The sequence below is a fragment of the Diplotaxodon limnothrissa genome, linkage group LG16 (genome assembly GCF_057381915.1).
Source record: "Diplotaxodon limnothrissa isolate DT_005_m linkage group LG16, D_limnothrissa_male_GT1.1, whole genome shotgun sequence".
NCBI lineage: Eukaryota > Metazoa > Chordata > Actinopteri > Cichliformes > Cichlidae > Diplotaxodon > Diplotaxodon limnothrissa.
This window is the reverse complement of record NC_140611.1, coordinates 24,684,277-24,828,455: the sequence shown is the minus strand read 5'-3', so window position 1 is coordinate 24,828,455 and position 144,179 is coordinate 24,684,277. Positions and strand designations below refer to the sequence as shown.

The following is a 144,179-nucleotide window of genomic DNA, read 5'->3' as shown; positions in this document are numbered from 1 at the left end:
AAAAAAAGTTATCAGTTTGTTAAATCTGCTTTCTGAAGCAGACTCTACGTGAACGATCAAGCAGACCAGACTAGCGTGCTTTAACCACAGCTCAATTGGCTAATTAGCATACGTAACATGGGATTAATTAGCATGTTTCACAATCTATATTTATACATAAACCTTCTCTGCAAAACAGGAAGATGGAGCTATAACACCAGATACAGATGTTGGTGAGATATCTATTTTTACCCGAAGATGTTTTTAGTTTGTTTGTACTTAAATTTTAATGGCTAATCTTAACAAAAATGGAAGACATGTTCTTAAAGCTGACACTTTATTTACTTTATATCTGAGTGGACTGCTACTTGAGATGGCTACCTCCCTGCTCTGTTTTTGAAGATCAGCTGTTACAGGTAGATCGGGTCCATAATGCAAAATTTTAAACATTCATTAAAACACAGAAAAAGCTTCAAAATAAAGCTGGTGAGGTAAAGATCTAGAATGAAAGAGCTAATATGTCACTTTCATCCGCCACATTTTCAGATATACAGATGCTGTTACCCTCCAGTTGTATTCGCTGCCAATAAAAATGAACTGTATTCAGCAGATCTCTCATCACCTGCACTTGACTGTACATCACGTACTGCACATCATCTCACCAGCTGTGCCACTGTGTGTTCTGAATACTAGTGGACAGACAGAGGTAACTTTAATCAACAGCTTCTGCAGGAACTATGTGAACTACTCCAAGCCTGAGGCTACTTGGGTTACTCAGCTATTCACCGATTTAGCTTCATATGATTTATTAAAAAAAACAAACAACAACAACAACAACAAAGAGCTGCTTACTAAGTCATGGAAATAACAGTCACAGGTACCCTCTGTAACAACAGACTCCTTAACTGCCCTACACTGAACCATGCTACTGAGCGTGCGCCCTCTTGGCTCTAAAACACTAACATCTCCTTGTCAACATTTTCTCCTTTAAATACTTATATCATGAAGTTATATTATCATTATGTTTGCAATATTCATGTAGTGCAGCATGAGCGTTTGCCTCACCCTACACTGAATGCGCTGCTTATTTGGATTATCATGGCGTGTATCCACTCTTTTTAGTGGTTACACTTGCAGTGCATGTTCTACACAGTGCTGTGTGACTGACGGGCGAAACATGAAGCTGGCCTTTTGTTTTGGAATTGCTTTGTGTCTTTATGTTTAGGACCTGTGCTGTCAAAATGAAGGTATTTCACAGATGTTTTTTGTAAAATGGGTAAGTAAAATATCTACATATTCCAGCCATAATAGCAAAATAAAATAAAAAATAAAATACTGATGCAATTCCCATGTTTATTTAAAGAATCCTGAGCACTTTCTAAACTGTGCATATTTAAAATGACTGTGCCCACCTCCATGTGAAAAAGAAAATACAGAAAACAAAACAGGTGGTATTTTTTAACGTTAAAGGAGCAGCCCTCTGCAGCATGCATGCACCAATTACTCGCTGCCCTCATGCCTGCTGAGCACGCTTTTATTAATTATAGTAGAAGCAGGATCTGCTCTGCAAATGGTGTGCATATGTTATTCTTCTGTTTGTGTCACTACTCTGTCAGTATAGATGTTTATGTCTGAATATCACAACTCTTAAAGAAATACTGCTGGTATAACCTCTGGTACTATACCTTTATTATTAAGCATTGTTGTGTATTAAGCACATATATTATCCTTTTCAGCTACGCTGACAAAATGTCATTAGTGTAAAATACTGCTATTCTGTTAGCACCTATTATTAGAAAATACCAGAAGCAACCACCAAAGTAAATAAAGTTCTATAATTACATATAAGTATTTACATATAATTAATTAATTACATATAATTATCCATCTGATAATTTCTTAGCTGATGTTATCTAATGATAAACGTTTTGACAATTTAAACAAAGAGTACATTAATGATTAAATATTTGCTTGCTGAAATGTGGCATTTGTGGCATCTTGGTTTATATTCATAGTGTTTTTTTTCTTGAAAAGTATTCATTTTTGTTCTGTCAGTAGGAAATGCCTGTTAAGTTCAAAATTTTAACAACCCCATTACTTAATTTCTTTTCTCAACGACGTCAGATTGTGTATTGCACGTCTGCTGTAACTCATTCAGTGCTTCCCTTTAGTTGGGTGGTCCACCCAGAGGTATTTGTGTTTGCACAAGTATATGCGGCAATTTATTGTATTAATCTCAGAATGCCGTCATCCGTGATCAGTTAACTAGCAGGAAATTCCCTTGCTTTTATTTTGCGAGCTCAGTCAAGTTGCCCCAGGCCTTCCCAGCTTATATTTTTCCTTTTGTATCACTCGTTAGCCAAGGCGTGTTTGATTGTGGCAGTCCAGAATATCAACTCACACCAGCTTCTCCCTTTAGAGAATCTCATGAGGTCATATGAACTTCCAACTCTACTGTCTTGGACTGCAGCTGTGATTGCTCTTATTCTGCTCTACAGGTCAATGCCAAACTGAAAAACAGCTCGAATCAGATTCTGCAATCCATCAAGAAGAGACTTCTGTGTTGTTATGCCAAACTTACTTAGGCTGCAGTGTCACGCCTTGTAATCTAAGATTGCGTCCATAGGTTAAGAGTATTATTAAAGAGGTAGCTGATTATATTGCTCGTGTATTTGTTACAAAAAGCTTGGCAGATAAAATCTTTGATGAGAAGAAACTTAGAAATAGTCCTCCTTAATAATTATAAACAATAAACTGCCCCCGCCCCCTCTTCACAACACCACAAACAGACTTTAAATCTGTTTGAAACACTGCATGGCTTACTTCAACATAATCTACTGCACCTGATCTATAGGAACAGCATAAGCTTTAATTCACACCTGTTAATAATAACAAATAATCACTGGTTATGCCTAAAGCTGAATGGTATTTTAATTTAATGTTGCAGCATACACTCAGTGGCCACTATTTTAGTTACACCTGTTCTATTGCTTGTTAACACTAATATCTAATTAGCCAATCACATGACAGCCATTCAATTAATTTATGATAGTAGACATGGTCAAGACAACTTGAGGCTCAAACCAAGCATTATAATTATGGTGATTTAAGCAACTGTGAACGCGGCAGAGTTGGACTGGTCTGAGTTTTTCAGAAATTAGTGATCAACTGGGATTTACACACACAGGCATCTTTGGGGTTTCCAGAGAATGGTCAGAAAAAGAACAAAAAAAACAAATAAAAAAAGAGCAAAAATGCTTGTTGATGTCAGGTCAGAGGAGAATGGCTAGACTGCTTCGAGATGATAGGAAGGCAAGAGTACCTCAAATAAAGACTTGTTACAACCAAGAAATACAGAAGAGCATCTCTGAATGCACAAGATGTCTAAACTTAAAGCAGACAGGCGGAAGCAGAAGACCAGACTAGGCCCCACTCCTGTTAGGCTAAGAACAGCAAACTGAGGCTGCAGTTTACACAGGCTGACCAAAATTAGACAACAGAGGATTGGAAAACGCTGCCTATTCTCACCTTCTTAGCACACTTAAGACCTATTACTACCAACTGAAAATTGGTTAAATACCACAGCGTACTTAGTATTGTTTAAATGACCATATTCATCCCTCAATTACCACATCTTCCTCTCATTATCCTATGGCAGCTTCTGGCCACAAAACTGATCTGAAACTGGTTTCTTGAACATGACGACAAGTTCACTGCACTCAAATGACCTCCACGGTCACCATATCTCAGTCCGGTAGAGCTTTAGGATGTGGTGCAACGGATGCACAGCTGACAAATCTCAACGTGGATGAAAATCACTAAGGACTGTTTCCAGCACCCTGTTAAATATCATAGAATTAAAACAGCTCTGAAAACAAAACGAGATTCACACAAGCGCTAATAAATGTACCTAATAAAGTGTCCAGTGAGTGTAGTTTCCTTAGCAGTGTCATTTAAAGAAGGCAGTTATGTTTACTAACCCTTTCACTTTGGCCTCTGCTGAGCCAAACGTTTTCAGGAATGCATTTCTTTTTACAAGTTTCTAATAAGACCAGACAATGATAAGGGGGAAAACTGAGTGCTGCAGCATGCTTAGGACAGCTAAAGGGGGAAATATTTGTGGCAGCAGTGAGCAGATTTTAAATGCACGAGAATCAATAAAAAAGGTGGCTGCTGAAGCACAGTCTTTGCATAAGAGTGGAACACTTCACAACAGCAGTGATCTAAAGGTCTATATTCATTTGTAATACTGCACCTACCTGACCAAGAAGTATGAATATGGAGTCAAATCATTCATTCTCAACTGACCTATTTTTGATTTTATTTTTTGCTGCAAAGGGGGTAAATAAATACTAAACAGCCATCAGCCAATTAACACAGAAGGCAGACATCAAATCCAGAAGCATCAGTGGTTCAAATTAAGCACTGCGACAAGCATCTCCAGGCGCAGGAAAAAAAAAAAAAAAAAAAAAAAAAAAAAACAGACCAGGAAGATGAGTGAAAAAGAGTAATCTCCCCGACATATTCCTAATAATCCACCTCCCCTGTGCCGCTCCCCTCGAGCTCACCCAATCATAAAGTGTCAACACTGACCTACAAAAAGGGACTCCTGTCAAGGCTTACATGCTTGAAAACATCAATCACGGCAGACAAAGAGGGTACATTGAATTATGCAGCATTAACCTTCGGGGCTTGCGTATAAAGACCACAGATTTATTTATGCTTGTGTGTTAAGAGCCTCTGCACTGTTCCTTACAAAGTGCTGCCTGCCAAATTGATGAACCTGCACCTCAGCCCTCAGCTGGAGTCCAGCATCTTTGATTAATGAGTGCAAACTTGTGGAAAGGGCAAGAATAGGAGAGACAGGGTGAAAATGGGTGAAACACAAATATTATAAGACCCTGGTTGTTGTTGTTTTTTTCTCCACACTTGCTTTTAAAAGGCCATTGAAACAGAAACGGAAGATAAAACTATATATGCGTTTTTAAATCATATATACGGTAGTACACCTAGTAGTCTAGGAAAAGAAATAAATTATACAAAAACTCACTCTGCGCCTTGCACTAATGTATATTGCTAATGGAAATTTAAGTGTGCTAAGCAGTTCTTTTAGACAACTTGTAATTAAGTGAATGATTGAGTTGAAAATCACGAGCTAAATTTGCCTTTGGAGCCCAGACAGCAAAGCCCTACAGTCTTCATAGCACCCAAATGCCAAGTTGCTGACTCTATTGTTTTCTCTGTGTTAAAGGCTCATATTAGGAGCTTAACAACACTGCTCTGTGTGCAGAGCTCTTCAAGGGCATGTGAACTGAATAAATATGAGCCAAATGAGTGACCTTCTACCTGTGTTTTGATTCACTGGCAGTTACTGGATGCATGCATAACACATCAAGGCTGTGATCTGATTTATCTCGCTGCCTTGGCTACTGAAGCCATTTAAATGATGAACTTTAGCAGATCTAACGCTCGCTGCCATTTCACTGAGACTGTAAACGCGAAGGTCACATCCTTGTTTATTAATATCAATTATATCTGTGAAGGCAAATCTACTCAAGTGTGCGGCAAACAAAAGATGTGCAGTGACAGGATAAGCTCTATGGATTGCATTGAGGGGTTTTTGTTTGTTTGTTTTTTTAAAGAAGTGGGATAAATATTATCATGATAAAGTCTGAAGGGAAAGATCTGCAACAGTTGTTTATGTTTTCCTAAATTTCTGCTGTGATTGATGTGTAGTTTTTCCAGATAGGCAATATTTGTGTTTACTCACAAGAGGACAAGATTTTCCGAATTAAAAGCAAGCTAAGTGTGTTTAAAAGTGTGCTGCAGGAAACAAATGGGGACAATGTTATAATGTCCTGATTTCTGCGATGGAAGTTAGGCCAAGTTGTTGTTTGTGCCACCCGATTTATAACATTCTGCAAGGTTAAAAAAAAATCATAATAATAATTTAAATTAATTTAAAAATAAACAAAAACAACTGAACTGAATTTCTATGACTTCCCACATATATGAAACTGTTTATTAAATGTCATTAACAAAAATCTAACTCACCTTAACTCCAAAAAAGCACTGTTTTAATCTCACTCAAAACAGGTAGTTTTTTCTTTTTCTAAGACTCGTTTACTATCATTACTGTAATAAACACAAAGCGTCTAAATAGAGGGTGCTATTTTAATAGCCCAACATGGCGAATGTCTTGTGGTTAATATGAAAGCTGGCACAAAAATGGAGGGCATTGTCATAATCTCAAAGGTTACATTTCAGCGCAGACCACAGCTGCAGCGTTAGCTGTGCTTTTCCTTTTAAGAGGAAGAAACAAAAAACGAAGACAAGAGGCGGAGAGCGAGCAGCCCGTCTGCCACATTAATGCAGAATCATTTATTATTAGCTAAACATTACGGAAGCTCATTTGTGTTATATCCAGCTGTTGGACAATTTCATGACACGCCACGAGCTTAAACCCACGACAAATACCACACAAGCGGGCAGTCAGACGTTACTTTTAAACATGACACACTCCTACAAGAAGCGTAAAGTGAGCTATAAATTTAATAGCTAACTTTCCAGTAACGTTTGCGGACTCGCGGAGAGCAACACCGCCGCCAGGTACTGAACATCACTGTTAGCATTAACCGCTTACCGAAGTCTTCTTTTTATACACAAGTTCCAGTGTAAACATGATAGCAGTTATATCCTTAACAAAGTTTACCGCAGCAGCATTTATAACCGCTCTACATACTTTTAATACCAACTTTTTCATGTTTTTTTTTATAACTCACCGAGCGGACACAGCTTCACTGAAGGCAAGTGTACGGTAAAAGGATGCTGCTGGTGAAGTTAGCTTAGCCATCCCAGACGAGCGAAAGAGTGAAATAATACATGACATGCGTGAACCTAACGAGCGAAGGTCGTCAACTCACCTGATTATCGTCTTGTATTCCTTAAAAAAAAGGAGAAGCGGAAAGGAAAAGGTGTTCATTTACGTCCCGGTCAGTTTAAGGGCTGTTGAAAGAGATGAGTGGCGAAGTGGTCAGTGATTGAGTCCGGCTGGTCGGTAACGCGCTGCTGAACGTGTTGATCTCTGATCGCAGATTGAAGAGCCTCTCCTCCTGATTCACTCTCCAAGCAACTCGAGCGAAGTGACGTCAGCTCCAGGGTTCGGAGAGGCTACCATGCAAAGTTGTGTGGCATCGTAGTCTCTAAGATGGCAGCATTGCAAACATATACATCTAAACATTATGCAACACCAAGCTCAGTAAAGATCACATATCGTGGACCTTGAGCATCAGTATTAACAAGGATACAAATTATAGTAATAAACAAATAAATACACATTCAAAGTAAGGTACCCAGTAAAACAGTTCATTTAAGGGGGTTGCAATTGCATCAATGCCAGTAGTTACATGTGCATCTTGTCAAACTTTCCAAAAGTCTGGACTCCTATAAAGAAAATATGAGCGTACTATTGCTTTGATGGTTCCTGGAATAAAATGTATAGAAAAGCGATATTGTCATTCAATAAAGTGCTGCATTTGGTCAAGTATGTGGCCGTCTGCTCACATCTCAGTGCATTTAGGCTTGTTTAGACATGACTAAAAACATCCTGCAAGTTCAAACTGAGCATCATCACACGGTAGAAAGGTGATTTTAGTAACTTTGAACATGGCGTACAGGTTGGTGCCAGACGGGCTGGTCTGAGTATTTCAGAAACTGCTGATCTACTGGGATTTTCCCACACATCCATCTCTAAGGAGACTATTCACTGAGTGACAGTACCTCCATCTGCCTCTGTTTCTAGTTTTTCTGATCACAGCGCACAACTGGCAACAGGAAACAAAGTGTTACACTCCCTAGAAAGAATGTAACTATAGGGAAATGTGCTGCTCATGTCTACTAGTACTGTAGATTAAGGTTATAAAAATAAGGATAAAACCATGTGATTTGAAATTCCAGCTTGTTTCACACACACGCACAAAATGGGTAGTTATCTTTTCGTTTGTTTGTTTATTAAAAAGAAAAAAAGAAGATACATTGTTTCAGTTTCTGTAAGCCTGGCCAAAAGCATGCTGGCATATGAGTTCCAGTTAAACACAATAATTAAGGCACAAAGGCATGTTTGAATTAAAGATGTAGAGAAACAAACCCCCTCATCAGCATTTGTAATCTATAACATGTTTCTTTACCTGTTCCACGTCCCTTGCGGCCATTGATTTTCCTCCTTTTAATTCTGCCATTATGCAGCTGTCACAGAAAGCACCAAATGGACAAACACGCTGAAAAGATTTTATACATTTGTCCTCCGAGCCACAGCATAGCTGGGCTTTTTACTTTTACAGCGACGATAAAGGAACGTCTTTTTCTGGCCACAGTCTTTCATATTATAAAATTAAAATGTCATCCTAATTGTTAAAATAAAAATCCCAGTCAGTGCCTGCGGTGCAAAGCAGCAAGCGGGGGGAAGGGCAAGTAGTCAGTCCCCTTTACAGAGTCTTGATTAGAAAGTATAATTAGATATCAAAGACGCAGCAAAGATGATGTCTCGAAAGATTGATAGAAAACAAGATGTGCGTTTGTTTTGTTCTTATTATTATCACTTCACAGAAAACACAGAATGCCCTCAAGACACAAGAATTGGACTCACTGCCACTGTTGTTTTTCTGTCATATTTAAATCATTTAAATTATGTCAGCGCACAATGTTGTGATCCTTTTCACACCTAAGCCTTCCAGCACATACATTTGATTTAGCATATTGCACAGTGCGGGCTAAAGTGGGCTAAACCTGTACATTAATCTCTTAAGTTTGCAGCTATGTGTGTAAACTAAAGCTGCATTGTGATCATTTTCATTCATTTTTTTAGCATTTAGTTTGGCTCTCACAACAAATCAAATCATAAGGTATGTGGTACTGCATGAAGTTTATATGAGAGTAAACACATGCAAGATGTAATATAATTCACATCAGTCCTGTGGGATACAAATAAGTGAAGTGACTGGTCAGAAAGCAGTCATTTGCATAGTAGTCTTTGTTTTCTTCTGTTAATTGGAGCATGTTCCAGGATAGTAAATGGAGGAGAAACATGAGATGACCAGAATGAAGGACAAGAGAAACAGATGCTCTGTATACAGGCACCTTTCCCAGGAAGGACAGGCACATGAATAGAAAACGAGCACAGACAGAAATAACTGACATCCAACACAATCGTGAGAAAGAGACATAAGGTTCAACCAAAACCCGTAAGGCAGGAAACAGCCTTAATGCATAAAGAGTCAGTGCTCCGCTGTGTGTATTTGTATTACTAAGCCTATGAGCAAGTCATGGATTTCATTTCTGTTCCATATTTTATTGATACATAAGTTCACTCAGTGCATGATGCAGATATTTCTTGGCTTCAAGTGTTTTTCTGTCACATTACTGTATCGCGTATTTCATTCACACGTACAAGTGTTCATTTTAATTAATCATTCTGGGTTGACCTCTTCCTGCTCTGAGCAGTGGTGTGGCAGAAGTGTGAATTCAATTTGTTTCCTGTTTGTAAGAGAGAAAATCAGACAGTGCTGCTTTTGTGATGAGAAAACAGAGCAGTATATGACAGCAAAATATCTACAGTGTATCTAGAAAGATGGATTCTGAGGATATAGCAGTATGACTAAGCTAAGTTTGGAACTGGAACTGTAAAAATTAGATTAGTGATCAGTGATCCTACTGTAATAATTGTTTAAAAAAATTAAGACACTGATTCAGATCACATTTCCAGCTGAATCCTTGCATTATAGTTATATATCTAATAAATTATCTTATATTGCATGTTTTTAACTCACTACTTGATTGTAGGATAACTAATAAATATGAATATGGACATAGAGATATACAGGATTGTAACTTTGAAAGACCTGAGCTATAAATTTATGATGCTGTTTAACACTCCAGTAACACATCAAAACCATCACAACCAAACCATGACTATGCAGTTAATGCTGTCACATTGTTATCTAGTGCACTCATGTTATAGATTTGACACACCCTTCAATGTGGACTTACATATGTCGGTAAAGCCATTAAAAAACAAAATCACAGATTAAGTTCATTCTACTGACAAAATATGAATTATGCAATAGCTAAATACTTCACTGGACTGAAACAGTACATGGCCTCCCCTTGCTTTTGTAATAATGAACTAGTTCAGTATTCGATACCGGATGTCGCCCAGATTAACAAGGTTTGTGTCAGGTGTTGAGGAACCAGGACACACTGATGAGAAGAGGGCTACTGGAACAAGGAGGCATAAGTGGGCAACAGACAAGAACAGGGCGTTGATGGAATGCTACTGGACAAGTAACCCCAGCAGAAGGGCTTACATGAAGAGGACTTGGGACCTACAGAATCTTCGATACCCAGCATCCAAACGGATGTCAAAATAACTAGTAGCTCAGTGTTCCAACATTCGGAAGAAGGAACTGCTTGATGAGGTACAACACAAATGCTACGGCAAGGGGGGGGGGGTGGTGGTGATACCATCACCCAGACCATGCAACCTCCCTAAATAGGATCCAGTAACTATGACAGGGTCTCCAGTATGAAGAATGGGACAGCATGAGGAAGAAGCATGAAGAAACATGAGCATCTGGCTGCACAAATGAACCAGCTGCTAATGGACGGGAGGCTGAACTGAAGGCTGGACCAGTTTGATCCAACTACCAACCAATAGCCTGCCTCAGTACCACGTGGAAGCGAATAAGATACCTGAGTGGGGCACAGGAAGAAATTGGCAGGTAGATAGAGCACCAGAAGGCAACATTGCAAACATTGAGGACAGCTAGAAGTACCTGTGAATCCTACAGGGAAATGGGAACCATGAACAGGCCGCTAGGAAAGCTGCAAGCTTCAGAGGGTAAGGTAAGTCCCGAGGACTCAGCTGAATGGAAAAAACAAGATCCAGTGATCAGCTGGGATAATGAAGAGGAGGAGACATGTCAATGGCTTGTATGTCCTCCAAAAGGTGTCAACACCACCAACAAATGCAGAAGAGCATCTCTGAACACACAACATGTTGATGTAGCCACTGCTGTAATATAAGGAAACTTTGGATACAGTTTGCAAAAGCTGACTAACATTGGGCAACAGAAGATTGGAAAAATGTTGCCTGTTCTGAGAATTCTTGATTTCTGCTGCAATATTTGGGCATTAAGTTGACAATTTAACATAAAAAAACCCCCTGAAACCATTGATCCATCCTATTCCATAACAGACTTTAGGCTGATAGTGGTGTAATGGTGTGGGGGATATTTTCTTGGCACAAACTGAGGCCTTTAGTACCAACTGAACATGGTTTAAAGCTTACCCCAGTAGTTTTGCTGACCATTCAGTCCATTTATAACTACAGTGTATATCTGCTTCCAGCAGGATAATGAAAAATGATTTCTTCAGCATGACAATAAGGTCCTTGTACTCAAATGGTCTCCACAGTCACCAGATCTCAATCCAGTAGAGCACCTTTGGTATGTGGTTGAATAGATGATTCTCATTCTGGACGTGCAGTCTATAAATCTGCAGCAACTGTGTGATACTATAATGTCAATATGAATCAAAATGTCTGGGGAATGTTTCCATCACCTCTTTGAATCTGCCACAAAGAGTTAGGGCAGTTCATAAAGCAAAAGTAGGTCCTGCCTGATACTAGCAAGGTGTACGTAATAAAGTGTCCAGTGAGTTTTTTTTAAATTAAAATGTATTCAGATTTAACATTTATTAAATTAATAATCCTTTAATTTCTCAGTGTTTTGTTACTACAACAGTTTAAAATCAAGAAGCACACATAACCTGTGCTGAACAATACTTTATTCTAATAGAAATCTTAAGAGACATGCTAGAAATCATTCTTATGAATTACTAACACAAGCTGTTTAAAACTAATGTTTCTAGACCTTTTTTTTTTTTAATTTGTGGAAGAAATGTTCTATTTCCCGTAGACTCAAGATACATTTGTTCCACTATCCCACCTTGTGGCCAAATCTAGAAATTACCTCGACTGCCAGGAAGAAAAGAAAAGGTGTTTACAAAGACTCTCTATCAATGTGCTGCATCAGTAAATGCTGGTTCACAACTGCTTTTAATCAGTCATTGTAAAATGTTAAAAAAAAAAAAACATATCAAGAACGTGTACTTGCCCAGCAAAGAGGCATCCGTTGACAATTTCTGAAGAAACTTTGATGGATTGCAGGCTTCTTGGAAATCTGAAATTAGATGTGCATGAAAGTGAAGGATATCCTGCTGACTTCTTTCAATTCGGTTTCATCTCAGCTTCACACTAAAATGTCAACAGAACCGATGGACTCTTACAGGGACAGACACCCTTCAGCTGACAGTGATTAAGAATGATTTTCACAGACTCTGATTTTGGTAGTCCAGGTCATTCTTCCAGTCTAATTTATGCAGTGACATGTAGATATTATATATCTAGCATAAATGGGAAATATAAGACAGACTAGAAAGTATTCCTATTTTCTGAAATGGCATTGCTAAAAAAAAAAAAAGCAATAGGGTTACTTGTTGCATACTATTAAAAATCATACCAAATGAATCATATATTATGCATTAGTGCTTTAAAAAGAATGTGCTGTGTATTTGAGTGCAATTTTCCATATTCCCCTGATTACCCATTATTACAAACACAAAATATGGTTTTAAGAAATTTGTGCAAATTTATTGGAGAAAACAAAATCAGCATCATACAAAGGTTCCTGCCATTCTTCTGCAATATACTCATTCCATATTCACATCATGCTTTAATCCCCTATAATCATTCAGATTCGGTTTTCTTCTAGAAATTCTAATAGTAAGATTGTCTTTTCCACAGGGCAGCAAGTAAACATTTAATCCCACAGTCTTTTAACCCTTTAAACTATAAAGTGTGATACCCATTGAAATCCTGGAATGAATTAACAGTTTAAATATTTACTGGCTGTATAGTCGGGACAGAAAGGATTCCATGTGCTTTCCATAAACGAGAAACAGCAGAGGAAAACAAATATAAAAGCATTCTGCCAGAAAATCTCATAAAGTTACCTTAAAGTCTTATAATGTTACAGTCATTTTTATTTTTGTGGATTTTTGTTCACCTAAATTGCAACATCATTGTGCATGAAATAACAAGGTGGCTCCTCATGCTTTCTTGTTTGGAGGAAGCAATTAAAAGAGTCCTCTAACTATTGGAAGAAATACTGGACTTTTTTTTTAAGGCAAGTTTAAGCTTTTTATTTGTTATATTCCAGTATGGCTCATACAGAGCTCTGTTAACACTTAAATATATAAAACGTAACCCTGACCGGGTTACAAGGTTGTCTTAGCTTTGGCTTGAAGATTACAGGAGTTTAATTACAGCCTATTTTACACTGTAGAGTTTGAATAATCTGAACAATTACAACAGAGACAAGGTATTCAAAAAAAAGAAAACATTATTGATTGCATTTTAAAAAAAACAACAACAAAAAAACAAAAAACAAAAAACACATGAGATACATATATCTCTTGTGTATAAAGTGGCAAAAATCCCCCCAAAAACTTGTTAATATCCCTTCTTGTTCACCCTCAAGTTTGTGGGACTCCAAACCAAGCTGAATTAACTCTGTAACAAAAATTCCTGCATGCACACAAAACACGTGAAAGTCACACTCCTCATATAATCTTGCACACCACTTAAGGAAGCCATTAGTGCATTTGTTTCAATATGCAAAATAGGAACAGCTGTTGACCATTCTGTAGTGTCTGACGTGTAACCTGACGTTAACGCCCAGTGGTAGCTGAGGAAAATGCACCAATCAGAGATATTTACAAATGATCTGTTGTTAGTGCAGGTGACTAAAAAGCATGTAGATGTAAAAGAAAAATGCTTAGCATCACATTTCTCCCAAACACACATTATTCTGAGTCATGCCACTGACATGCGTTAATCCCAAACTGCTTGCGTAACAATTTTAAGAGTGGACTTCTCTTTGAATGGGAAGAAAAAAAAAAAAAGATAAAACAGCCACCCATGGGGAAGGGTTTGGTGTTTCTTATTTAGGAAGAGAGCGAACGTTCTCCTATGGTGTGCTATCAGTCTCCTCAGCCTCCACCAGGCACGACTGGTCTGTGTCAGGGACTCGGAACGGAGGGTGGTACTCGAATGCCGTGATGATGCCGGAGCCAAAGTTGTGCTTCTGGTGCAGAAACCAAACAACAGCTGAGACTCCCACGATAGCCACCACGCTGAGAATGACGAGGGCAGAGAGCACTGCGCTAGGTTCTGAGGGAGACGATTAACAATATAAGGGAGGTCACAATTAGTACCAAAAACCACAGGAATAAGCACAGAAACCGTGAGGAAATAAAGCTCAAAGGTTGACTTACTCCGCTTGGCTTTCTCTTTATCTGAAAAGTAAATAAAGACAGAAAACACAATGTGAGGCACCAATCGCAGCCCTGTTTTCTGAAGTGACAGATTCAAATTCCAGTGCAACATAAAGAAAAAGAAAAGAAATCTCACCCTGGGCGGCTTCACAGATTACCCCATTCTCCAGGTCATCACTGCAACTGACAATTTCCCACTTTCCTGTGTTTGTGTGCAGAGCTGCACATTTATCCATGGGCGCGAGATCTGACGTCAAAGAGCCATCCTCCCAGTTAGAGAAAGTCACCGCGTTGTCGTGAAGCCAGGTCATGTTTTGAGCTGACCAGACACATGAATTGTTATTTCACATATTTAGAGGTTTTAGGGCAACTATAGTTAAAGAGTATATTTTCATTAAGCTTCAGCATTCCTCTAGCATTCACAGACAGACACAGAAGTGATGTCCATCTTTTTGCCCTTAGTTTCTCAGTTTTCCACCTAGTGACCTCCAAACAACGCTGTTAATTAGTTATGAAGCTAGCCGAAAGGTTTTCATGAAACTTACTGTTTGAGTCGTAATACATTCCAAGCCACACGATGACCGGCGGGCTATTTTTCCACACTTCGGGGCTATAGTCGATGACAAATTTATTCTCCTCCTCACTCTGGATCGTCAAAAGTTCTAGGAAAACAATCACAGTAAATATGAACGCGTAATCACACGCGTTGATAATGCAGTCGATTTGACTTCTTGTTTTTAAACACAGGAAACATTTGAACGTAACATGGCTCGGTCATCTACCGAAGCCTTTGCAGTGAGTTTTTGCATCTTCAAAGCTGTAGCTTTTGATTTTGTCTTCGTCTCCGTGGACAAAGTGGTAACATCTGTCCTTAAAGGGCACCCAGGTTCGTCCATCTGCAGGGCAGCCTGAAAGAAACAATGGAGAGCCACCCTGAGACCTACAGTTCAGGACAATTTAAACCAACACTGTCGATGAAGTGTGTCGGAGAAGTGCCCCAAGTTTGTAGGGTTAAAACTACCCGAGGCTCTGGATCTTCTTTAGTGTTCTTTGCCAGGACTTCACTAATGCAGCCCACTGTGTGGTGTACACAGCCAGACTAATCTCAGTCTTCATGATATTCCACTTTGTGTCACTGTCATGAATCATCACGTGACCTATACTCCAGCAAACCTCTGTTTTCAATCTGTTGCTCCTGTCTGCAGTGAAATCAATGAATGCCAGGGTGACACGCTATTGCTAGCTATACATGTTCCACCATGTTTGATGCTGCTTTACAACTTTCATCTGTTCACCATTTTGATGCCATTTGTTTGGTGTTACGCACTACAACTTTTTTTTTCAAGGTTTTGAGAGCAACAACCTCACATTTTTGCTTTTGTGCATCTCAAACCATTTGCATCTAGTGCAGAGCCTCTGAGGATTGTGGTTATGAATATGACTGAAAAGGAAACATGTACTTCTATCACCTTGCTGTTCAGTCACAAAAAGCCTTGTGCCTTTCCACAGATTCCTAAGCAGGGGTGGGCAATTAATTTACCCAAGGGGTCATGTGAGAAACTGGGCCCCCTGGGTAAATGAATTACCCACCTCTGCTATAAACACACTAATGCTTTACTTGAGTCTGATTATTATCCTGCAGTGAGAGACAACTTCACCTCAATGAAAATGACAATCTATTCTAAGCCACACGGGCTCCTCTTTGTCCATGTGGCTTAGAATAGATTGCTATAGATGTCAAACAGTCATTTAGGTGCCAGGTGTCCAATTACTTTTGGGTATTCCGCTTAAAGAAAAGTGCAAGCAAGCACAATTGTTTTGGCATCGTGATAACCTAATCAAACTAAAACTGAGACCTGTAAAGCTATGTCCATTATTTCATTTCAAACCGATGCCCTTAAAGCACATTAATGAGAACAAAAATGGGAAATCAGCAGTCAAATTCATAAAACTTGAGACGCTTTGCGTCATAACCCAGTTGGTTGCTTCCAACTTGTGACCACAGTTCCTCTTTTATTAGTGTCTCTATTCTGTGTCTGGCAAATGGTGGCATGATTTTATTTATCAATTTATTTTTGGAAATAAGGTTATGTGCTAATATGGAGTTCTAGTACAGCATAGGCGCAAAAACTTGTGTTTTCACTTCAAATCTGCCGTGATTAGCCACCCTGAGGCGAAATACAAAGAATGCTAATGCAGTAAGCACTCAGACAAGGTTTAAAAAAAAAAAGAGGTGAAGCCCTGATTCTTTCTTTTAAAGAGCCTTTGGAAACAAACGACAGGCGTGCACTTTCACTCGGATACGTGCACGTACGCAGTGTGCTAACGGTGGCTCGCAAGTTACGTGATACAAGCAAAATACAGTGTCGACATTCAGGAAAGTTGGTTAGGTAACATTAATAAATGTATTTACATTTCTACCCGCAGTCTAAAAACACGAACCCCTCCAAACCCAAAGTAAACACACACCAGAGAGCGCAAATAACACAGGCCTACGCACTGTTCAACCCAGCGGTGTAACGGCCTGACAAACCATAGCATGCCTTTAAAACATATCGCTTCCTTTTAGCTTAGAGCTGAGGTTCAGTTTTAAGACCTTACCTCCCGTCAAAGCCAGCTGAACACACAGCACGAAGACACACCACAACAGCGAGCGGTGACTTTTCTTCAGCGACTCCATGTCTGAAATCTTGTAGCACCAAACTTGTTTTCTGACTGTTGCTCGGTCCAGTCAGCCGCAGCGTGAGCAAAATCCCACCCACCCACACACCCACAGCAAAAGCACAGCACACGAGTCACAGCACGGCCTGAACACGAGTAAACATCGCGGTTATCAGTGGGAGATGGTGAAAGCAGCATTTATTTGGGGTCGTTATTGCTGATTTCAATGGCTTGAACAACGCGGAGAACGATATAAATATAATCTCCTGCGCATTGTAATTACAAAATACGGCACGTCGGCAATTAATGCAAACGGATGCAAATTAATGGAAAAGTTTCATCTTCCGTGCTTCTGTGAATATAATTCGTTTGTGTTGTCACAAACAAGTGCAGTCCACTCGGAAGAGCTTTTGCAGCACGATTTGCACATACTAGCCTTTAGATGGCGCTGTAGGTCCAGTTTCCACAACAGTTTGGGCAATGTACTGCTATTGCTTCTCACAAACATACGATAAAAGGGTCTCTCTGAGTTAAAATTGCTGTAATTGTAGACTTCCCTTACTCATTTTGCTGATGTGGTGAAGTATTTCAGATAATGTTGTTAATTACTGTATTCAGATTGTCCTTTGAAAAAGGATAATTAGTAATTATTAGTAACAGTAACCCACCATGTGACAAAATGTATCAAAATGTAAATGTCAAAAGGTTGTTGGTTCCTATTTTACATACTTTTATTTTAATTATCAGCTCACATATAGGCAAAGGTGCATTTATTCAGACATTCTTATCGATTTGTCGTCCCCTCCCTGCATCTGAAAATTTGCTTACTGCTTAGAAACTGTTTATATCATGCTTATTATGCTTATTCCTCTGTATTTAACCACTTAGTAACCAGATTAAATTAAATATAAATATTTTTTTAAATTAATTTTTAAAATTGTTAATTGTATATTTAATTGCATGTTTCAAAACTAAAAAGAATTCGTCACCATTATTTTGTCAAAAGCAAAACAAAACAAGTTTTTGAAGACGGAGCCTTTGCAATTGTTTTGTTATGTAAACATGAACAATTCACTGTCTGTCTGTCCTCTTAAAGAGGTTTAAATGAATTTCCTAGTAAATTTAACATCCTAGTCCCTCCAGATATACACATATAAAATTGTATTGTATTTAATTTTTTTAATAAGTGGTTTCGTTTCATAAGTATTTGTACTGTTAACTTCAGAACTTTCTGTGTGATACCTATTACACTTGTTTATCACAGGGTTCACTGATCCATGGCTTTTTCAAAATATAACACACACACACACACACACACACTATATGGTTCCACTCTTCTTGCAATTTGAACACCCTGAGCTGGTATAAGAAAACAATGCACTGCATCAAAATGGGTATGAATATAGGATGCCTCCAATGTAAGCAAAGAAGAGAGTGGATATGAGGGCCTCATTTAGGCAAAGAGTGGTTGTTGTTCGGGGGGAAAACAAGGTTTCAACTCCATTGCTTGTAGGCGCATGTGGCAAAAACACAGACAGCTGGAGCGTGAGTTTTGCTCCTCGTCTGGAGCCGGTGGCTTCCCGTAGGGTGGCTCAGCACTCTGCAGGAGACTGCGGGGACCCATCTGCCATGGCAAGGCCTGCTCACAGACAGTCACATCCAAGCTTCTAGAGCGCCCCAGTGCACCCACTCACCCCGCCCAGGCCATGCATGTTGTCAGAAATACCATGTGACAGAGTTAATATCTTTCCTACCAGGTCCTCACCTTCTGGGCTCAAAGCATAGCAATTCATAAATATTGGTAGACCATCTCAACAAGAAGCCTATTGTCTTCCTCTTATATTAGTGTCAGAAAGTCAGAGCTTCAGTTTAGCCTGGATATTTAATATAATAAAAAAACTGAACTGTCTTATAGTTACCTTAAGGTAAAAATACAGGATATATTTCATATTACACCACATCTTGGAGGCCTAAATGATCACTTCTGATGCATGACTTTTTTATATATATATATAGTCGAAGACATAATATTTTGAGCCAGCTGCATGAGATAATAATGTCTCATTAATTCAGTGAGTGGCTATCTGAAAGACTGATTAATGTGGAAGGAAGGAGATGTGCATGGTCACATTACTTGAGTGTGTTTTCTGGGAGAAAACTGACAGCAAAGTGACCTTTATCAGCTGCTGTGTTGACGGGGGAACTAAACAGATGTTCGTTTTCTTGCATTTTGTGCATGCGTGTTTTTTTAATTTTATATGGCTGCTGAAAAATGTCAATCCACCAATAATTTATAAATGACTATAAAGATAATTTTAGGATATTTATGCATATGCTTCTTTTGGCATGTATATTTTTTTGTTTGCCAATTTGAGCTAGATTTTCTTTTCTTTTTTCCAAGCTGTCTGAGAAAAGGTAACTCGTTAACGCATATATATTTTCCAAATTCTAATAAGGCCAGTTTCCTTATAAAACCTCAATTGGAAGTGAGAGACTAAGTGAGAGACGCTTTGGATTTCAGCCCTCTGAAGCTGCAGCCAAGCTCCAATAACAACCATCATATTAAAATTTATTGTTTGACTGTTTTAAAAAAAATATTGTGCTGGCAAACCGCACAAATTACGTATTTTACATAACTAACTAATGCAAGGTTACCAACCAGTAAACTCAATTAAGATTTGTATTCAAGATTCACCATATAAAAAAAAAAAATTAAAAAAAAAAAATTATCAGGTCTCCTTGGAAATAATGAGGCAGAGTAAAAGTAGATTTCTTTTTTAATCCAAAAAAGTCAAAGAAATTAACAGAATAAAATTTGGGCAACAATCTACTAGGGTGGAAAAACAAAAGGAAGTTTGGGGCTTAACAAACACAATAAAACAGCACAATAAAACAGAAATAAAGAGGAGAGATCCCTTAAACTGTACAAACAAGTTAAGTCTGGCAATTGTGGCACAAGTTAAAAAAAACAACATGTAACTCATATAGCTCTAGAAAATCTCTTATTACCTAAAGCAGTCTGTACAAAAATCTTCATAAATTAGAACTTTTTCATATAACTTAATGTCTGTTCACTACGGTGGTTGCTTATACGAGCAATTTTTTATTGATGCACCTCTTCGACTCTTGACCCAGATACTATGGCACTTGGTTCAGACACCGCTAGCAGCATTAACCTCACAGGACAGTATTACTCGTCAGTCTCAGGCATTACACAAGAATCTCAAGTAGAATTGGCCCTTTGTATCTGTTGCACAACCTAGCTAACTACAGAGGAAATGCTGCTCTTTGTAGATTCAACACAAAGTTTGTATAAACGAGCACAGATTGAGTGAACACCACAAAAGCTATGCTGTCAGTGATAATCTGAAAAGCCTTTACATTTGCCTGTGGAATCTGCTGCCAAAAAGGCTATGAAACTGAGTGAGTGAACGCAAGTAGAGCTGTCCCCAATAGTGATTATGTTATTCCATCTTAATAAGATAAAAAAAAGAAAAGAAAAATAAAAGGAAACAGGTTTGAGGAAAATCAAAAAGTATTTAAAAAAAAAAAAAAAAAAAAAAAAAACCCTAAAGGGAAACAGCTGTTTCCTTTCAGGCTGACAGGCTCCTGAGTGTGGGATTTGGTCTGGAAGGACGGGCTGGACCTGCTAACCCGGCCTAATACAGAGGAGAAAGAAAACTGAGGTAGATAACTGCTCTGACTGACAACCAGGTCGAATCACAGGCTTACTAGAGGACACCTTAGTTAAAATGGTTCAACTATTTAACAAATTGCCACTTATTTTTAAAGCACTATTTCATATCAGATTGCTTCCGTAGCACTCCATCAGTTTTTTTTCCTTTTAAATGAATCTTTACTATAGTGTTGCACCATCCCATTTTTCCTGTTACCATGAAAGTCATCTGTGGCACTTGCTGGAGCCTTCCTTCATACTTGTGTGTGTACTAAACTAAATGTAAATGTACAAAAAAAAAAAGAAAAAAGGCACACTGTCCAATCTACACTCTTTTTTTGCATGGTCACCTTTGTTAAAGAGACAAATGATGGCATTTCCTCACAAGCTTTGGTGACGTAAACTACAACTGAAAGTGCCAAGTCTGATTGTTTCCTATCAAAGAGTGAGGCGCAATAAAATACACATATTCATCAAATTTTTACCCTTCGACTCTTGCAACATTTGGCCAAGTTCTATTTTAAGGCTTTGATTAATTAATTTTCCACAATCATACGTCCATGTTTCCCGTTTTTGCAAAGTGAAAAATACCTACCTCATCAAAACGACAATTAGTAATACCACCTTTAAAAAGAGAAAGCACAGCCAACAAAACAAAATTACACCCACCCCACCAAGCTTAATTTTAGCTATTCTAAAAAACACATTTCAACATCCACACGAATGCACAGCCTTCTTTCTAAATAAATATTCCATCCAATAAAATCATCTTTGGAAAATTTCTTTTGCTGCTCTAGTAGGTTTTGGAGGAAGGGAGCAAAAACACATGTTCCATTAAAAAAAAAAAAAAAAAAACAGAAAAGGAAAAAAAGACCGCCTGCAGGTGAGAGCTCTTATCAAATTTTTTTGGCTTATTGCTGCTTTGTGGTGGTCTGTTCAAGAAATGTATCAAAACTATTAAGGCAGATTTTCAGACAGCAAGACTGAGTTCTAAGAAAAAAAGAAATCACTTTACAAGAAAAAAACAACAACACTAAACACATCACCATATCAACACTCACACAGCAAGCACAAAAAGGTTATTTTCAAATATTTGGCAAAAAAAAAAAAAAAAAAAATCCTCAGGAAAAAAGTGAACAGAAAACATCTTTGCACAACTGGACACGTGATTCTTTCTTGTGTCCTGTGCGACCCCTAGTAAAAAATAAACGTTCTAGTATGAAAATAAAACTTCTTTAAATAAACTTTGAATCCTTTGATGAACTTAGGTGTACGCTCTGAAAACGATACCCGAAATAGTATCACTTTAAACATTTGAGCAAAACAGTGAAAGATCCTTAGCGTCCGCTGCGTTTGTAGACATTGTTGTGTGGGCTGTTGTCCAAAGGTTACCTCAGCACTACTTGGTTTGTTGATAGGAATAGGGGGAATGATTGCCGGATGAGTCCACATGTGACTGTCCACTGTTTTCCTGAAAGAAAGAGTAATAACTCAGTTTTTTTTTTTTGGGGGGGGGGGGGGGCGCAAAATATTTTGCTAAAAGTGAGGCTGCAATTTTGTTGCTGCACATACTTCCACAGGAACAGTGGCTGTCGGCAGATGTGGATACTGTGGGATATATGCTCCTTGCATAGCTGTATTGGGAGCCATAAACTGCAAGAAAATGGAAAATGAGACTATTCACAAACCAAAATAAGCATATCTTAATAAATTTTTTTTCCTCTAAGACAAAAGTATAATGAGTCAAACAATCTCTCAGTTAATCTCATGCAGGTTTCTCTCACCGTTCCTGCACTACCCAAGGAGAGGTGACCCATCTGCTGAGTGAGAGGCGCCATCATAGAAGCAGGCTGCAGTGACAGAGATGGGTCAATAGAGGGCGATATCACTGTACCCTGCAGAAGTAGCAGAAGGTGAAGCAAGTTGGCTATAAACATCTCGACTGGCCTGACGCATCAGACACTGTTTGTATATTGTTGCCAACTCATTTCAAACTAAGACCATCATATTTTAAATCTGTTAGAAATCATTTAGCATATGTCATTAAATACACAGCTTCATACAGTCCATTGAAAACAGTCATTTAGACACCCATAGACAAACACCTTGCTCAGTCCTCAAAAATAAATAAATAAATAAATAAATCAGCGTCATCTGTGTGTAACTACTACTTTATGTGTCCGTCTGTTTACAGTAAACCAAAGACATATTTGGTGACTAACAGATTATGATTAAAAGAGAAACAGCAGAACAAAATATGGAGAACTCCTGTTCTTACTGGGTGCTGCATGATGTAAGGTTGATGAGGCATCCAGGATGGGTTCTGCATCTGGAACATCAACAAACACACTCTGTAAACAGTCTGACTCAGAGCAAATGCTATTTCCAGAGATCACGTCCTACTGCGATGGCACATAAACAAGCATAAAAGGCTATACCGGCATTTGTCACATACTTGACCTACATCTCCAAACCCCCCCCCCCCCAAAAAACTATTTCAAATCTCAAAGACACATGTTTTACAAATATTTTTGAAACTAAATCACATATTTCTATTACAATGTTCATGTATTTTACATACATATGTTTTAAAGTGCATATTTATCAATAGAAAAAGTATTCAAACCTGATATGTGGAAAGCGTAGACATGTAGGGAGACATGGAAGTTTGAGTAATCATCCTGTTTGACATACTGTATGGTGCTGGAAAAAATCTGTCAAAGTGTATTGAGAATATTATATTATATGACGTAAATATATTGAAACAACAACAGTGCATTATACATGTTAATCTAGTTTACCCATTTTGCATAGCAGCTGAACTGGGATCATATGTGAGTGTCATTCCAGCCTGAGGAAAAAGAAGACAGGACTTTAGCAACTTAGATGAAGTCTGCAACTTTAAATAACATAAAACCATCAGCTGTGGCGTGACACTGGGTCTATATACACACACTTCTGTTTGTTGGGAACAGAAGATGTTCATCTTTTTTTTTTTTTTTTTAAATAAACACTGTTTGTACTGACTGACCAAACACAGTCAGCTGATGGTGGTTTGTTTTGTTTTGTTTTGTTTTCTCAAAGTGTAAAGCACTAGACCTAGCCAGAAATTATTACCACGCACTAGAAATGCAGTGCCTTGAACAGCACATGCTGTGGACTAATAATGTCACAGCGTTTATAGCTATAACTTGTGCTCCGTGAAGTGGGGCGCACATTGTATGAGGTATCAAGGAATCAATTGACACTTCTATCCCAGGATTTAAGAACCTGTGATGATGAGTGTGCTCCAGCCTTCACAAACCAGATGTTAGATGGCTTCTTTTTGCAGATGAAACCGCTTTGCCATTAAGAAACAGACCAACAGTGGTGTTGTACTTTGTTCCTCTTTTTTGGGAACAGAAGTTGCAGTCATTACTTATAATTCCCTTTTAGTTCATTCATTTGGTATAGCACACACTGTATGACACATACATTCATGCCCTGTAGAACAGGAACTAAAACTAGAGTCGGACCTTTAGCCCAAGTTAATGTTGAGCCTAGGAACGAAGACAGGATAATCTGCTGACAGGAGTGTTACACCCATACGATAAAACAAATGAGTTCAGTGGTGATCAGCGACACGGAAATTGCTCTTTAAAAAGAGCTTATTGATATAGCGCTGACTGAATGCAGACTGTACAGTCTATGTACAATGAGTAGTACCCACAGTAGAGACAGCAGAAATCTGTGCAATCTTTCTTGCTCTGCAGCTTAAATACCATGGAGTTGCAAGAAATGGATCATCCTAATCAGCTGTAGCATTTTGAGTCAGTCAGTGCTTGTTCCAACAGTTAATGAGAAAAGCCTGGCTGGTAAACCCCCCCAAAACAAAACAAAACAAAACAAACAAACAAACAAAAACACCCCAGTTTTCACAGAACCAGAAAGCTTTTCTGCAACGTCACCAAGAAGCCCTGAGCTTGAATGACAGAACTAGCTCGTACATTTGCATTTCTCTGGCACTTGCCCAAGGAATCCGATTATCTTCACAGTGTAATATATAAATACATTCATCTTGAAGGGGTGCTAATGCTCAATTGACACATTTTGTGACTGTGCAAAGGGTGAATGACAGAGCAAACAAGTTCACCATGTTTGAGTATGCAGTGTGGTCATGTGTATTATTAGTCTCTGTGAAACTGATTGAGGAAATCCATCTCCTAGCCTACTATATACATTTTTAACTTCTGACATTTTTAATGCTTGCAGTTCTAAAATAAGACACAAGGAGTGTTTATTACACTGCTGCAGGTTTCTCTGAAAGGACTGTGTGATAATAGTCACAAAGCAAGGTGGTTTGATGATGATCTATGAAGGTACTTCAGCTACTAGTTCACCTTGTGTACTGACCAAGGGTACTACTTTTTAGCTTTCCTCCATATAATAGTGCCATTGAGATTAGACTCCACAGATATTTGTCCTCTACCAGCTCTGCCTAAAGCATCACCTGAAGCACTGTCAGTGAACTGAGAGAACTATGACATAGGTGGACACTGAATATGAGCAGACAATTTTACAGGCATTAATGATTTGGAGGGGAATAAAAAACCTCGGCTGGCAGTGATGAGGGCTACTAACAGGCTTAAAACAAACAAACAAAAAAGTCAGTCAGTACATGCAAAAGAAGTGGCTCCACAGTGTAGTGATTTACACATTTCCCTAACAAGCAAATCCCAAGTTTGATCCTGGGAGGAGACAGAATTCCCTTTAGGGTTGCGTCAGGAAGGGCATCCGACATTTAAAAAAAAAAGTCTGCCAAATGAAACATGCGGAGCTCCCCGCTGTGATGACCCCTCGTGAATAATGGAGCAGCCAAACGTTTCTTTTCTGAATAAGCTGAACACAACATTGTGAAATGTGACAGCTTTTACTGCATGCCTTTATCTTACTCAGTGCCATCTCCATAATTAAACCCAGGACTTCCCAAACCTAGTGATCAGTGAACTGATGGGCACAGCATCACAAAAGCTTACAGACCTGTAAGCTGCATAAAAAAAAAAAAAAACAAACCCAAAAAACAAAATGTAATCTCAAGCAAGTGAGCAGCTAAAGCAAGGAAGAAAACATCAAGGCACCATTAAGGCAGAAATATTGAATAATGTGTTGTTTAGATGTATTTTTATAGTGTATCACAGATTTTGTCTTATTCGTTGAGCCGCCCCTCTAGCTGGTATACTATCCAAATTTCATGGTAGCAAAAGAAAAAGAATGTAACATTTAAACTGGCGAGTAGGTTTATCTGCAAATCTTATGACGTTAATGAATACAAGACTTTAGTGTTTTAAATGTGTCATATAATTATACAAAGACCCATAGAACAATAGGCCTCAGTCTTTCCACTGAGAATCTGATTTCTTACATAGATACCCAAGATTGACTCTTAAGAGACCCTCTAAGGAATCTGCACCACGGGATTTTCTAGGAATAGTGGCGCTATTTTCTGGAGCAGATGAGTTTTCAAGTTAAATTGTTATGGCAAAACATATGGCAAAAACCAAACTATTGTCATGAAACAAAAACAAGCTACCAAGTAAATCTGAAGTTACCATTGCTGAGCTTCAAATCCTGCTTCATAGCACAGGCCTCAGATTTTTGCCCTTTATTATTATTCCTATCTGCCCGTGGATTAGTAGCTGAGACTCATTCCATCAACTTACCAGTCTAGAGTCACCATCCCTTCCCCAGTATCGACCATTCTGGCCAAATTTATTCTGGCTTTGTCTCTTTTTCTGTCCACCATCAGCAAACTTGCAGAGCAAAGGTTCAGTTGGCGCTAAAATGAAAAAAAAGAAAGAGGCATGGCAAGAGAATGAAATATGAGATTTGTGTTTAACAAACACTATTGCACAGACTCATTGTTCGCCATTATTTTCTGTGTAGTCAGTCACTCTCTGAAGCCTAGGAGTACACATTTACTAGCCAGCCTGGGAACACAGACATCTAATTTGGCAGCTGTGGAGCTTTAATCCCCTCCCCTTCCTGACCAAGGCACGGCCAGCAGAGACTACTTCAGTCTAATAATCCAATTAAAACGCTTAGAGAGGGAGTGAAAGCCACACAGAGCAGCTCTTTCGTTTTCTTTGTCTATGCTCTGCCTCTTCGGGCTGAGTGTATATGAGCTCTTTACCAGCAGACTCACTGACTCCTGTTGGAAGAATGAACCACTGAGCCAGTCACTTCATCTGGCCCATACAACTCCACCCAATCTTATGCAGACTAGCCCTAATAGACTTTATTTTCTATCACATCTTTTTGTTAATGACATAGGTGTTAAACCTTAAATGCAGTATTTTGTACAATACACACCACCAAATATAGTATAGGTATAGTGTATGTTCTTACCTGCTACACCTGGAGGTGTCTTAATGAACTTTCCATTGAAGTGTGAAATGACTGCATCACATTTTTCCGTTGACTCCATCCTGAAGCCCAAAAACAGAGTGAAAAACAACAGAAGTGACATTTGCAGCAACAAGGCGTCAGGTGCTTTCCTAAAATGACTTCTTTATCAGTTAGTGGAAGCGGTGGTTTGTCATAAGTGATTTTTATCTACAAGTTCATAGCGTGCATCTTTTGTAGAATCAACTTGAATGGTTTTGGACATGCACAAAAAGATTCCCGTGATGCAATATGATAATTTCTGTTTTGCCAGTCTTGACCATGGCTTTGACTGTCAGGTATTTTAGTTAAATGTCAGGTTACGCGAGTACGACTGGCGGAAGCTATTATTATCACTGCAATTAAATAAACCAGTCATTGTGAAACTATTTTTAAAGGCGTTTCCATTTGTCCATACATGAACAGTTTCTTTGTTAATCGACAACAGCCCCAGTGTATGTGTTTTTAGGTATTATTTTTAAGAAGTGAAACAAATTCTGAAAAGGGCATTGAGATTTTTACAACAAGAATGTTTTTTTTTTTTTTTTGTTTTTTTTTTAGTGATATAAAGATTTATTTCTACTTTATGACTGGTAAAAATCAAGTAGAACATAGCAAATGTGATTAAAACTGTGGCATTGTTAATAATAAGTTAATATCAGACTTCCTGTTGATTTTCTTGCCTGTCTGGAAAGGCCCATGCCACATGTTTCTATTCCTGGCCTTGACGACACTTGTGTTTTAGTGGCGAAAAGTAGTCTCTTCCCATTTACAGTTGTAAAGATACCTCTTTTGGCCAGGAAGCAATCCAACAATTTTTCAACAAAAAATATACAATGCTAGGTAGAGGCCAGAGAAGTTTTTCAGTTATTTCACATGCTTATTTGGTTTAGTCATACCAGTGCGGTATGCACAGGGGCGGGGGGGGAACAACAACAACAACAACAACAACCTCTCAATACCATTTCAAGTTCTATTTCTGACAATAAATTACAAAAGAATCCAACCTTGCAAAGCCCACTCCTCTGCTGACTCCACTGGAGTCCCTCAGGATGCGAGTTGATATGACCTGGCCAAAATGCTTTAACATGTTCTCCAGTTCCTGCTCATCCACAGACACAGGCAAGTTGGAGATGTACAAGTTTGTTGGGTCTTGTTCTTGTTGCTAAGAAGACGAAGAAGAAGAAGACGAAGAAGAAGAAAAAAAGAACAAAGCGCAGATATATCAAAACATTGTAATTGCAATACCAGAAATGCCATAAACACACCTGGAAAAATATTCCTTTGTAATATCACATCCACACTGACTTTTTAGTAATGTGTAGACGGAAGAGGAAAGGAGCCACTTCCTTAGGAATTCAATATTATTTATCCTCAGTAATGGGGGAGTTTTCAGTAATAAGGGGTTGGCTAAGAGCACTGATAAGATGATATTTGCATGCGGCTCATGGTGGCTTAAGGCTCGCAGCTGGCTTCTTGATGTATTTTAAGAGCATCAGCAGAAATGCAAGAGATAGCTATGAATCCCTGGGGAGAGGCCTCTCACTATAGGCATCTGTGTTGTGTTTTTCATAAACAGCAACAATAACAGAAAATGGAATGACAACAAATTAGCTGCAGCTTAAGCAACACCAAACAATAGCAATGTGTTCAAACATAGGATTTAACCCTCAAAACTGAATGGTTGCTGGTGCCAGATGGGCTGGTCTGAGTATTTCAGAAACTGTTGTGTGGGAAAATCCCAGCAGATCAGCAATCTTTAGGGTTTACAGAGAATAGTTTGAAAAGGAGAAAATATCCAACATACTGTTGATGCTAGAAGTCAGAGGAAAACGGTCAAATTGCTTTAAACTGACAGCAAGACCAATTACAATCAACATATGCAGAAGAGCATCTCTAAACACACATCAGCAGCAGAAGCAAACAGCGGGTTGTACTCCTTTCAGCTAAGAACAGGAAGTGAAGCTAAAGTTCACACAGGCTCTGCTGAAACTGTTAGATCTTTGCCAGCAGAGTGGACACCCATAAATCAATCAATAAATAAGTGAGCTTCTTTTTATGGTTGTTAGACATGACTTAATTGTAAATATTCACGGGGAATTTTGACCCAGTACTTACCGTTACTTGTGACTTATGTAAACAGAAGTTAGATTGAGGTGAATGACCTCATTTTAAAGATCCAGTAAGTCGACTTCAATAGCTTATTTCTATCTGGATTCAGTTTTGCCTTAATGATCCAAATCGAAGTAACAATGACAATGGTACGCATATAACGACGTATCTAAAACCTTAAGAAACATTTATTTTTAATGTTTGTATTTAAAAAAAAAAAAAAAAAAAAAAAAAAAAAAAAAAAAAAAAAGCATAGTGGTTGGAGCAAGATCCCATTGGACCGCAGACACGGAAATGACACAGGACACTTGCTCCTTGCTCAGTGTTGTGTGGGAAGGTGAACTATTTTTTCCCAGACAAATCCACTGTTACCAAACCAACTCTCAATTATTCATTTCCTTTTTTGAAAGATATAAAGCCACAAGTTAAATAACATGACTTCAGAGGCCACCATCGAACCATCTGTTATTTTATATTCCTGTATATTCATTTAACAATATTCAAAACTCTAACTTGAACTGCTGTATAAATATACGATTATATTTAATGAAAAGTCTTTGAAGTGGGTAGAATATCATCAGCCTGGGCAGACATACCGTAGGAGCACATCAACATGGATATACACGAAGTGATGAAAAATAATCGAGCTGTGTCACCATCACCAATTTTACTCGCAGTACTACTTTTTTTAGACAATAGCAATTTCAAATAAAACATTAAATATTAAAATATTGTTTAGAGCTGTAATATAATCTGCTTTGGTTTGCTCAAATGTAACATGAATTTATGGTCTGTTCTCTAAACTTCCACAACCTTCAGTTCCTTTTTAAGTGTTTCATTCAAGTTAACAGACAGAGCTGCTTCTGCTTCATGTATTATTGAGTGGGGCCTTTTCTAATAAACTAATCTAACATCATTTATAAAAGCTGAAAATAATGTTTGTTACAAAAAGACCACCAAAGAATTTTATTTTAGTATTTGGTATGACCTCCTAGTGGTTTTAATGATAACATGTACGTGATCTGATATGTACTCTACAAAGCCTGATGATCCAAGTCATCCCACTACAGTTTGAAAAAACGTCCTATGATACGAGGAATGTATTCGATTTCTCTCATTAATTAAGTGTCCCCATAAATATTCAGACGGGTTAAGGTCATGTAATTGTGGAGTGAAGTCCTCCGTGGTCTTCTTTGGTGTTAAAATGGTTCTTGCAAAGTGTTGACTATATTTTGGAACATTGTCCTGCTGTAGTATAACTTCTTGAATACTGCCAAAACAATGTGTCACAAAGTATTTGATACACAGTAGTACCCTTGACTCCTTATATTTACATGAGAATTTGGCTTCTCCTCTTTTTAAATGCAGTTTAGAGATCACTACTCACATTCTGAGAGCCTTCTGTTGATTTTTGACTTTTTATTTTGCTAATCATGCATCTGTGAAAAAAGCTTTATGTATCGATTTCGTAATGATATAGTAACTTCTGGTCTGCGTCACTGCGATTTTAGTATAACTGATACTGTTTCTCCAAAGTGCACTGGAGTTTCATGCACCTTTAAAACTTTCAGTCAAGCCCTGAGAATTTGACACAGAACAATTTGAGTCACTTTGTCCTGATGTCATGTTTCCCATCATCACGGCGCTACTTAACGCGCAATGCAGTTCACAGCCATATTTATAGGAGCTGAGCAACAACTGCAACTTGATCTACTTGAACAAGCTTCTGATGAGTAGATCCAATCCAGCTGAGCATCAACTGATTGCAAGCTTCAACAGAAGAAAAACAAGTCAAGGAAATACTGACCAATCCCAGCAAACATGTCACAATGTTGTTGTTTCTTTAAATGTTTAAAATCCTCAAACTTTCAGATTATTTTTAAAGCTCAGATACAAATTAATTTTTTGGAATGCTCTCAAAAGCAGAAATGTACTAAAAAATGATAACAAATGTTTTCTAGTTTTGTACAAATGAGAACCAAAATGGAAACTGATAGAACACAAGTGAAGAAGACTATTAATGACAGCAAAAACGACACCAGGGAGAAAGCTGCAGGAAGAGGTTGGAGATTCAGCAAATGTCTTGGTAGAGTCCTTTTGACAGCAGTCAAGTAAAAGTACTTACTTTCTTTTGACAAGACATGAACTATGACCTCCAAGATCACTGAACATCAACTCCTAAATCACGTTTAAAGCACACACACACACACCAGAAATACCTGTTACACATTAACCTACCATTTTGTTCATTAATAATTACTGCAAATGGAACAACTGCAATCCAGCAGAGTACATATTCATTAAAACTCATTTTACATTGAGGGCCACATACAGCCCACTTTGATCTTGGCCAGACAAGTGAAACTTCCCTTTCTGGCAGCGTAAAGACATTTACCTGCACATTTAACCCCGGAGATATGACAATAAAAGCTAGTGTTTCTACATGATAAATGTATAAAATTACAGGAAAAAGTTCTGGTAGCTCACTGCACATTGTGTCCCATATTCCTGTTTTTCCTGTTCCTGTCCAGTAGCCCAGATTGGAGAATTGGCGGCCAATTCTGGCCCTTGGCCCTTATGTTTGACAACCCTGCTACAAGTAATTGTATAATTCACATGCAGCAACCTAGAGGCTGCCACAAACTGGTGCATGGGTTACTTTTGTCACACATACAGTAATTACACAAATAGAGACTGTTCTCAGCACACACTTCCTGTATGATTCAATTCAGTGATCAGAGCCAATGAGCATACTGGTTGTGGAACGTATATCATGCAATCCTGCTATGTAATACCTTAAGGATTAGTTTTAAGTTGATCAAGTAGCCAGAAGGAGGACAAAGAGTGAAGCTGAGTGATTTGTATTGATGTGATATCAGGATTAGTCTGCAATGAAGCCTTACCTTTGCCATCTGAGCCTGGACACCGCTTGTCTTCAAGGTAGCCACAGCTTTCTGAGCTGCAGCGGGGCTATCAAAGTCAACAAAGCCATATCCTGAGGGGATAAAACACATAATTAGGATGACATTCTAGACCACAGACATTACATGAGGAGAAGACATGGCTCTCAACAAATTCTGAATAACTCTACAGGGGACCCTCTGAGCCACTCAGCAGTCAAACTGAGAAACATGTTGTTGACAGTTTAAACTGTGTGACATACAAAAAGTGTTTGAGCATGAACCAGCTTTTTAAGGTCATGCCACAGCATCTCGGTTGGATTCAGGTCAGGACTTTGACTAGGCCACTTAAGCCATTCAGAGGTGGATTTGCTGGTGTGTTCTGGATCATTGTCCTGCTGCAGAACCCAAATGTGCTTCAGTGTGAGATCACGAGCAGAATTCATGGTTAAATTTACCACAGCAAGTCTTCCAGGTCCTGTGGCAGCAAAACAGCCCCAAACCATCACATTACCACCACCATGTTTCACTGTTGGAATGATATTCCCTTTCTGAAATGCTGTGTTAGCCTTCTGACCCTGCCAAAAAGTTCAGCTTGTCTCGTCAGTCCACAGAGCATTTCCCCAAACGTCTTCAGGATCATCAGGATGTTTTTTGGCAAATGTGAGACGATTTTCTACATGAACTCTGCTATCCATGCCATTTTTGCCCAGTCTGTTTCTTATTGTTGAATCTTGAACTCTGACCTTAACAGAGATGTGAAGCCTGAGGTTCTTTAATGCTGTTCTGGGTTCTTTTGTGAACTCTTGGATAAGTCACTGATGTGCTCTTGGAGCAATTTCGGTCAGCTGGTCACCCGTGGGAAGGTTTACAGTGCTCCAAGTTTTCTCCAGATGTGTATAGTAGCTTTCACCGTGGTTCAATTGAGTCCCAAAGCCTTAGAATTTGCTTTGTAACCCTTCCCAGGCAGAGAGATGACAGTGACTTTCTTAAGTGTTTCTTTAGATCGTGTTATGATGTGTTGCTTTTTGAGATCTTTAAACCTCCTTCACTGTCAGACAGGTTTTATTAAAGTGATTTATTGCTTCAAGTGGCTGCCAAAAGTTTTTTTTAATAGTTTGTGCTGGATTTGACTTTTATGCCCCAGTAACCACTGAAATTAAACCTACAGCCTTCTCCTAATTCATTTAGAAGGGGTCATCACAATAACTGCCCAAATAACTACTCAGAGGCATTTCAAAGATCGATGTCAAGTGATGAGACTTGCTCTTACAAGGAATTTCTCTATACCAGGAACAGATAATGATAGAACCACCAATAGCTATCCTTGAGATAACTATTCATTCTATATTTTAAGATGTAACTTTAAAATGTATATTTTTGTATATTACATGATATAGTTCTTTCTGTTTGTACATATAAATATGCTTGATTTGTGTGTGTGACAGCATGTTTTTCGAAAGTAGGGGGGGAAAAAAGTGCTGAGGCTGCAGATACCAGTGGGTCAGTTCAGCTCTTTGTAATGGGGGTACAAACAGGGTGTATACATAGTTTATAGCTTCTACTGCTCTTGATATATAGAACACATTTAAAATGAGTCATGATGAATGTATCAGAACAGTTCCAGCTAAAAAAATGGGTCACACTGTTTTAAAAAAGCCAGTAAAAAAGCCAAATAAGGCAGTTTTTAAAGTGGATAAATAAGGTCATCGCAAAAGCCTGTTCTATTTAAAATTCAGTCAGAGCCTCGCAAGGTCTTTAATGGTTTCTCATTTCACTGAAGGACTTTGATTTACTGGCATCTCTATAATCCAGTAGAGAGTGACAAAGCGATCTCTTAATCCCATTACCCCTAGAGATTCAGCAAGCCCTGCTTTAGTCAGGTGAGCAATCTACTAGAACTGGAATAAGACCAACAGTGTCACTCAGCAAGAAGAGGAAGAGTTGGGCGCGTCTTCCTCCTAGGCAGCGTGCATGATAGCGACAAACCAGCGACAAGAGCCGCTGCTTAAAATAACACGAGCTGAGAGGCAGCTTTAAACAGCCTGACTGTCTGTTTCCTGAAATGATCTGAAACTACATGTCTGCTTGATTTTTTTTAATGACAGAAGTCACACCCTGGATGCTGCAGTTTTTGGAGAATTTTAGGAATGTGTAGGTGCTATACATCTTGCGTGGCAGTTTCCTTTCATGCATATTGAATCTCAAGAGAGATAAAAGAGGGCAGTGCTGGTAAGACAAAAAAAAGAAGATGACACACCTTTGCACTTATTTGTAGCCTTGTCCAGGATAGCTTTTGTTGATACAATTTTGCCATACCTATGGGAGGAGCAGAAAGGCGAGGTATTGTTAGCAGGTTTGCGCACCAGACAAAGCCAGTTATAAAACACTTTGACTGAGAGAAGAGGTTGAGCAACAATCCATGACATCACTGTAAAAACATGAGAAACAGGAAGTGGTTTCCATGTGGTGCTGAAAACCCCACAGTGCTGCAAACAAGTAATCTCCAATTTCAAATAGTCCCTTTACCTAAACCAGTGTTTTAAACTTTTAACAGTCTCATTGTCTCTTGCAAGAAGGAGGGTTGCTGAAGGGCAACATCCTTGCAAAGTCTATGTGTCACAGGCTGTTTCAAGATTATATTTAGGCTTAGTAGTGAACTATATACACATTAAAACCGTCTTCACAGAAGACTTTTTCACTGACAGATTTCTCTAAAGTACTGACAGACCCATGCCTCATGAAATACAAAGATTATCGCATTCAAATGATTCTTTCTTGGCATTAGCCGTCTTTCCAATCCATCGCTTGAAGGTTTAAATTAGTTTAGTAAATGCAAAGTGGTTTACTTGACCATTTTGCATTGCATGTCATGCTTACAGGTCACCACAGATTCCATTCACTACATTGCTCCTATGCTTTCCCTTTTAATCAGGATACCCTTTTAAATTTCCATGTTACTTAAGACAAAACCCTAAATTGCTCTGTCACAAATATTATGTAATAGAGATAAAAAGTGCTTTTGTAGGTACAACGTTTAGTCCTCTTCAAACTAGAAAAGGGTTAGTAATAAAATCTGTGACCAAAATGGGAATAACAAGACAAAAGGAAAATCTCCAGAATCTTTATTTAGTTTTGTTTTTTTAAATTGTACAGTATTTTCCAAATCTGAAGGGTTTATATGCCCTTGCTTCAGGACACAATGTAACCCGAAACAAACTGGAGGATATATAAGCTACAGATGCTAAACTGGGTGAAAGAGCATGAACTTATGACCCCTCTTTCTCCTGAACATTAATTTTAATTTACTCAACTACAGATCCTGTTACTTCTCTTACAGAACCATCAAAATGCAGAACATTTGCATGTACCTAACACGTAACCGCTTATCACAACTTTCAGATCATTCGCTGTGATCCAGTGAGGTATTCTGAATGCACAAGTCAAGTCTTGTTTGCTCCCATATTTAAAAAGGAAGTGGTAAGCAGCACGTTTGATGTGATCTCTGCGATGCACCTATATACACCACGACAAATAAAATGATTCCAACTACATCCTCACATGATTCGGAAAAACAAAAAAATCCCCAGGGTCAAAAATTTTCTTTTGGACCCGAAATTTACCTATAAGCCTCTGCATACAAATGAACCGCACATTTTTCCTTCTTATTCACTGTCATATTTTTAAGATGGGGCCTCAGAGAGAAAAGGAAATGAAATTACTGATGCGCCATGGTCTGTCTCCTTGGTATATAAAAAGCAATCAGGATGCAAAGAGGGCTGTGAATGAGCTCAGTGCATACCTTTTCTTTTTTTTCCCCCCACACATACGATATATGAAATCTTTGACTCTGTGCCCTGCATGCTGTCAAGTTGAGTTATGTTCTATTTTTCTCTTTCCATGTACAGTCCTTGAGATAACTATTAAATCAGTATTGAAGTGTATCCTTGAATATTGCTGTTATATTGCTAAAATGACACATTTACCTCTTACGTCAACCTGTTTGCATTCTCATAAATTTACAGTATATGAACAAAAGCACTGGGCCACACCTCCTAATCTTTGAATTCAGCTGTATAAAAATAAAGCAACAAGCCACGCAGTCTACCTTTACAAGCAATTGTAAAAGAACTGGTTATCCGATACCACCCCTGCAACAGGTTTGTGAAATTTATTTCCTCCTGGATATTCTACAATTAACTGTAAGTGTAAGCACATCAACTCAGCCATGTAGTGGCAGACCACGTAAAGTTAGAGAGCCAGGTTGCTGAGTGCTGAAGTGCACAGTGTGTAAAAGTCGTCAACGCTCTGCTGACTCAGCGACGGCAGAGTTTTAAACCTCCCCTGCATAAACATCAGGACAAAAATTGTGCACTGAGGGCTTTCATGGTGCGATATTCCAGAGTGCTTTTGTCCATATAGTGTTTTTCATTAGTCACAACCAGTGCAAACTAAAATAAATCAATGAATGATCAATGGCAGATAATAAAGGACAGCGCAGGACGGTGGTACTCACGGCTGACAGAGCTTGACTAAGTCATGATCTGTAGTTGAAGGAGACAGGCCTCGGATGTAGAGGTTTGTTTTGCTGAGCTGCTCCCAGCCTGCAGTGCTACTGCTGCTGCTGTTGTTGGTGCTGCTGTTGGTGCTCGGGCTGGGTGGAGCCATGGGATGTGACAATAGAGCAGGTTGCTGTTGTACGTCAGGGAAACAATAGGTTAGACTCGTTTCAAGGGTTCATCAAAAATCAAACAGGGTTTATTATCCATTCATACATGTTGTTACAATAGACACGTACAAGGGGAAAAACAAGGATCTGTCTGAACCCTGGAAACCATCATGGAAACATGTAATGTCCAGTGTGAGAATTATTATTATTATTTTTTGCATACCACTGATTCATAGATACAGGGCAATCCTCAACATACCTCTGCAGTCAGCATAATCAGCCCACACAGCCACCTGTAGCTTTGACATCAGCATCACACTAACGTCACAATGCCTCAGGGTGTCGAATAAGCTATCTGCAGCCATCTAAGGTGTAGCTCTAAACCCTTTAACCTCAATATTCTGCTATAACATGCTTTACTTATTTAGGGACGGCTTTTCAGACTTCAATATATATGTATGACAGTCTTTTCACAAAGTGAACCAACGCTTTCAGTGTCAGCATTGTGTTTGTTAGCTACTGAGCCTCTTTATCGAAGGCGGGGAATATAAAAAAAAAGCAAAAGTAAAAGTCCTCTGGCGACTGAGCAACTTTGAGCTTTGTGTTTACAAGACACAGATGTCCCAGTCTGACAGAACTTCTCCCCTTGGGGATTTGTCTCCCTCCTCGCTATCTGACAGTGATTACCCCCGACCTCCAATCCCTCCCCCCACCCCCCTCTTTGAAGAATCACACGCTGAGAGGAAGCTGATGGCATCCCAAGCACGAAGTGGTGACAGGATTGAGCAATCCAAATCTGGACGTCAGCCTAGAGGATCTTCTCTTGTGACCAACTGGTCGCCTGCCTCACATGCCTTCACCATGAAACAAGCCTGACCTACTGTTTTCCCACTGACTCCAGGCAAAAGTCTCTATCTCCCTCACCCTTAACCACCAGTCACCCGCTTTTCGAAGCATGGTGAGATTGCTACACAATTTGAACAGAATGAGATTAATGAGAAACAACTGATAAAAGTCAAATTATTAATTGCCTAAGATGGTGTTTCTCTTGATAACAGCAAACACAGAGTTTTCACATATTGTCAGGCCAAAAGATGTAAACAATAATTACCTTACTGGGATTCTGCAAGTACCGTATCATACACGTTCAATATTAACTAGCTACTACACCTCCTGTATCTTTTTTTTAAATCTTCACAGTTTCATTAAAATACACTATACGTAATCCTTTTATATTCCTGTGGATGGTTATGGGAGGACTTAAGCCTGTGGGTGGCTACACCCTGAACCAGTCACCACTCCATCACAGAGCCAACAAGGCCATGCTTACGGTCAATTTAGCATCACCAATTAACCTAACAAGTATATTTTTGGACTCTGGGAGGAAGTATCGAGAGAGGCACAGGGAGCGCATTCAAACTCCACACAGTCAGCAGATACAAAGCAAGAACCCTCTTGCTTTGATACAACAGTTCAATGTGCCACCCAAAACCAAGAATAACAAATAAGACAAGTCTTATTAGGCAAGGCAAGGCAAGGCAAGTTTATTAAAGCTAAATTCTTGGTCTCTCAAAAGACAGACTCTTAAGCAGACATGAATCACATCCTGGGAAAAAAAAAAAAAAAAGCATAGCTGATGCTATCTCTGGGTACATCATTAACAAATATATTTGTCATATTAAGAACTTAAACAGTAGGAAAGGAGATGGAGCTTTTGGTTGTTTTTCTTCAAGTTATATCTTTAAAACTTATATGTTTAAACTTGGCAGAGTCACTGCTGAATAATAGTTTTGTTTAAAAAAAAAACAAAACACTCTTTTCAGCTCTAAATGCCACATAATATAAAGTGAGACATGCCCTATATGCATGCACCTCGGTGACTGTTTATAACACCAACACACAAGGCAAGGCGATCTTAAAAGAGGATTCCGGCCACAAAGACCACAGCTTCATGTTTCAAAGCCTGGGACTCAGGTGGCTGTAACCTCCCTTTTTCTGTGGGGCTGAAAGTGAATTTGGCTTTCAGACAACTAGCTGATGCAGGAGTGCGAGAGACTGAGATGGGGGAGAGGACGACATCTTATCAGCCAGCTACAGACCAGCGGAGCCCGTCATATCCTAGCCGGAAATATACACAGGGTTTCCAGTAACAGGCCTCACCCATGGAGCTCTAGCCACAGGATAACAGCATGAGCAGCGCAAAGTAAATATGCTTATTCAAACCATTGACTCAAGGGGTGTTTTCGACATCTATATGTAACTGGCACAAAGTAAATCCATCAGCGGGCAATGAAGCATCCATACTGTGTAATTATACGCTATAGAGGGGAAGATCTGTAGCCTTCAGCAAGTAAACTCAGTGAATGCATTTACTCTCGAATAGATAAAGCAGCCAGTGGCTTACTGCGCTGACAGAGAGCGCACTGAAACAGAAACCAAACAAAATAGAGACTGGTGCAAGTAAACATGCACCCTAGAAGTTGTTATGCGGGGTTTAGTTTATGTAAAGTGGTGTCGATGGCCAGTTCATGTTGTCCCTACTACAGGACCTGGACCGCAGCCCAGGAGCAGCAGGTATTCTCATTATTCATAAGTAGCCTATGTGGCGATTACATCACAAAACGTGAACGCTGCCACTTTAAATAACAAGTAAAAAAGTTTTCTCGGTTCACATTCGGTTTATGTGCGCTGTGCGATTCTGTCATACAGACTTATTCCATAAGGCTGCCGACGAGGCAACTTTACGTCGTAAGCCTGGTCTTTAGTAAATATTTGTTTATTTACCTGTTTGCGATGAGGAGTCCTTATCGGGTTTCCAGTATTGGCAAAAATCATCCTCAACTGGACAGTGGGTGTTAGTTGTTGCTAAAGCTACAGATTTCAGGTGAAATGCACCAAACTCCAAGTACAAGTAGAATATATGTTGATAGATATCCTCCTTACTCCGCTAAAAGACAAGAAAACTGGTTTCTGCGCATATTCGCTGTATACATATCCTTGTTGTCGTCGACTATCCGGCAACAGAAACCTCCGCAAATTGTCCCAACTTCAGTCGCCCAGCCCCGTCTCTTTTCTACTTAGCGACTATACGGGCTTCATTGATTTGCAGTCAGCGCCGCACAGGACAGACGCCGCTACGGTGGGAGAGACCATTTATGCTTTTGGGCGTAGGGGGGTTGGCGTTCATGAAAGGTAGCCACAATTAATTCCAGCTACCACATCTTTTGTTTAATGAGTATTAAATATATGTCATGTATTATAGCTGAACTGTTCTTCATGTGTGCGAGACTATCTGTAATTTCCTCGTTATCTAAACACATAAAACCAAGGCGCTGTTTCTCCCTCTGTTGTCGTTATACGTATTCAAGGCTACATACCAAACGTTCCACTGTGCACATCCACCGTCCTGGATGTGTTACCTTGGTGTTGTTCTACGTGAAAAACAAAAGGGCAAAACAAGATCTGTGCTATTAATTGTTTAGGTGCAGCCACCTGTCATCAAGGTGAAATCCAGTGTTTATGGGTCATGCGTCACCCTACCTTAAGCAGCACATTTATTAGCCATTAGCCAACTCTACAAGTCACGGTGAAGAAATTGGGATACACTAATAAAAACCTGAAAACAAAATACTGTGTCTACCTACAATCATAGCTTATAAGGTCTCTCAAACACTGTAGCTACATATCTGGCTTGAAAATACTAAAGATAATATGTTTTCTCTCATGTTGGTAAACTGACCCTTTAACCCTCAACCTAACCACATTTTTTGCATACATGGAATAACACTGGGACCCTGGGGGACCCAAGAAGAATTTACTATTAAAACCAAAAATATAAGAGCAAAAAAATGCAAACAAAATTAACAAAAAAGAAATAATAAAAGTATTATCACATATGCAAATAATGAAATCTAAAGATTATTTTTCTTTTTTTTTTACAAGTACAATCAATTTGCAAGTTTCTTAAAACTAAAATCTGTACTTTTTTAAAAAAATTTTTATATAGCTTGCAGCTTTTATGCAAAGTGCAATCCATACTATTAAATAAAAGCTTATTTACCATTCTTTGATTCTGGCATCACTTTTGATTCTGGTATAAATTCGTTTTCAGTAATTTCAAGTGTCGTATTTAAAGGGGGAAATCAATCCATCTTTTTTGACCTCAGTGTAATTTAAATAAACATGCAACCAGCCCGCCCAGAGATGTAATCTCTACCGCATGTTCCTGGTCTGCTCCGGGGCCTACATTATGCTTAATTTATGCTAACGTGGTAGTGTCCATTTGGAGAAGTATTCGCCTACGGAAAGGGGTTTTCAGCCACCACAAAAATGCTCCTCTGCAGTTCTCCAAAGTCCCAGCAAGCATAAAAAAAATACAAAAATACAAAATGGATAAACAGTGGCTGCAGTGGATACTTTTCATTGTTTAACACTTGGTTTCAGAACTTAACTCTCCTCCCAGGTTACCTGATGCACAAACAGCAGCAAAGCAGGAGTAGCCCACAGACTGGTTGTACCACTTATTTTTTGATATTTTAGCCCATCTGGCAACAGACATTTTCTGCAGGTTGATGGTCAGTATGAAGCTGCAGATGGACTGCATTGATACTTTCCTGTCTGTGATTCAGGACCAAAGGTAGCAACTTTTTCCAGCAGATCATCCAGCTGAGCATTGGACAGTCACACCAGCAGGTGGTTTTCCTCACTTCCAGGAGGGCCATTGCTGTGCAGATTGGGGTGCGTGTTGTAGCACTATCAGCGCTCCTATTTTGTGTGCGACGTAACCAGGTCATGTCTAAGCTCTCAAAGGTACAGTAGATCCAGCAACATCTCCAACATTCTGATAACACTGAGCTTGGGAAGGTCCCCATTCAGATGATGAAAGCAGCAATGGCATCTGAGTTTTTCTTTAATGAAAGAGTGTACCTACATCTCCTGGATACTATGTGTTCCTTTAGTTTGTACTTTAATTTAAGACTAATTGTACACATTAGGTGAATAAATAGTTCCATTTATTAAAACTGCATAGGTGGAATTGGGTATTTTCACACAGATCCTGTGGAACGCCAAAACTGTGTATTTTTAAAAGGTACTAATCAAAACAAAAATAAAAAACAAGAAGCCTGCCCTTCTTTGAGGTAAGAAGGGCAGGCTTTGGTATAAAATCAAATCAATCCACCTAACTGTCACCAGCTTCTGATTGGAAAACACAATGCTTTTGGGAGAAAGTGTTATGCTACAGCCGTTGTACAGATATGCCTTTATAGGCTGCTTAAACAGCTTTCTTTCATGGTCTGGATTTCAGTTGGGTTAGGCTAGCAGCTGTTTTGTATTAGGTGCGCATGGTATTCTTTACCAGTATCTCATCAAAATGCAAATTTGCAAAAACGAGAGACATACTGTGGTGGAGTATATTGAAAAAGGTCCCCAGGGCCTGAAGTCACTGAAGCGATCCTGAATCTATGATATCACTGTCCTTTTAATGAAGGCATCTATATTGATAAATGTAATGTGCGGTAAATATTCCTTAATGAGACCAACCAAAGGTCACCGGTAATGTAGAGAGGCTCGCCAGGCCAACAGAAGTCAATGGTTCAGCAGTAAAAGAAACAGAGAGAGAGGTCTGATTCAGCAGTCTACTCAGGACACTGGAGGGGGGTGGGGTGGACAGAAAGTCAATTGAATACCACTTTTTATGAAACGGTGAAAGGAAAGGTTAATGCAGCTTCCTCCTTGTGAGTAGAACTAAAAACAAACAAACAAACAAAAAAAAAAACTAAATTAACTCTGTATCTTCAACTCCATTATTTATAAGAAAACTATTCTGAATTTATTTATACCAATCTATTGGTTAAAGACGGCTGGGGTAGGGTAACAGTTGCCCAGAGTGCATGTCACACCATTAGCCATGGGGCAGTCTAGACTGCACATGCAGATTCACTCAAACAGGCTCAAACTTGCATATGAGCAAAGATTAAAAGATCACATACAAACCTTTATCCGCACAGATAGACAAGCTCAAACTCTCTCTCTCTGACTCTTTCTCTCTCATACACACGCAGAGACACACACTCACACTCACTCTGGGTATTTCCAAGGGAAATAAGAGAGTGAGGTTATTTTAGGACACTGTGCTACTTGGCTACTTGTTCTCGCTCTTCCCTGAACTCATGAAAACAGTCTGTACCAGCAAACAAGGGGGATATAAGAAAAAGTGTTTTGCCCTCACAAATTCTAACAATAATTACAGCCTCACAACTCGACCTGTGAAAGCCAGAGACACGTTTGTTCTCACTTCCCCCTCGGTGTTAGACTCCTGACAAGTGGCACTGCACAAATCAGGGTTGCATGGAGTTTTAGCAGCTCCAGGAAGCTGTTAGTAACAGCTCTGTACCTTCCTGCCTGGATGCATGGCTTGGGTTGAGGTGGGGGTGCACAAACTCTCTTTGGTAGCAACAGAGTCATTTCCCCTGACTCTTGGCTATAAATTAGCCACAGGGAAAAAAAGAAAGAAAAGCTGACAATGCCTATGTGTGTTTGTCTTTAATTCAGGTGCTGGCAGGGGTGGCATTCCTGACAACTCCTATCAGTTATCCCAAAATGACTGAGTCACCCGCTCGGTAATGAAAAATTGAGGATGATCCTTTTTAGCGGCTAAGAATGACATCATACATTATGGTTCAGTAGATCATACATTAAGATGTTTGAAATGTCTTCCCCACTCCTCAGTGACCCTCACCATATGGTACATATCTGTGTTTGACTTACAGCATTATAAAGGACTTGGATTATTACACAGTTTGCAGCAGTGCCATTATTTGTCAGGTCCTTTGGTTAGGTGATCCTTTAGTTGTCATAGAACATATCTGTTTATGTATGAAAGAGACAGATTAAGGACACAGTTGTTTAACATTTATTGCACGTACAATGCATGGCAATGCAATGGATGAATCAAGAATCCAGAATTGAAAAAAAAAGTCACTGCAGCTATTTCTCAGGGAAATATTCAGTGTTAAATCTAAAGTACTAATAGGTCATGATAACTTAAAAATTATAGCATAAAAATGATAGCGTTTGCAAATAAATTATAGTTTAGTTGAATTTTTTTCTGGTGTGACCTTTTCCTTAGAAGCCACAATGAAGTGATGTAAAAGCATCATAAAGATAGAATTGTAAATACATGCCTCCTAAAGACCACACATCATCTCTTTATATGTGTCGTCACATAAAGGGTTTGTGTGTTCACGTTTGCCACATTTCCATATATATGCGAAGCTTTTCTTAATGCTTAAAAATTTCTAAGAGGAAGTAACTGCAAGTGAGGTTAAATTGTGGAGTTTGAACTTCATTTTGTTAATGTCAAATGTCCTGCAGTAGTAAGCGTGCAAAAGGAAGTTCTTTCATGCCTGATATAACCATTGGGCTGCTCCATTGTGTGCATTCTGCTGCCAGGCAACTCTCAAAACTATATTGTAAACATTGTGTGGTGCTGTTCAGTCTTTGCATAATACTGTTGTCTGCGGTTCCACCTCATGCATTTGCCTTGACATTAAAGTTTGATAATTAAAATTTAGGCTGGTGGAGTCTAAGAGACATTTACAATAATTATTAACAATAAAAAATGAGAAGCAACAAATGAAATTTAGGGAAATTCAAAGACTTGGATACAGATGGCAGGTGCAGTTCTATCAAGATCACAGTAAGAGATTATTTTGCACATCAATTGCATGTCACCATAGCCTTTTCGCACTTTACACACTCATTGTTCTTTGTTTTATTAAACACTCTGGTGATCTCAGATACCAGTCCTACCAGCCATCCATGTGTTTGAGGATGTAGAAATACACCTAAAAGCATGATTTTCACAGCTTTCATAATATGATAACTAGCAGAGTGAATACATGCTGTGTTTCCTCTTGCTCGTAGATATCCATCTGGAATCTAAGTCTCTGATAAAATTTTCATGAGCCTGAGTAATGAGGAGCACTAGAGGGCTCTTTATGTGAGCCGAGATGCCCACAGGTCAACAAGGGACTTTCCTAGCCATTCTAACCTCATATACCCTTTCATTTATTTAGTTTTACTCCATGCACACTGACTCTTTGTACTATTTTATGCTACAAGCTGTATGCTTCCCACCAGGATTCTTAATATTCAGTCGGTTTCTTTAATGTTTTCACTTCTGAAAATGAATCATACCGATTTGTGCCTTTGAAGATGTTATGAAAGGACATGCTATATTTATATCACAGCTGTAACATCAAAACCCAGCTTTTTGAATTCATGCAGATAGTTTTCAGGGATGTTCCACATGCCTCATCAGAGGCAAAAAAATCCTTTGAAAACATACAGTACATGCAACCAAATACTGTGACCAGAAATCCCAGGAATTTGAGAATGTTTTCCCATGAAGAAAGTTATTCAAATATTCCCACTGCATCAATATCATTCACAGCTCCCTCTCACAAACCAAAGTGACTCTTCCTTTCCACGTGACTATTGATTGTGGGTTTCCAGATTGCTTTATCTCAACCTGACAAATTAGAAATCAATGCACATGTCTGAGCACAGCCAACAATAAGTTATTGGCTCATCTTGACTGTTCAGGATCACTTATTTTAGGATAAAGTTAAATAAAAAGGTAAAAGTAATAGATAAAAGTAAAATATGATAATTGTTTGGGTTTACCACAGTGGTGTCAAAATCTATCATCCAAAGTAAAACAAAACTCCAGATCTAACAGATTGAACGATATTTAAAGTTGGTAAAGTCTCTAAAATGAAAATATTCAGGGATGGCAGGACTTGCCCATAATGCAAACTGCATTTTGTTCAATGAGAGCTTTGCGGTCTTGCTCTGAAGTATACAGGAACAAGGAGAGAACTTCCTCTCACTATCAATCAGGAAATTCTATCAGCATACAGGAAAGTATTGTTGCAGCATTTCTGCATGGTGCCAATGCCTTCTATACTATACTGTGCAAAAGGTCTCGAGCCACCTGCCATTTCCTTATTTGCTCAAGAGTTTTGCTCTGTTCTATGGACCACAGTGTGTGCAGAAATAAGTACTGTGATTTTTACATAAATTAGATCACATTCCTAGGTTAGTCCAGGACGTTTAGGACATCTCATATTTTCAGCTTGCATTGTCATGTTAAATAGCAAGGATCCACCTGGAGTTAGAAGAGTACTGCCTGCAGAGTTTCATCATTGTTATTATTATTGTTATTTTAATGTTGTGGTTTTCTTGAAAGACAGGTTTTTTTTAAATTCTCTTCACCTCTTCTCAGACTTCTGAAATCTGATCTGGGTGTTTCTCCCCACCCCCCTTTTCCCAACCTCTTGCATGCCAGAGTACTTGGCTCTGCCCTCAGTCTGGTCTCAAGTTTCTGCAGACCTACAGCAGATTGTTTATTTTGCTGGACATGGAGGAAACACGGATGGACCCTTCACTGGCTCAAGATTTACTGTTAAGCCAGGCTCCCGTGTGATCTGTATTTAGAACAAGACTCCCTTTAACAGCAAGCTCTTTATCCTTTGCAAAAATGGCACATTACTAAGGACAATGGGATTGTCTGCTTGGGTAATGTAATGCTAGGGGATTACATCATTTGATACAACATAGCACTGGGTAGACAACAGTCTACTAATCCTGCTCGCTGAGGTCATTTATAATTCATTGAAGCACACATACCATCATCCTATTTTGGACAAAGGGCAGAAAAATCTATATACCCTAGTGATGGTGGAGAAGGACAAAACATTTCCCCGGAGATCATTTCTGCTAAAATGTATGAGGTTACTCTTCACCACTGACACCACAGTGTAAGTGCTGAGGTCAGGGTATTAGGTAAAAATAGCCTTAGGAAGCACATGCATTGTATGTCTGTATTAAATAGCTGCATGCAATTAAAATGGATTACAGATATGAAGGTAGCAACACTAGCGTTTTCCTCTTTTACTTCTTTTAAAACTTTTCCATCAGTAGCTGTGGGGTTAGTGAAGTACGTGCAAATACTGTGGTCTCACCATCCAGGAAATGCATATCTTGTTGACAGAAATTCTTCCTGTGAAATTTGAAATAAATTATGGTGCACACGCCTTTCATCCTAGCCATCAGAAATGCACAGTGAAGCTCCTTTAGAGGCAATTATGATTTATGGGACACACAAGGGAGAGGGAAGAATGTGCATTCAGTACTTTGGAGGAACAGAGAAGCAAAGAGAGCAAATTGCAATGTGAAAGAGAACTGACTGCTCATGAACCGGCGTCTACAGTTTTCTCACTTTAAGCGTGGTTTACTTTCACCCCCAGACAGGTCATGAAGAGTACAAATGCTTCTTACTTAATTTCATTTTGTGATGTTTTTGGTATCATGTCCTGAGCAGCCAATCAAGTAATACAATTTCCTCAACGGGAATTATGAACAAAGAGTGAATTGAGGCCTGAACAGAAAGAGAAAATGGTACTTGAGGTGAATGATTGTGTGGTCAATGAAATGAGTCATATGCTTTTTTTCAGTATTTCGTTGTAGCTACACTGCTTATCAGTATACCACAGTCTCAGTGAAAATTTTCTTTACCAGAACCACAAGACTAGGGTTATGTCAGATTACTATGAGTTCAATGCAACCATGAAAAAAAAATATGTGAAAACCAAAAAGACATGATGTTTTCTTAGAGGAAGTTGGTGCTATGAATTGAGGTTGTTTGTGGCCGTCTGGGTCTGTAAGGCAACTCAGCAGGAGCAAAGGTGGAGGTTGGAATGTCAGTGAGGGTCAGAGAAGGTCACGGGGAAATGACCTTTTGGATGAGTCAGGAGTCCATTCACTGGAACCCCAGCTGTGATGGACAGGTCACGTGGAGGTCTCCACCAGTTCATACGCAGACATGCTCATACAGTCACCCTGCTTTGTCATTTGTAGACATTACAGACCAAGATGGAGAAAACTTTGACGGCTCATTTAGGACAAGATATACCTCCCTTTGTCAAATAACATATAACTTTTGAGTAAAACAGTTAGACCTATGGCAAAACTTGAGAGAGCTAAGATAAAATATCTGAAGAGATACTTCAGTAGATTCAAAAAAGGTCAACCTGAGAACTGACCACACTGTTCAACTAACAACAGACTGCTTAGCTTTATTTGCTAAAATTATATCAGAACCCCCCACCCCCACCCCAAAACAAACAAACAAACAAATAAATAAATGAATAAATAAATAAAATAAAATGAAATAAGTAAATAATTTAAAAAAATGACCGGCTATGTTTTCTATCACTTTGGCCAATGAAATACACCCAAAATACAAGTAAGGCAAGATGAAGAGAGTCATCCTTCACTTTATGAAAACTAAAAGGAAATAAAAATTGTACAATTTTTAAGACCTCATGTGTGCTATTATCATGATATTTTATGTGTAAATATCATGGTTATCTTCAGTAGTGACAACAAACCTGTTTACTATTTTAAAAAGAGATTATTACTACTACTACTATTATTATTAGTATCTCTATTAGAAAAGGAAACAAAATCTGCCTGTTCTGAACCAGTTTTCAAGGTAACGTTATAGGTGTTCCTTCCAAACGATAACAATACAAAAACTCAAAGCATACAAATGGACCAGGCCAGATAGACAACACAATTAGCCTTATCTTTATATTAACTCATTAAAAATCAAAAAAACAAACAGAAAAAAACAAGCAAACAAACAAAAAAAAACTATCCGACTTCACTGGCACATGTATTTATCTTATTTATTCTCTCTCTTTCCCTGCTTCACCTTTCGTTTGACAGAGGAAGGCTGCGTGCCCGTGTCTGTGTGCGTCTTTGGGGAGAGTACCTGCGCATCACAGGCATATATAGTTTGTAGGCGACGAGTGCGTGACTTCTGAGAGCCCTGCTAACTAAATTGCTGTGTTTTGTTTTTTCATAGTATCGCTGCTTAAATGAATTGTTCACTGTGGGCCAATCAGAACAACGGGAAATGCCTTGGTGCTCCCGGGGACAGTTTAGAATAGAATTAGAATAGAATAGAATTCAACTTTATTGTCATTGCACATGCACAGGTACAGGGCAACGAAATGCAGTTTGCATCCATCCAGAAGTGCTTTAGTGATATAGATATATTACAATATATATTAGCAATAATATAGATATGTGAGTATATTACAGAAATGGGTCTATTATGGTATGTTATAATGTACACGGTATAATGTTTACGGACTTGTATCCATTGGTATAGAAGAAAAACTGTACGTATACAGCTTCACTGGGTTACAAAATATACTGAACTTTCATCTCCCGAGAATTTTCACTTAATTACTTTATATTGTCAGAGCAAGAAATTAAGAGCGTCATCTCAGTAATTCACTCTCAGCTGCCATCTACTGGTTGTTCTTGTATTTGTTTGGCTTCACTTTCCTTTGGCCAGCCTGGGAGCGTTTTGTCAAGGCTAGAAGTAATGTAGGTCAGAACATTTACTCCAAAAATATGTCACTGCAGTCATATGCAGTTTACACAAAATAATAGGAAATGTTATAGGATGTACTTTTTTCAAACAGGAGGGACTTTAAGACAGCAGGAAGTACTATAAATAGTATAGCTACAGTCATATTTTGCTGAGAACCTACTTGAAAATATGTCATATATACATATTGAATTGAATTTGATAGTTTTAGTGACTGTTAAAATAGCAATGAGCTTGACTCCTGATTGAATAACTCTTATCCAAGGCTCAACAATGTGTTAATGATTTTGCTATAATTTTGCATCACATTACACAGTAATTTAATTAGAAAATAACCAGCATGCATTAATTTTGGGCCTGGTGAAGGATCAGAAGGTCTTTACATATCTCATAGCACATCCAGTTTATGTATTTTTTCACAAGCACTGCTGCTTGAACATTGTTTAAACCCAGGTAGTACTCCAGGACTATTATAATGTGCATTTTTGTTGCTGTTGTTGTTGCAATGTCTCATTTCCTTCTCAGTGTTATGCAGTACATTTTGAAACAGCCTGTAGTTTGAAGTGGTACACACATGCATTGCATGTTTTCAGGCCAGAATAACCAACTAAGCAGGCCGAGCAGGCAACTGCTCAGGATTCCCAGAGGTCAACCAAACCCTAAACCCACTGCTTCCCAGTTTACTGAATCAATTATGTACTCATTTATTAAAGGACTGGGGTCTCTAAATGTTTTATTTAATCCATATCCTGCTTACAGTGTCATTTGACACTGTAGCCTATAAAGAAAATGGAAGCTTACAATAGAGGCCCATCAGTATTCGTTGCAAGCAGTCCCTTCAGAACTTTGTTCTAGTTATAGACTTAAAAACAAAACAAAACAGGCTCAGTTCATTTGACAGAACCTGTTGAATATTCAGTAACATTCAGTTTATATATATATATATATATATATATATATATATATATATATATATATATATATATATATATATATATATATATATATGTGTGTGTGTGTGAAAAGCAAAATGAGCACAACTTAACTCGAGTTTGGGCACAGTTTTCACATGCACAACAGTCGGTTTGCAGACGCGTAGGCTGGAAGAACCCTCAACCAGCTAACCACCCAGCTCTCCCGTGAGCTCCGCGCTGATTGGCTAAAATCGAGTAAAGGCGGAAGTCTACAGTATGAGGGGATTCCCCGAGGGAAGTTCCCAACTCAACTAGGCTATGTAAAACATACATTGCCATATCCTCTCCAGCGCTTGGTAACTTTGCATCTCAAGATTAGGCGACGACGCTGCGGTAGTGTCAAAACAATAAATTCGACTTCAACAGTTACTCGAATGAAGGTAAGAGGACACTCGCACTGGCAGCGAGGTAAACTCATCTCAGGACTTCTCGCTCAGTCGCTTTATCCGACGCCGGCTGAAGCTACGGCTTGTCAGACACTTACACTTTAAAGAATACGGAACTGTTTAAAGAAGATTTTGAGCGACTCTTTTAAAATGACCCACGGCTGTGTCCCGGTAGGCTTCAACATTAGCGTTACTCTCCTTTTACTTACTGAGTCTGTGGCTACAGGCTACTACTTATCCAGGAGCTGTTGGAGTGTAGTATCGCTCACAGGTACTGCGTTACTATGGCATTTATTAGGAAGGCTGTTCCGTAATTGAGCGGCTCTTTATGAGACTGCTGTCAGGAGTTAAGATAATGATAGGCATCACTTTAGCTTTCTGACAGAAGTGCAGTCGTCCCAGAATTGCTTAATGCTGTCTGATGATCAGTACTAACAAGAAGGAGTGTCTGTTTCACCAGTGTTATACTCATATATTACACATGCACTGAGTAACTTTATTTGTCATTACTTTACAATACTTGATCTTCATCTTCAGCTCTTATAATTCCTTACAGAACTAGAACAAGGCTTTAATGGTTGAAATATGAAGGGAATTTTTAATTCTACCAGACCTGCCAACATTCATTGGTAATAAGCAAATATTTTGAAGATTGTTTACTCAGTTTTGGCATGGTTTTGTCATTTGGATCAGTAGCTCATTTAAAGCAGCCAAAACAATTTGGCAGCACGTTAAGGATTTCTTGACTTTTTCAAAAAATATTTTTAAAGTGCACGAAGACTAGTTGACAGTTGTTTGTAAAAATGTTATAAAAATGGCCGGGATGGGGATAAAAAAGGAAATCTTTTTAGTTTTATAACCGGTCTAATAGTGTTCACGGGGTCTTTTGAGAGTGTTTTTCCTTTTGTTGGCATGTTTTACAACATTTTGTAGTTTCACTCGTAGGGCTCATGTGTGCTGTGTCAGTGATGATTGTGGAGCACAAGGCATGGAAAGGAACATCGGAGACCAGCTCAATAAAGCATTTGAAGCTTATCGTCAGGTCTCCATTGAAAAGGACATTGCTAAAAAGGAGCTGCAGAAAGTGGTAATGATGAAGAGCAACTTTTTAAAAACTTTGTGCAGAATGGACCAAGAATTAACAATATACCACAACACATCCCAGAGCAAATTACATTGCTAGCTTTTCAAACAAATAATGTTTATTCTAATTATGTTATTAAATGGCATATATAGAATAGCATTATTATTAGTTAGGTTGCTTCCAGATATGAAACTACAACACAGTGCTTAGACCACAGTGGATATGCTGGTTCTAGACAAATAACAGTACCTCCATTTTACAGACTGAGTATTATGAGCAATATACTCGAGACCTTCAAAAGCAGATAGAAGATCAACAGCAACTGATTTCAGAACTTGAAGCAAAGTTGTCAGCAACAAGGCAACCATCAGGTTAGTGATGTGTTAGTTTGTTATTGACGTGTTAGTTTTACTGCTTTTTTTCCCCAGCTGGTGTACCGAGTAGGGATTTACTTTACACATTGCTTTCAATTCTGTGGATTGAGATGTAAACAAAGCGATGGACTATCAGACTATATTGAGAATTCATTTGAATTTCCTCTTTTATAAACTGGTCATTTTCATTGTTTTCATTTTCAGGAGAAATGAAATGCGAGCCATGTAGTCATCTTCTTGACGGGGCCAGCACTTATAGGAAATTACAGTACCCGGTATGTTTATAGTTATAACATGCTCTTTCTGCATTTAGGCTTTATGAAAACTACAATATTGTATTTCCAAAACAGCTTTCCCGTTAGGAAATCAGAAATGTGATCGCATACGGCTTCCTCTCGCATATGTAGAAGTTGATGGTACTTCTGCTTTACTATGTTGCATGTGTGTTAAGGTAAAGGGATGTTAAAAGAACACTTTGTGCTAGTACTCAGTGAATACAGTATTAACTGTAAAGCTTAAACTATTGCTTATTCAGATTTGTCACTCTAGTTGTGTGACAGTGTTTATGTGTCAAGTTTACATGTACTTTAAAGAAAGCTAAGTGATATTCTATAAACCCTATCAAAATGATGTTTTAGTAATTTTACATAGTTCTGATTATTTGTTTTCCTGTCGTTCAGGCATTCAGGCCTGCTTTGCTACTGTAATAGTATTTACTCTCTGTTGCTCTCCTCACTCAGTGTATCCACTTTTACTTCACCAGATGGTGCTAGAGGATAATATCGCTGCACAGTTCAGCAGCTTGAGTTTTACAGTTATTATTATTTTTCGCTGGGAAATATAAATGTGTGATGTTTAAATAAAGCTGCAGATGTATGAACAATATTCCCTTGTATAATTGCTGTAAATGATCACTATAAATTTAATGTGTCTTTTTCAGGAGATTATGGGCTCTGTTGCCGTTGCTCCTAATATGCCAATCAACAGCAGCGTTGACTAGTATGTGTCAATCTTTTTTTAAAGCCATGAACATTATGGTAAAAGAATGGTTTTTCTTTTGTTCCTTACTCCTGCTTTATCTGTTTGTCAGTCAGGAAATGCGGGAAGCATTTGAAGCCATTGAAGGGAAATTTCGACAGATCCGGTCTTTAACCAAAAGACAAAAAGATTACTTAAAAAGATTCCATGGAGGAAGTGATGCATCAAATGGTAATATTAATATTTACTGACTATTACCTTCTGTTTTTCAGTGTCTGAATCTGAAAGCAATTGTTTTCTCTAATTGGTCACATAAAAAGCGTGTTTAATTTAAATAGGCTTGTGTAGTTTATAACAGCTTACGAGTTTACTAGCTTTTTGTCTTGTTGTTTAATTGGATAGCGACACCATGACACGGACTGTACATGAATGCCTGATTGCCCTACGAACCTTAGCTGGCCACCTCTGAAAAAAGGTGGATAAACACATTTAATAATTCCACTGACAAAATGCTTAATGCCAGTTCTACATAATGCTACATAAAAAAAAATAATGTGGTTATATTAAACATATACCTCTAAGTACTGAAAGGCCAACTTGGAAATGGGAATGCAAAAACAAACTAGGCATTTTTTAAAATGTGTGTAACTTGTGAAATCGTTGCCAATTTCAAATGTCCTTAAACCACATCTATGTCCGCGAGTTGACTCGGAAATAAATAATAATCTTTATTTTTCTGCCTTCTCAACAGATCAGCGGTTCTCCATGCCCATCCAATGCACAGACCGTACCGCAGATTCAGAGGGACCATTTTCCTCAGCTCTAAGGACAGTGGATATCTCTCCCATGTCTACCTCTCTGGCATCCCGTGGCACCAGCCAGGAAGACAAGGACTTGGTAGAATCTCTCACCAAACTGAGCGTCAAATTCCCGCCCTCTGCGGACAGTGAATATGACTTCCTGAACAGTGCTCCGGATAGACAGATTGGTCTACCCATGGCTGTCCCGCGACCTCTCAGTAATGTCTCCTCCACACTGACAGAGAAGGAGTCCGTGCCTTTTGTCTACCCTAACTCCCCCTCCCACACAACATCATCTACACTCTCCCAGGAGAGCGTGCGGGGACCCCAGCAGGTGAGAATCACAGGAGAAGGTCTGAGAAAACTAGTAGCAAATTATCAGTTTCTGATTGGTCTTTACTAATGGAGGAGTGAAACAGTGTGAAGTCCAAAAATATCCCCTTGGCTAAACTTGAAACGTATTACTGTGTAATGTGTGCTGATTCTTTTTTTACTTAAGCATGGATGCTCTAGTTATATTTGGCATCTTTGCTGGAAAGTGTGAGCCAGATGGAAGCACATTACAGTGTCTGAATGTGATTTGAAACAAGTACGATGGTTAAGTGGGATTTTATTGCTGATGTGTCTAAATGCCTAATAGGGTAAAAAAAAGTGAATGACGTGCATTAACGGCTGCAAGTTGGTCCAGTTTTCATTATATGATTCAGTCGCTGGATTACACCAACACAGGCATTAATAATAGGTATGACTATTTGGATAGTTTGAACACAGTATTCATAAATAGTAAGTTAATTAAACACTTGAGAATAGCATTTTGCCTTTACTTTTCTGCCTAGTATTTGTTCTAACTATTGGGTTAACAGGGGACATGTGTTCTTTAAAGCAACAGATACCGCAATTTTGAGGCCAAGTGGTCCAGCCTACTTTAGTAGTAGGCTGCGTAGAGTGACTGTAAGGACAGTTTAGAGCATAAATAATACATTTGTTCCCTTTGATTCATCTTGCTCTGCAGTCTGTCTGGATACCGGATCTGTGTGATGCAGCTGCTGTGGGGACAGAGCTGGAGACACCTCAGAGCAGCACTCCTGAATGTGCTTTCTGCAATGCTGTGGTTCCTCCAGACCAAATGAACAGCCACCTCTACTTGCATTTCTCTCATAAGAATGAAGCAGACAAGTGACGGTAGAAGCAGAGACTGATGGGAAGAAGCCACAACTATTTCAAGACTTTACTGTTTTCATGGTGTAGCCGTGCCTGCCATGAAGTACAAGCGCTGTACTGGACTTCAAATGACACTGCAATAAGACTTGAATTCATTTATTTAATACTGAAGAATTAAATGGTACATTTCTTTGCCCATTATATTTTTCTAAAACCCCACTGAGATTTTACAGTGATGCGTATGGTATATGTGAGCAAATAAACACATTTAGACTCGTAACATTTTTTATTACTTGATTTGTTTTCAACTTGCAAATATATAATACAGTATGAATATATAATATATAGATTGGTATATGCATCCATTCATAACAAAGAGTGCGTGTGATATTACTTCATATTATATCTTTAGCACGTTTATACATTTTTATTTTAAAAATAATGAACTTTCAAAGATATATCACATTTCTAAAGCTATAATATTTCATACACACACACACACACTTTTTTTTTCTGAAACAAGACACCTCTCTCACTTTATGGTGGGTTAGGAATAATAATATATTATGTATTAGAAATGCCCATCATCTGTATTAAATTAATCAAACATAAATTATATCTGGAATGATTAACGTAGTAATTCTCGTCATTCCTCCCCATTTTTCACTTAAGCCAGAATAATATAAAGCAGCTGTTTATCTCGGTGTAGAAACATTTCCAACTTTCAGATACTTTTATGACCATATGTTCATTAAGATTGTCCACAGAGATACTCTCACTCATTAGATGGCAAATTACCCTGCTATCTGCTACTTATTGTTTTATCACAGGCAATATTTAACTGTTTATATGGGCGCATTTATTTTAATGATTATAGGAACGTGATATGAGTCTTCTTTCATTTCAACTGTGCTATTCAAAGTAATAAAGTGACTGAAGATGTGCCAGTTTTAAATTACGTTACACTGCTACACCGCTACGCTGTCATGTGACTGGAAAACAACGGCAGTTTTTTTCCCCTTTGATACGTTAAAAGAGACCGAACAAGGAAACACAGGTGTTTTATAAATACACGTTTATTTTTTACAGTGTGTAGCGATCATTTGACTAAACCTGAATCATTTTTAAACAGCAGCATCATTTCATGACTACCGCAGCATTTATTCACACCTTTGCAAAGATTGCAGTGATTTTCACCATTCAGTGTGATGATGTTTGAGAAAACGGGGACACTGTGTTGGAACACTTTGTTGTGCAGTGAGGCCCTTGCAGACCTTCAGCTTTGGGTTGGTAACACTTGTGCTGGATAGATGAGCTGGTGTGAAGACTGCAAACAACATTTTTTTCTCTTTTTACAAGTGCTGAATATTAGAACTCACTTACAACAATCAAGTACCCCTAAAAGACCGACTGATTTGTTAGTTCAGATTTAACCTCCTAAGACCCGAACTCTTCCACGGCATGCATTTTTCATTTATCTTTGATATTTGGTCACATTGGGGCCCGATGAATGTAAAAACAAAGAATTACCAGATTTTTTTTTTTACCTTATTTTTGTTTTTAATAAAAATAAGAGCCACATATGAGGATATTCATGTAAAATTGTGATAGAACAGTAGCAGTATAATGTCCTCATAAGTGGATATCAGGCCCTTGTAGAGCAAAATTTAGTATTTTGGTCTAAATAACCCAAAATGTGATGTCCACAAATGTGGACGCCAGGTCCTAGGAGGTTAAATGATATCTGCTGCTGAGCCTGTCTTTGTATTATATAAATAGCTCCAAAGGGTGTAAGTAAGTGATGTTATAATGCTATTAACTACCCTGAACTAATGAGTCATTAGACTAATGCAATATTCTCACACAATGCAACCTTTCTGTAGAGGGAAATAATGAAAAGACCAGCCAACTGGAGTATTACAAACGTGAATATTACCTACATATTGATCTGACGTAATGTGTCAGACATAATGCATGTTTCTTTTGGAGTGATATAAACCGCATAATTCTTCTCACATCACATCATGCGAGCCGAGAAGAGAATTTATTCTCTCCTTTTTTTTTGGCAAATACATATCCCTAATGATCCTCTCTGGTTAATCTGTGAACAGTCGAACATTGTGCTGCCTGCATGCTTTTCTCTCTGGGATCATGAACAGCTGCTTGCTCATAATTATGTTGTCATTCATTGTTATTTGGAAGAGGAAACTCGTACCGACAGCTATAATTTTTTATTTATTTTTTTTGATAATTCCATACACTATATTTATTGTATACATTGTATACAGCAATGTGAACTGTTTGTGAAAAGTTCGCTTTAGCTGTAATGACTGTTGTTGTCATCATTTTCAGAAAAATACGAGATCCATCTTTCTCCTTGGGGCATTTGCTAGCGGAGCTGGTAGATCTGAAATATATTTAAGAGCTATAAAAAAAATGGAAGAGGATGAAAAAAAAAGAGAGAAGGATATGGATTGAGACGGAGAAGTAGCAGGCTGATTACAAGGTGTCAAAATTGCCAGGAGCAAGAAGGTGAAAGCAATCAGGGGTGAGAAGAGTGCAGCATTCGTGAGGGGCAACTAATTATCCATCTCATTTGTGGAGAGAAGCATTTGAGGCAGCTCTAGCCCACTGAATGGTGACAGATTGGTGCGGAGGAGAGGGGAGGTGTTAGAACAATGGAGCCCAGCTCACCATCATTACTGCATGCTAATCAGCAGTGCTTCTGCACCATCAGTCGGTGCTGCAGCAAGTTCGGGGAGACAGGGAAGTCACCAGCTTCAGGGGACTATAGTCATTCCTAAGTAGGGAAGAGAGGGAAGAAGCATGCACAGTATAGCTGCTTGCAATTTGTTATTGTCTTTTTTAGGCTATCTTACGTCTATCCAAGTTGAAATAATTGTACAATGAGTGTTTCACATGCATTTAAGAGTAATAGTTATGTAGGGAATATACTAGGCAGTTTAATGGCTATATTCATGCCAATGCCATTAAAAGTCTGAGTTATAGTTTGAGTGTTATGAAACTGTTATGAAATTAATGCACCACCTCTCTTGAGATGGATATAAGTTTAAAAATTCAAACATCACTGTGTGAATATTTATTATATAACTAACTAACTAGATAACTGATTCTTCTGTGACCAATATTTAAAGAAGACCAGTCAGGTGCAAAAGAGTGCAAAGGGAGATTTTCATTTGTGGTTTTTCAGTCATATAGTAAAACTACTTTAATAAAAAATAAATCAAAAATTGTAAAAATGTATTTTAATAAGTAGTAAATATCTATGACATTTCCTTTTCTTCTAGTTTTGTTGTTACAATTGACTATATGTAATATTTCCCTATAGACATAACATTTGTTTATGTTTGGTTTCTGACAATAATTGATACAAAGCAATTAGTGTTGTAATACATTCAAACAACAATAATGATTAAAATATCTCAACTCTATAAAAGAAACATACCCTTTTCTTTATTGGCCATTAATTGGATTATAACGGCAATAGACAATAGAGCGAAGAGTCACCATTGCCCTAAATCATTATTTTCAACAATTACTCTTTTAAATATTTAAACAATGTTTATTAAATTGTGCAATTGCTAAGGAAATATAACACAAATGGAAAAAATAGATTGTTAAAGGGTTTAATCAAATGGAAACAAAACAGAGAGATAGCAAGTGGATTAAGGTCACATGGCTAGAGTGCCCTCTTCACATCAATGTCATTTAGATAATTAACAACTTAGGAGAGAAGCATATTCAACTGTCTGTGCACTGGTCACCGTTGGCATGAGAGACTGCCAACTCTCATGGCGTTGTGAGCTGAGAGTATCACCTCACAGTTGTCTTGCCATGCGTTGGGCTCCTTGTGCTCCCTGTGCAGAAGTGGTGGAGCTGACTTTGTGTTCGATTAAATGTGTTGAAGCCATCGCTGCCTGTGCAAAGTCTCAGAACGGCCCCTCTCCATTGTGTTTGTTTCAGTGCTGGTCTGAGAGCCCTGATTTCTGGAGCAGAGATTTGGCAGTCACAGCAAGTGATGACAGAGGCAGTGGTGAGATCGCACCCGGAACCCCAAAGGAGGCTCACATTTCAGGCGGATGAGAGGTCCATTCAATACACAGAACACAAAAGCACTGATCAGTGGAGTTTGATGATGCTATTGTTCTGAAACCTCACTGTTCAGCCACTACAGTAAAGACAACTTTTATTTTATTTTTTTATTTGGGGAGGGCTGAAGTGTTGGGTATTTGCAAACTTCTGAACTTTTTGAAGACATTTAGCTGCCAACTTGAAAAAAAAAATTACAACTGAAAGTCTGGCTCTCAAGATGTCATCCTCCTGTTATTTTATTGTCGCCGTTAAATCAGTGTAGGTTGTTTTTCTTCTTGACACATGGGGGTGGGATTGAGCATGGGGATGTTTGCGGAATGGTAACTTGCAATTCAAGGGTTAAGGCAGCATGAAAGAATCCATTCTCGGTTTAATGACCTAGCCTTGCTGGGCGAGGACGACAGGGAACATGCTCTTGATTTGTACTGAATTTGCCAATTAACACCTCCAATAACAGGCTGCCTCTGAACATCACTAGTGTAGAGAAAGGAGGAGCAACTCTCATGCTTTGTTTTTCAGCCTCTGATCTCGTAATGATAAGGTCTGTGATTTCTTCATATGCAGAAAATTATTTTGCCTTATACACCATTTGGTTAAACCTATCATAGCAGAATTCTCTATTGTTCCAGTAGCTCTGAGAGAAACCCTTAGTTCAAGAGCTGTGTTTTCACTAACTATCAGGCTGGCAAAGTTGGAAATATTTTATTTTTCCTCATGCTACTTGAATCCTTACGTAGTTATTGGGCATTCTATTTTTCGCACACAGCCATATGGCCAAGTAGAGCTTCAGTTAGACACATGGCTGGTATCTAAGATACACCGTGCTTGATTAGCTTTTTCCCTTCTTATTGTTGCACATGAAAATACGAGACAACAGTGCTGTCCTTGATAGATGTTTCAGGAAAAGATCTTTCCCTTCAAATAAGGTCCCCATTCTAGTCACCCCTCTGGTTTCACACATGCTTATCAGACTCCCAAACAACACCTAGTACAGGTGTGAATATCAAAATCCCCAGTGAAAATCACAGTAGATTCTCTCATGTGGTCTTCGGAGTCCTATTACATACAGCACTGGCTATGCATCGGGGCTGGGATGCTGCTGGCTAACAGCAACTGCAAAAACACCTTTGGCTAAGTGTAAGGTGGACCTCCTTACACCAAATGTGCTTAATGACTAAAAGAAAAAAAAACCAACCACACTTATCTAATTGAAAAAAGGTGCCTAAGTGTACAGTAGCTGGTTGTTGCCCGGTACAATCACACCATAACACAGTTGTTTCGCAATTCATTAGCAGGTACTTTCACAATATACAATAATTGAAAGATGGCTGCATAATTGATAGCAGTTCACACCATAGGGAAAGTGCAGTGATCCATCTAATGATAGTAATAAAGTGTAGAAAGATGGGATGAAGATAATACCGCTTGAAGTGTGAGCTATGTACATTTGTGATGAGAAAGGCCTCACACTGAGACTTTGTCAACATAACAGACACCAACACCGTGAAGATGTTAGTCATATTCATGCCATTAGCACCGAAGAGATTCACAATGTACCTCCTTGAGGTTAGCAGATCATAGCTCTTATTTTCATTCTGACCACCTTTGTGTCGTGTGTAGAAGAATATGAACCTTGTTAGAGATGCTACATACAAATCAATTCATTTATTCAGTGTTAAGAAACCATCTGGCTTGATCAGAACTGAAAGTCATCCTGGCAGGCCACTTTACTGACTGACACCTCATAGAATTAGTGGGAGGACGGCTTAATTTACCGTCTTTGCTCAGCTCAGACAACACGGTTTATCATCTTGCCGCATTCTAAGCTCAGATATGAACTGAAAAGTCCTCCGCAAGCTCCAGTTACCTTGAGTCTTTGTTACAGCAATGAACAGATTCAGCATATCTTGTTGTTTATTAGTCTTAGATAGTGAGATATAACACTTTTTGTGTTCTCTTTGTGGAAGCTGTGAAAATGGCACGCCATATGTAATACACTTGCTTGCTGTTGGTCTTGCCAATTCCCCCAAGATTGGTAATTCCTGTGCCAATGCTCGCACTCTCTCTTTGTCCTTGTGATTTGATTGAGCTTGTTGGATTGGATTGGTTTCTTTTGATGCTGTGTCTGGTGTTTAGTTGTTGATTTGATGTCACTTGCAGTCCGTTTAAAATAACCATTTGAACCAGAACATACGTGTTCGGTTGTACCTCCGAGCTACTGATAAAACGGAAATAATAATACTAAAATTTTTTTTTCCTGAATTGCACATAGTAAATAGGGGTCCAAAGCAAATGGGAAACAGATAAACCAAAATATAATCCTGTGATGTTTTTTTTTCCCTCTTCTAATTCTGCACAAAACAAATTGGCTGCATATTTTGTTCACACCTTGTGTAACTGGGGGATAGCAAGCGCAATCCTCCCTCGTCATACCTGTGACAACAACCTGCAAAGTGCTCCCAGTGCCCTAATCTGCAAGGTAGAGACCTGCTGCTGCTGCATGTAGATGTTGTTTTCTTTTTCCGTAGATTCTTGTCCCTGTGGTTTTTACATTTACACACCCACGAGAATCACACAAGGTAAAAGAGAATATGCGAGTGTCTCACAAGCTAACATTTTTTTTCCCTCAAAAACATGTTCACGTTCAGTAGAAAGCAATAAAGGCATACTGATGGTGTTTGATTTGGAAATGGCAGTCAGACCGTGATTTTAGCATCAACAGATGGCCAGTAGATTGGTTTAAATGAGTAACACCACTGCCTGCTTTAGAGTTGGCTCAAGTAGTAGAGTAGTGTACTACTGTCTTATCATATCTCCTTGTGTGAATGATGATGTCACCATGATAGATGCTACTCAAGTGGGATCAGACCTGCTCAGTGATGCCTGTAGAGACCAGCTCAGGGAGATCCCTGTCTGGCTGCATTATTCAACAATACTCCGTACCTCTCCCAGGGAAAAAAAAAGGACTGTTGAATATTTGAAAAATGGATTTGATTTTTTATTTAAGTGTATAGATGTGGAAGGGAGAAGGGGAAAAAATAGAAATAGTGCCAGTCGGTGCAGCCTGGAAGGCCACCAAGGCAAGTTGCCGAGTTTTTCTTACTGATCTACGGGACTTCTTGGCTGTATCACTTGGGGACGTTTTGGAAAAGTGCGCTACTTCGAGGGCCTTTTGACTGCAACTACGAGTTGACAGATCATTGATCATTTTAGTTTCACAAATATGTCTACTAGTTAGTTGAGAATTTCATATATCTGTTTTGTGGCTGTGCTCGTGGCTTCTGTCGTCGCACCTTGCAAAGCAGTTTTGAAGTCCTAAAATTTGAAAGCGAAAAAAGGCTCCTGGTCTCCCCTGGAATTCTGGGCTGTTTTGATAAATTGAATGAATCAATATTTCAGTTGTAACATAAGAAAGGAAATCTGCTCATTGATAACGTACCAGACATTGTGCCAGACAGTGATAGCCTATTTTCAAAACGGCAGCGTAAAGGAAAAAAAAAAAAACAACCAAAAAAACAACAACATGGCTGCAGAACCACTGCTCAGATCCTGACGAGCCAAGCCGAGTATTGATCCATCTGGCTCTGAAGACACTGTCATGTCACCTTTGCATTTAAGTGTTATCTTGTCAGCTTCAAATGATCTAGCTGTCAGATCTGGAGAAAGCTGGCCTGCGTGATGTTGCTTTGTCTCTAATGTCCAGCTGTTGCTGTGCCGGTCTGTGCCAGGAAAGAATATTTGAATCCCGTGTTTATTCTGTTTTTAAATGTTGATTTGCCTAATCTGCTCATATGCAACGACTTAGTCACGTCTTTATAATTTTCCAGGTTGTGTGTCTGTGCACCTGTGTCACCGTGCAACGTGCGTTTGTGTAATGCCATCAAATTCCACATAATGTGTGACAGTTGATTCTTACAGCCACCGTTTCATTCAGTTTCCATTTCCTTTCCTAGCGTCACCCATTCTCTCAGATAATTAAACAGACAACTTACAGTGAATGTTATAAGAAGCTCCCTAGCAGCAAAAACTAAGTGTAAATTGCTTCAAAATTGATTCCCCTTTCCCCCCAGCAGATGTAACTGATAGTTAAAGGGTGGGAGCCTAGCTTCTTGGTGAAAGGGCACAAACTCTTTCAACCAAGGTGTGGTAACAGGGTGAAAATTTGAAAGTAAATTCCCTCACTGATAATGTATCCTACATCCCACTAATGATAGCACACCCACTGTATTGTGCTCACAGCACTAATTTCCTTGTTTTCACTCACATACGCTGCAAATGTTTTTCCTCTGTTCTATGATTTATCTTTTCCTCCCCCCTCCTCATATATGAATCGGTGTTCAGTGTCCAATTTCTAATTTAGTCCCTGTGTAGTGGCTTAGTTTGCCGGTCATTTAAGGAGTGGATCAGTTCCTAAAAAGCTTTTGGAGATGCTGCAGGCCAGTGAGTGTGTTGGGCTGCTATAAAGGCAACAGTAGGACATCGGCCAGTAGTTCACACTTGTTGGAGCACACTGGTGAGGCTGTGAAGATGGATTCGGTCTTGATTATAAGGTACTGTTTGTATTTCTCATCTTTTAATCAGTGTGAAATATTCACGCTGCATCCTTTTCTCTTCTCTACATACCATTCCCGCACCATGCAGTGATCTGCAGAGATGCAGGTGTATGGTGTAAACAACAAAAGGGAAAATCTAATTGATCACTACAGTTCTTTCTTTCTGAACATCGGCAAAGTTTGACAAGAAAACCAACTGGTTTCCATGTGTTTGTTTGTGACAGCCTAGATGTGAGTGGTGGAGACATAAATCATGTCGGATTTATTTTTCCTCTCAACTTGGAACATAGTTCTCTTCCCCGTAGAATTCAGAACTGATCATTAACCTTTCCTTTAGTTCCTTCCCTTGCCTGGTCACATTTCCTCTTTATTTGGTTCCTGGCCCCATATGCCACTTTCCTATTTCCTGCCTGCAGACAGCAGGGAGTAGCTCTATTATCACCTTCCTAGAGCTGTCTTTGAATGTGAGAGGCAATTCCATTTCACTCAGCCATGGGGAGGAGGAGGAGGATGAGGAGGAGGAGGAAGGAAAAAAAACACGCCATAGAGCACAGAGAAATTGGTTTAGGTTACTTCTCGTAGCTGAATGTAAGACTATTTTGCTTTGTCTTGTTGGATTTCTTAGATTTAGAGACCCTACCATGAAGAGCCCGCAGTGAATGTGCAGGGTTTTTGTTGTATAGTTTTAAATCAGAGCAAAGGTTAAGTGCCGGCTATCATGTCAGGTTATTGTGTGAACAATTTATCGTCAACTCCATTGAGAAGTCATCTTTTGAAATATTAACAATCCCGAAGCATTTATATTCCACTACTGTGAAGCTGTGCTAAAGATATCGAAGATGTCTCTAATGCTTTCACTCTCAAGTGTGTTCGCTACATTTTGCAGCATTTTACTCGAAGCCTGTGTTATTTTTGGGCTTCCCTAAGTCTTATTCCAGCTTTTATCTGTGCCTAGTTCTTTGGAATGGTAGGGCTCTTGACAATATTGCTCCTGGATAAATTAAACATGAGTTACGTAGAGTGATAATCTGTGGGCCTCTCTTTTCACACTGCATTCCCAATGAGCTGTGTGTTGGCCTGGTGTTGTTGCCTGTGATTTTAATGAAGATTATTCTTGTAACACGACAGTCGCCTGTTTGCTCCTAGTCCTCCCCAAATATTTTCTCTTCAAACCGAGAATTTTGCTTTCTTTCAAGTGATCTGTGCAACATTTGCGCTTTATTTTAAAAGTATTTATGTTGCAGGTCAAAATCATCAGTTTGTCACGGATGTAATTAAAATATTTAGGCACCAAATCACATACCTGGCTGTTGTTTTTGGATTAAACATTCATCATCATGTCAGCGCACTTATCGATTAAACAATTCACTGGCAGACAGCTGTGACTGGGTAATTAGTAGGTATTTTCTTCCTGTCTAAGCAGAACTGTACTGTAAAAAGCCAAAGCTTAAGCTGGATTGAAGCCCTCTGTTTTCTTTTGTTCAGATGTAGGTTTATAGTGCTCGAAAAAACCTCAGAGTATTCTCTGAGGAGCAAGTGCACACTTCATGGCATGGCCACTCTTAAGATGGAACTGCTGTTTTATAAATAATTTCAAAGTTACAAACATCAGCCTCACAATCACAGCGATTCAATGATATTCATTTGGCATAAGTCAGTTTCATTTCTCTGTGCTCTTCATCAGAAATGGCTTAAAAAGTAGAGTTAGTGTGAATTTTTTATGCTATGGGCTTAGTGGGGACAGTGGCCATGTTCTTCACTTGCAGACGTCTGACAGTGCATGGCAGCAGAAATAACAAAATGGTCACAAACCCCAACTGCACTCCCTGGGTCACACCGGCTCTTTAAAATTTAAAGAGACTAGCAGGAAACCAAACAGTTGATAACAGGTCAGTAGCAGGTGATAAAAGAAGTTTTGGTAGGGACATTAGCCCTTCCGCTAACTTTGTGTTTCCTGACATTAGATCCATGCAATTTGCTTAGCCAAATAATACACATCCGAGAGCATGAAGGAGCTGTGGGCATTACTCTCAGGGATTGCAGTACCCTGAGGAGTGCAGTGTTTCACAAGTGCTACTTTGCTGCAGAATTGGTATTAGACGAAATTCACACATTTATAATTAAGCATATTATTATGACATACTTTTTCCTGTATAGGTTTTGTAAAGGGGAAGCTCAGTTTATGAATCAGATTGTTATTTCAGTGGTGTGCCACACTGTCATTGTCCTGTGACACACACACGAAAAAGAAAGTAATAGATAAATAAATAAATAAAAACTCATGCCAAAGTTAGGAAAAATTCACAAAAAATGTGTGCCTTTAAGAGATGAGTAAATGGTAAGTAACTGTGTGAGATGACATATTAATTGTCTGCCACGTGGGACGGTTCATATTCTTATGACCTTGCAAAATATACATGTTAAATAATAAATCTGGATTAGTTGTTTGCAATAAAAAAATAAAACTGCAAATTAATAACTATAAATAAATAAATACACTGTATTAAATAGTATTAAATGTAAGAAACTAGGTAACATAGATTGAAGCTGAAGGAATAAACGGTGTAACCCAATAACAAAATGGGCATTTAAAATGGGAAATGCTGCTGCAGGATTTTAATAAGTTAGAACGATAGAAGGATATGTGCATTTGGTTTAAGGTGAAAAATCCCTACAGTGCAGTTCTGTTATGGTATTATTACTCCACACTGAACATCCTGATCACCTGTCCTGAGGTTAATTTGCTGTGAGCTTTGCGGTAAAGAATCGCGTTTGAGTCTGGTCTGACTGGGCGACCCTTAAAGGACATCAATAATGAGCAGGTGTAGGAGTGCACTTCTGCGTAGACGCGTGTCTCTGTGTGTCCAGGGAGGACGACTAATAAGGGTTTAAAAGCCACAACTGTCCACTCCGCCCCTTAGCAGCCCCCCCAGCTGTCTTTTCTGCCAGAAAGCACCCTGATTCCCTCTGACAGAGCAGATCACTGATGGCAAGAAACCACAGGGGGCAATAGTTATGTTAGCATAGCACAAAGCACCGCCACACTTGATCGGGTTAGTGGCGCTGGTTAATTACAGAGTTAAGGTAAATGCACGTTTCCTGGTTAAACAAACAAAGATAAACAAGCCAAAAAACCACAGTAAAAATAATAAACGAAGTCTTTGACTTTGATTTATTGATGGAAACTGCAACGTGACGTCTAGCAAACAACATATAAATAACTTAAAGTCCATCTTAAATGCATTCCCATGAAATTTTTAGTGCTGCTGTAATATAAGCCACTACCTGTCATGAATCCCAAATAACCTTGGCTCTATCCTCTTAGTTCATCCCAGTGTGCCTCATTCCTTATTACTGGCCTGACAAGGAAATGTTTACCCATCCGACAAGAGACAAGCCATTTCATAGTCAGAAAAAGCAATTTCACCTGACTGGAGTAGCACACTATGTCCCCATATCCTTGCTGGCAATAATTGTGTTGTCATTTTGTGTGCTGTGGTCATATCATTGAAGTGACAGTGCTGGGCATTAGGTAAAGTCCCTAAGCTGGTGCTCACTTTCAGGCTTTTTCTCTCCTTGTCATTCACATTGATTGGATTAGACCCAGGTGGTAAGCAGATTCTTTTGGCACAACAATAAAAAAAATGGTGATGTAGTGGCTGAAAAACACACAGATATTGTTTTTTTATTTTGCTGAAATTAATATTGTTATGTGGAAAACATATGCTCTTTAGAATTAAATGGATATATACTTCTTCTTCTTCTTCTTCTTTTTAAAAAAATTTTTTTTCATTGTATTGAAGGCAGTTTGTGTTTGAGGGTTTTTTTTGTCTTTGATTTATTTTATATGGGTGATATAATACAGATACAGCCGTTATAATATTATTTGAAAATTGAAAAGGCATAACTGCTGTTCACACTAGATTATGCTCAGCTGGTCAATGGAGGGTGTGTACAAGGCAGGGAGCCGAGATCCTAACCTGCTCTACATCTCCCTGAGGGACAATGCTGGCTATGGGCATGACAAATCAGCCCCCTCCTCTTTGGTTATGTCCACTAGCTAGCTGAGCCAATAAATAGATGACTTAATCTGATAAACAGGCAGTGCATTACCTAGGGAAACACAGAGTTGCTGCATGGGTGATTCAACAATTGGCTTGTTGAGGGGGGGAAGGAAGCCCACTTTGCTTATTAAAGATCAGCGATGGAAGTGAACCATAATCCTGTAATGAGTAGAGCAGAGAGTGGCCTCTTTTCCTTGGGCACAGGCAAGCCCGTGCTTGCATGTTTCACAGGAATAGATTGTTGGAACCAGTAGCCTTTCTGTAATGACCCCTCTTGTTAGCTTCAGAAATTCATAGCTCTTCATTAGAGATACAAACTGGTGGCTGTGTTCACCAATGCAATGGACCTTTATTGGTCTTCCCTTTAGCTTCCACACAACACTGCAGTGTAACTAAACCAGAAGTTACTCAGTGAAGTAGAAATGATCAACTGAGGCAGTTAGTGATATTGTAATGGGTTTCTTGATAGTTAGTGGTGTTTCTTATCATCTATGAGAATCACCTGGTAATAATAATGCGATTAAACGGAAGTGTAAAAGTTGCCAGTGTTGAATCGATGCCTTTCGGACAGAGGATAACCTTCACAATGACACACCGTGGCTCTGGTGAACAGTGAAGTGGAAAGTTTGAAATTCAGGACAATTTACAAAGGCCTCGCAATCATAGGAAATGTATATGCGAGGAAATGTATATCAAACCACTCCCTTTGAACAGTGCTAGTGTTAACTTGGTAATAACCTTGTTAGTAAGTTAAGCTGGGAGCCATGCTGCAGCTGCTCTCTTTGCACCGGGGACTGAGCCACTGTAACTTGCGGCTATCCTAACACTTAGTTCCATCTTCTCAATCAGGACTGATTTATTTTACTGCGCCGGGGGGCTTGGTGCATTTTCGAAGTGGTCTGATTAACAATCATTTCTATTTTAGAGTTTATTTATTCTCCATCTGCTGTCGATATTCTCAAACTTACTGTCAGTTATCTCAGAGACCTGCACCCTCCTGAGATCAAATTTATTCTGTCTTTAAATATATTTCCCGAGTAATTAGATTTTACAACTCGGACTTAATGTTTTTCCCATCTCCTTCTTACGCTTGCTTTCTCAAACGGACAAAAATTAAATTAACTAAACTGCATAATGCTAATTTCTACTCAAAACTCCGAGTCCTACTTTGTGTCTCTCTGGCAGTGAGCTGTGTTTGGCACAGCAGCCCCTGTTACCAGTGCACGGGTTCATAACTTTAGTGCATAAAATATTTACCAGGACTGGGACTCATAAACACATCTTCAGTGGGACGCCATGATTTCACGCTATATCACAAACATTTTAAGGCATCAGATGCACCGCCTGTCATGGACTGTCATTTTTGGCGTGTTAATAATATATCTTGGTTTCTTCGGCAGACATACTTTGGCACTCATGGCACATAAATAGGTAAATAACGTGGATAAAGGTAAATAACGCCGCTGTCGTCACAGCTGACAGCAAAAACAATCTTCATAACTATGATATATCTTTTTTCTATTTTTTTTTTTGGTTTGTTTTTTGTTTATTTCATATACTGCTAAAAAAGAGTCTGTCTCCATATGTTTTATTCAAATATAGGCCCATGTCACACTACAAACAAATCACTTTGCTCATAGCGCTCTTCTTATCGTCCTAATTAAGAGCTGTCTAATTAAATTACAGCCCTGAGTTAACCAATCGCAGTACTTGTTTCATTAGCAAAGCAGCGAGAGTGATGGAAAGAAAATCCTTCCTGATTGCAGGATGGTGTCAATTGGCTAATTTGCTGCCTTCCGTAACTCAAGTCATCTTAAGGCGTTTCGTAGTGTTAGATTAGGAAAGGCGTGTGCAAAAGCTTGTGATATAGGTTGAGCTAATAGTAGCTTCCTATTGAGCTATGCAGGTCGAGAATTGCATCTCGCCGGCGAGTGATCTCTCCAAGAAATTTATGAATGTGGGCAGTGGCTTTTCGAGCTCCAATGGATCAGAGCTTTCGTTGCAGGACCATCCTATTATATCTGCAAGTGACAACCTGGAGAGAAGTTCACCTCTGAAAAAAAACTCCAGGGAGATGACGAATCAGTCAGAGGCAGACAATTTTCCCGACTCCAAGGACGCATCAGGGGACGTCCAGAGGGGCAAACTCTCTCCTGATCTTCACGGAGTCTCTGACATCCGTCATAATTTCGATGGATCTGCAGGAGAAAGGTGCATCTTTTCTCCATCTACCCAGCCGCAGTCAGTCTCAGCAGCTCCCAGTGCCATGTTCCCTTACCCGAGCCAGCATGGACCAGCGCACCCGGCTTTTTCTATTGGAAGTCCCAGCCGATACATGGCACATCATCCGGTCATAACCAATGGAGCTTACAACAGCCTTTTAACCAACACTTCTCCTCAAGGCTACCCGACAGCGGGTTACCCTTACGCGCAACAGTATGGACACACATACCAAGGAGGTGCTTTTTACCAGTTCTCCTCAGCGCAAGCAGGACTGGTTCCGGGGAAAGCGCAGGTGTATCTGTGCAACAGGGCCCTGTGGCTGAAGTTTCACAGACACCAAACAGAGATGATCATCACAAAGCAAGGACGGTAAGTACGCGCACTCGCTTTTTTTTTTTTTTTAGAGGCATGCAACAATATTCGATAATTGTTTGCGTTACTGGAACATTTTTAGATCGAAGTTTAAATGGGCGCGTATTAAGATCATTTAAGATTATTTCCCTGAAAAAACTAAAAAATAATAAAAGCGATAATGAACTTTGTATAACACCAAGGCAAGCTCATTAATAACAAACAAAGAAATAAAACAAAAACTAAATAAAGACGCAAAATGAAAAACTAGAAAAAAATAGAGACATTTTCTAAGCCTGTGTTTCTTTTTTCCCCGCAGACGAATGTTTCCATTTTTAAGCTTCAACATTTCTGGCCTTGACCCAACTGCCCACTACAATATATTTGTGGATGTAATACTCGCCGATCCAAATCACTGGCGATTTCAAGGAGGAAAGTGGGTGCCTTGTGGAAAAGCAGACACGAATGTCATAGGTATCACATCTGCGCTTTGTAACGATTACATTTACTCGACAGTTTGATTTTGAGAACATGGTAAAAAAAAAGTGTTTTGTTTTTATACCTATAACTAAAATATGTGGTAAAAATTGTGAATGAAAATTTGTGAGGAATTTGTTTCTAAATAGTGATATATATTTTTACTTCTTTTCTTTGCCTATTTTTTCTTCTTCTTTTCAATAGGCAATAGAGTTTACATGCACCCGGATTCGCCAAATACCGGTGCGCACTGGATGCGTCAAGAAATATCATTTGGAAAGCTAAAGCTCACAAACAACAAAGGTGCCTCCAACAACACGGGGCAGGTAACAATGTGATAAGAAATGTCTGAATGATATAAATATATATTTATATGTAATACGAGCTGGAAACTGAAATGTTTATTTTTTCCTTTTTATTCATCTCCTGATTATTATTTTTAGATGTGTCGTATTGCTTTCTCTGTGTCATTTAATTCGAAACAATAGTCGCGTGTGTCATTATAATAAACACGAAATATGAATACACAATTGTGCTAAATTAGTTTATTTTTCTTCTCAAATCATCTTTCCAAACTTTGAAATTCAAAGTCTGACAAACGTCTTTAATTGGATCTCCAGATGGTGGTTCTTCAGTCTCTCCACAAGTACCAGCCCAGGCTCCATGTGGTGGAAGTAAACGAGGATGGGACAGAAGACACCAACCAGCCAGGAAGAGTCCAGACTTTCACCTTCTCAGAAACGCAATTCATCGCTGTCACAGCTTACCAGAATACCGATGTAAGACCACTTAATATCTGACACAACACTGGAAATGTCACCAGACACCAATAGCACAGCAGCATTTATACTTTGAACATTAGCCTGTTGAAAGACGATTCAAAATATCGGGAATTCTACAATATATATATATATATACTTAAAAAACAAAGCAGAACAATAAAGTTTTAATACGAATACAATTTTTTAACCTAAATCTTAAAGCAAGACGCACACTGGGATTAATCATTTCCTGTTGACAAACACATTTTCGCGTAAAAACAAAGAACAAAATTAAACGAATTGTTAATATTATTTGCATTTATGCTGCACTGCGCTAAACGTCTGGAACACACCTTATGGATCCTTCTATGCATTTTCCCCCACAGATTACGCAACTGAAAATTGACCACAATCCGTTCGCTAAAGGATTTCGGGACAACTATGACACGTAAGATCGTCTCTCTTTTTCCTTCCTTCAAAATATTTTCTTTGTATTTGGTTGTAATTTATGTGTGTGTGTGTGTGTGTGTGTGTGTGTGTGTGTGTGTGTGTGTGTGTGTGTGTGTGTGTGTGTATCTTTTTATGCTTCTGTAGTTTTAATTAGAAACTATAATAGCCACTTAGCTTGGGTTTTTTTCTTTGCAAAAATTTAATTTATGTATTGATAAATCTGTTGAAAATTCGTTGTATTGCTTTTGAAGTTGGAAGGAGTTCGCATGATAAATAAAATATGTACTTTTACAGGGAAAATTAATTGAACATTGGATTAATAATAACATTTCTGACTGCAAATGAAGCAATGCGTTTTTCTTTTATCATAACACACACCATAACACACACATATGCACTTGTTTGCGTGTAATAAATGTGCGCAATTGCGTCCAGAGCTCGTAACTGTACCGATTCACTGTATGTATGACAAGGTTCCTCCTTTATTTGATTCGAGCTTGTTTTTCATTGTAAATGAAAGGCGTACTAATGAGTGACGAGAAAATGAAAATCATACTCGAAACAAGGAAATAACTACACGATAACTGAGAAAGCAAGTCGGATCTATTTGACGACGTTTTCTTCGTACTGTGTAAGGCACCCGGCGTATTTCGAGCTTGGATCTAGACTGGGATGGTTTTGCAGATGTTTTCGAACCCTGCAGTTATCTCACCTTCAGAAAGAATAGTAATGGAAAACAAACTTTCCTCATGTCTACTAAACTGCTACATTACTGAAACAGAGAGGCCCCGTTGACCTTAATTTGTTTAATGTTCTGAGAACAGACTACAACACACTGTTTAGTTTCTGAATTGCTTCTCTGTTTTTCTCTCCATCTTTTCAGTGTCTACACAGGCTGCGACATTGACCGCCTAACTCCATCACCGGGTGACTCTCCGCGTTCACAGATCGTGCCGGGTGCGAGATATGCCATGCCTAGCTCTTTCCTGCAGGACCAATTTGTCAGCACTTATGCCAAATCTCGCTTTCACCCTGGCGTGGGGACTGGGCCTGGCACGGAGCGCAGCGTCCCACTCGGCAACAGCTTGCTATCCCCGCAGCAAACCGAGGAGCCCAGTGTTGCCACCCCCCCGCAGCGATGGTTTGTCACCCCTGCCAACAACCGACTGGACTTTGCTGCCTCGGCATACGACGCCGCTGATTTTGCCGGTAACGCGGCCACCTTACTGTCCTACGCAGCGGCCGGAGTGAAGGCTCTTCCCCTGCCGACTGCAGGCTGCTCCAATCGGCCTCTTGGCTATTACGCAGACCCGTCTGGCTGGGGAGGACGCACGCCGCCGCAGTATTGTGGTGTAAATAGTAAATCCAGCTCGGTCTTTTCCTGCTGGCCTACTAACACCATCGGTGGCAGAACAGGCACTAGCTACCTGTCCGAGGAGGGAGACTCCATCACCACAGAGAGATCACCCATCGGCGGCTCGGAGGAGACCAAACCTAAAGACATGACGTCTGAGTCGAGCTGGATTGAGACGCCGTCCTCCATCAAATCCATCGATTCGAGCGATTCTGGTATCTTTGAACAGGCCAAGCGGAGAAGGATCTCACCTTCTGCAACACCGGTTTCAGAGACAGTGTCCCCGTTAAAGTCTGAGCTGCTGACACCGAGAGAGTGTGAGAAAAACTGCACAAAGGACATTGGTTATTACAGTTTCTATCCTCACAGTTAAAACGAAGCAAAGCCAATCTATCTATCTATATCTATCTATCTATCTATCTATCTATCTATCTATCTATCTATCTATCTATCTATCTATCTATCTATCTATCTATCTATCTATCTATCTATCTATCTATCTATCTATCTATCTATCTATCTATCTATCTATCTATCTATCTATCTATCTATCTATCCACAGGTTAATCAATAAAAAGTATAAAAGGACTGACATTCACAGTTAATGGCCAAAGTGTAAATTCTTCAACTACAGTTTTGCCATAATTCTGGCGCCTTGTTTCCACACTGTTACGTCAGAAAACACTGTAATTATGAATATAATGTACATAATACTGAACATTTTGGTGATAGTGACTGAATGTACACAGAACAGATAAATGATTCAAAAGTAGTTGTTTAAAAAAAAGGAAAGCAGAGCCTCTTCTGTTAAGTAGCCTACACTGTTAGAATTAAAGATATTGAGCATCTGTACATAAATAATGTTCTTGTGTAGCATATACTGGCACAATAATCCCTGTCAGTGACAAAAAATGTGTATTTTGTACTTTATCAAAGCAGTAGGCTACCAGAGGTTTAAATGACGTTACCGATCACTGCTACATTCATAATACATGTGGTGAAAGAAATTATAAATGTTGATAATGTAGACTTAGGGTCTTTTATTTACGTATGTTTTAACCGGTCATTTTTTTTCGTAGCCTCCATGCTATGCTGTTGTGAAATTCTTCGTATCTGCTGTAATGTGACTGAAACGTAATAAATGATGATATCATCAAGTCATGTTTTATTTGATCACATCCAGTTCAAACAGAATGCGTTTGAAACATACGAAAGGGTTTATTATAATCTGCTATTTTCCACAAAGGCGTCATGTGGATCATCTTTCCAGAATTTCAAAGCGCAGTGCACCGTGAAGTATCTCGTCGCTGAGAGGGCTTCAAACAGTCAAGGCAGTTCTCGAATATTTAAATCCCACTGTGATCAGCCAGAACCAGACCAGAACACCTCCAATTACATCAGGCTTTAGGTAGGCAGTCCTTTCCCTCATCGGCATTCCCTCCCCACGATGGAAGCCACAGGAAGCTTCCAAAGATATTTATTTTCAGATGGACATCGTGTCCTCTTCTGGATCCATTGATCGGCTCGGGATATGATGAGACTTTCACGGCACAAACTTTACAGCCAAGTAAAATTATAAAAAAAAGAATAATAAATTAAAATTAAATACAACGGAACAAAATGTGAGTCTTTGATTGGCGCTATAGACTTCATCGGTATTCATTTGTTTCGTTGGCCTATTCATTGTCTGACTCAACAGTAAGAGTTGTTCCTACAACATTTGGTTGGATTCGTTTTGCAGCATGTTTGCCAAAGATTGTAGAGTGAAAACTTTTGTTGTTTTTTGGTCATAGTTTCAAACACTGAAAAACTGTGAGGTTGACAAATTCTCTGTTTGGCACCCAAAGGAAATGACACGTTAAAAGAGTCTTGACTATATGTGAAAGTGTGCAGAGGAGCAGAAGACACCAAGAGAAAACAGAAGACAGGCAAACAGGCTTAATAATGAGGTAACATTTTTCTATTTATTGTTTTTTCAATAAACAATAAATAGCACATTTTTCGTTAAATTCCCGTGTAAATGACCCACCATGCTTAATCATGGGATTTTATTGGAATTATTAAACATTAATATCAATTTTTTCAAATTTATATAAGAACAGATACTAATTGAAACGGATGCTGAACAAACTCAGTGTGCACTTAATTGGAATTTGTCGTGTGAAGGAGACGCTCACAGCTGTCAATATGAGATGTGGCATTTAGCTCCTCATACTGTCAGCTATAGGCCTTCCCTGGGATAAACAGCAGATGGCGATAACTGAATACAGGTTTTATAATCAAACAACTCCTCCAATATGTGGTCCAGAGCTTTTAGGTCACCACAGAGGCAACAAAACCTGTAAGAAAACTCTCTCTTTTTTTCCTCTTCATTTTTTTTCATTAAAAAAAAAAAAGATTGATTCGTTATTTATGAGTTAAGTAAGGGCATCCTGTGAGTTTCCCCTGGATTCAACTACACGTGGATGGTGATCTACACCAGATGGTGGTGCTTTACTATTTTTTGTAGCAGTTAAAAGAACCCATGCTGTTCAAAAGACTCAAATGTTTTCTGCAAGCTCTGACAAACTTGACAAACAGTCTTGTAAACACTGGCCCCGAACACAAGCTGAAGAAAGTACAACAAAAATCACATGCAAACTGTATCTGTTGGCACTGGAGAAAACGCGCTCTCTGCGAAAGCCTGTTCATCTCCACATGTCGTCTACTTTAATACAAAGCAGCAGTTTTGTTTCTTTTAAATCATTTACTTTGTTGGAGGATGACCCACGGCTGAGATGACCCCGTCCTCTAAGAAGGGGTGGGGCATGATGGGTACTTTTATGCCAAAAAGCGATTTTCAGTATTTGCCAAAACGTGATTGCTTGGGTTTAAACTGCTGTAAATTACTTATTGGCTTAAATATGTAAAATATATGTGAAATGTATCCCTCATGAATGATATCAAGTCAGCTTGAGCCACAAACAATATTCTTCTTGCAGCAGAAAGTGCAAATATATATATATATATATATATATATATATATATATATATATATATATATATATATATATATATATATATATATATATATATATATATATATTTTTTTTTTTTTTTTTTTTTTTTTTTTGGCAAAGTGACTTTTACATATCCTTTATTTATCCAATTAAAATGTGTCATGGACATTACAAATGTCTTTTTTTAATTATTATATATATATTTTTTTACAGTGATTTGGCCAGAAGGTAGCAGAAATTGAAACAAATATGACATATTAAAAAAGAAGATTTTTCAAGTGACCAAAAAGGACTGGATTGGTTCTAACAGTAACACAACAGCACAAGTAATTTCTTTATTTTACATCTAACTCCTCTGTATATCGTGTTCACTAAAGTCTATTCGCCTATATAAGTAAAACGAATATGAAAAAGCGGAGAAACATCGGAAATCCCTTTTTGGCACAACACCGGGCACAAAACCACAAGCCCCAATGGAAACTGTCGTGTATGTTTTTGTTGCTCTTCCACTTGTCCTAGCAGCATATGGACAAACATATTAAATTACAAAATAACATAATATCTTGTATTTATCAAGGTAGGACTTTGACCCGAGTGCCACCAATTTTAACAGACCTAAACAGACTCACAGCTTTTCCTTTTTCTTACGCACATTTCAGGATCCCCCAGAAGACACGTCTGCTTGTACGACGATCTCTCCGGCGAGAAGAAAAAGTAACTCTCAAAATGTTAAATATAAATGATCATCAACGTTATTTTAAATATTTAAATCAACTTGCGACTAGTTTCAGTGTGTAGGCCTAAATCAGTTTCATGCCCGTTTTTTGGTCTTAAGTAAGATATTGTGTAGCGCATGGGGGAGGGGGCCAGACAGAGCTCAGAGTTCTGCTGCAGCCTAAAAATGAAGCTATTCGTATTTATCCATAAAGTACTGGAAGCCACACTGAAACAGGAATATGTAGCCTAATAATTGGACATAAACTGGAAACAAACTGGAGGGAAACAGTTTGATATCTCCTGACAATTGGTGTCTTTCCTCTGTGCCTGAAAAAAAAAAAGACAAAACATATTAAGAGTGACGCGTCCGCGTCAGCTGGCAGAGATGCGCGTGGTTTTTATGAACAGGCAGCGCGTCAGAGAAGCGCTAATCATCAGCGAGCTGCAGAGCGGCGATGATATAAACATGTGATAGTAGCTCAGTTACCGCTACACCTGACAGGATTACACGCACCGGAGGTCTCTGCTCCGTCTCTCTGATACGCTGCTCTGCTGAGAGAGGAACATGGATACTGCGGATCAGGGTGCTCAGATAGAGCCGCTGCTGCCATCGGTAAACAGAAACTGATGTCTTGGGACAAATATTTACTAATGTACATTAATATTTCAGGACTAGTGTCAAGTTTAGTGCGTGTACTGCGTGGAGTACTGGTAAAAAAGATGTTGCTAAAAGAGGCAGGAAAAAAAAAAAGAAATCGGGAAGCAGATTCAAAACGTTTGGCTCTCAGATGGTTAAATAATTAAGTTAACTGTGGAGTTTTGAGGAGCTGTGGTTCACCTGCAGGGATCTACTGAAAGCACGCTGCCACTCCAATCAAGAGGAATGGCAGTATGTCAGCTCGTAATATTTTATTGAATCCATCCTTTTAGTGAGCCAAAATGTAACTTCATCTCCAGAGGCATGATGGTAAAATTTCTGAATTGAAACAGACATTGGGAGGCTTTCATTGCTACTCCTTTAAATTTCAGTATGATGCTGTGTTAATTCAGTGATGCTGTAACATGCTATAACATTTTGCAAATGTAAGGTAAATCCCTGCTGTGACAGCTGTGTTGCTATTAATACATCATAATTCTGACAGAAGTGACTTTTTATCATCATATTATGTAAATATATTATAACTTTCATCTTGTTAATGTAAAATCAGGCATAGCTACAAGTTGCACTAATAAAAGCAGGTAGTCTTCACACATTCAAATTCTGCTTGAGCATGTCATTTGGAGAAGTCATCTCATAGAGGATGTTCACAGAGGGAGGAGGACCCGTGTTCATTGGTCTCTTCCGATCGTTTTAGTGGAGATTTGTTGTCATTATCTGCTGGCTGTTATTATGAAAACAGATTTTTCCATTTCTCTGAATGCTGGGAGTTGCGACCCTCTAATACGACTTTTAGAGCCAAATATAGATTTGGCTTTGAAACGTAAGGTCACAACCTCACCTTAAAAGTCACTCAGCAGTTAAGAATTGAACAGAACTCAGTGAGTTTTAAGAATTTAAGGACTGAGTTGAGCTTTTGGAAATGTTCAACTTTAAAAATTTGATTTGGTGTTTTATTAAATAAACTTTATTTGCAACTTTATGTCTTTTCAGGCCAGTTCTCCCATTGGATCCTCAGTTGGGCGAAGAAGTCTGGTGAGTTGTTCCTTGGGTTTTACACCTTAGATGGATGCCGTTAGGGTGAACTTGCCAATAAAAATGACCGTGGCTCAGGGGGTTAGGAAGCGTATCTGTAACTGGAAGGTCGCCGGTTTGATCCCCGGGCTCTCTGTCCTGGTCGTTGTGTTCTTGGGTAAGATACTTTACCCTACTGCGTACTGGTGTTGGCCAGAGGGGCCGATGGCACGATATGTCAGTCTGCCCCAGGGCAGCTGTGGCTACAACCGTAGCTTGCCTCCAAGCTCCACCAGTGTGTCAATGCGAGAGTGAATGAATAGTGGCATTGTAAAGCGCTTTGGGTGCCTTGAAAAGCGCTATATAAATCCAATCCATTATTATTAAAAGTTACATTGATTATCATTTGCATTTGATTATCACTATATCATAAGTGAAAGAAGATAACAGGTTCATTCTTGGATCAGCAGAACACTCCAAGAGGATTGAGTGTAACACAATGACCTTGTGGTTTTACTTTATATACATACAAAGCAGAGAGGAGACACTATATAAACCAAGGTTTATCTGCTGTGCAGCATTGATGATGTCACAGCGATAATCTCATGATGACAGAGTGGCGGCACTGTCGATAGATGCTCGATCACAAATTACAGTTGTTTGACACAGCAGAAGGGCATCAGCATTTATCAGACATGGTGTGAAGCTGGGCAGCAGGAGCTCAGCTTCTACACTGTCTTTCATTCAGTCACTACTGATTAAATAGCAGAGGACACTAAGGGAGAGCTCATGCAGTCTGAAAACGAACAGGCACCTTGGTTTTTCAACAATCAGGTAGGCTACAGCTCATGACGCCAGGCATTTATGTTGATGATGTGAACTGTTTTATTGATGTGAAGTTTCTCTCTGCTGAAAACCCAAGTTTGCTGCATGTTTAACAAGGGAAAAAGTGTTTGGTTAGCGAAGAGATTTTTCAGTGTGTCCAGAATCAGTGGAAAAGCCCGATTAAAAACTGGCAAGTGCAACATTTTTTGCAGCTGGGGGATGGATGCAGACCTAAAGTCTGCCAAAAATAAGGGGTCAGAGCTGCAAAACACCTTACGTAGCAGCTCTGGTTAAAAAGTGATTTGGCGCTAATGTGTCCTCTTACAGGATGTTGAAGTTCAAAGCAGAAACATTTAAGGATTACAGTACATTTTGTGCCACATGAAAGCCTGTGCGGTTAATGATATCGCTGCCACTGATGGATTCAAAATTGCCACAGCCATCTGTAGGGATCAGATCCAAGTATGTGCCACATCCTGTGATATCACTTCAGCTGTGTGGTGTGCCAGCAGCCTTTAACATGATTTTACTGGGTGGATGCTGATCATTAGTCTTGAAAGTAGCTGTCTTTGTGCGTGCATTGGGTGTGGTTTCTGGAAAGTAATCAGACTACTATACAACATTGTAACTATTTTTGTTTTTTTAATATTTGCATCTGTTCTTAAGAGCTAAATGCTTCAGGTGTAAAATGTGCTTATAGGAACCAGTCAGTTTATAACTGAAATTGAAGTGATAACAATAGTAATAATATGAATAATAACCTTTAGTTATATAGGACTTTTTAACCTTATTTTACAAGGTGCTTCACATAAGAAACAAAGCAAGCTCAAATAGCCACCTTTAAAACTTCAGATTGTCACATTGACATAGTATTTATTGATCAGATCTTTTTCTCATGTGAGCCCAGCTTCCTTAAAAGGTGACAACAGTATATCAGTGGTTTTTGTGTTTATAGTTTAGCACCCTTTTTAGTCAGTAAACCCATACAAACCACACAAAATAGAGGTTATAGACACATCATAGTGCACTGCTTCAGTGTATACAACAGTCCTACAATGAATAACATATATTGCCATTTATCATTAACATGATGCACATTAATACCATCTCACAGACTAATGTGGCTGGTGTTTTAGTAATAAATGCCGGCTTTTAATCTGAGCAGGATGTTGATCTGTAGCTGTGCATTTGTAGACAGATTAACAGCATCAGCCTCGTGGCTTGGCATGCCCATGTGGCTCTGCAGCTGTAAACAGCAGTGCCCTTCATTATCGTAATATTTAAAGTGGACCACATCAGTCCAGCTCTGAGGTCCTTACACTGGCTGCCTGTCCGTCAGAGGATAGACTTTAAAGTTCTGATGCTGGCCTATAAAGCTCTGAATGGTTTAGGACCAAAATACATCAATGACCTCCTGACCCAGTATGAACCATCCAGATCCCTCAGGTCATCTGGATCCGGTCTTTTATCAGTTCCCAGAGTCAGAACCAGACACGGAGAAGCTGCATTCAGCTTTTATGCTCCTTATATCTGGAACAAACTCCCAGAAAGCCTCAGATCAGCTGAAACACTCAGTTTATTTAAATCCAGGTTGAAGACTCACCTGTTCTCAGCTGCATTTGAATAAAGCACCAAATCCACACTTTAAGCTTAAATTTCAAAACTTACATTTAACTACTGATTTTATCTACTGTTCTGATTTTATCTGTTTTGATTTTATATACTGTTGTTTGTTTGTTTGTTAATTAGTTAGTTAGTTTATTTGCTTGTTTTATTCAATTTTAAATCATGCTTTTTATTTGTTCTTGTTTCTAATGTCTCTGTAAAGCACTTTGAATCACCTTGTTGTTGAATTGTGCTATACAAATAAACTTGCCTTGCCTTGCCTTGCCTTGCTCTGACGGTCTACTGGAGGTTAAGATGGCTCACGGAAAAAGCTGGTATTAAGCTATCAAGACAAAAAATATTGACTGTGTTAATATTGGTGGGTTTTTTTTAAATCAAGAGATTCAAAGCATGTAAAGGAGTTTCAATCTTTTGGTCAATACTGTGACAGGACTAAGAAACACCAACGTAGCAAAGTGCCTACTTCTGATAAGTCAGCATATTTAAATATCAGACCCATGAATGGCAGTGAAATTGTTGCATTCCTCATTATTTTATGTATAAATGTATTTTTTTTAGTGCTTCAATCAAAAAAATTGCTTTAAAGAAATCTGTCTATTTAGATTTTAGTTTAATGTGTCTAAGCCCACTGAATGAATAACCTGCAAAAAACCTTTGTGCTAAACTTCAGGTGTAAAATGTGCTTATAGGAACCAGTCAGTTTATAACTGAAATTGAAGTGATAACAATAGTAATAATATGAATAATAACCTTTAGTTATATAGGACTTTTTAACCTTATTTTACAAGGTGCTTCACATAAGAAACAAAGCAAGCTCAAATAGCCACCTTTAAAACTTCAGATTGTCACATTGACATAGTATTTATTGATCAGATCTTTTTCTCATGTGAGCCCAGCTTCCTTAAAAGGTGACAACAGTATATCAGTGGTTTTTGTGTTTATAGTTTAGCACCCTTTTTAGTCAGTAAACCCATACAAACCACACAAAATAGAGGTTATAGACACATCATAGTGCACTGCTTCAGTGTATACAACATTCCTACAATGAATAACATATATTGCCATTTATCATTAACATGATGCACATTAATACCATCTCACAGACTAATGTGGCTGGTGTTTTAGTAATAAATGCCGGCTTTTAATCTGAGCAGGATGTTGATCTGTAGCTGTGCATTTGTAGACAGATTAACAGCATCAGCCTCGTGGCTTGGCATGCCCATGTGGCTCTGCAGCTGTAAACAGCAGTGCCCTTCATTATCGTAATGCTCTGACGGTCTACTGGAGGTTAAGATGGCTCACGGAAAAAGCTGGTATTAAGCTATCAAGACAAAAATATTGACTGTGTTAATATTGGTGGGTTTTTTTTAAATCAAGAGATTCAAAGCATGTAAAGGAGTTTCAATCTTTTGGTCAATACTGTGACAGGACTAAGAAACACCAACGTAGCAAAGTGCCTACTTCTGATAAGTCAGCATATTTAAATATCAGACCCATGAATGGCAGTGAAATTGTTGCATTCCTCATTATTTTATGTATAAATGTATTTTTTTTAGTGCTTCAATCAAAAAAAATTGCTTTAAAGAAATCTGTCTATTTAGATTTTAGTTTAATGTGTCTAAGCCCACTGAATGAATAACCTGCAAAAAACCTTTGTGCTAAACTTTGGCCTTTATGCTTATAAACACAATAATTATTGAGTTTTTAGGGTGTTGTAGACTTCTGTTACCTGTTACATGGCTCTATTGATTCTGGTATTTTTTGTTAAGATACCCATTCTTGTTGTAGTTTCTGGATGAACGAGTTTGAGAAATGTAACAATCTTTTAAGTGCAAATTCATTTTTTAAAGATTCATTATAATACTTCACAGATTTGTGCATGTATTTAGTTTATTTGGCACATTGACACATGTCAGGAAATATGTGTACTGCCAACTTCCTGTACAAATCTGCATGAAGCACAGGGACAGAAATACCGTTTTATCTCTCCACCCACCATGAAGCTGGAGTGAGCGGGCTTTGTGTTTTGTTGTAGTCAGTGACCTCAGCCTACTCTACATCAAACTTGCCCTTTCTGTCCTGCGCCTTGTTTATGTTGTACCGTGGTTATGCATCCATCAGATGAGCACACAGAGTTCAGCTGTAAGTGCTCATGCTGTTGGTGTTCATCTGTGTAATCCTTCAACGCTTTGAATTTTTTTATAAATCCAAATTCAAATAATATTTTTTAAAGAAAAGGTAAAAGCACTGGGTTTCTATCTGTTCTCATATGACAAATAATGATTTTTGAAGGTTTTCTGAATCCCTTTTACCACCTCCTCACTTCCATTATCTTTCACAAGTATTACATAAGCTTTCACACCACAGACTGCCGGTTTTCTCTGAGATCTGAATCTAATCATCTAAATCCATGTCCAGTATGAATGGTTTTAAACCTGCAGGTTAATAAGACAGGAGGATGTAGGAAATGCTCATTCTTGAAAGGGTCTTAATATGCTATTTTGTGTTTTCTTTCATAATTTTAATATTTAAATTGTTGCTAAGGTTTTTGCTCATATTAAAAGTTTGAAATAATAATGGATATTCAAGTAATCACAGTGAGGTAAATTCTTGGGTTTCAGACTCCTCTAACTGCTCAGTTGCACCATTTTCTGTTTACATTTAACTCTGTATGATGTCAGGAAGAGGCGATATTCCTTAAACAGTCATCTGAAGCACTCAGCTATGGCAGAAACATCCCCACCCATCTGCTGTTCAAGACTTAAATTTTCAAGTGGCAGCCAATTAAAAGAAAAGCCGGATTGAAGGGAAAGGTGAGGGAGAGTGTAGCTTGATTCAGAGGAGGAGGAACTGAGGGTCAACAGGGAACTATGTAAAGCTACTTTAGTAAGGTATAAGACTAAAAGTGTAATTGAGCATAATTTAATTTTTGAGCAGTCCTTAAGTTACCTAACCTCTTCATTTGTAATTGTTATTGCAGGACTCGGGGTTTTTAAACTTGTATCTACTCATAAAACTGTTCTTGCTGCAATAAAAAAACAAACAAACAAATATAATATCTTAACAAAGAGAGGGTAATTTATTTGGAATGTGCGAAGTATTGTTATAAGACATTGAACAACGGATAAACTATGAACTGTAATGTGCTTCGTTAACATAAACAACCAGTTAGGAGGAATGCTTACTTGATCAAATTAAATCAAACAGTGATTCTCCCTTTGAACTCAGTTCCAAGTCACCACAAAGGAGACATCTTGAACAAAAGTAAAACTTTCTTTGTGGGTGGGTAAATTATTGTTCGCATTGTGAGAAGCTTTCTGTTTGGACTAAGATCATACTCTTTCCTTTCCAAGATAAAAAAGTGCAATTAGTTTCCATGGCAGCTGCACCGTTCAGTTGGATAATGTGTTTGTTCATAATGTTCTGCAAGGGAGCACCAGGTCAACAAACATTTTATTTCATGCTATGTTGAGTCGGGATACGCCGGCATATTGCAGGATGATGTTTCTTCCAGTTGTTGGTGTAACACTGTATGAGTGTGCTTTAGAATGATGTTCATAATGCTGAATTTGTATTTGTGCATGCATTTGCGTGTCTAACAGAGAAATGACGATGAAGTGGTGGTGGACAGAGGAGGAACGCGGTCCGAGCAGAGAACCAACTTTGAGCAAGAAGATCTTGAAGGTACGTGGATGTACACAATGTGCTGGGAAATACCAAAAGTGTCAAAGAGTGAAAAGGCTTCTGCAGCTGAGACCGCCTACTCTGTCCTCCCAACTGCTGCTTTCCTCTTGACAGCTTTTTTACAGTTAAAAGATAAGAGCAGAGTGGGAGGCAGAAACTGTGGGTGAGCTGAGTTTGCATCAGAAATTTCACAATTGCCCAAAAACACGGACAATCGAAACAAAGACAAAAACTGTGGGATCTCTGGGCCACTAAAGGCCAGGAGCAAGCACCGTCTATATCTGCAGAAACAGATGATCAAAACGTTACAGATTCTCTTTTCTGTGAAAGTGAATTACAATTAGCAGGTTGGAGCTTAAAAATCTATTTTGTTTAGCACGTTATCACAGTTATTTTTGACATATATATATTGGTAAACGGGAGTATTCTCTTTTATTTGTGTGTTTTATGTTAAAACAGCACATACACACTTAATGTAGAAGTATTCTTTCAATATATAAATAATAGTAAAAATAATTACACTCTTTCTTTAAATATACATTTCTATGAAACCAAAGTGGAATATAAAATCAAAAATAAACTGAACTGAAAAACAGTTTGATGTTACTGTAAAGTGCTTCAGAACAACAATATTCATAACAGAATAGCTTAATTAATTACTTGTGTTTTTCATATATGTAGCATCTAGGAATAGCTTCAACAGTCATTCCAGAGCACACTGTATATACATGCAACCCTGTGTTGTTCTGCAGTGAACTGAGTGGGCTGACTCGAGTACAAACACAGACTCTCTCTATCTCTTTCTCTCCTCTACTGTCTCGCTCTCCATGATTGCTGTTTTATACTTCCACAAGGAGATACAACATTTACTGCATTTACACTTATTTTCAGTGTTTATGCCTGACAATTTTCAGAAACATTAAAAAAAGGAACCTAAGTAAAATTGGTACCTAACTCTGGGGGTGAACCAATGTTGTGTCTACACATAATAGACAACTTAGTAAAGAACCAGTTTGAAATAGTATCTTTAGGCATTTTGTCACAAAAACAAATCAGTTGTTTAAATTTCTTTAGCTGAATCTATAAAAAGTGCCAAAGATAACAAAGTTTGACATATAAAATAGTGTTTTTGTGCATGATTCCCCAAATACTATTAAAGCTATAAAACATAAAAAACTTGGCATATCTTGGGATAGTGTGCAGTGTTTCTTTAAAAAATCTGAAAAAACTGGAGAAATGGAAGACAACAGGGGGAGGCCTAAAAATGATCTAGAGCCGTATCTGAGAATCATGACCAAAAAATGCAGCAAAGACCGACAACAGACCTCAGAGACTGATCTGGCCTTTCAGTTGGTCCATTTAATGTTCAGAAGTGGTCTCACTGGAAGGGTATAGCTGTCAAGAATCCATTCTTAAGGAAGAGAAACAGGCAGAAAAGACCAAGGAATGTTAAATTACACAAGAATTGGTCTTAAAATCAGTGTAACAGGTCTTGTGAATTGAATTTTTGGTTCAAATCATCATTAGTATGTGCAGGGGAGGTCATAATAGGCATCTGTAAAACATGTTGAAGGCACTCTCAAAGTTTAGAGCTACATTTTCAGCCAGTTGAGTTGGGGATCTCGTTAAAAATACTGAAATTATAAATGTGGAAAAGTGCTGTCAAAGTTTGCAGACTTTGATCCACCATGCAGCAACATCAGGAAAGCATCTGATTAACAGCATGAAAATGGTCTCAAACGCACTGCCAGTACAGTACAAGCATACCTGGACAGAAAAACACTGTGGAACACCATCAGTCATGGATTGGCCTCCCCAGAGCCTGAACCTCAATATTGCTGAAGCAGTGTAGGATCATCTTGACAGAGAACAGAACCAATGGCAATCAACATTGAAAGAAAAGCTTTGAAATGTCTGTTGAAATACTTCACACTTAAACACCTGGAAGAGTTCTGAGGTTATCTAACCAGTTGCTCTGTTAGATTAAAACAGAGAGGTGATCACGCTTTTGCAGCACAGCACTACATCTATGGAATAATCTACCACTACACTACACATCTGCACTGCTCAGACACATTTAAATCTTTTTAATTAATTAATTAATTAATTAATTAATTAATTAATTAATTTTTTAGCATTTGTGACTTTATTGGATAGTGTAGCAGTGAAAATAGACAGAACACTGGGGAAAGACACACTACGAAGGGCCACGAGTCGGACATGACTCCCTGCGGCTGCACTCGGGACATATACAGTGGGATGCAAAAGTTTGGGCAAACTTGTTAATAGTCATTATTTTCCTGTATAAATCGTTGGTTGTTACAATAAAAATGTCAGTTAAATATATCATATAGGAGACACACACAGTGATATCTGAGAAGTGAAATGAAGTTTATTGGATTTACAGAAAGTGCGCAATAATTATTTAAACAAAATCAGGCACGGGCATAAATTTGGGCACTGTTGTCATTTTATTGATTCCAAAACCTTTAGAACTAATTATTGGAACTAAAATCGGCTTGGTAAGCTCAGTGACCCCTGACCTACATACACAGGTGAATCCAATAATGAGAAAGAGTATTTAAGGGGGTCAATTGTAAGTTTCCCTGCTCTTTTAATTTTCTCTGAAGAGTAGCAACATGGGGGTTTCAAAACAACTCTCAAATAAACTGAAGACAAAGATTGTTCACCATCATGGTTTAGGGGAAGGATACAGAAAGCTGTCTCAGAGATGTAAGCTGTCTGTTTCCACAGTTAGGAACATATTGAGAAAATGGAAGACCACAGGCTCAGTTCAAGTTAAGGCTCGAAGTGGCAGACCAAGAAAAATCTCGGATAGACAGAAGCGACGAATGGTGAGAACAGTCAGAGTCAACCCACAGATCAGCACCAAAGACCTACACCTACAACATCCTCTTGCAGCAGATGGAGTCACTGTGCATCGTTCAACCATTCGGCGCACTTTACACAGAGAGTGATGCAGAGGAAGCCTTTTCTCCGCCCACAGCACAAACAGAGTCGCTTGAGGTATGCTAAAGCACATTTGGACAAGCCAGCTTTATTCTGGAATAAGGTGCTGTGGACTGATGAAGCGAAAATTGAGTTATTTGGGCATAACAAGGGGCGTTATGCATGGAGGAAAAAGACCACAGCATTCCAAGAAAAACACCTGCTACCTACAGTAAAATATGGTGGTGGTTCTATATGCTGTGGGGCTGTGTGGCCAGTGCAGGGACTGGGAATCTTGTCAAAGTTGAGGGACACATGGATTCCACTCAGTATCAGCAGATTCTGGAGACCAATGTCCAGGAATCAGTGACAAAGCTGAAGCTGCGCTGGGTCTGGATCTTTCAACAAGACAACGCCCCGAAACACTGCTCAAAATCCACTAAGGCATTCATGCAGAGGAACAAGTTCAACGTTCTGGAATGGCCATCTCAGTCCCCAGACCTGAATATTACTGAAGATCTGTGGTGTGAGTTAAAGAGAGCTGTCCATGCTCGGAAGCCATCCAACCTGAATGAACCGGAGATGTTTTGTAAATAAGAATGGTCCAAAATACCTTCAACCACAATCCAGACTCTCATTGGAACCTACAGGAAGCGTTTAGAGGCTGTAATTTCTGCAAAAGGCGGATCTACCAAATATTTCTTTTTTTGTGGTGCCCAAATTTATGCACCTGCCTGATTTTGTTTAAATAATTATTGCACACTTTCTGTAAATCCAATAAACTTAGTTTCACTTCTCAAATATCACTGTGTGTGTCTCCTATATGATATATTTAATGGACATTTTTTAATGTAACAACCAAAAATTTATACAGGAAAATAATGACTATTAACAAGGTTGCCCAAACTTTTGCATCCCACTGTAGCATGCAACCTGCTCACCCACTGAACTAAACTGGCACCCACATGTAAATCTTATTATTATTTTAATTTATTATCTTTTGTATATATTGGATTTCACCAACTTAAAAAAAGTGCTATATAAATACATTTGACCTACAGGTAGCCTGATGAACGATTCCTGAAGACTATTTAAATAAAATACAACAAAGGTGGCTGTAAAATGATTGAACTTCAAGCTTGTTAGAAACAAAATTCTGTTTTTGTTTTATATACTGTCCATTTATGGTTACATGGTACAATTTTCACAGCAAACTATAAAGAAAAGAGGTGTAGCTGTAAGCAGGACGGTACATATACTGTACAGTACAATCATTGGATTACTTTGAAATGTACTGTTGTAATTTTATTGCAAAATAAATAATGCAATATATTGCACCGTATGCTAAAATGGACCAGGTCACAATATTTATAGTCATCTATATTTATCAGTGGAATTAATATGCATTTTACGTACTAGAGTATTACAAATCCACCAACCAAAAAAACTTTTCCATTAATTTATTACAGTTTTATTGTTTTGTTTTTTAAAATGGTCATTATTATTATTATTATTATTATTATTATTATTATTATTATTATTATTATTATTATTATTATTTTAATGTAACCCTTGTTTCTTCTTCCTTTGTTTAACTAAGAAAATTGGCAACCTGGCAAATTGTTTCCATAATGAACATGTAGCTGAATAATCTTTGACAGTGTAGTTATAATTTTGATGCACATTTTCCCCCTCAAATCTAAGAAGGGCCTATTATCACTTAAAAATAATCTGATTATATAATCCTGTCTAGTTTGAAATCTGATTATATAACCTGCTACCACTCAGGCTTGGTTAGCATTTAAAAGATAAAAAAGAAAGCAGACATGAATCAACAGTGAGGCATCACAAATTCACAGAGGGCCCAGTATCACCAGGTATTACCTCATTACTAGGTAACTGCAAGAAAACATATAACACAAAGTCAGAAAGTTATAGAAATACATTTAACTGATTTAGAAGACTCTCATACTACCTCATGCTCTCTGTGTTCCCTGATAATTCACTGTAAGTAACAAATATATAAACAAAATAATAATAACGACAGCCTAACATTTCTTCTTAAAGTATTCTCAGTTATATAATTAATGCCATTTAAATAATTTTTAGTATTTATTTTTGTTATTGTTTTGCAAAGTTACATTTAATTTTTGCATTTTACAAAATGAAAGTGAAAAAGGCAAAACCTGCAGCTTTTATCCAAAATACAGTCTACATTATTGTTTGACTAACTTGAAATGGGCACTCCACCCTTTTCCAACTGAGAACCATTGCCTCAGACATCGACTCAGGTGCTAATTCTCAACCCATCTGCTTCACACCCAGCTTCAAATCACGCCAGTGCAAGCTGGAAGTCATCACTCATTGAAGTCAACAAAACCAGATCCTTAGGCCGCCAAACCTTTAACCCTCCACGCCTCGACTCAATGCAAACCAAAATCTTACTGCAGTTATACAGATACTAGAAACCACTAAAAACAGGTGAAGCTAATCAGACACAAGATTCAGTTCTAGCACTCAGTTTGCCTCCTGCTATGATCAGGGGCATGCTGACATGTTACAGGAGGAGCAAACAGTCGATACCTTCCCATCTGTCATTAAGGAGTAAAGGGAATACATTTTTACAGTACACCTGGAAAAAATATATACTAAAGCAGAAGCAGAAGAAATAAGAAGTAACAGGCATACAGTATACTTGCTTTAATATTCACAACTCTGTTTAAGCTAATTTAGACACAGATTCATTCTGGTTCATGTATCATTAATGACTTAACTGCTTGTCGAGTTAGGTAACGTTTTTATGTACCAAGTATGACATTAGCGCATTACATAATAGTTACACAGAAATCTGCAGGCGCCTGAAGAGATCACGATGAACTGGGCTGAAATAATAATTAATAATACATCAGATAAGGAAGGCTTTTCCATTTAAGTGTCACTGGATTATTGTGGTTTTTCTGCAATCTGTGGATGAAAAGAACTATCTGCTGTTAAATATCTGATGACTAAATGTTTGAGCAAAAAGGTCAAAGAAAAATAATCTTCTCAAACCACAGTTTCTTTTTAAAAATTGTTAAACACAAACAGACACTGCTGATTGCAGTTTTACACCAATGTAGCGATTGTGTCCAATCTGTGGAAGTGCGTCTGGTTGTGCTTTTTAGTATTCTGGTAGTCAACCGGCTGTGTGCAGGCAGGAGAAGGACCCAAAAGCAAACTATTGGAAACAGGGCTTAAACTCAAAATACAGCTTTATTTGCTGAGTGGGAAAAAGGCGATACACAACAATACAAAACTAAACCGGGAAATACTAATTCACACAGGAAACACAGTGAGGTCACACAGCTATGAGGGAGGACACAACACAGCACTGAGGGAGACTCTGACATGAATACACAGAAAGATAAAGAGGGACCTGGGAGCACACGGGGAACACGGCTGACACGAATAATCATAACGAGATAGGGGAAGCTATACTGAACAGAATGAACATGAAAACATGGGACCTTCACGATAAAACACGAAAGATGATGTGGGAGTGGAGGAGAGGCAGACGAGAGGGAGCGAGGGAACACGAGGGAACACGAGGGAACACGAGGGAGAGCACAGACGTGACGGGCTGGGGAAACATGATGGAATAAAACACAATGAGGGGAAACAAAACACAAGGACTCACACAACTCAAAACATCAGACTGTAAACATGCTTTTAAATTTAGACTATTTAGGATGGAAGCCACGAGTCGCCGTTGACCTTTTTGGTGCTTCATTTTTCATTTTTCAGGCTTGGAAGTTGCCCCTTGCTGACCCCGAGTTAATGCTCAGTGTGGCCTGGCGGCAGTAGCCATTACGTGATTACATCTTATCTGTCTGAACCATGCGTTCGAATAAAATAAAAATACGCAGGATGAATGGATTAACACACAGAAGTAGCATTTAACCTGGGCAGAGTGAGTGTATTTTATAGTCTTTAATCATGTTTGTACCCAGGTCACAGGACTCTCTACATTGGGGTCCACGTCCCTTTGGGCAGTACCAGACACCGCAGCCATCGCCGGCACCGCCACCATGGAAACAAGTACAGCAGGAGGCGAAGCAAGGAGCGAGTCCGCACCTTGGTGGAGGGTAGAGAGTCTCCGATTTATGGTACAGACATTATTGCTTTAACCCTTGGTAGTACCTAAAAAACGTACCCCTTATGAGGTCCTAGAGCCAAAAATCGACCACGCCATAAAAAGTGCTATAAAAAGATTATACATTAATATTTTATTCCACTTTAAATTAGCCAATCTTTCAGACCTACTTCTCCTTGAAATATTCATGTCAAGTTTTAATTACATTTCGCGGATTTTAACCCTTTATATCCCGGTTTTGTCACATGAGCGCACGGCCGTTTTTGGCGAAAAAAATGAAAAAATGAAATATTTTCCATAAAATACATTTGAAAGTTATATTTTATTGTACTTTTAATTAGGCCTTTGGGTGGACCAAAGATTGATACCAACAGTCATTTCGATCGCCTTTTATTTTTTTTGCAGGAGCGCATTTCATAAAATGCACACACTATCGGTCCCAATCGACCACGCCCAAAAAAGTGCTATAAAAAATTTATATATTAATATTTTATTCCACTTTAAATTAGCCAATCTTTTAGACCTACTTCTCCTTGAAATATTCATGTCAAGTTTTAATTACATTTCGCGGATTTTAACCCTTTATATCCCGGTTTCGTCACATGAGCGCACTGCTTTTTTGCCCCAAAAAACATAAAACTTGAATATTTTCCAAAAAAACCATTTGAGGTAATATTCAATTGTTATTATAATTAGGCCTTTAGATGGACTAAAGATCAGCACCAAAATTAATTTCGATCAACTTACAATTTTCTTTTCCGAAGCGAATTATGTCCTCCAGGCGGTCCCTCGTCGTTGTCTAACCCGGGATCCATGCCTCCTCCCGGGTAACGTGCAGACGATTGCTCCGGTCATGTTTCGTCGGACGCCTTTCACCAGCACACACGTCGATACCACGTGACAACAAATACGTCATTTCCGGTTGAGTCAAAAAAAAAATTCCCGCTTGAGTGACCCTGGGACTGAGACATCGCTCCAGACGATCGGCGGGGGAATCCTGTTTTCCAAGCCGCGATCGAATCCTGATTTCCGGGTAGTGTTTTACGGCGGCTCGCTGATTTCGAGCCCCGGGTCAAATGTGAAGCAAGGGAGCCACCCGGTGGCCAAATAAAAAAATTACAATTCTAAGGCCTTGAGTCCAGAATGAAAACGAAACCTAAGCCATCACACAGATATTAACGGTAATAATTGTGCAGTGAAAAATAGCGAAAAATAGCGTTTATAAAGGGTTTCAATGGGGCGATTTATGGCTCTAGGACCTCATGTGGATGGCGGTTTTTAGCTTAGCCACCTTAAGCTAATCGAATAAACGGAGACGGCAATTCTAAAGAAAAATGAAAAAAAAAAGGGTTGGAAGGTTTGGCTATATTCTATTCAACACAGTGAAAATGGCCTAATATTAAAAAACGCTGTGGATGATAAATGGCCGTAGGTACTACCAAGGGTTAAAGCAGCTAGTTATTACTTTGTAATAACCATAGGATCTTGGCTACAGTTAATCTCAGTTTGTACCAATTATTTGAATCCACTGCGTTTCTAGATACTCCGTCCCAAAGAGTGCAGTTCTTGCTGGGTACAGAGGATGATGATGAGGAGCACATTCCTCATGATCTCTTCACGGAGATGGATGAGATCTGTGTGAGGGAAGGAGAGGATTCGGAGTGGAGGGAAAGTGCCAGGTACTGTCAACATGGACACATTATCTACAAGGTCCTCGCTGAAAGCTCTGATTAAAAATATCCACTTACACTGATGTTTTTGTGTTCACTAAATTAAGTAACTGCAATTCATAGCTGCAATTGTGGCGCATTTTTAAATTCATTTATGTCTGCAATGGTTGTTGATGTTAAGATGTCTTTTCTTGTATGTATCAAAGATTATGGATCTCTGTTGACATGGTAAATCTGACATGTTATTTAAAGAGATATACACTAAAGAAAAGCAGTAAAGAAGGAGACTAAAAAAGTACATTTTAGAGAGAAATATATGACTTATACGTGAGCAGAGAGGGACCTAGAATGAATAAGTGTTGTTACTGCAGCTAGAACAGATGGCCTGCCAGTTTGTGGTCTGTTGGCCTCTCCTGACAGGAACTCAAATTCCTGTTGCAGGTGGCTGAAGTTTGAGGAGGATGTTGAGGATGGAGGGGAACGATGGAGCAAGCCCTACGTAGCAACGCTGTCTCTTCACAGTTTGTTTGAGCTGCGCTGCTGCATTATCAACAGCACCGTGCTGCTCGATATGAGGGCAAGTACCATTGAAGAGATTGCAGGTAATGACTTGAATTCTGTTTTCAAGAAATTTTACTTTTTGGGAAAATTTGTAACTATTTTCAATGTATAAATATGGGTTTATTAATCATTTGCTCAAGATTTAAGTGCAAGAAACTGAATGCATCAGCTTGCGTTTGTCTATCTTAGACATGGTCTTAGACCACCAGGAGTTGTACTCACCACTGGGAGATGAGCTCAGAAAGAAAGTGCGTGAAACACTACTGAAGCAGCACCATCACCAGAACCAGAAGAAGCTGGCTAATCGCCTGCCACTTGTACGCTCCATCGCTGACATTGGCCGGAAAACATCTGAGCTTCATCTGGATAAAAATGGTGAGAAAACCTAAGCATCTGTCTCCTATAAAATAATATTCTAAAAAGAAAGAATCACTCTTTAGTTAAAGTGGTCACAACATGTTGCCTTATACCAACTGTTGGAAGTGTTCTAGTGTGTATAATTTGTGAATGCGCAATATGTGTATGTGTCTTTAATACATATGGTCTTAACTTGTGCATATTTCCATCTTTTGCTCATTCCTCATTCTGTCCACAATCTGCCCACCCACCTGCCACAGCCCCACTCAAGTGAACAGGTGCTGGTTTATACACTATGCCCTTGCCCCTTTACTAGCTTTTACTCAAAAAACACATTGCAGAGAGGCTTCTTGTGATTTATGTTGGCAACTCTCATGACTGGCAACTCAAAATAGATAATTTTGGTAGACAGAAACAGTTAAGTTAAAGAGAAGATTGAAAAGAAAATGTTTAATAGGCTGTATAAAAAATGTTAATATTGGTCTTCATGGTGCAAAAACTATTTGATTGAATTTTGGGCTGAATTTAGTAACTGGAAGCTCTATTTTCCACTATCTTTGCCAGCTACATTTTATAAGCTTAAGGTTTGCCAGAATCCCAGATCACTAAATTAGTTACAGAACAAACCAAACTGTTTGTTCAAAGATTTTCTCATTTGAGGGTGTTCTCAGTGTTGTTTTATTTTAACAGGCCGTTTTAAAGCAACAATCTGAGATAAGCTCCACGTCATGTATTGTGAGTGTATTAGACACTATAATTAGTGTTAATTTTTGACCCTGCTGTTTAATGAATACAGAAATTAGGCCAAACCTGTCAGGCAGCTTGGCAGTGATCACGTTGATGAGCATGGATTTTTTTAGACAGCAACACTGCTGAAATTCATTTTTTAAATCAATAATTGCTCCAGAAAGTTGTACTTATCTCTGTGTGATCATCCTCATTTGCCTTTATTTAATGAAATTAATCAGCTACTAAGTGTAGGTGACCACGGAGCGTAATGAAACTAGTTACAAAGCAGTTCATTAATAGATATCCAACTGAACAATAAAACAGAAGTAATTCAGCTTTTAACAATTTATTGAATAATTAATATTTGCATTCAAATACTTCATCATTTACTAAGTTTTGTTCAGATTTTATGTTTTCAGTTAAAGTATAAACTCAGATGGTCGCCATCATTAGCTGTTCAGTTTTTCGTTAACATGTGGCAGCAACAGACATGATTGACATGTTGAAGTTCAAAACAAGCATCAGAATGAGAGAGAAAGACAATTTAAGTGACTTTGAATGTGACAATAATAAGATTGATACCAGATGGGCTGGTCTGAGTGTTTCTGAAACTGCTGATGTACTGGGATTTTTCCACACAAATATCTAACGCCTTTACAGAGTGTGAAAGAGAGAAAATATCCATATCCTGTCTTCTTGTTGAGCTGCTCTGAGTTGCTCTGAAGGCAACAGTAAGTCAAATGATCACTTGTTACAACCAGGTATGCAGAAGAGCATGTCTGAATACAAAAAATATGTCAGCCCTTGAAGCAGATAAACTGCAGCAGCAGAAAACCACATCGAGTGCCACTCCTGTTATCTAAAAACAGGAAAGCAGGGCCAGAATTTACACATACTCACCAAAATTAGACAATAGAAGACTGGAAAATGGTCTGCTATGAGGACTTTGACCTCTGCTGCGACATACAGATGGCAGAGGGAGAATTTGACATTAACAATATGAAAGCATAGCTCCATCCTGCTTTTTATCAGTGGTTCAAAAATCGCTGCTGTTGGTGGTGTAATGGTGTGGAGGATATTTTCTGGTTTTGACTTTATGCCCTCTGGTATCTGGTCATTGTTAAATGCCACAGACTACCTGAGTATTGTTACTGACTGTGTCCATTGTCTTTATGACATGGTGACGGTTGGTCACTATGTCACCAAGCTAAAATAAACTTAAATTGGGTTCTTGAAGATGACACAGAGTTTATTGTACTCAAATGACCTCCACAGTCACTAATCACAATCCAACAGAGAACCTTTTTGAATGTGGTGGAACAGGAGAATCTCATCATGGATGGACAACAGTAACTGTGTGACGATATCATATCAATATCAACCAAAATCTTGGCATAATATTACCAGCAATTTGTTGAAACTATGCCACGATACTGTAGTATTTAAGGCAAAATGGGATCCTGTCTAAGCACGGTGGCACGGTGGTTAGCACTGTTGCCGCACAGCAAGAAGGTCCTGAGTTTAATTCCACCATCATGCCAGGGTCTTTCTGTGTGGAGTTTGCATGTTCTCCCCGTGTTTGCGTGGTTCTCTCCGGGTACTCCGGCTTCCTCCCACTGTCCAAAGACATGCACTTAGTGGGGATAGGTTAATTGGTCAATCCAAATTGCCACTAGGTGTGAATGTGCGAGTGAATGTGAGTGCGAATGGTTGTCTGTCTCTGTGTGTTGGCCCTGCGACAGACTGGCGACCTGTCCAGGGTGTACCCCGCCTCTCGCCCTATAACAGCTGGGATAGGCTCCAGCGACCCTGAAAAGGATAAGTGGACGCGAATGGATGGATGGATGGGATCCTGTCTAGTACTAGCAAGGTGTACCTAATGAAGAGAATGCAAATTGTTAGCTTCTGCTTTTATTCCCCCCCCCAAAAAAAACCAAAAAAACCCCCCCAAAAACCCCCCAAATCTATGACACTTATAGATAAAATTAATTCATGTGTATTTTGAGCTAATTAAATATCTGGTCTGGACTGTACAGGTCAGCTGACCGCCTCCCAGTCTCAGTTAGCAGTTCAAGATGGAAAAGGGGATATCAGTAGAGATAACAGCTCTGTGGACTTCAGCAAGGTATGGTACACAATTTATACAGGTGCAGGCATAGTGTGTGTAGTATATGTGCAAAAGCCTAGAAGGTATATATATTGCTCTATGTATGCTATATACAATACATTTATATAAAAAAATGCCAATTCTTCAAAATATTATACATTTTCATATGTAGACTACTCAACATATAAAGAATAAAAACACGCATTAGTGTGCCAGTAAAATGTTTGCATCATAAATGTATTTAATGCTTGAAATAGTAATTGCAAATAACAATGACAATAAAAATAACAATAAAAAGATACTTCTTGGAAATCCAGTGTGAATATAAGCATATACATAACACTATCAGATATGAGAAAAAGAGTGTGTCATACCAGACTCTGAGCAGACTATTACTTTATTGTGTGTCATTGTTGGCATTTTAATGGAAAGGTAATCTAGTAAGGGATTAGGATTATAACCCTGTTAAGTATATAAAAAAAGACTGTCACCACAGATAATAACCACAACCACACACACCAATGATCGAAATAAAATCCTCACTGAAACCATTTGCATAATGTTTATGAGTTTAGCCTGTTGTCTAGGTCAGTGAATTAACTGCTTCATGTGCTTTGCCAGGAACACTGGGACAGTTATAAAATGCACTGTGCTTTTATAATGGTTGAGATAAACAAACAAAAATCATTCACAGTAGAATTTTTCTTATAAAATAATACACATATGTTTTCCAACTGCAGGTTATAATTTACTTTAAATACAAAGAATAATTATTTCTCTAGTATAAAACTTCTAAAAATTCTCAATATTGCACTATTTTTGAAAGTCAACACATATAGAAATAGGAATTTGTTTGGTATCTGAATGGTTGCAGCACATGCATTACTGTGTATGTTGTGAATATTATTTGTGTTGGCACTAGCAACTGCCCAGTAATACAGAAAAACTAAAAAAAACTAACTAACTAAAAATACAAACTACCAACAACAAAGGATAAAGTGACTGAAAGAGGATTATTTTTATCATCAGGAGCAGGTTTTATATGCTATTAGGCATCTTATTTGCTTGGAAATGAAAAATAACCTAGCCTTATGAGTTATTATGCAACAAATCAAAGTAATATTTGTTTTTTTAACACTGTTTTGTTATATTTCATTCACTCACCTGCAACTAATTTGACTGTTATGTCCTCTGACACATAAATCCTGGGCAATTTCAATGCATTTAGTCTGAATGTCATTTAATATCTTACATTTGGGGCTTATTGTGAAGGTAAGGTGTAAAATGTGGTGCCACTATTTTAAACCATTCTTATTGCGAGACCTGTTTGGATGTTATGCTAACCATGAAGGATATTATTAAGCACTGTTCTTTGTGGCCTTTTTCAGATAGACATTCATTTCATGAAGAAGATCCCACCGGGAGCGGAGGCCTGCAATGTGTTAGTTGGCGAGCTGGAATTCCTGAACAAGCCAGTGGTGGCGTTTGTCCGCCTTTCACCGGCGGTTCTGCTCAACGGACTGGCTGAAGTCCCGATTGCCACAAGGTCACTACAGTATGATGTGCCTAAACTAGGTCAAGATCACAGAAAGAAGTCAGCCACATTTGATTTGACAAATCAAATTAAAATGATGTGATTTTGCCTCTAGGTTTCTATTCATTCTCCTGGGTCCCTTGGGTAGAGGGCCTCAGTATCATGAGATTGGGAGATCTATTGCAACACTGATGACAGATGAGGTAAGAATTCACTAAGGGAGAAATATTACCAAGTTGTCATTCTGAAGGGAGTATTTATTCATTACTGTTTTGAAGAAGTGGGTAGATTGGTGTAAATGTCAGTCAGATGTCATACTCAGACTTTCTGCAGGCACTTTGCATAAATTCACAGCCCAGCAGAACTCACCAAATTTCAAAAGTGATGGAACATTTCTCAGCGTGAAGTACAGCTCAGAGCTTTAATGACATGCTCTTGGTGATTACTCAGCCCCTGTGCTCTCCTTTTCTGTCTGGATCTTATGCTGTCATCCACCATAACTGTGGAAAAGAGAAAGTCTGAACTTAATTACAAACACACTGTTTGGAATAAGCGTAAATGAGTCAGTTAAATTTAGTTTGTGCAGCACCTGTCAGGTAATCCAAAGGTGAAGCTGCTGTAAACCGTCCCTAAGTGTAAATCCTCTTTTAACAGATATAAAAAGTGATGGCTGTTGTTCAGAGAGTGTTGCATATACACTGCACCACACTGATATAGTGCATATAAACATATGTCTCTGCTTGCAGGTTTTCCATGATGTTGCCTATAAAGCTAAAGATCGAAATGATATAATTGCTGGTATCGATGAATTCCTTGATCAAGTGACAGTCCTGCCTCCTGGGGAATGGGACCCGTCTATACGGATAGAGCCACCAAAAAATGTACCTTCTCAGGTCAGTAGGAATTTTATTAATCAGTTGCTGATTTTTTAAATTCAGTCAAATTCAGGAACTCTTTAATATTTGATAAAACTGCGCCTCTGTAGTGAGAACAAGATTATTATTTCCACTGACAATACTTTCTATGCAGATCATTCCAAGAATCCATGCAAAACTGAGCCTTCATTCAATAATTGTTTTATAAGTTACAGGCTCTCGAATTATACAGACTGGATCAAAAAATGTGCCTATATTTTCTATCCTAAGTTCTTAATTACAGGAGAAATTCACATAGAAATTCCAGGGCTGGAAAACATATTCAAGCTCTGTTAAAAACTCCAAGAAAACCAATTTTACACTTGCTTAGAGTTTCTAAATATAAAGACAATATTGTTGTTTTTTCATAGTTGCTTATAGTTTTTAGATTTTCTGAAACAGTCACCATGTGATGGGTCTCTTTTTTAGTCTAAAATTTGACACCAGGCCTATCCTAGTGCCATTAGAAAACTATGGGATTTTAGGTTGGAGAAACTGAAGTCAAATTATTTTTGACTGAATGATCCATTTGGCATTATGGCTCTGTGCTGGGACATCCCCATCCATCCAGGAAGAACAGCTGCAAGATGCCAGCACAGATAGAGAGCAAGCATCAGTGATGACAGATATGACATTGATTAAGCCAGACAGAACAAGAAGGGTTTGCAGATGCACAGCCACTGTGAGCAGGTTAAAGCAGCTTAGATAGTGCGCCATACATGAGATTTATCATTTGAATGTATAGAAGAGTATCACGTAAGGCATGAGCTGATTGTGTGCTGGGATTGCGGCTGAGCTTGACTTTTGACCTGCTTAAACTAATGCTATGCATCATTTGTGCCTTGTTTGTTAAACAGGAGAAAAGAAAGAAAAGTAACATTTCACCAAATGGATTAGTTGAGGGGGAAGAAGAAGAAGAGCACGATGCTCATGGCAGCCCAGAACTGCAGCGTACTGGGAAGTGAGTCACATTGTGCTGAACATTGGGGGGGTCAAGATCTCTGTCTAAATAAATAAATAGATATGGATAAATTTCCAGATGATTAAACATGCAACCATTTTGCTGGTAATACCTGAAATGAGTAAAGAAAATCAACAGCCTATTTATGCAAGATTATTCATAATTTTATTGGGGGGGTTATATTGGTTGGGTCTGATTATTTCCAGGGGGGGTCATAACCCCCCAACCCCCCCTGGAAATTACGCCCCTGTGAGTCACCCAGGAAGTTTTTTTTGTTTTTTTTTCTCAAAGGGAACCGTGATCACCAGGAAGTTAAGATGTTCACTAAGCCACCTTATTAAGCATAAATGTGCTGGAGATAATTTAGGATAATTCTACTAAGCGTCTAATGATTCACACTACTTTATTTGGTGTGTTTTCTCCTCATGTGTTGTACACATAAAAGGAGTTTGAGGTTGAATCAGCTGTGCTTCTACAAAATGTAGACTGTGATGCTAATCGGCTATTCCTGGGGAAACTTGGTCTGCAGTTGCAGTGATAAAGTGGTTTCCATAGAAACATTCTATCTCCAGATCTCAGTTTTTGCAGAGAGACTTTATCCGTCACGGGGAACTATTACACTAAGCCAATAGCTGAGCACTGGGAAGGCAGCGAAAGGAAAACAAGTTAGGGGAAAAAAACTAGCTCATTTAAATTAATAAAACTGTCAAAATGAAAAGCTCAGAATGCTGACGCTAATATTTATTCATTTATTTATCTTCCCAGGTGGTTTGGCGGTCTCATTTTAGACATCAAACGCAAGGCCCCTCACTACCTGTCTGACTACACTGATGCTTGTAGCTTACAGTGTGTCGCCTCTTTCTTATTCCTCTACTGTGCCTGCATGTCCCCTGTCATCACCTTTGGAGGACTTCTGGGCGAGGCAACAGAAGGACGCATAGTAAATCACCTTCCTATAAATGTTCACGCTGTTCTGCAAAGACTAGCTTCACACTGTAGTAGAGTTTCACTAGACAATACTTGTAGTTCAACATCATGAATCCCTTTTCAGCATATATATCCATTAGTAATTTCTTTGTCCTTTCCCATCCCCCAGAGTGCAATTGAGTCACTGTTTGGAGCCTCACTGACTGGAATTGCCTATTCCCTGTTTGCCGGGCAGCCCCTTACCATTCTGGGGAGCACGGGGCCTGTGCTTGTTTTTGAAAAGATATTGTTCAAATTCTGCAAGTATGTTTTTTTTCCTTGACAAATGTCGAATTTTGTTTTGTTACATTGTCTGACTTGAAAATGAATGTATTGGCCATGAATTGATCTCATGGACAAAAAGCATGCAGTTTTATTTTAATATTGATTTTCCTCTAATTCGCAATATTTCAAAGACAACTGTTCTTGTTAATCTCAACATAGGGAGTATGGCTTGTCCTATCTGTCACTGAGGACCTGTATCGGCCTGTGGACAGCTTTCCTCTGTATTCTGCTGGTGGCCACAGATGCCAGTTCCCTCGTTTGCTACATCACACGTTTTACAGAGGAAGCCTTTGCCTCACTCATCTGCATCATTTTCATCTACGAGGCCTTGGAGAAAATCGTCCACCTGGGGAAACACTATCCCTTTAATAAGAACAACAACCTGGACAAACTCACCTTGTACTCGTAAGTGGACATTAATTCTCATAGCATGGGCTGTTTAGAGTAATGCAGGAATAATTTTGAAGACCATTTCTTAGCCATACAGTAAATCCATGATGACGGATTATTAACTTACCCAGATGCTCATGTGCTACCACAGATGTTCATGCGTTGAGCCTTCTGACCCCACCAATGGCACCCTGAAGTACTGGGAGATGAACAACATCACTGCTTCAGAAATCTATTGGGAAGCACTGGAGGTCAAGGTATTACTGAACCACTAAAAAGTATTAAAAAACAAAACAAAACCAAAAAGCAAAGCATGAACAAATCTGTTAGTTATGGTAGTTTTATATGCATATAAGACATATTTAAATACTGATTTACATGGGGACAAGTTTGAAAAGCATTTATTTAGTTTTTCCACCTTAAAGTGACATCCTTTTCCAGATGGGAGAGATAGAGCAGATTAAGGGCATGTGTGTTGGATTATATTGGATTACTCAAACTGCACTGCAAATCACTGTAAAAGCACATTTTGAAAGTTTTTTGTAGACATGGGAGTTCATAAACCCTGTAACGAATAGTTGTGCCTTGTTCTCTGCAGGGCTGTATTGAAAATCGTGGGGAGTTTGTGGGCAGTGCCTGTGGACCTCAAGGACCCTACGTTCCTGACGTTCTCTTCTGGTGTGTCATTCTCTTCTTTTCCACGGTCTTCATGTCAGCTTTCCTCAAGGAGTTCAAGTTCAGGAACTACTTTCCCACCAAGGTACTGTCCACAGTCTGTTATCAATTGTGATAGTGTGTCAAGATTATGACTGAATCATCAAGAGAAAGGTACTAGTTGTCACTAACTTAGCATGTCTTTACTTTTGTTGCACAATGCAGTGGCACACTCTAGTGGTCATACTTAAGTATAGCATGATTAAAAGGCAGTAGTGACTCAATTGATTGGTTTCTATTAATTAGTATTAATGAAACCCATACATTTATGGATTGTTTTAAGTTTTTTTTTTTTTTTTTTTAACAAACACCCCTCTATTTTTTTGGTTTGTTTTATTTAGGTCAGGTCCGTTATCAGTGACTTTGCTGTTTTCATCACTATCCTAACCATGGTCTTGGTTGACTATGCCTTAGGGGTCCCATCTCCAAAACTGAAAGTTCCCAGTGTGTTTAAGGTGAGCCAGAGCATACAATAAATTGTTCAGTTCAACCTTCAAAATGAAAGATTAAATATACACAAGTCTATCTCAAAACAGCACACACATACCCACACACACAACCCCTGTTCTGAAAACGTTTGGACACAGAATAAAACTATTTGCAAATCTCGTAAGCCCCTTATTTAATTAAAAATAGAGAAAAGAAACACATCGATGTGTAAAGTAGGAAGCACATCTCAAAAAAAGTTGCAGCGGGGGTGACAAAAGGGTTCAAGCGGTACTAAAGCAAAACGACTTGAAAAACAAAGAAAAAAAAAGCAATGTAGTCAGGCAGAGTTCACCATTCTCCAACATGTTTCCCAACTTAAAATGTCAACATCTACAGTATAACACCATGAAAAGACTCCAGGAATCTTGAAAAATCATGTCAAGGCTGAAAATCATTATTGTCTTAGGAAAACATGGACCTTGCATCCTGCAGACTAAAGAGGAGAGGGACCATCCAGCTTATTATCAGTGCTCATTTCCAAAAGCCTGCATTTCTGATACTGGTACAGGGGAGCATTGGCACCTATGGAACTGGCAGCTTCCACCTGTGGAAAAGCACCATCAGTGGTGAAAAGTGTATACAGGTTTTGTAGCAACATATGTTCCTATCTAGAGGACATCTTTTTCAGGGAGGACATATCTCAGCAAAACAGTGCTAAAGTGCATACTGCGGGTATTACAACAGCATTGCTTCACAGTAGATGAGTCTGGGTGCTGAACTGGCCTGTTTGCAATCCAGACCCTTCACCATATGAAAACATTCGGAGCATGTAAACAAATGAAACACACAAATAATGAAGCAAAAACATGACAAAGAAGACCCAGGACTGATCTAGTCTGATCTAGCTCTACATCAGACTAGAATGGGGGAACAGTCATTTACCATAAAGTTCAGCAGCTGGTCTCCTCAGTTCCCAGATGTTTACTGATGTTAAAAGAAGAGGGGATCCTACACACTGATAAACATGGTCATGTCTCAAGTTCAGAATGACCTAATATTTGCTTAGTTTAAACACTAGATATGTTTTTAATCTTCTATTGTGAATGAAATGTGGGTTTATGAGATTTGAAAATTATTCTGTTCTCTTTTTATTTACATTTTACACTACATCCCAACTTTTTCAGAACTGGGTTTGCATATGTTGCTGCCCTTACTGGCCAGAAGAAGATACCCATCTATGGTGACTTTAAGGGATGGGGGAATGCACATCCCAATACACAGTGAATACACAATTTAAATACACGAGGACAGAGAATGGAGATTATGACTCCCCATCACTTGCTATGAGAATTCCTTTAAAATTACTCTTGACATGCTATTTTAATGTAATCACCTAACCAAACGCAATATTTTCTCATTAGCCAACAAGAGATGATAGAGGTTGGTTCATCACCCCATTGGGGCCTAACCCCTGGTGGACAGCAGTCATAACGGTGGTGCCAGCTATGCTTTGTACCATCCTTATCTTCATGGACCAGCAGATCACGGCTGTCATAATCAACAGAAAGGAACACAAACTCAAGGTACTTTCCTGCTTTCCTACAGACTGCAAATGAGTTGCATAATATCTTGCTGAACTGCATCAAAACAGCTCAACTTTAACTTTATTAACCGGTATCTCCCCTCTCTAGAAAGGCTGTGGATATCATCTAGATCTGTTCATGGTTGGGGTTATGCTAGGTGTTTGCTCTTTGATGGGGTTGCCATGGTTTGTAGCAGCCACCGTCCTCTCCATCACCCACGTCAACAGCCTGAAACTTGAATCCGAGTGCTCAGCTCCCGGGGAGCAGCCCAAGTTCCTTGGTATCAGAGAGCAGCGCTTTACCGGGCTCATGATCTTTGCTCTTATGGGGTGCTCGGTCTTCATGACATCAGTGCTCAAGGTGAGACGCTCGTTTGAACTCATTCTGCAGTTATGATCACAGTATTATTAAATGTGACTTGAGTTACAAAGATGCTTACTGTTTTATATCGCTATTTTCAACGCCTTAAAGCATTTGAAACATACACAGGTTTTTGTGTTTACACTTAATTTTTCCAAGTATCCCTCAGGAACTGTATGAAATATATTTCTCTATTGTTGATTTTCAGTTCATACCCATGCCTGTGTTGTATGGAGTATTCCTGTATATGGGAGCATCTTCTCTCAGAGGCATTCAGGTAAAAGTTGTTGGAATTTCACAGTAATATGTAATTTATTTGCTGAAATTATGCATGTGAGAAAATAACATGTGTTATTTTTCCTATAGGATAATCTGTGTAGGCTTTACATTCTTGCTTAGCCATCATAGGGGATCGCCTCCATATTGTCTGGCTGCCCAGATAAGAAGAGCTAATTGGTCTCTAGCGTGTTCCCATCTTAAAATGATGGGAGCTCACTAAAATAGTGCTTATTTTCACTATTTTTAACAGTTGCCTTTTTAAACTTCTTTTCAGTGGTCTGACTTATTGTTGCTACACATTCACAGAGAAACTTTTCACTTGCCTTAGTGTTAGACTTTCTGCACAAGCTTGTCAGGAGTCTAGTCTGCTTGGCTTTTGACGCTTAAAAGGCAATTTATTTTTGGTTTATAAAAGCTTAGCTGTTTGACCTAAAAAAAAAATAAAGCAGTGTTATATCTATAGGTTGTTCATTATAAACTTATACTGCACATCTAAACCTTACTCTGATTTTCTAAGTATAGGCTTTATAAACAGCTGATGCTCTCAGAAGCTCTCAAGAAGATTTATATAACCTTAAAGCTCCTTTGTGGGAAAGGGGGAAATTGTATGTTTAATCAGGATTAAAACAGCTGTCTATGGCCTCTGGGGTGAGACTCAATCATACCTAAAATGTCTAACTTTAAAACCGAAATCATGAGATTGCATTGTAGACAGAGAGTGATTAATCTTAACCCTCCATGTGTTGTGATTTTATAGTAATAATGCTCACATTTGGACTATTTTTAATCAAGAAGTAAATAAGTATAGTAAATAAGAATAATTACCTTTCCTTTGCAGTTTTATGACCGTCTCAGATTGTTCGGTATGCCAGCCAAGCACCAGCCCGATTTCATCTACCTACGACATGTACCCCTGAGGAAGGTGCACCTCTTCACCATCATCCAGCTCAGCTGTTTGGTTCTTCTGTGGACCATCAAGACATCCAGGGCTGCTATTGTGTTTCCTATGATGGTCAGTAAACAGCGCATTTTCCTCACACTCAAATATATTGGTTGGGGCTACAACCTTTAGGAAAACCAGAAGGGAAAAAGAGCGTGTGAAAGCATTGATGCACATGGTCGAAAATGATCTGTGATGATGTATCTGATATCCCTGTGTTGGTGTTGTTCCTGCACCATCATCATGAAACTGGTTTTCAGTTACAGTGTTGAAAAATTGAGGAAGAAAAAAATGCATTTGTTTATATAAACCTCTCTCCTGGAACAAGTGTTCCAAGTGTTTTCTTTATTAATTTATCCAATATGACAAATATACAGCAAATTTAAGTCACTCATGTCGGTTTGCTTGTAATAGCTTTCAATAGCATTGGCTAACCTCTTGGCTAATGCTATTAAAAGCCCAGACAGGGACTGGTCAGTTTCATTGTTGATTCTGGACCAACACTGTTATGATGATGTAGGAACACCAATACAAGGATATCAGATCATACATAAAAAATGCTGTATATGTTAAGTTTCTTACATACTTTGCTTCATATTAAAATAAATAGATCTAGCTCCTCAGCACAGTGTCCTTCGTTATTAAAATGGTTCCTTGAGTCATCTGTTTGTTCTTCTGTGGCACTTCTGTAGGTGTTGGCTTTGGTGTTTATCAGGAAACTGATGGACTGTATCTTCACCAAGAGAGAGCTAAGCTGGTTGGATGACCTCATGCCAGAAAGCAAGAAGAAGAAACTAGAGGATGCTGAAGAGGTGTTTTTTCCCTTCCTTCCTAAACAAATGGCAATGTACTAATATTTTGTTACTATTTACATGGCTTTAAAATGAGTTGCTTTCATTTATTAAACCTTCAGGAGGACGAGGAGCAGAGTATATTGGCAGAAGATGACGGAGTAGAGCAAGTGCCATTAGAAGGGTATAAGTAAGTTTTAGGGGCAGCATTTAAATGCTTTTGTAAATGTTGATATTCATATGGACTATATAAGTCAATTTGTGTGTTGTATTTTTTAGAGGAATACCCATCATCAACATCACAGATGAAATGTCCAAAGGTTCTTTTGGAAATACTTGGAATGCCAGTGGTTGAGATACTTCAAAAAGAAAACAATATGGTAAGAATATTTGCATTGCATATTTGCAACATTTTCATACTTGTAAATCCAGTGCAGGAACTAGTTATATATATATATATATGTGGATGCACGCACACACACACACACACACACATATAAAAAAAAAAAAAACACCCAGCACGCCCCTGCGGGCGGTTTATCCTTCAAGCTCGGGTCCTCTACCAGAGGCCTGGGAGCTTGAGGGTCCTGCGCAGTATCTTAGCTGTTCCCAGGACTGCGCTCTTCTGGACAGAGATCTCCGATGTTGTTCCCGGGATCTGCTGGAGCCACTCGCCTAGCTTGGGAGTCACCGCACCTAGTGCTCCGATTACCACGGGGACCACCGTCACCTTCACCCTCCACATCCTCTCGAGCTCTTCTCTGAGCCCTTGGTATTTCTCCAGCTTCTCGTGTTCCTTCTTCCTGATATTGCTGTCATTCGGAACCGCTACATCGATCATATATATATATATATATATATATATATATATATATATATATATATATATATATATATATATATATATATATATATGCTACAATTATTATTTTAGCATGATGCCATGATACGTTACATTGTATATGCCACATAGATGTTGGCACTCACGACAGTTTTCATGCAATTACACGTAGAAGAATATTTCTATACATGGCACAGTTTAGATGCTCAAAAGGAACAGGATGAAGTTTAGACTTAATGCTATGATCCCACCCACCCTTTATAGTGACAGTGATGGCAATACTTTTTATTGCGAATTTTTATTCCAAATTCAAAAATAGAATAATGTATGTTTCAGGATTTTAAGATTTAATACAGTAATTTTGCAAAATATGTTCTCAGGCTTAAAAAAATCTAACAAAAAAAAATTCTCACTCTAATATTTTATTGGACTGCCTTTCACTCTGGCATTGTTTCGATAAGCTCATGCAATTTTACAACATTTATTTCTGTCCAGAGTTGCATTAATTTCTCGCCAAGATCTCATATTGATGATGGAAGTCAGACCGCTGCGTAAAGTCTCCTCTGGCAAATCCCAAATGATTCTCAATGGTGTTAAGGTCTGGACTCTGTGGTGGCCAGTCCATGTGTGAAAATGATGTCTTAAGCTCCCTGAAACACCCTTTCACTCTGGTTGATGAATCCTGGCAGTGTCATCTTAGAATATGCCCAGATAATTAGCTGACCTCACCTAGACCAGATCATAACAATGACCCACAGGCTTTTGTCGTGTACACTAGGCATGATGGGTGCATCACTTTATCCATCTCTCTTTTTACCACATGGCCTTTTTTCATCACTTTTTTATTTCATTCTAGCAAATTGAAGCATTTCTGATGAAGTTTCATGTTAAGTGTTTTTCTTAAGGGTAAATGGGCTGGTTCTTAAATAACATTTGTCTACTCTAATTGAGCACTCTTAGTGCTTTTTATTGCAAGCCTCATTCACCCAATCACACACACATTTATTCTCACACACAGCCAAACTGATGAATGGATTAGGGACAACTCAGGTTTTAGTAACTCTTCCATGCAGACTGGAGGATCCAGGGATCTCACCATGAACCTCTGATTAAAAGTCGGCCCACTCCACGTCCTGAGCCATAAATACCTCTAAGAGCTAAATAGCCACAATCCTTTGAAGTTCCTTTACTTTGCATACTTGTATTTTTCATTAATTTTGTCCAAGGTTAACACAATATCATGGCCTGTTGTGGATGATAGAGGGCGCCAGATGTTGTGAATGACAGCTGATTATTTTGTGACAGAAAAACAAACAAAAAAATGTATATGGATCTGGGGCACCTCGGGGCTTTTTTGCAAAAAGACCAAGTTAGAAATTTTTTGAGCCTTACATGATTGTAATATGAGCACACTGTGGGCAAAACTGTCATCGCCAAAGACAGCTGATGTTGGTTAGGTACAGTGTTTTTATTTATTTATTTTGTTCTTGTAGCTCCATGAGACTAGTACCTTTTATTTTATCATATTCAAAAGTCAGAAAGGAAATAGGTGAATGACATCACTAACATTCAGATGGATAAATAACACCATGAGTCAGAGAAAAGGAATATACAAAATCACTTTAGGTAAGCCGTCGATTTAAAGATGGTTATGTTTACATATTTACTACTTTTACACATTTTTATATCTTTTCTCTTTGGATTCTGATAGTTACACCGCTCTCAGCTTTTCTCCACAACTACAAATAAAAGCTGGAGAAGATGGAAGTCAGTGTGGACAGCATTACGAGTCTTTGTCATTGTTCCGTCTGTGTTTTCAAACAAATCTACATTGTGTGTTTCATATCATCAATCCTTCAAGTTTAGTTTTGCAGATCTCTGTAAGTAAAAAACTGCTTTATCTGATGTATCCCGGTTATTATGAACTAATAGAACCTGCTATCTAATTTTCTCTTGTTGTTAACATCTAACCCTATATACTGTTTGGATTTATTGAATGTAAACCACAGAAGCATACATTTCTGCTGTTTTTGGAATGGGACCATTTTGAATTTTACGTAATGATTTTAATTCTGTGGAACCAAAAGCAATAGCTCTTTGTACCAAAATGGTAATAATTTGTATGAGAAAATATTTAGCTATATTTATATTGTCATTTATTTTATGGTATTTATTTTATATTTGTTTTGTGTTTGCTACAAAATACATGGTAGTCTAACAAAGACGTGTGTGTGTGTGTGCATATTGTTTTTATTGTAAATGTAAACTATACTCAAAGTATCCTGTGTTTAATGGTTGTATAAAGTTATGAATCATGAATTTTAAAGACATCTAGCCATCTACTGTTGCATTTCAATGAAGAATTGAGGGTTACTCGATTTTTAAAATCAAATAATAGTTTTATGTATAACTTGTCAGTGTGCTACACTAAATAAATTTCTATAAGCATTCTTGTTTATCTTGTCAAAGTCAAACTTACGCTCAAATGAAAATTTTTAAGGAAGTCAACAATTCTGTTTCTCTGTTTATCATTTTTGATTTAGCAAAACTTGATGCACTAAACACTGAATAACTGCAAAAGCTTTGAGTGAATTTTAGAATTTGAAATTTTGAGAACATTCATAGCATTTTATAATAAGGTCGGTGACTAGAGTTTTCATTTTTCTAGATTTAAATAATTATTTAATTTAATTTTTGAATAAAATTTTATCTGTAATTAGAATGTAATTATATTTACCTACAACTATGGTAGATACACTAGAATTTAAATACCCTAGCAACCACAAATAAACCAGCAGTCTGAGATCCAACTGCTCTATTGGGGTGATTTAGTACCATGAGGTCTTTAAGATAAAATGGGACTTGATCATTAAAGACCTTGTATGTCATGATAAGGATTTTAAATTTAAATTTGATTCTGGATTTAACAATGAGCCAATCAAGAGAAGCCAATATGGAAAAAATATGCTCACTCTTTCTTCTAATCCCTGGAAGTCTTACATTGCATGTAGCTCATTTTTTGTTTTTGTTGTGCATCTGCACCTTATTGTTGTCAATGTCTACGCATGGGACAGTGTGAAACGTAATTTCAATTCCTTTGTATGGCAAGTACATTTGAAGAAATTGACAAATAAAAGTATTCTATTCTATTCTATTCATTTTGGCTGAACCTAGTCAGGCCTCATGAGCTAAGACTCAACCACAAGATGCTTGCTGAGCCTCTCCCCAATCTAGGTGAGGTAACTTGGTCTCTTGTTGACTTTTCCATAAAGGTTTTGTAAATTGCACCTAGTCTGGCTGTTCACCTAGGACCAACTTCCTTGGGAGATACCAGGGGCAAAGATGTCCCAGATTTATATATGCATGCATATAGTGGGTTGTACTTGTTGTATTTGTGGGCATATGCTAATATATTCTTGTGATGACTAATATTGTTATATATATCCTATATATCCTCCTGAGGACCAGTCTATTCATTTATGTCCTTTGTAATGGATTTATTTGGTCTGTGCCTTCTGACTTATTTGAGCTACCCTAGTAAGTCCTGATGTATTAAATACAGGGCATCCTGGGCGGCAGCACGGTGGCACGGTGGTTAGCACTGTTGCCGCACAGCAAGAAGGTCCTGAGTTCAATTCCACCATCAGGCCGGGGTCTTTCTGTGTGGACTTTGCATGTTCTCCCCGTGTTTGCGTGGTTCTCTCCGGGTACTCCGGCTTCCTCCCACCGTCCAAAGACATGCAGCTTGTGGGGATAGGTTAATTGGATAATCCAAATTGCCACTAGGTGTGAATGTGCGAGTGAATGTGAGTGTGAATGGTTGTCTGTCCCTATGTGTTGGCCCTGCGACAGACTGGCGACCTGTCCAGGGTGTACCCTGCCTCTCGCCCTATGACAGCTGGGATAGGCTCCAGCGCCCCCCGCGACCCTGAAAAGGATAAGCGGAAGCGAATGGATGGGCATCCTGGGCTTTCCATTGATGTCTCATGTGTTTGGGTGGCCTTCTTCAGAGGAAGGAAATCACCAAAAAAGTTCAATGTCAAAACTCTTTTTCCTCGGTTATAGGATATAGTGTACTAATAAAGCATATTATTAACACGTGAGGCAATATTATGGAATAAAATAAAATGTCTGTTTACATACATATATAAAAATATAAACACATTTACACATATATTGATGTGTACTATACATGTATACAGGCACAAACATACTCGTATATCCATACATACACACACTCAAAACTTACATATATACTATATCTTGATTTAACAAGATGTCAGAGGAGCGATAGATAATATTAGTTTGCTGCACATAATGCTTTCATTTGAAATACCATTGGCAATTTTACTTATATAACACATTTGATCATTAGTGTTAAACAATGCATTTTATTGTATGCTAACACAACGCTCTTAACAATGAGCTTTACATAGAGATAAAAACGTAAAAACCAGTGTAGGTTATCAAGGATAGGGCAGAGATATCCAGTGTCAGTGATGCTGAAAACATTTGCCCGTTTTTAACCTTGACAAATTTTGGCTCACAAGTAAACTTGAATGGGCTGAGGATTACTGTAATCAACAGATGGTTTGATGTGCTACAGATGACAGCTTAGAGAGGTGGCCTATCCCAAAGCGTGTCAAGCTGCTGGCTCATGCAAATTACTGTTTTGTCTCAGTGCCAGGAGGAACTCAAGAGTGTCGACCCAGTCATTTCTCCCAACGAGGTACTTATGTGATTGACATGATTTTCTTTCATTTAGCATAACCATCCTTGGTGTGCAGTCTGCGCATTGCTTGAAAATCCTCCTCCAGTGAACAGCTGACAGGTGACATATCATCATTTTACCTGGTAAAAAATACCACAGCTTATTTCTCCCTCTGGAGTAACGTGTTCATTGATTTTTCTTCTACCTCCATAAACACAAGGATTAAGGGAAGGTGACAGTGGTGCAAACAATCAAATCACATTTTTTTTAAGCCAGTGACTATATCACTGGACCAAAATGTTATGTCGTGCTTATATATGACTTATTCACTAGTCAGCGAATATTGATTCAAATGACCACACAACTTTTGTTCTGTTCTTGATGGCCAATAATGAGTGTATCTTTTGTCTAAAGCATGATATTTATATATTCTCTGACTTCTAGACCTCATGCTAAGACTTGTTAAACCACCTCATTGGATTCAAGTATTTAGAAAGGGAAGCCATGGATTGTACATATTTCTTTATTGAAAACTAAATGTATTTTTTTTCTGAATAATAAGAAAAAAGCATTAGACTATTGACAGATGTAATTAATAAACTTGAAGTTTAAACCAATAATGTGATTTTAAAAATGAAGGAAAAAAAACTGAATAAATCATGTCATGAACGCTTGATCAGACATCTGACACATATCTGACACATTTTAAAATTTCCTTTAGCAATTTAAGGCCAACCGGGCTTCTTGTGAGGGCATTTAATATCTTACCAAGAAAAAAGTCTAGTACAGACTGCAAAACATATAATGGCACAGAGTCAGTGAGAATAGTTGCATTAATTTGGGAAATGGCAAAAGCTGGATCTCTTCAATCTCTTCTCCCTCGGCCAGTCTTCAGCCAGGACACAAACTCCTTGGCTGCCTGGTCTTGCAGGTAGGAACTCACATCGCTGGTGTAAGTGCCGTCTGCATGGCGTCTCCTGTGTGAAGAAGTCACAATAGCTGCATATGTAACTGTGGTGCAACAGACCAAAAAAAACCAAATCCACATGGGTACATTGAACATGACTTGGAATCATTTTGATTTAGGTTAAAATCACAAACGGAAACAAGAGAAGCAATCAACAGAATGAATGCAGTTATATTTAGACTTTAGACTGTCTTTTACAAATTTAAAGGCACAAACTTACAAATTTGTGTCTTTAAAAAAACAAAAAACCCCAAAAAACTGTGACACTCACCCATTCCTCTTTGAGTTCTTCAGCCACTGGACAAAGTCTTGTGCTCTTCTTGTCTCCAGGTATTTGCTGTAGTCGTTGGAAAATGTTCCCTCTGAATGTCTCTTCATGTTTTGGATCTCAATGGGTTCGTTGAGGATGGAGTTTTCAGTCAATAGCCTAAAAAAGTGATGCATTATGAAAGTGAACAGAGCTAATGTACGCTCACCATTGCAATAGCCTGGAGTCCCCTGCTTCTTACAAGTTAACTCTTTATTCTTTATTCTGCATCATTCTTCTCATCTGTCCATGACTATTCATATATACTTCATACTTCTCAGAAATCTGGAGTTATATCAATCAATCAATCAATCAATCAATCAATCAATCAATCAATCAATCAATCAATCAATCAATCAATCAATCAACCGATTGATAGAACGATAGATCAATAGATCGATAGATCAATAGATCAGTAGATATAGGTATATAATAACAATATAACATTGTTTAGCATTAAATTCAAGCAAAAAACATTAATTTATAATTATTTATTATTAATTAATAAGTGTGCTAATCAAATTTTGATTTAAATTACACTTTATAAATTACACGGGCTATCAACACTGTGGATCATTTTTTTCATTTTGCCAACAGCTGCTCCATTAATGCAGCACATGAGACTAATAGTAATACTACTACTACTACTACTAATGTCTGAGGCAGTGTAAAATGACTGAAAGTTGGTCTTACATAGAGTGTCGGTCTGTGTCCTGGTCAGGAACCTGCCAGCTGCTTTGAATGATGATGAAGAGCAGGAGTCCGGCTAAAGAATGAGCACTATTCATTGTTTGAGCCTCTGAAAAAATACAAAAAGAAATTTATGGAAAAAGTGACGTTAAAAATCCATTCAATAAAATTTAACAAGATATTCTACATTTAGATTGCTGCAAAAACATCTCACCTGTGGTTCTTTCTGCTGAGCGTTTGAGAGAGGGATGGCAGTTTTCTCTTCTTCTCTCTGGCTTCTTAAGCTGTTTCATGGTCCCCTCTTGATCTGCTCAGCGTTTATATAGGGGAGCTGAGGAGCACTCTCCCAGGTGACTTCACCGTCACAGAAACCTTAGCATATCACCTGTTACTTTCAATCCATTAGTCTGCTTCCGCCTTGTTCCCCTGAATATATTTGACTTTGGGTTTTTAAAAAATAACAGCTGGGTGGTGAAATCTGTTGCTTTATTTAGTCCAAAACAAACATGACCTCTACCCTGACAAATAAATCCATGCCCATGTATGTGTTTGATTGAATTCAACAGCTGGCCATTTTGGATATATAATGTTTCCTATTATTCTTTTATATTTTTCACAATTTATATAATTTGTATAATAAAACCTAATTCAAAGCACACATTAATGTTATATATTGTTAGTACTGGGTGTTTTTATTTTAATCTTAATTTGCATGTTTGAACAGTAAGGAGATCAGTAATAATCTTTTGGCCTATTAAAAGAACCATTTGTAAAGAAAAGCAATGAATCAATTAAATGTTGAAAAAAGTTTATTTGAATATTCTTATAACACAAATGACTCCACTTTGCAACAAATCAGTGCAATGCATTGCAGTTAATGTATGCTATGATAATCACACATACACACGCACGCACACACATACATAAAATTTTTTAAACTATAAATGCATGATAGGACTTGTATCTTTGCATATCACATATTTTGCAAAAATTCCACACAACATACGGATGCTCATTTAAATGAGCAATCTAACATTTGTTGCATTAGTTCAACCTGGCTTTCAGAATATTACAATTAAAAAAAGCACATTAAAAATGCATTAGACAAAGAAACTGTGGTAACAACTGTTGCCTACAAATGCTGTTACATCCTTCACATCTATTTGGGACTAAGGAGGCATTTCTGCAGGAAGTGACTCATGTGCCTGTATATATGATGATAGGCTGATCCACTGAGACTATGGTCCTTGTCGGTGTACCACTGAAAGCAATACCAGAATATGATTAGTGTATAGACTATAAGTCAATTCCAGATAACATCGTGCACATCTTAAATCACACTTATTTTAGATTTAATTTTGCTTATAATAGACCACGTTTTTTTTCCATTTGAAATCTTCATTACATCAACAACATCATTCCTAATATTAGCCTCACTTCCCTAAGCTAATATTTACCATCACCTCGAAGTCCACTTGCGCATCCACCAGAGCTTTGGAGATTTGTGCAGCCTGCTGGAAATGGACATTGTCTACGGGAAAGACAGAGCTTTTACTACGTGACTGAAAGCTCAAGTTTCTATCAAGGCAAACAGAGTCTATTTGTGCATGGCTTACTGTGTTACCTGGAACGCCTCTGAGAAAACGGGCTACCACATGTTCAGGTCTTATCAGAAATAGAAATGACTGAAAGAAATAACAGAACGTACCATCCGCTGTGCCATGGACCAAGAGATATTGAACATTTTTGAAGTTCTTTGCTCTGGAGGTCACTGTGGAGTTCTAGAAAATAAAAGAATTACAACAGTCTCAAGGCAGAAATGTGCCTTTACTTCACCACACAGCTAATCTGAATGATATTTACTTTGTACGAGTCGGAATTCTCAGTTGGCTTGCCCATGTAGCGTTCAGTGTAAACTGCATCTGTGGAAGAAAACTCAGTTAACACCGCAAAAGTGGATACAATGGAAACACAAAAATAAATCATGCGTATTTAACATAGGGAAGGAAAAGTTTAGATTGAATGATTACAAGCTATAGGAAATCTTAAAGATGAACTCCATCAACTTTCAAGGCTGAACGTGTCAAAATTACTAGTGTAGAGTTACAAAGAGGTGTAATCACCATCCTAGTTTTTATCTCTACTTGAGGCCAGAAGCTCAGGGTTCAATAACAGCAATAAGGAGGCACTGTGAGTAATGTAGGTTAACCACAGTTAGGTTTTGGCAGGAAAAACAACACATCTCTCTTATTCTGCTGAATGTACACTGAAATCAATTCAAATGCTGTTACTTTTTTCTGGGCTTTTACTGACTTTATATATTTTCACGCCAAATATTTCTTAAGATGATATTTCAGTCTTTAGGTGGGTCAGCTGAATAATCAGAATGATTGCTTTGCATACTGCATCATCTGGTGCATGATGGAGGATGTTGAGAAAGCACTATTCTACAAACATTTTCATCATGACTTCACTAAAGTCGTAATGAAAACAAGATTTAGAATATTCAAGACTTTTGAGTAGCTTCGCAGTGAAAAAAAAAAGTCAGTGACTCACTGCCCAAGCCAGCAATTTTGGATACAGCATCAATATGCCCTTTCCTGCCTTCCCTGTACACATAAGGCAGGTTCTTATATTCAGCACGAAAATATTAATCACACTGAAGATGTGGAGAAAAGTAATGGATTAAACATGATACTAACACTGTTACAATACAGCTTATGTAAAGTGAAGGCCATACAAGAAAATAAGCAGCCTGTAAAATTACACTGAGCAGCTACTTTGATAGTTAAACATGTTCAACTGCTCATCAACACAGACGCACAAATGCATGTGGTTGCGTTCAACCCAACCACATGCATTTAGGCATACAGACATTGTTAAGATGACATGCTGATATTGATGGTAAATGAAAGTGACTTCGAACATGGCATGGTTGTTGATACCATACAGTCTTGTCTGAGTGTTTCAGAAACTGTTGATCTGCTGGGATTTTCCCATAAAGCCACCTCTAGGGTTTATAGAGCACTGTCTAAAAAAGAAATTATCCAGTGAGCAGCAGTTTTTAGGGTAAAAAATGCCTTGTTGATGAAAGAGATCTGATGAGAATCTGCTTTAAAATAGCCACTTGTTACAACAAACATATACAGAAGAGCATTGAATTTACAACAAATCAAATCTTGAAGAAGACGGGCTACAGTGGCAGAAGACCACACTGGTTACAAGTTTTGTCAGCTGAGAACAAGAAACTGAGGCTATAATTCACAAAGGCTCAACAAAAGTGGGCAACAGAAGAAAATGCTGCTTGGTCCGGTGTGAGTCATGATTAGTAGTTTGACATTCAGATGGTAGGGTCAGAATTTGACGCAGCATAGTTGGATCCTTCATTGTATCAACAGCTCAGGCAGTAGTGTAATGTGGTGGTAGTGTAATGTGGTGGAAATATTTTCTTGGCATACTTTGGGCCTCTTAGTACCAACTGGGCATCATTTAAATTCCACTGCCTGCCTGAGTATGGTCGGTGACCATGTTCACAGTGTGCCCATCTTCTGATGGCTGCATCCAGCAGGATAAAGCATTATTTCAGCAGTTGTTAGCAATAGTTCTTTAAAAACTTAACTGAGTTCACTCAGATGCACTCCACAGTCACCAGATCTCAATCCAATAGAGCACCTTTGAGATGTGGTGGCACAGGAGATGCCAACAAATTGCATTATGGATGCCAACAATTTTGCAGCAGCTGTGTGAAGCTGTCCTATCAATACGGACCAAAATCTCTGAGGAATGTTTTCAGCACCTTGTTGAATCTTTGCCACAAAAAAGTGAGGCAGTTTTGAAAGCAAAAGGGAATCCAAGCTACTCTGGCAAGGTGTACCTAATGAAGTGGTGGGTGAGTATGTATATGATAGGCTATGTATGCATGTTCACCCACCATAATAGTCCCACTTGGCTACTGGGGCTACTGCAATTCCACACTTAAAGAGTCCAGTTCCAGCACCCAAGGCCATTGAGGAAACATAACCACCATATGACTGAAGATCAGAACAGATTGCATTAGTAAGAACATGTAAAGTGATTATAAAGATAAAGAAAGAGGAAAAAGCAGGATAAAATACAGCTTACCCAGCCCCATATTGCTATTCTGCCTTCATCAATAAATCCCATGTCAATGAATTTCCTGTAACAGGGAGATCAGTTATTATCTGGGGCAAAACACATTTGTTAAACCAGACTACACCAGGCATTTATCTAGATGAAGACTTTTGTATGTATGTAAAAGATTAAATTTCTTCAAACAACAGCTAAAGAACAACACTCATCACAGAGGTGATTGAACGTTTAGACAGACCTACCTCACAGCAGCTATTTGATCTTCCACTTCAAATGTCCCTAGGCGTCTATAGATTGAGTGCATTATTTCATCCCCTTGGTAACCACTTCCCCTTCCATCAAAGCTGGCAATGATGATCTCATGTGAACTGGAGAGGTACGTGCCCCAGTTCAGCTTGAAGCGATAGTTCACACTCTGACTGCACGGACCACCATAACTACACAAGGAGAGCAAGACAGTAAATTTACTTCTGTAAACGTTAGTGGTGTCACATGCAATTTGGAATATTGCTCACTCACACATCAATAAGAAGAGGATATTTTTTAGAATTCTTGAAATTGGGTGGTAACATCATTTGATACCAAAGATCTGTTGGCAAAAACACAGGAAAGAAGATGGAAAACGATGTTTCACATACTAGGACGTCATTACAAAACATCTGGTCAGCACATATAATGGCTGATATACTTACTGACTTACAATCATTAAACAGGCAATACAACCTTAGTTGTAATTCACCATTGTTTATGCTGAAAATGTTGCTGTTACTAAGAACCATCGTGTGTGCTCATGTGAAAAAGAGCACATTAGACATACATTCAAACACAAAGCAGAGGATTTCCATATGTCTTCAACAGTTTCTGAGATGGATTTTTCAACATGCATTTCTCACCAAATCCTCCAATCTTTAAGGTGCCATGTTTCATTGTTGGCATTTGGAATTCAGACAAACTCTTTTTCAGGTCCTTATTGTCTTGAAGAATGGCAAGCTCTGAAAACAAATAAATAAAGTAGCTGCAATGTTGTGTCCATAAAACAAACATAAAGGTGCATACTTCAAAGTGTTCATCATTGAGGAACCTTAACTTCTCTGAAACATTTTGATTTGCTGTTTATTCTTTTTTCTGGGAGCTTCGTGAATTACCTTCCTTATTTTGCACTTGAGGTGACGCGTTTAGACCACTCTGCGTCTAACTTAATGTAGCAAATGCGTTACAAAATATTCAAAACTCATTCTTCATCAGAGCATTTATGGTGCAATGATTACCACATTCTCTGTACATGCAACAGCTTCCCAAAACTGAGATGAGACACAAACCCACCCTCAGAGTTTCGAAAGCTAGTGTACTCTGTCAGTCTGCCCCAGGGCAGCTGTGGCTACAACTGTAGCTTGCCTCCACCAGTGTGTGTGTGTGAATGGGTGGATGACTGGGTGTGTAAAGCGCTTTGGGGTCTCTAGGCGGGACTAGTAAAAGCGCTATACAAATACAGGCCATTTACCATTTACCATTTACCCCCAGTTCTGGTCCCAAGCCTCGATAAATGGGAGGATTATGTCAGGAAGGGAATCTGGTGTAAAACCTGTGTCTAATCAAATATGTGGATCCATCTACTGCCATGAATCCTTGGGAAGTAAAAGAGCAGCCAAAAGTACTTGAACTTGGGCCACTATATTCGATCTACTGGCTGTATGAAACCAAAACAGCACCTAGTGCTGGTTTACAGATTTATTGCAGCCTAAAGTTAATGTGAAGTTACATATATGCTTTCAGTGGTACAACGTATCAAATCAAAGGACTTTAAAAATGAGCTTTTCGGCTTTCAGCTATCAGCTTTTTCAGTACCAAATTAACTACGTTTTATAGAACATTTTCAAATGCAGATAAAAACACAGAGATCTTAAATACTTAAAAACTTTCTGGACTATTAAAGCCTCGCTTTTACCTTGAGATCTGATCCCATATCAACTCCATTGGAAGCACAAAATATGAATGGCTTGTATGGACAGAAGGAATAACTACAGCAAGAAAATTCTGCTGGAATATTTACTGGGTTCTTCTTATTTGACCACCTTCAAAAACAGTAGCTTTATCCTTTAATAGTATACCATGTGAGTGCAATGAGTCATTTAACAATGTGTTTGGGTTATATGAATCTGCACCTGAGCCCTTGCTGTCCATGAGTGTGTACAGGGGGAATCCAGGTCCTGGTTCAAGAAAAACAAAACAAAACAGGATACACACAAATAGAAGTGGATTACACATCAAATCGTCTGCATGCCTTCAGCAAGGATTAGTGTTCACAGATGTTCACTACCCCAAATCGGTGAGTTATTGCTTACAGTAAGAGAAAATGTGAATGGGTAACTGACCGTAGCAGTCCATTCGGTAGTAAGAGGCGTCAAAGCTGAAGTAACCTGAGTTGTACTGGCACCTGTCCTTACGCAGGTTGCAGGTGAGACACTGGGGGGCAGAGGGGCTGCTTCCAATCATAACCCTGATGAAAAAAACAGCACGTCACCTATATAATTATCTACATATAGATTTTAACTGGTAAAAAAAGAGGACAGATGAGAATAATTCCTTACTTGTAGAGGTTTCTCTGTACAGGTATTCCTCCATACTCATTACTCACAAAATGTCTGTAGAAAGGAATTTCACACACCAGGTCTTTATATTCTTACTTACATTTTTAAGATTTATGCAGTTTCCCCATAAACGTATGGATTCATCACTCACATGGCATCTTTGGTTAATTTGCTTATGTAGATAACTTCCCACTTCCCAGAGGTAACAGGGGTTGCTTTGCCCTTAATTAAAGAGCTTCCTTTAGTAACTCACTAAAATCTAAACACATGATTGATATGACTGTGCAACACATTCTGCATAAAGAAAACTGGTAACACTTACATCTTTCACATAATGAATGTGTTTGTAGCCATTAGTGTCACTCATCACTTTGTAGAAACTAAGCTTATCTTCAGCAAAGAAAAGAGGCAAGGGCACGTACTAAGGAAAAAACAAAGTAATACGTTATAGTGATACATCAAAGTAAGGTTTTAAAGAACTATATCAGTAATCTTTTGGAAACTTACATGGCCCACCCATCCAGTCTTGCTTGTTTGCTCGAATTTCTATAGATAGTAAAGACATCAGTTGCAGTTAATTAGCAGAGCATGGCCATCAAGACGATTTCCTCAGCAGAGAAGTCACAGCTACCTGTTTTTCTGTCCAGCGACTTCCATCAAAATCATAGATCTGTACAACCACATAATTCTGTCTTCTTGTGAGCCACTGCACTGCAACGCGTATATCTGTAACCCAGGTCACCGAGCACAAGATGTGATCACTGAGTAAACGCGACAGAAGGAGAAAAGGTTTTCACATAAGACAGACCATGAAGGCATCGCATTTTCCGGTAAATGATTACACATGTGCTAAATAATATACAGACCCAGAAGAAACAGAAGCGGGCGCAAACACCTGTGTGCGGTGGGATGGGTTTGTGGTATCGACAACAAAAAGTTTCACCTTAGTAAGGGGTGATCCAGCCTATACAAATACAAATATAATATTTGTGATAAATAATTATATATAACAAGAGATCTGACAATTTTTGACAATTTAAAATGATAAATTGATATTGAAGGTTATATTTTGCTCATAATTCCATGTTTGAAAGTTATAGAATCCCACCTTTGGGTATGGAATGGCAACTGTCTGAGGATATTGCTCAGATCCATACCAAGAGAACTCCACTTTGTGAACTTCTGTATTATTAAACTCTGCATATGCCAAGAACTTTCCGGTTGAGGACCACCATACTGCCCCATTCGATGCAAACACCTCCTCTGAAATTATTGGAGAAAAATATTAACCCATACAGATGCACACTTTTGAAAAAGAAATAATAATGTCACTAACCCTCATACACCCAGTCAGGGACACCGTTAAGGATCTCATTCTTTTTCCCGTTGTGTGTCAGTTGCACAGCTTCATCAGCACTGACATTGGATTTGAAAAAAATGTTGAAGTCTGAAATGTAGGCCTGAAAAGAAAAAGTGGATTTCAACCATAAACATACAGCTACAAATTTATTGCAACAAAAATAAGCCACAAGTATTATAAATAAATATTTATTCAGATAAACCGAATTGCAACTTATTATTCACTGGAGACAAAAAGTACATGGTGAGCGCTTACATATTTGTTTCCGGTTGGTGCCCAGGTAAAGTACTGCACAACACGTGGAAGATTTGCAGGCGTGACAAAAGTTCTACGATGAAATATGAACACATACAGGCATAATAGTAATGTACCAACTGATGAATAAACATTTTTACAGATGATACATTTGGGGTGGGAACCAAAATTCATTGATAAAACTCACAAAAAACAGCTACTTACGAACTCTCCCTGTCATAGATCGAATATGAGGCATTGAATGAGTGTCTCCATTTCTGTAGGATTTTAACGACAAACACTTTCATTTGCAGGTTTTTCATTAGCAGAATTATAGAAATAATAATAATAAATAGAAAAAAAAATGCTTTAAAAAAATACAAATAAAGATAGAAACGTAACTAGGTGAAATTTAACACCTCACCTTTGTGTAGTTGCTTTCAAAGGCGATGTATTTATAATCACCTGACAGCAAATAATCTGTGGCTTCAACTTGGGCCTGAAATAAAAATGACTGCATGAACTTATGGATGTGTTGCAGAATTCGTATACTAATATACATAGTAGGCTATTTAACATGCGTGACAGTATATATTAGGAAAATATTTGGTCTAAGTACAAATATATTACAAAGGTTGAATTGCTCAAATACAGCGACTCCTCCTTTGTTTCAGCATTGTGGAGAAAGACATTCCCGTCTCTTGCTTTATGCAAATACTCCTTATCTGCAGGAACAAGGATAATAGATAAGCTTCCAAGAAGTTTGTATCAAAGGTGGAGATTAATGCTACCAAAATCAGAAGGTATAGCAGAGGTTAAGTGACTGACAGTGATACCTGATATCCAATACAAATTGTAGGCTCTCCATCTAAAGGTGTCATTAAAGTAGTCATCAAGAGAAAAAGGCCTTTTGTTACCACCAGATTCTGAAATGATACACATGGGGTGCATTATTTATTTAACTTGCATGTAACGATACCAACACTCCAAAATATGTGACGACCATTTTTTTTGCGCATTTACAACTTCGTTGCTTGAATAAAGCAAACAAATAGGAAATGCGCAAACACAGAAAGAAGTCTGCTTTGAAGTAGCATCTGTAGCTGCTTTTTGAAAAGAAAGAAAAGAAAAGCGACTCACGGGCCAAGGCTCTAACTTACTGTTGTAAATAACTGCTGGAATGGTTATTAACGTGATGACGACAGCCGCCCCTATCACCCCCCACATCACCTTGTTACTGCAGCCCTGCGAAAGGTGACACAAAAGTGGCAGCCTATAAAAATCCTCTGAAAGCACACAACAAGATGCTGACGCTGCAGGCTCTCCTTTAGTAACTTATTAGTCCCACGGTGAGCTTCACACTGTCACAGTAAGTAGCCATGCTTTTACACAGATTTTCTTTGTTTCCCCCCCAGTACTGATGGTAAATCGATTACTGACCATGGTCCAGATGAAGTCGCCGTGAAGCTCTTGGTTTTTTAAAATATTCCTCAAAGGCAGCTGGCGTGAAGTTTACAGTCACTTCTTGGAACATGCAGCTTAGTTAACATAACCGTACGCTTGCAAAGGTAACTTTAAACTAATGCAGCCGCATGAGAAAACGGAGCTCCGTCCCGCTTTAGTCGAAGGTTTCCTTCTCTCCTCGCTGCATTTCTGAGACCAGTCGACAGAAATGCCTCCTCGAAGTCTGCTGCCCAACTTTGAAAGAGCGCACAAGTTGCTGGTATTAGGAAGTGGCTTTTTCACTATGGGCGTAAAGTATTCACGCAACAAAACAGGACAGCTGGAAAAGCAGGTTTTTTTTGTGTGTCTACATCAATATACTTAACCATGAAGTGTAAAAAAATATTTACGTGGCTTTTCACTTAGCGTACACAATGAAGTAACTGTATTTTTTTTTAAATGTTGTTGATTTATTATTTAAATATGAGCATAAAGAGGAAAAATGAGATAAAAATGAGAAGGGCAGTCAGTTTTGTAATACTTTTGGATCAAACAAGCTTCCTGCTTGTGTATCCAGACAATACGATCAAGCAGGTAATATATATGTTTGCGCAAACAAGCTTAAAAGAGGCTTTTAGGAATAGCAGTGCTGTCTCAATCGTAGTGACTCACTAACCTGTGGATTTAATGGAAAATCCACAGCACCTGTTTGTGTGCGTGTGTGACAGGTGGGCTCTGAGGGGCTATCACAGACTCGGTGACTCCCATCTCATGAGACAGCCAGAGTTTGAAAGGGAAAAATATATATATACTTTATTTTCTTGCTTTGCTTTTCCAGTTCATTTAATACCAGTGACAAACCCTTACATAGAAATTAATACACTGTAATCATGCATTATTTCAACAGTAAATCCCATCAAATGCGAACATAATTGAAGAGTAAAACCCTTATTCTGCAATTTTGCACAATTCACAATAATACTTTAACCATTAAAATGATGTAAAACATTCACACTTTTTCTTTACGAACACACTTCAGTCCCATCACCATTCATTTCTCCAGTTAACAAGTAAACATTCAAAGGAAACATAACATTCACTACTCTGCTAAGGTTATTAATCCTGTGTCGGCCATACGGCAACACAATAGAAATCAAGGCTTTCTCAGTCGCTGGTTATTCTACGTGGTTATAATTCACATTGTTTCGTCATCATCCGAGTTATCGGACATGGTCATGTTGATTGCATGTTCAGCGTAGTCGAAGGCAGAAAACTTGATGGGGACTTCAATCCACTTGGTGCATTTGCTAATCTTCTTTCCATTTAAATTCACCACAAAGTTTTTCACATCAAGGCAGGGGCACTCGATCCCCTTGTACATCATCATTGAACCCCATCTCTGTAACAGAATGCAACACAACATACAATGAGTATTTTATTCTCAATGCAGGCCTAACCAAGACTAAATAAAGGCTTGCTTTTATGCCCTTTTGTCCTGTAATCTAAATTTGTGGTGAAACATGATCTCAAATTAAAGGGCTGCAGTCTTATGTCATATGACAGACTCACATTTCTCTTTGAACTAGCTTTATTGCTTATGACCAAGAGTCATAAATGTCCTACTTTTTCTAATTATGCTTAAGCATCATGTTTGTGCATATGCTGAACGACTCCTTGTTAATGCAGCAATGCTGTGTTTAGTTATCTACTAAATTGAACATTCTGAATAAGATTATCTTTTTAAGATTCACAAGAGAATTTCCAAATAATTGAAAAAGCTAAACTGAATCTACCTGTCCGCAGTTTTTACATGCAATGAAGCCGTTGGTCTCATAGTCGAGAAGACGCTCCTGAAGAGTAGTATTTTCTCTCTGAATGTAAAGTTTTCTGTAAAAAGATGCAGTAAAATTGATAATAATCACAGCACAACTACACGAGTGGAATACAGTTCAACACATACAAACGGTTAAGAACTGAATTGTAAACTGTACCTAAATTGTGGCGTCACATTGACTCTGTGCATGTTTTCGATGATCTGGATGTCATCGCCCGTGCAGATTGGCTCGCTGCAGCTTCGGCAGCTAAACTTTACATTAGATGGGCTCTCGTTCTTTATGTCCTTCTGCTTCTTCTTCGTCATTCTTACTTTCTCTTCCATTATAGCCTGAATCTGAAACTCAGTGATCTGATGAACAAACAAACAAAAAAAGTCTCAAAGCCATGTGGGTTTTCAATTTAACTGAGACTAAAAATTCTGAAGTAAACGTACTCTTTTTTCATAGGCTGCCTGATTTAAGGATTTAATTTTCTGAATGGCTTTGTTCATCATGTTCTTGCGGTATTCATTGACGCACTCCTTTTCAGCCACCCCGGAGTTCTTCACCTCGACCAGCGTGTAACTGCTGTCCTCGGCTCTTCCTCTGCCTTGGGCCTGAGAAAGGCGATTGTGAGTGAAGGGTAGGCAACCACGTTTGTTTTACACAGGCTAATATTCCTTCAATTACTGGGTATACCACATTCAATGCTCATTATTCAACTCATTACTGACCTGAATCATAGCGATCTCGTTTGTCACAAGGCCATATCGAATAACGAAATTGCAGGCTGGTATGTCCAAGCCTTCCTCGGCTACTGTGGTAGCAATCAGCAGGTTGACTTGACCGTTGCCAAATTTTTTCAACACATCCTTTTGCTCTGCCTGATTAAAACAGATTTATAAGAGAAGGTTAAGTGTAAGGCGCAAATAATTGTGCAGGAAAATAGAGAGAAATGTAGCACTCACCGAGGTCATTGGTTTAACAACACTCTGGTCTCCTCCTCCAATGACATATGCTGATTTCACTCCAATGTCAGCAAACTTGGAGTTTTCCTGTATCCACTGATTTAGAGCAATGGCGCTGCGTCGTGTTTTGATGAAAACAATCCCTCTGGCTTCATCCCGAGAGCTGAACTCATGCAGAATTTTAGTTCTTAGTTTTGACAGGCTGTCATTTTCATACTCCGGATTCTTTGCTAGAGTTTCCAGCTCCTTCTTGTTGTCTGTCAGACACAGATTACAAAGAACTGAATTACACTTTTCTATCGCTGACATCAAAGATATGGTGTCTTTTTATGAGTTAAATATGAGGGTTTATACCTCTAGTAAGTACAGTGATAAGCAGCTTAGCTCAGCTAAACAACAGGACCGGAAATGTGGGAAGGGTTCAAATCTACCACAAAATTCACAGGTAGACTATAAATTTGTTTAAGTTGTGCCTGGTAGAAATCTGTAACGCATAGGGCTCAACTGCCAAACCATGAAGGTTCTCAAATTACCCTTTTAGGCTATCTCCACATATTCCAGAAGTAAAATGGCTAATTTTATAGGCAGTAATATAGAAAGTACAAAAATAATTTTGGTCTCTACAGCTTCTTTACCCCTGATGATGAAGGACACATTCATTTTTAGATATTGTTCTTGTTTAAATTGTACAAAGGCTTAAACTTTATTGCATTATTAGGAAATTGGATAACAAAAAGCTGCTATTTCTATGCTAAGAATCACTTTTTAGTTAATCTGAATGCCTTAACTGGAACTCCTGATAATAGTTTATTATTTTGATGAGTCCTGGAACCTTTTTAATGCATGAGACTGGCACAGAAAATGAATAATGGCTCAATGTGTATCAATCATAATAAAAGACTGTTGAAGAGGTTTTGTGTTTTAAATTTTAATATAATTGCAGGCACATATTAACTAATATCTGTGCAGTCTTTGGCTGGATCTTGCTATCCAAGCTTGCATCCATTAGCTGATAACTTATTACTTTACACTGTCGTTCAAATATGATCACATCAGCATCCAAAGTCAAATGACGGCAGCTATGATGCCAAACTCAGTATTTCAAAATGGTAGACTAATGACCATTGGCTGATGTTGCGTGGCCATGTCTGTCTTTTATATACAGCCCAAATAATTTGTCTTTTTTGTTCTGAATGCTGGCAACCACTGCAGACTTCAAAATCCTTTTTGCTTTTCATTTGCATATGTTCACAGGTGGACCTCATTTTCTGTGGACAAGTCTTGTTTAGCTAGATCCCAGTTTCACATCTATTAGCTAATCTAAGCCAAACGATATCTTACCTCACATTTACCAAAAAAAAAAAGATTTTCCAAATCTCAGATTATAAAGTCAACAACTACTTTGAATTTTCAGGCGAATGCTTAGTTTCACAATACCTTTAAACAGATTGAAGAGGAACCTCTCAGTATCTGTGATTTGTATCTTATGCTCCTCCTCCGGGGCAGTTTTTTTCTTCATCTCCTCCTCGTAGTATTTGTTCAGGAAACTGAAGGCATCTTGCATGCGAATCGTGTTGCAGAGATTCAGGCTCTCGCTGTACTGTCGGAGGTGCTCTGCACAAACTCGTACTTTCTGATTTTCATCTTTTGCAGCTAAAATGGATCGAGACAAGTACTTTTAGACACTACACACCATGGGAGGTTGAACAAACGATAACTAGTGAAAGATGAGCGTAAAAATCTGTTTTCACCTTGTCGTTCTTTTTGAACAACCCACTGTTCGTAATTCTGAGAGCCGAGGTCACAGGTGGGGGTCAGCTCGGCATGGTTGTGGATGGCGGTCATAATTTTCTTGATTACATCACCAAAGGGATCCTAAAAAGGATATTTAGTTTCACACACATGTAATCCTGCATTAACATCAGCTGGAGTCCCTCATATGAATTAGAGTCAAAGAAAAGCTTGGCACAAAACCATGCCATGTTAAACAGCCATACCTCCCTCCTATCTTCAACAGAAACAACTATTTTTCTTTGCTCCTTTTTGAATTCCTCTTGGCGCCTTGTCATTATTCTGGAAGCGTCCAAGTTTGCACAGATCTGTGAAAAAAATACAAAGATTTATAGTGTTAAAATTAATCCCACATCTTGATCTCATGATAGAGCGTATTTCTGCTTATTTTCTGCTGCAGTGGAAACTTTATGGCTGCCTTGTGTGCATGGTCAGTGTGGAACAGTGGAAAGAACTTGGCTGAATCAACAAGTTTCTCTATGACTGAAGCAGAAAGAACTGGAGCAGGATTCTGATTAAAAAAAGATGTTGTTCACTGTGACATGTGAGTTACTTGGTATGGACACAAAGAAGCATGACTGATGACTAGTTTTCTTTCCCAGACTGTCAGATATATTAATCAGAAGCCTTAAAGACTATAGCTAACTTTAAATAATGACTAAATGTGCCAAGAATGAGTAGAGTAATATGCATGCAACACTTTTATCCACACAGGTGAAGACAGAGAAACAGTATTTACACGCAGTATGTGCTCCTCTGCTTTTTCCATTTTCGTGGCTCCCCCAACCCCTGGAGAGGCAGTCAGGCCCAGGATCTGAGGGAGGGGCACAGGCTCCTTCTGCTCCTTTACGAGCCTTTTGTTCTTGTGTTTCTGCTTCAGGTATCGCATCATTATGTGGTTGTAGACGCCTCCCTTCTGAGTGTGGTGACACTCATCTATTATAATGAGTGTCAGGTCTATATGTGCAAAAGAGAAACACATAAATGTTGCTTTGTTTCAAAAATAACATGCACGTGTCCCAATTTCTCGCTGCCACATTACTGCCAAGAGACAAAAGTGCTCAAATCTTAAAAGACTGTAATTTTCTCGACCAGCAGAGCTAATTTTATCCCATTTATTTTGCTTGTTACGTAAACAGAGGTGATTTCCCTCACAGATGCCATCTCTCTCCCAAACCTACCCACGCAAACCAGTACTTTTCTAGGAACCTTTGACACAGCAGTTTATGCCACACAATAACATATGTTGGAAAACTGTCTACTTCAAAGAACAAAAAACAAAAAAAACTTTATATAGTTTGGATTTTACAAAAGTGTAAGCAGGGTGAATTCTAATTATTCCCATGTACTAGTTTAAACGATGCAATGCAAAATCCTCCCTGGAGGAAAAAGAGAATGGAGAGTGGCAGCTTGATGTATTTTGGGTGATAGAAGCTCTCATGTGAATTTGATGAGCCACACACTGATGGCTTGAACAGACGTGTGGCCTGGAAACCAGGAGGAAAAAAAAGTACATGCTTTCAGGCGTTTCAACAAACAGCATATGTTCCACTGAGGTGGCTATTCCACCTTGGACTTGTGAGTGCCAACAGGAGTAAGCAGCAGAGTCGGAAGACTTTGACAAGATGCTATCAGGGGAGATGCCGCTCTGTCCTTTGGGTGGCTTTCCATTCCAGAAGCTGTCAGAGTTTGAAGCTTAAGCCTGGATAGATTTTAGTTAAAGAGTGTGTTTTTAAAAAAAAAATACAAGAATAATGTATTAAATTTTGTGAAATTTTGTTGAAATATCATACCACTTAAGTTCACGCCCTCATCCTCTCCACTGTTAGCCCTCTCTAAGTAGTTTTCCAGAATCTGGGCAGTGCAGATGATGATGTCATTTTTCTTCACGATTTCTGTGAAAGAGATTTTGAGCTGGGAGTCTCCGCTGACTCGCTCCACTTTATATTTGTTCTTGAGAAAGGGCAGGAATTCTGCAGAGTAGTGCTGCTCAACAAGAGGAACCTGAGGGCATCAGAGCACATGAAACTTTCATGAAGTCAATGCCACAAAAGTCAAGAGATTTAACTGACAAAATTAGAAAAAGTCTTTACTGTTGTTTTTAGGATCAGAGAGCTCCTGATGATTTAAGTGTTTGTGCCAACATTAGTAAACCAGAACACATAAATATATGCTAGACTGTTTGGTTAAGGCATGGTCTCAAATTAGCTGTGCAGTAATTTAGGAGCTTCTGTTGATGTTGGTTTTTAGAGCAGAGAGAGTAAAGGCACCGGGGTTACTGTTCTGCTCTTTTTCACAAATCAAGAATCAAAAACTGTGATGATTTTCTATGTGGTTGCATTGTTTTCAAATGCAACCACATAGTTTTACAGCTGGAAAACCTACAACAGACCACATGAAGTATGTGCTGAAAAATAACAATGTTCAGGAGTGCTTAATGAGAAATGGACAGAAGTAGGTTAGCATAATAGTGCAAACCCAGAAGTATTCTATACCAGACAGACATTGTAGTACCTTGTTCACCAAGACGATCACTTTTCTTGGTTTCCCTTCAGCCTTCCTTCTGTCCAGATGTTCTTTGGTAATATAAACTGCAACTCTGGTTTTACCGCTTCCTGTGGGGAGACATACAATGATGTTTTTCCCCTCCAAGGCAGGTCCAGCGACTTCCATCTGATAATCTCGAAGAGTAATTTCTTTTTCTGGGCTTCTGGCAACTTCTAAGGCACTTCCATCTGCAAAGGAGAGCAGAGGTTCAGAATCACAAAACGTCTGTCTGTGTCAGCAACCCACAATTACAGACATGACCAACAGGAAATGCCTGCTTCTCTTTGTTTTTGTTCCTGGGTAAACAGAGAACATACACGTACACTGTACAGTACATCCATATCATGTAAGATGACCTAACTTTAAAACACTTCCAATAGTTAAACCACAAACAAAGGCACCGAGTAGAGCATGTAAATCATGTTTCAGTGTTACAAGAAAACATTGTGCTCTATAAATGATGTCACTGAGAGGCACTACTTAATGCAAACCATACAACACTAGGACTTAAAAGCAAATGCTTCTCTCTATATAGTGAGTGCTATTTGATATTTCACACCAGTCTACTAATCTAAAGGTGAAAGTGACAATAAAAAGGGATGGGTTGAGGCGGACTAACATCAAGCACTATGTTTTCTTATATATGTTTTTATAATAATCAGATTACTTAGAGAGAGACATTACAAGTCATTGCTATTTGCCTTATTTCCTCTACAAGTACAATAGACTTACTATGATCCACTTAGACTCCAAGTTGCTGGCAGGCTGTTACTTATTTGCTCTGTCTAGGCAGGGGATAATACATGGCTAAGACACCAGGAGCAATATGAATGTACCCCCTACTCTGCTCCCCTTTCCACTCAACTCTAAGTTCTTCTTCCCCCCCAGTGAGAGTTTAAACCCCCCAAATCTTATTTTTTTTTCTCAGTGCAGACAATTTTTAATGACTTGGTATGCCAGAGGTTACGGTGTTGTTTCAAGCAACTTTATGCAAGCAAATGCAAGTCTCTAATGATTAGAAAAAAGAGCTTTAATTATATTAATAAGTAGAGATGGCACGATACCACTTTTTTATGTCCGATACCGATACCGATATCATAAATTTGGATATCTGCCAATACCGATATGAATCCGATATAGTGTTTTTTAATCAACAAAACTGTTTTTTAAAATATCTTGCTGCATTTTGCAAGTCTGCAAGTTCATACTCAAGTTTAAAACAACAACTACACTAAAGCTATTCTGTTATACCTGTATACAAAAAAAATATTTCATAGTTCAGCAATACTGATCAATCTAATAAACTTAAACCTACACCATCCTCCCTATTCTGGTATTTTAAAGAGTACTTAGCGTAAATATTAAGCAACCTAACTAATAGGGTTCCAACTCCCAGCAACAACAAAATTAAATAAATAAAAAATAGGGAACCACCCCTCACGCGCCACCTCATGATGCTTAATCGACGTAATCAACCTTAATTTGATGCAGTGTGAAAAAAAATGCACAGAAATCAATTATTTTTCAAGAAATATTAAATAGATTCAACATCTTTCTTCAACAAAATTGCAGACTGCACAGATGGTACCTTCCCAAAGTAAAAAGTACTATAGCTTACTAGGGTATATATATTAGACTTAATAGTCACTATATATAGTAATTGACTTCTATTCATTTTACATCAAATTAAAACTTTGGGTGTCAGATAATTATTTATTAAAAGCTAGACATTTTAAATGAGAATAAGAAAGAAAAGTATGTCTTTGTGCCCCCTTTTCCCAGTTAATGCCCTATCGGCCCCCCTGGCTAAACTTTGCTAGATCCGCCCCTGCACAGTTACCAGCCGTCAGCTACGTAGAAAAAGATCCTGGTGTAGAAATTAATATTAAATAAATTCTAACAACAGCTTATCAAGCTTAAATGTGCTGCTGTTGTTCAGCCGCTGGTTTGCTCTTTCTGGCGCAAAGTGGACCAAAAACAAACGAGAGACAGACTCGCGACAGAAAAGCCGATCAGCTGATTTAAGCAGTTTCACGATTGAAGTAGCAGCCGGAGAGCGAGAGGCAGTCGCTTGTTAAGCTTAACGTGGGAATGCTTTACAAACATTCAGAGATGGACTTACACACTTGCTTTACTTCTCTCGGGGATAACTTTGTCGGAGATGAAATGCCAGGTTGCTAGCGAAGCTCCACATGCTATCCAGACCACCGACAGGTCCTGCATGCCACAGCCGCTCTATCACGTGATGCATACGTTCTGAGGTGAGTTACGGCGTGTTGCAAGTTTTGTGAGGTGCTTTCGTGATATTTAATGGATCGGATTACATTTTTTATTTTTCTCCGATATCCGATCCAGTAATTTAGGTCAGTATCGGACCGATACCGATACGTAATATCGGATCGGTCCATCTCTATTAATAAGTAAACAGTGGTCCATGTGGCCTCCTGAACTTCTGAAAGCAGTTCCCATAGAATTATTCAAGAAATAAACATAGAGCTGTTTTCAGATTCATTAGGACTGAGTATGAGCTCTGCTCATTTTAGAAAACATTTAAAAAAACAATTCTGCTAGAGACTCGCCTTGCAGGAACAATCTTTCATGTAAACTACTCTGTTAAACCCATTAACTCGCAGGCTGCAGACATCTTTGGGGCCTTTCTACTACTGAAATAACCTGACTAAACTGCAAAAGAACTAATCTGATTCAACTCTTTTCTTCCTGCTTCGCTATTCAGGGTAGAGTATTCCAAGCAGAAATGTACTTATCCATCATATAAGCCAAACACTACAGAGCCACATGAATGTAACTTTTCCTTTACATTTCCTTATACTCCAGCATATGGTTTTCATTTGAACTGCTAGCTATGCGCTGTCCTCTTTGACCTCTGTGTAGTTCATCATGATGCACACATGGAATTTGTTTATTAGTGTGAAACTGGCAGGACAGAGTTAATGTTCCACTAATGTAACCACATGTTACAACAACATTTTTCCTTTACCGTACTTCATGTTGCCTTTAGGATACTCAGGATACTTTAGGGCAACTACAGCTGCACTGATCTTAGTTTGGTTATTGTGCATGACCTACTGAGGCAAAATAAAATATTTGTAATTACCAAAAACCCCTTTAAATACTTTAATTGCCTTAACAGGGTGAATAAAAGTGAATCCATCCCACCTGGCTGTGAGGGCTCCGAGTTGCTGGGCAGTTCACTGCTTGCATATAAGTCTGAAAGGACATAAACCAAAGTTTAAAAAAGTTGGTAGTTACAGTGTTAGCTGTAGTTTTAAGTGAGTAGCTACTTTTTTGTGCTGCTCTGTGTTTGCATCAGAGTTAATGATGAAGAGTTAGACTTATTTTGAGTAATTATGAACTAATCATTGCCTTCATACACGCACCGGCCTTTTTGTTAAGTACACCTTGCTAGTACACAGTCGGCCTCCTTTTGTCTTCAGAACTGACATAATTGGATTCAGTAAGATGCTGAAAACATTTCTCTGTGATTTTCCATATTAACATGATGATCATGTGGTTGCTGCAGATTTGTTGGCTGCAAATCCACGATGTGATTGAAATGCCCCACTCCATCACATCCTAAAGGCGCTCTATTGGATTGAGATCTTGTGACTGTGGAAGCCATTTGAGGACGATGAACTCATTGTCACGTTTAAGAAAAAAAAATTGAGATGATTTGAGCTTTGTGACATACCACAGTATCCTGCTGGGAGCAACATGGGTACACTGTGGTCAAGAAGGGGTGGGATGGGATGCAGGCTGTGGCATTTAATCGATGCTCGTTGGTAGTAAGGGGCCCAAAGGGTGTCAAGAAAATATGCCCCAAACCATTATGCCACCAACACCAGCCTAAACCACTGGTACAGGGCAGGCCATGTGTGAGCCTGTGCAAACTGCAGTCTCAGTTTCCTGTTCTTATCTCGCAGGAATGACATCCGCCATGGTCTTCTGCTGCTGTGGCCCATGTGCTCAACAAGGAGTTACAGTGAGGTGCTGTTGCCTCCTATCAGCCGTCTGGCAAACAAGGTATTTTCTCCCAGAAAGCTGCCACTTACTGGATATTTTTTGTCTTTTTTCTGGCCATTCTCTGTGAACCCTAGAGATGGTTACATGGGAAATTCCCAGCACATCAGCAGATTCTGAAATAGTCAGAGCTGTCTGCCTGGCAGGACAGAGTTAATGTTCCACTAATGTAACCACATGTTACAACAACATTTTTCCTTTACCGTACTTCATGTTGCCTTTAGGATACTCAGGATACTTTAGGGCAGCTACAGCTGCACTGATCTTAGTTTGGTTATTGTGCATGACCTACTGAAGCAAATAAAATATTTGTAATTACCAAAAACCCCTTTAAATACTTTAATTGCCTTAACAGGGTGAATAAAAGTGAACCCATCCCACCTGGCTGTGAGGGCTCCGAGTTGCTGGGCAGTTCATTGCCTGCATACAAGTCTGAAAGGACATAAACCAAAGTTAAAAAATTGGTAGTTACAGTGTTAGCTGTAGTTTTAAGTAAACTGAATTTTGTTTGTATTCCTTCAACCTTTTACATATTTCCGTATACGCATTAAAAGTTTAAATTTCTAGTAAAGAAATGTTAGATATATGTTAGATTAACAGTAAGAATGACACGTGTGAGCGCACTTCCTCAGCTCTCCTTAATGCTGACATTAAACAGACATGCTCTGTGTGACCTGTGGATTGATCCATAGGCTGTTCGTTCACGGTGATCTCCATGGATTCAGTGCCATCACAACTTTCAGCTGATGTTGGACTCTCCCTTGTAGCTATAGGTTTGTCTTTCAGTGATGGTTTCTTATCTGATCCTAAAAAATGTAAAAAAGGAACATTTTAGAAATGAGGAGTAACAATTTACCAGGTAACACTTTATAATACAGTACATCAATATTTGCATAAAGACAGATGTTTCACTTTACTTGAGTAGGTAAACAGTAATGGCAAACCAGTCCCTGAGTATTAAGGAATTACCTTACAACTATTAAATCTGACATTTCACTTTACTTAAACCGACAGAGAAATAGAAGGTACTGGTGAAAATACTGAGAAGAAAACAACTGATCAGAAATTAAATATGATGTTTTGTTTTGCTTTGTTAGTAATGGTAAAGTAATTTTGCAGTAAGAAGGAACTACTGAGTAATTACTTAGTGTGATGCATGAGGCAACAGGAAAATAGTAACTAATGGTGAAGTAATTATTAATAAATGAGTAGCTACTGTTTTGTGCTGCTCTGTGTTTGCATCAGAGTTAATGATGAAGAGTTAGACTTATTTTGAGTAATTATGAACTAATCATTGCCTTTATGCACGCACCGGCCTTTTTGTTAAGTACACCTTGCTAGTACACAGTCGGCCTCCTTTTGTCTTCAGAACTGACATAATTGGATTCAGTAAGATGCTGAAAACATTTCTCTGTGATTTTCCATATTAACATGATGATCATGTGGTTGCTGCAGATTTGTTGGCTGCAAATCCACGATGTGATTGAAATGCCCCACTCCGTCACATCCTAAAGCCGCTCTATTGGATTGAGATCTTGTGACTGTGGAAGCCATTTGAGGACGATGAACTCATTGTCATGTTTAAGAAAAAAAAAAGAGATGATCTGAGCTTTGTGACATACCACAGTATCCTGCTGGGAGCAACATGGGTACACTGTGGTCAAGAAGGGGTGGGATGGGATGCAGGCTGTGGCATTTAATCGATGTTTGTTGGTAGTAAGGGGCCCAAAGGGTGTCAAGAAAATATGCCCCAAACCATTATGCCACCAACACCAGCCTAAACCACTGGTACAGGGCAGGCCATGTGTGAGCCTGTGCAAACTGCAGTCTCAGTTTCCTGTTCTTATCTCGCAGGAATGACATCCGCCATGGTCTTCTGCTGCTGTGGCCCATGTGCTCAACAAGGAGTTACAGTGAGGTGCTGTTGCCACCTATCAGCAGTCTGGAAAACAAAGTATTTTCTCCCAGAAAGCTGCCACTTACTGGATATTTCTTTTGTCTTTTTCTGGTCATTCTCTGTGAACCCTAGAGATGGTTACATGGGAAATTCCCAGCAGATCAGCAGACTGTGAAATAGTCAGAGCTGTCTGCCTGGCACTAACAGCTATGACACACTCAAAGCTATTGAGATTACTTTCCTCATTCTAATGCTCGTTTTGAAGCAGGTTATATTAACCATGTCATGAGCTGCTGCCATGTGACTGGCCAACACGATATTTGCATTAATGGGGAGTTAAACAGGTATACCTAATAAAGTGGCCAGTGAGCGTATATACTAATGCCTTCTAGAATGTTTTAAGTTAATGATGATTATCTTTTTCCATAAATATGGTTATTCCAGGATTATTTGAGGTTATTTGGATAACTGTTTAGTAAAATAATAACTTGTTATTTTCCTTTGTTACACTAGTCTACACCAAGAACATGGCTTTAAATGTAATAAAGACTATAACTAAAACTCTTAATCATAATTAATCATCCCAATTTTAATTAGTGGGATTGTTGCAAAGCAATGATCACAGTATATTTACTAATGCAGTTGGATTAAAGATACTGAATTCCCTCTGTAGTTGTAATCACTTATGTGCACATGTTTTATACAATCTGTCTATATCTCACCACTGAGACTTCTGTGTCCCAAACTTCCCTGATAGTATTTGGTGTATTGGGTGTGTGTCTTCCAGCGTAGTTCAGTTACCTTCGTTGCCAGTCAACTCATTATAGAGCACATGGTGTTCAGTGTCTTTAAGAACTTGAAGAAATGTTGAATACCACCCTGGTGGACATTTGATAATTCTTCTTAAAAGTTCCCTTGCGCCACTCCTGGATCCCCTGTTGACTATTTCAGCCGTAATCTAGATGACAAGTGTAATGAATAAAGTCAGTTTGCTAAGCAATCAGAGAAAGGCATTGCCACCAAAAGGATGAGCGGCCTACATTTGTCTGCCATCTAGTGGTCAAAGACAGAAAAGACATGTTTTGGGAAACAGTTGGAAGAAAAGGTAAATACTGAAGCTATACTGATACTTTCGAGGTTTTTCACACCAGTGAAATTAGTGTGAATACACACAGTGAATCTTTGACACTTGAATATTTTCTCTCTTACCACCAAAGCTCATGTGCTAAGCAGCATGCAGGTAAAGCAGTAGTAGTTTTGAAAGGTTGGTTGCACTATAATGTACTTACTCTGTCGCGCTCATCTTCGGTGAGCAGTCTTTTACTGAAACAGTGTGCACACACTGTTTCTGTAGCCATGTCTGCAAGGCTGGGAATAAGTAAGTGAATAAATCGGACACAGTTTTCATTCTCTGCCTCAGCTTCGGGAGTTGGGAGATTTAACTGCATGTAGTCAGCTGCGAAGTTACAGCCCCCGTTATTCAGTGCGTCAACGAACGCAGTGAACCATCCGGGAGTATGTGGCTTCTGAACTACTGCGTTAATAAGGTAGTCCGCAGCCGAAATATCACCATCGTTTCTGGCCTTCTGCCTGATCCGTTCCTTTTGCTCGTTTTCGATAAAGTCTATAAGATCCAGGACCCGATCCACCACAATAAGCTCCTTCAGCCTCGGCCTCAAGCAGTCGATCAGGCACTCGCGCATTTCATCCGTTTCAGACTCCATCGGTACTCACTTAACCGATAACAGATCACTAAACTGGCTCCTGCGTTGCCTAAAACTACATTCACAGCAAACGCGCTGATTCACGGTGCCTTTATCGAGGAAAATGGAGCTCTTTCACTTTCGTTTCTCCCAAGCAGTCAACATTTAAAACGGCCACTGGGTGTCACTAACGGACCACAGTAGTTCCAATAGATCAGAAAGTGACCTAAATTGACTTTTTGTAAATCGTTTATCGTACACAGTATTATTGTAACATTATTGTAGTGAACTTTCTGCATTGGCGACCATAGCAACACCTTTCTAGTACTATTGCCTGGTAGGCCAAAATCTGACCTTATATAATTCAAACTTTGAAGCACAGAGACCAGAAAAGAAAGGGAAAACGAATATTTCAAAAGCGAAAACTTCCAAGCAACTCATCTCTACGTCACGAGTTATTTTGGTCCATCCCCGGTTTCTTTTCTCCACCCTGAAAACTCTGTTATTGTTCTTTAATGTAGCGATAGAGCCAGCCAGCCAGTTGTGCCAAAACGTGATCGTCTTGTTTGCCTATACTATGAAATATATGTCAAAAATATCGATATCAGAGAGAATATTTCTGTCACGAGGTAGAAGCTACAATCAGTTTTTGGCGAAACAACTTTTATATAGCATTTATTTATCAATGTAAAACGCTCACTGACGTTAAAAATGCATTTTTAAAGAGAGACAAGGGGGTTACAGAAATTTCAACAAACATAACACAGTTACATTTAAATAATATTTCTATAAAGATATTTTAAGTGGTCAAAACGAGTAGATGGGTTACAATGTAGTATGCAAAAAAGCGCAGAAGTCTCCTAGGCAATATTCTTCAGGAATAGTTTTCCAGGCTTCATGAAGGACATTCACAACAATGATTCTTTGGATATTGGCCGCCTTTGTTCTGTTCTCTCTCAAGATGATCCCACATTGCTTCAATAACGTTGAGGTCCGGGCTCTGAGGAAGCCAATCAATGACTGACAGTGTTCCATTATGGGTTTTTTCTATGCAGGTATGTTATTACTTTACTGGCTGTGTGTTGTGATGTTGAAAAATGAAGCCAACTAGATGTTTTCCAGATGATATTGCCTGGTAGGTCAAAATCTGACCTTACTTTTTTCTGTCTTCAAATTACATTAATTTTATCCTTTTCCTCTTCATAAAGAATAGCTTATTGGCAGCCACCCATCTGATTCATGTCCTGGGTCAGATCTTTGCTTTTTTTCTTATTTACTTTCAAAAACTCACCCATCAAATGCTCATCGTTCATATGCTGTAGATAGTTTTTAGGCCTGGCTTCTTCTTTTATCCTCCACTTGTCAAGTTTCTTAAGATTTTTTTTAAGAAGACACCAAACATCATGCAAAGATGTGTCAAGTTTTCAGCTTTTAGCTCTGTGCAAATCACTTTCTTGGTGCAAAAACACTACTTTATGGCAAATTGTCTTATATAACTGTGTGTTATTGTACTTGATTGATTCATAGGTCAGTGTTAAGTGACACACACACACACACACACACACACACACACACACACACACACACACACACACACACACACACACACAAAACAAAACACATTCCTGTGAAAATGGTCCGCTACAAGGACTGAACTGAAAATGAATGAAAAAGCAATCAATGTCCAAACTACTGGTCAAGATTGTTTTTTTAAAAAAAAGGAAAGTCATGGCTCCTAAGAGCAACAATATAAAGAAATGCATTGTACGTTTGGCAGATGCTCATTAAAAACAAACAACTGCAACAAAGTATTTGACATACTGTGAAATAATCACTCACCTTCCTCAAGGACCCACAATCCTCCTGGAACACTTCATAATTCATAGTATATGTTCTACTTTCAGTTATGTACACAGCAACTGTAAACACATATATGGACTGAATAACAGAAAGCCAGCGACACAACTCCAACTGTGCGTTTTTATTTATTGCTCCCACAGTTTCAAAACTAACATATGCACTACTGTATGTTCTATAGAATACTCAATGTAATTTATTCAGTAAAAAACAAAAAAACATTTCTGGCAATGGGATGTATTTATTTCCTACAAATGTCTAACAACAACAACCTTCATTGCCAACAGAAAAAAAAACTGTACAGGGACTATATAATTCATTATGTATGGTTATTTATACATAAAGATGCTGTCTTAGCATTTGGATTTGTCATATAGGCACAAGATACTCTCTGGGGTCTGTTTATGCACAAGTACTATGTGTCCTTGTGTCCCGCAGTGCCCCTTCCTCTTCTCCCCCCAACACCTCATCCGAGTAAAGTATGCTGACATCATTTTATATTGTAATGTGCTACTTTGGGCTGACAGGCAGTGCAAAACGGTAAGCATATAGAGACTCAAAAAAATGCATGCTTTGTAGATCCATATGAAAATAAATAAATAAATAACTACAAAACTAATAAGAATTCCCCATAGGCTGCAATAGTATATGTTATATTTCATAGGTAAGTTTTCCCAAACCCTTTAAATCTCAAACCATGATGCACTCATTTAAGTGGCCACTTTCACATTTTTCCCATACAACATAATGTTGACTTAAAAGGAACTCAGATTATTTCAGCTCGTGTGATCTCATATACTAAACCACGGTGTTAAAAAAAACACATGGCATAGTTCCCTATTTAGCCAACCAAAACAGGAAAAACATGCTGTTGGCTGTAAGCAACAACTACAATGAAATGCCACATGGCCCGTAAGTGTTCTTCTGTTCTCCAACAAAGACTGATGGAGCTTATCAGACACTTCGGATGCAGGTGGCTGGCAGATGTGCGCGAGCTAGTCGTTATGGACCATGTTTACGTGTGTTACTATTAAACTGACTAAACCCAAGACTAAACAGTCTTGGGTAACGAAAAGAAAGGGGGGCTGTATTATTTCACCGTCGACCTGAAAAAAGTTGAACAAAATACGCGCTGTAATATCTAGACATTAAGACCAAGACTGTTCCAACAATGTGTCACTTTTTTAATTCACAAACGTTTTTTAAATAACATTCAAATTGCTGTTAATCTTAATATAATCAGGTATGCACGTCTTCATAGTCAGAGTTCCTTTAACACTTTTGAATAATTATATTGTAAGAGAAAAATGAGAAAGTAAGTTATAAGACACAAAACATTTGATATGATTTTTTTCTATTTCTTTTCTAAATGTAGAAATGTCTATATCATACTTCTCCAAACGGCGAAAAAAAAAAATCTCAAATCTGCATGTTATATTTTTCCAGATAAGTATGTATAGTGTATTCTGTTGGCTTAACATTGTACACCAGGTGCACATTAGTCATTGCAGTAATAAAGCACATTGTTTATAGAAGAAAACCATAGTCTTTTTTTTTGATACTGTACAGTATATTGCAGTGCAATTGTCCATAACCCCTGAGTCACACTTCAGAGAAGACAGGCATACAACATACATCAGAAAACTCTTATTTGTAATAATGCTGTATTACACTAATGGCTACAGAAGACTTATATTTCTTTCATATACAGACTCATTACTCCCAAAGCCTGGAATGTTTTTATGTGCCCACACAGACTTTACACTCTAAACGGGCTCTAACATTAATGACCAGGCTCATCCGTGACTGTTGCATCATGTAAGATAACCTCCACTGTCCTCAGTGCCTCAGCGTCAGGTGCTAGGAACTGCATTCTGCAAATGGAGAAAGAAAAGCTGTGCCGTCATTTTTCTGTTGTGAAAAAGCCACCTCCTGACGTTTCCGGTGCTCACGTGTTTTGATAGCAGTGCAGGTACCTATGACTCGCTCACATCTTTGTTTCCAAGTTTCAGGTTGGACAGGTTAACTGCCTAAACAAACATGTCTGTATTCAGCTGCTGCCAGCCAGCCTTGGTAACAGTAATGGGTTGGCTCCTTTCAGCGTTCACAATATTTTAGTTGAGGCTTTCATGTGTTCTTGTCTGCTGCTCTGAAGTATAACAAGCAACAATGATCACTTGCATTGAACTTTGGCAGAGAGTAATACAGTTGCGGCTCTCTGTTGACACCCAGCGTCTGGAGAGATAACCTTTCCCTCTTCAGACTACAGGCATGAAAGGATTGAAAAAAGGCTCGATGGGGTTGTTGGCAAATTCTTGTGTAAAGACTTTTAATTTGCTTGGCAGTGTGTGTTAGTCCTGGCTTTCTACAGCCTCCGCTCTCTGTGGATTCTGCACTTGAGTACTGGTAGTATGTTAGTTAGCTTAAAACTAGCACCTTATCCACCAGATGACCCACTTTTGTCACTTTTAAATGACTCACACCTATTGCTCATAAGATGTTATGAAATGCTAGTACAGTAAGTAGTCGTGGTGCCACCATCACCTTCAACTTGTTTTTTGAGAGTATGTTTTTTCCACAAGTTCCTCTATTTTTTTGTATCTTTCTTAATACTTTCCATGAATGTTCATCATCCACAGACCCCTCACTGAGGAACAGCTGGCTGCTGTTATGCACTGCACCTCCCGGTGTTTTTGGCAATTCTGCTGCAGAACCTGGTGAGTTATTGTATCCACTGTGGGGAGGTGGAGATGCCAGTC

The 144,179-nt window shown here is 38.6% G+C and overlaps 9 protein-coding genes across 10 annotated transcripts in view; 3 read left to right on the top strand and 6 right to left on the bottom strand.

Annotated features, from left to right (window-relative positions):
• Positions 1-7,050, bottom strand: part of LOC146616275 (bromodomain adjacent to zinc finger domain protein 2B-like) — a 52,736-nt gene extending 45,686 nt beyond the window's left edge. Inside the window, exon 1 of the mRNA XM_085374394.1 lies at positions 6,903-7,050. The gene's annotated coding sequence lies outside the window, so the exon portion shown is untranslated. The remainder of the gene's footprint in view (positions 1-6,902) is intronic.
• Positions 7,051-12,667: 5,617 nt separating this feature from the next.
• cd302 (CD302 molecule) lies at positions 12,668-17,118 on the bottom strand. The gene is made up of 6 exons (XM_085374165.1): positions 16,972-17,118; positions 15,153-15,278; positions 14,916-15,032; positions 14,507-14,689; positions 14,371-14,391; positions 12,668-14,266 (listed from the first exon to the last, which is right to left on the bottom strand). Exons 1-6 carry the CDS (start codon positions 17,048-17,050, stop codon positions 14,064-14,066), a joined length of 729 nt encoding a protein of 242 aa, XP_085230291.1. The 5' UTR covers positions 17,051-17,118; the 3' UTR covers positions 12,668-14,063.
• Positions 17,119-21,588: 4,470 nt separating this feature from the next.
• rbms1b (RNA binding motif, single stranded interacting protein 1b) lies at positions 21,589-39,897 on the bottom strand. The gene is made up of 13 exons (XM_085373753.1): positions 39,593-39,897; positions 36,656-36,831; positions 34,400-34,458; positions 32,143-32,234; positions 28,135-28,292; positions 27,092-27,171; positions 26,407-26,522; positions 23,509-23,558; positions 23,334-23,421; positions 22,986-23,036; positions 22,492-22,602; positions 22,280-22,360; positions 21,589-22,178 (listed from the first exon to the last, which is right to left on the bottom strand). The coding sequence occupies exons 1-13, from the start codon at positions 39,641-39,643 to the stop codon at positions 22,107-22,109; spliced, it is 1,185 nt and encodes a 394-aa protein (XP_085229879.1). The 5' UTR covers positions 39,644-39,897; the 3' UTR covers positions 21,589-22,106.
• Positions 39,898-50,546: 10,649 nt separating this feature from the next.
• On the top strand, positions 50,547-55,266 carry tank (TRAF family member-associated NFKB activator). Of its 2 annotated transcripts, XM_085374546.1 has the most exons (8): positions 50,547-50,631; positions 51,583-51,724; positions 51,984-52,092; positions 52,300-52,370; positions 53,036-53,094; positions 53,186-53,304; positions 53,825-54,207; positions 54,886-55,266. In XM_085374546.1, exons 2-8 carry the CDS (start codon positions 51,626-51,628, stop codon positions 55,051-55,053), a joined length of 1,008 nt encoding a protein of 335 aa, XP_085230672.1. In that variant the 5' UTR covers positions 50,547-50,631; positions 51,583-51,625; the 3' UTR covers positions 55,054-55,266. The 2 variants fall into 2 exon arrangements, with proteins under 2 accessions (XP_085230672.1, XP_085230673.1); XM_085374547.1 differs by lacking the exon at positions 50,547-50,631 and having other exon boundaries at positions 51,576-51,724.
• A 14,398-nt stretch (positions 55,267-69,664) lies between these two features.
• On the top strand, positions 69,665-73,753 carry tbr1b (T-box brain transcription factor 1b). The gene is made up of 6 exons (XM_085373900.1): positions 69,665-70,356; positions 70,658-70,812; positions 71,020-71,141; positions 71,436-71,594; positions 71,963-72,024; positions 72,910-73,753. The coding sequence occupies exons 1-6, from the start codon at positions 69,665-69,667 to the stop codon at positions 73,751-73,753; spliced, it is 2,034 nt and encodes a 677-aa protein (XP_085230026.1).
• Positions 73,754-77,661: 3,908 nt separating this feature from the next.
• Positions 77,662-107,909, top strand: slc4a10b (solute carrier family 4 member 10b). The gene is made up of 25 exons (XM_085373898.1): positions 77,662-77,709; positions 78,748-78,789; positions 84,822-84,903; positions 91,842-91,997; positions 93,525-93,663; positions 94,096-94,256; positions 94,405-94,590; positions 97,338-97,426; positions 98,797-98,954; positions 99,058-99,145; positions 99,689-99,835; positions 100,714-100,817; positions 101,583-101,757; positions 101,914-102,047; positions 102,228-102,473; positions 102,610-102,715; positions 103,057-103,218; positions 103,514-103,627; positions 105,023-105,184; positions 105,293-105,544; positions 105,753-105,821; positions 106,662-106,835; positions 107,456-107,575; positions 107,677-107,744; positions 107,834-107,909. Exons 1-25 carry the CDS (start codon positions 77,662-77,664, stop codon positions 107,907-107,909), a joined length of 3,258 nt encoding a protein of 1,085 aa, XP_085230024.1.
• A 6,062-nt stretch (positions 107,910-113,971) lies between these two features.
• On the bottom strand, positions 113,972-115,363 carry gcgb (glucagon b). Its single transcript, XM_085374431.1, has 4 exons — positions 115,285-115,363; positions 115,074-115,179; positions 114,345-114,500; positions 113,972-114,083 (listed from the first exon to the last, which is right to left on the bottom strand). Exons 1-4 carry the CDS (start codon positions 115,361-115,363, stop codon positions 113,972-113,974), a joined length of 453 nt encoding a protein of 150 aa, XP_085230557.1.
• An 866-nt stretch (positions 115,364-116,229) lies between these two features.
• Positions 116,230-124,601, bottom strand: fap (fibroblast activation protein, alpha). The gene is made up of 25 exons (XM_085375055.1): positions 124,523-124,601; positions 124,199-124,288; positions 123,993-124,087; positions 123,787-123,861; positions 123,588-123,640; positions 123,384-123,456; positions 123,105-123,228; positions 122,877-123,031; positions 122,635-122,732; positions 122,400-122,529; positions 122,276-122,314; positions 122,091-122,189; positions 121,920-121,990; positions 121,769-121,822; positions 121,553-121,677; positions 121,343-121,387; positions 120,074-120,172; positions 119,700-119,769; positions 119,423-119,617; positions 119,193-119,247; positions 119,002-119,101; positions 116,934-116,992; positions 116,779-116,851; positions 116,528-116,601; positions 116,230-116,331 (listed from the first exon to the last, which is right to left on the bottom strand). Exons 1-25 carry the CDS (start codon positions 124,587-124,589, stop codon positions 116,230-116,232), a joined length of 2,220 nt encoding a protein of 739 aa, XP_085231181.1. The 5' UTR covers positions 124,590-124,601.
• A 1,042-nt stretch (positions 124,602-125,643) lies between these two features.
• ifih1 (interferon induced with helicase C domain 1) lies at positions 125,644-139,668 on the bottom strand. The gene is made up of 17 exons (XM_085375054.1): positions 139,150-139,668; positions 138,662-138,818; positions 136,638-136,769; positions 136,345-136,395; positions 135,103-135,153; positions 131,893-132,113; positions 131,172-131,382; positions 130,118-130,335; positions 129,585-129,686; positions 129,339-129,462; positions 129,025-129,240; positions 127,588-127,844; positions 127,354-127,503; positions 127,075-127,236; positions 126,797-126,990; positions 126,599-126,692; positions 125,644-126,204 (listed from the first exon to the last, which is right to left on the bottom strand). Exons 1-17 carry the CDS (start codon positions 139,582-139,584, stop codon positions 126,001-126,003), a joined length of 2,979 nt encoding a protein of 992 aa, XP_085231180.1. The 5' UTR covers positions 139,585-139,668; the 3' UTR covers positions 125,644-126,000.
• Positions 139,669-144,179: the final 4,511 nt, after the last annotated feature.

Coding starts and splice junctions, on each gene's coding strand:
- cd302 (XM_085374165.1), bottom strand. CDS start 17,050: ATGGAGTCGCTGAAGAAAAGTCACCGCTCGCTGTTGTGGTGTGTCTTC. Junction 15,279..16,971: donor TCAGCTGGCTTTGACGGGAG/GTAAGGTCTTAA, acceptor TGTTTCTTTCAG/GCTGCCCTGCAGATGGACGA. Junction 14,690..14,915: donor AATGTATTACGACTCAAACA/GTAAGTTTCATG, acceptor GTGTCTGGTCAG/CTCAAAACATGACCTGGCTT.
- rbms1b (XM_085373753.1), bottom strand. CDS start 39,643: ATGATTTTTGCCAATACTGGAAACCCGATAAGGACTCCTCATCGCAAA. Junction 32,235..34,399: donor GGCTACAAATAAGTGCAAAG/GTGTGTCATCTT, acceptor TTATCCCCTCAG/GATATGGCTTTGTTGACTTT. Junction 23,559..26,406: donor GGGATGGTGACTCTAGACTG/GTAAGTTGATGG, acceptor CTTTTTCCTCAG/GCTGGAATGACACTCACATA.
- tank (XM_085374546.1), top strand. CDS start 51,626: ATGGAAAGGAACATCGGAGACCAGCTCAATAAAGCATTTGAAGCTTAT. Junction 52,093..52,299: donor AGCAACAAGGCAACCATCAG/GTTAGTGATGTG, acceptor TTTCATTTTCAG/GAGAAATGAAATGCGAGCCA. Junction 52,371..53,035: donor ATAGGAAATTACAGTACCCG/GTATGTTTATAG, acceptor TGTCTTTTTCAG/GAGATTATGGGCTCTGTTGC.
- tbr1b (XM_085373900.1), top strand. CDS start 69,665: ATGCAGGTCGAGAATTGCATCTCGCCGGCGAGTGATCTCTCCAAGAAA. Junction 70,813..71,019: donor AGCAGACACGAATGTCATAG/GTATCACATCTG, acceptor TCTTTTCAATAG/GCAATAGAGTTTACATGCAC. Junction 72,025..72,909: donor TTTCGGGACAACTATGACAC/GTAAGATCGTCT, acceptor CCATCTTTTCAG/TGTCTACACAGGCTGCGACA.
- slc4a10b (XM_085373898.1), top strand. CDS start 77,662: ATGGATACTGCGGATCAGGGTGCTCAGATAGAGCCGCTGCTGCCATCG. Junction 99,836..100,713: donor CAAAAAATGTACCTTCTCAG/GTCAGTAGGAAT, acceptor TTTGTTAAACAG/GAGAAAAGAAAGAAAAGTAA. Junction 102,716..103,056: donor GGGAAGCACTGGAGGTCAAG/GTATTACTGAAC, acceptor TGTTCTCTGCAG/GGCTGTATTGAAAATCGTGG.
- gcgb (XM_085374431.1), bottom strand. CDS start 115,363: ATGAAACAGCTTAAGAAGCCAGAGAGAAGAAGAGAAAACTGCCATCCC. Junction 115,180..115,284: donor CTCAGCAGAAAGAACCACAG/GTGAGATGTTTT, acceptor GTATTTTTTCAG/AGGCTCAAACAATGAATAGT. Junction 114,501..115,073: donor GACACAGACCGACACTCTAT/GTAAGACCAACT, acceptor TCACTTTTTTAG/GCTATTGACTGAAAACTCCA.
- fap (XM_085375055.1), bottom strand. CDS start 124,589: ATGTGGGGGGTGATAGGGGCGGCTGTCGTCATCACGTTAATAACCATT. Junction 122,315..122,399: donor GTCGCTGGACAGAAAAACAG/GTAGCTGTGACT, acceptor TACTATCTATAG/AAATTCGAGCAAACAAGCAA. Junction 121,991..122,090: donor ACATTCATTATGTGAAAGAT/GTAAGTGTTACC, acceptor TCTTTAATTAAG/GGCAAAGCAACCCCTGTTAC.
- ifih1 (XM_085375054.1), bottom strand. CDS start 139,584: ATGGAGTCTGAAACGGATGAAATGCGCGAGTGCCTGATCGACTGCTTG. Junction 135,154..136,344: donor CTCGGAGCCCTCACAGCCAG/GTGGGATGGGTT, acceptor ATGTCCTTTCAG/ACTTATATGCAAGCAGTGAA. Junction 129,241..129,338: donor TGTTCAAAAAGAACGACAAG/GTGAAAACAGAT, acceptor GATCCATTTTAG/CTGCAAAAGATGAAAATCAG.